Below are 121,896 nucleotides of genomic sequence, written 5' to 3' on the forward strand. Positions count from 1 at the left end.
AGTGGCAGGTGGAGGAGCAAGGCTGATTTGTTCCTGTCCGGGACAAGGAAGAAGTCATGATTTTCAAGTCTGACCATGTCAAGTGCTGACGGTTAAACGGGCAGGCCTCCTGCGACTCCCCACAAGCAGGCAGGGCAGTCCTGAGCTGAGCCTTCTTGCACACAAGCCGCTCCTCCCTGTCCCTCGGCTGCAGCCCCGCGCCCCCGCAGGCTCCAGGCACGGTGACCCCAGCAGCCCTCCAGCCAAGCACTTCTAACCCAGGTGTCCCCGGCTGGGCTTCTGACAGACCACAGGTGGCCAGAAGTGCCGTTTGGAGCAAATGGATAGAAGCATGTATTTGTGTCTACAAAGGAGGAAGAGTAGAGAGTGGACGTCTATTCACTTGTCACAAAACATTTGCGAGATTATCAGCTAGGAAAGCACTTAGCTTCAAGGAACAGAAAGCTGACTATTGCGGCTTTGAAAGAAGGCTTCAATCTTCAAACCACAAGTTTCAGCATAAACAGCCGCCAGTGTTGGTTCTGTAGCTGAGTAATGCCCTGATTCACCTCTCTGTACCTCTTTCGCCCTTTCTCTCGTGGTTGCAAAATAGTTGCTGCAGCTCCAACCATCACATTCACATTCAAGGCATAAAGAAGAAAAGACCACACCAGCCACACCTGTCCACTTTTATCAGGAAAGAAGGAGCATTCCCAGAGCCCCACACAGCTTCAGGCTTATGTCTAATTGGCTTGAAGTGGGCCTATCATGTGACAAATGCGTCTTCCTGGAAAATTAAGTACCTGGGCCAACTCCTCCCATTCCTTTTTGTGGTTCCACCAGCAAGGAAGTAGGAGGAGTGCAGCGCAGGTAACAGACTCCAGGATCCAGTCTCTGTTCAAGCCCAGGACCATCGTCGTCACTGCACGCGCCTGCTCTCAGGCTCAGCCACCAGCACCGAGGATGAAGTGAGTCTGGACGGGGTCGCCGTGAGGCTGCTGGTTTTTCCAGCGTCGACTCGTTATTCTGCAGACACCAGGATTCTCATGATTCTACCCTGGGGACCCTTCGGCCGGAGGCCCTGGAACATCAGGAAGGAATGGTGGAGAACAAAGGAAAAGGGAGCCAGCGTCTGCCCCAGGCTCTGTGCGCGGGTGGGAGATGGGAAGAAACAGTGAGGCTCATGCCCTGTCACAAATCCTCCCAGACGGCCTGCCCAGCGTCTGTGCCCATGCGTTTTTCTGAGAAGCTGGTAACGTTCAGCTGATTCTCAAAGGGGCTCACCTCCTTGGAAAGTTCAAGAAAATTCTCTTCCATCAACAGACTCCAGACCTTATTGGAGCCATTTTGCTGCCATAACTCAATAAAAAGTTCAAATGACTCTAACCTACACTGGGGTCATTTGGTAAGTCTTACAGACTTTTAAAAATCAATTCAGTTTGAAAGTTAAATAATAGGAAAGTTAAATCCTAGCTCTTTAGGAAAACGTATAAATCATATTTTTATTTTGAAAAGTAAACGGACACTTACAGGGAACATCAGGCAATTAGTTCACTTTAAAAGTTGTAAAAGCAGGGGTTCCCTTCGTGGCTCAATGGAAACGAACCCAACTAGGATCCATGAGGACACAGGTTCAATCCCTGGCCCTGCACAGTGGGTTAAGGATCCAGTGCTGCAGTGAGCTGTGGTGTAGGTCGTAGACTCGGCTCGGATCTGGCATTGCTGTGACTCTGGTGTAGGCCAGCGGCTACAGCTCTGATTTGACCCCCGCCTGGGAACCTCCATATGCCACGGGTGCAGCCCTAAAAAGCAAAAAATAGAAAATAAATTATAAAAGTTATAAAATCAAATGCTGTAACTTTCCTTAACTGATAATTTAATTACCAAATCCTCTCTTTTGCAGGTAGGTCAAGGTAGAGCCATTTAACTTCGTCCAAATCCCTGCATATACACCATCAGACCCCAGGCCACTGGTTTATTGCACAAATGCAGTCAGCTAACCGGATGGCAGGGAACAAGCCAGATAACTAATGTGGAAACCAGTTGACTCGGCATCGGATAAGCTCGTGGTCATGAAAAATGATACGGGCAGAGGCGCTTTCTGAAAACGAGAGAAGCCGCACTCTCCACGGGGGGAGCTGCCTGATTGGACAGCCAGGACAAATGGGACCGCGGGACTGACCCAGCCTCACCCTTCTGCTCCTTCCAGTCTCTGCGTGAAGCCTCCTCGTCCCCCACCGCCCCTCCTGAGGGCCCGTGTCGGGGTGTCACAGCGTCGCTTGTCATGCTGCTCTGTAATGACCACAGTTTGTTTCCGGTTCTGGCTGCAAGCGCTTCTCCAAGGACTTGTGTTTCTGAATCAAGCGCCAGAACTGGTGCCCAAGAGGGGCTGGTGGCTGAACGAACATAAACCGTGAGCAATAGAAGATGTAAGGAACCCAACGAGTCCTGCCTCATCTTCTCTTCAAAGTCCCAATTCTAGGATTTTTAGGTGCTTTCCACGAACGGAGCGAAGAGACCACGATGGAGCCAAGAGGCCAGAGCGCAGTCTCCACCCCGGCCAGCGCCCGGAGGCCCCCGCTCATCCGCACTCAGCACCGCCCTGGGGGACAGATGCACCCCGCAGGCCGCGATGCCCCAGCCCGCGGTCCCTCTGCTGTTGGTGACGGGAGCCTTGCCTGGCAAGGGATTGGTACACTGTTCAGCTTCGCGGACGACTCAGGCCTGAGTGCGGCGTGTTTGTGATTTGGGGGAGGGTTTAGACCCCAAGAACCGCTGCCCGTGTTGTGTTGCATCATCAACAGCTGATTGGCCAAGTGACGGGGTTTCCAAGAGGCCTTTGATGAGATGCTTCGAGGCAGCAGCAGCAAAGAACAAGGTCTGAGTCTTCATCATTCAGACAAAGCAAACACTGCCCGGAACAGTCGTCTCCGCAGCTGCCAGCAAAGTGGACCCCCCAGGCAGGGCCATCGCTCAGGACCACCTGCAGCCCCCCTGGAGACGGGTCCCCGCTGGAGATGGCACAAGGCCCCAAGAGCTGGTCCTGAAATTCAGGATAGTTTCCAAAGAGCCCCGAGAAGCCCCATCGTCCTGAGCAGAGGACGGGGTGGCAAGGCCAGCTCTCCAGGCATGACAGCTGGGGACTCTGAGCCACAGGGGATTGGGCCTCCTGCTCCTCGAAGCCCCTCCCCCGTCCCTGGCGCCTCCCCTGCAGCCCCAGGTACCCTCGTGGCCTCTCTTGCATCTCCATGAGATCAAAGGCTGTGCTGATGTCAGCAAATCACCTCTGATGAGAAAAGCCGGCAGTCGCACTATTGCTTTACCTGGATCACAGGGCAGGGGGTGAAGGGAGACTCTACTGGGGACAGGCTGGAATGGAGTCGCCCCCGCTCCTGCCGGGACCTGTTCTAAGGCCTCTGGGTTCAGCCCAGCCCTGACCCCCGCCCCAGCCCCCGCAGCCAGGCAGCTGAGGAAGAGGAGGGGCCTCAGGCACCTGTGCTCAGGCTGCACGTGTCCCTCAGCGGTCAAGGAAAGTAACCTCCGTCTCCCTGGCTCTCCCGGGGGAGCTTGGCTCTGGGAACCTCTGTTCCAGGCTCTGTCCACCCACCCCCAGCAGCAGCCCAGCCGCCCTACTCCCCGAGCCCCCACCCGGCCCAGCGCCCCCTGCCTCAGCCCCGCCCCCTCGGGAGTCCAGGACCTGCTTCCCAAGTTTGCTTCCAGCTCAGGCCCCCAGTCCCACCCGGTGACAACGTCTCTCTGACTCCGTCAGTTACAGGCAGTTTCCTGGTGTTGGAGAGTCTCTCGTGGCAGAGTTTCTTCTCTGATTTTGTTTCACTTTGGTCAGTAAAACAGAACAAATCTGTGGACTGTTCTCCTGAAACCACAGTGACCGGAGACCCCCAAACACTTGAGATGGCATGGTCGGGGCCTTAAATGCTGCCGCTGCCAGTTCCGCAGGCATCCACGGTTTCCTGGCAAATGCACAAGGTTTGGCTGAATGAGGTCCAGCCAATGAAAATAAATGAAGGGGGAACCGAGGGAAGGACACAGTCCCAGGAAGAGCCCCCCTTTCTCGCTCACCCACCTCAGCGCGACATAGGAACCACAGGGAGCTGAACACGGGTGGGGGCTCAGCCTTTGCGCCTGGACGGGGCGTTTGGATGGAACTTTTGTTTGCTGCTTGGTTGATGGTTCGGTACGTCTGTAGTGTATGTGCAAGAGTGAATTTGGTTAATGCGCAATTTAAAAGCACTGGATTCTTCTCATCCGCAAACTGTCCCCTCCCAGCAGATTCTCAGCTGAGAGTGACTGTGCCTCCAGGTGCCTGGGGGTCGGGGTGCTACTGCACCTGTGGGCAGAGGCTGGGTATCCCGACCACTCTGCCCCAGAGCTACCCTGGCGTCCATGTGCCACAGCCACAGCCAACTGTGCCTGTGTGCTCCTGTCACCCACATTTCTTGTGGCCTGTCCCACAGCCTCACCTCTCCCATGTCACCCAGGTGCGTCCACTGGGTCCCCTGCTCTCAACTCCTCTTCCAGGACCGAGCCTTTGCCCAGAGGTCAGGACACAGGCTCGGCCCAAGAGCCCCAGCGGCGCTCCAGCTCAGGCTCCACACAGAGGGCCCCTCAGCCAGAGCTGGACCATTTGTGAGGTTCCGAGAAGTGCATGGAGCAGGCCCATCTAGCAATACATGCTTGGCTCCACAGCTCCTGGGGCAGACTCACGGCTCTGGGCCAACACGGCCTTTCCCAGGGCTCACGCACCTGCCATGCTCAGGGCCTGGTCTCCCATCCACAGGCCACCAGCCACCGGCCACCCTAGGCATGCTGACCGGGCCAAGGGTGACCCGGAGGAAAGCCTGGGATGAGAGCTCTGCTCACGGGAGATCTCAACACGGATGGTGGACGGGCGGATGTTGGTGCGGTGTGTGCACAGCTGTCCGGACAGCTGAGAAGCCCGGGGAAGGCGAGGGCAGAGTCCTCGCTGGCAAGAGCATCAGCATGCAGAACTGTGATGCGGAAGGGGCTCCTGGCAGGTGCGAGAGGCTGGACCAGGACCGGGAGCCTCAGGGCAGGTCCCAGCTGTGGTCTGAGAGTCCTGCCCGGGGACTGGAGGCCCTGCCACGTGTGGGTGACAAGGAATGGATCCCCAGAGGCCTGCACTACATCCCTGCTTCTCTGAGGCCGAGCCGGGCCGGCAGAGGCTGCTTCCTCCCTCACCCAGACAGCTTCAAAATAAAGTGACAGGAGCCTGGGAGCTCCGAGGGGCTCTTAAAATGAAAAAGAGAGCGAGAGCGAGAGATCCACTCGAAGAGAGAAGGGCCTGGCCGTGGCCTGCAGAGATGCCCCGGAGAAAGGAGGACGCCGGGCACGTGTCCGGAACCTGCTGTCCTTCCTTCGCGCTCGTGACCTGGACTGACAATGGGACAAAACCTCCTCGTGGGACTGGAAGAGAGAAAAACTTTTTTGGGGGGGTTGGTCACACCCATGGCATGTGGAAGTTCCCTGGGGCGGAGATCGAACCCGTGCCACAGCAGTGACAACCCCGAATGCTTAACCACTAGGCCACCAGGAAACTCCAAAAAACTATATTGCAGATGTTTTTTCGGCCCTGCTCCGGCGCCAGGCGGAGTGGAGAAGCCCCAGCCCTCCTGCATGACAGCAGGACCTGGGAGCTGGCGAGCCCTGTCTCGGCTGAGACCAGGACAGACCACAGCTCGGTGCCCAGCCCGTCCCCAGTGAGTCAGCACAACCGGACCCGCCCTGTCATCAAAGTGCGGTTCACTCTGAGGCCCTGAGCCCACAGCAAAACACTGGGTGAGAACTAGCCTATTAATAAGAGAAGAGAGTGTTATTTTTAGGTCAGGTTAACCTAGAAAAGCTCGGTAGACTGGGTTTGCGCTTGCTAAGGTCACCAGGACCGTGCACCCTGCCCGCTCACCTCCCCGGGGGCCCAGCTGCGCAAACCGCCAGCACAGGCCCTGTCCCGACTCCTGCTGGCGGCAGGATGGACGCGCACGCCACTGGGTAAGAGCCGCCTCTGGGAACAAAGCGCATTTCTCGTTCCTCCTAGAAAACTCTTGAAATCCACTCCGGGCACCGTGCACACCGGGCTGAAGGGCGGGCAGCCAAGCTGGCCTGGCTGTGGCTCCGCGGGGCACTGACGTCTGCCCAGGCCTCAGTGGGTTGAAGACCCGGCGCCGCCGCGGCCGGGAGCGGTGCTGTGCCGATGCCGCGAGATTTTACTTCAGGTGCATTTCTCAGCCCCGCCTGGAACGAATGCAGAATCGGGCGGAATCAGGCGATCGCTCTCTGCGTCCTTCAAGCCTGACAGTCAGACGGGCAGTGACGGGAGCGCCTGCGTAGCAGATGCACGATCAGGACAGAAGAGCCGTCCTCTCTGTCGGTTCTGGGGAGAAACCGGTTTTTCCCATTTCGGTTTCAGTGCCATGACCCAGGTTACATGTATTTCACTATCTGAGTCGGTTAACGAAACCAAAGGAAGGAAAGAAAGCTTCTAACTCAAAAACTATTGCTCCGGGACTTTGGTTTCCTCCTCTCATGGAGAGGCTGGTGTCAACTCCACCGGCGGGCTGAGAACAAGTAGAAAATCGGGACAAAACACGAAACAAGCTGCTGAACGATGATGGGCAGCCAGGGCTTGAAGCTGAGGGCACAGATGTTGTTCCCTCCTCCCAAGTGCTGGTGTGTCCTGAAGACACCCCCGCACGCACAGAAGCAGCCTCAGGACGGCCGTCGGTGTCACACTGCAGCCCAGGGCTCCCAAAGCCGAAGGTCTGCAGAGGCTGAGAACTGGGAGAAACAGAGACTACGGCGAAGTGAGCTCGTGTCCCGCGGTGCCCTCAGCCTCGAGGTTTGCAGCCCTACAACCTGTGCCAGAGGGGGAGGTTGGCTACGGACTGAGCAGAGCTGCCTCAAACCGCGTGTACCAGAGAGAAAAGACAGCCAAGGGCCAGGCCTGTTCCCAGGGAACTGGGCTACCTCAGTCCTGATGGAACCTGACCCGCCCCCATAGGACTGTCTATTAGGAGGAAAGCAAATCCTCTGAAAGATGAAGATATTAGCATCATTCAGAGAATCAACAGTCTTTAAGCACAAGATCCAGCATCCTGTCATAAACGATCAGGCAGGCCACCAAACAGGGCGAATGACAACTAAGAGAAAAGTATAGAGACAGCCCTCAGGTGACCTAGGGGTTGTTATCATCAGATAGAATTTTCAAATAGCTTTGATGAATAGTTAAGAGAATAGACGACAAGGATAGAGAACTATTTTTTTTTTTAATCTGTAAAAAATAAAAATGTTAGAAATTGGGAGTTATTTTGCGATGCAGTGGTTAAGGATCTGGCTTTATCACCGCTGTGGCTCAGGTTCAATCCCTGGCCCAGGAACTTCTACATGCTGTGGGTGAGGCAAGGAAAAACATGCTGGAAATGACATACAAAATGAGAACTGCAGCACCACTCCACAGTGAACTCAGCAGAGCAGCAGGGACGAAGGAGGGAGAGCAGGTTTGTAGAGAGACTGACCAAAGAGAGGAAAATGGGGAGTTCCTGTCGTGGTGCAGTGGTTAATGAACCCGACTAGGAACCATGAGGTTGTAGGTTCGATCCCTGGCCTTGCTCAGTGGGTTAACGATCTGGCGTTGCCGTGAGCTGTGGTGTAGGTCGCAGACGCGGCTCGGATCCCGAGTTGCTGTGGCCCTGGCATAGGCTGGTGGTTACAGCTCCAATTGGACCCCTAGCCTGGGAACCTCCCATATGCCGCGGGAGCAGCCCAAGAAATGGCAAAAAGACAAAAAACAAACAAACAAAATAAATAAATAAATAAATAAAAAAGAGAGAGGAAAATGATGGAAAATATCAGAGAGCATAAGAAACACGATGGTGATACGGTGGAAAGGCGTGACATCCATGTAATTTGAGTTCCAGGGGAGGAGAAGGAGATAAAGGAGCAGAAGCAATATTCAAAGAGGAATTGGCCAGGAGGGTCCTCAAATGGTAAAAACATGAACCCGCAGGTTTAAGAAGCTACAGAATTGAAGCAGGATAGATGCAAAGTAGGGAGACGCCCATTAGAGGCATCAAGGTTGCCTTGTGCTGACCCCGTCAACATGCTGAAAACCAAGACCAAAAAGAACCTTAAAACAGTCGGCAAAGAGAGGGCACCTCACACGCAAGAGGCAAAACTTGTACTTTCAGCTGACTTTTCAAAAGAGAAAACAATGGAATACAGAAGACGCTGGAATGACATCTTTGCAAGAAAATCGTTGCCCAATTCCAGACATAGAAAAACATCTTTTAAATGAAGGCCAAATAAGGAATTTAGTCTATTCTACTTATCTAAAGCAGAGCGGACGAAGCTGTAAGTATGTGCTAAAAACACTCTGTGTGCAGAAGATCCTGCTGCAAACACCCATGCTCCTCCCCCAGGGTACAGACCTGCCTGGAAACGGACAACGTGGGAAACCTTTATTTCTAAGAGCCACCAACCAGCGCAGCTCCTGTTCTTCTTTGTTCCAGTTTACAACACTCAGGCAGCTTCTACTTTTATCTTCAAAGGTGTGCAGTGCTGGGGCTAAGAGACCGTGTCTCTATGTAAGTTAACTTCTGTGGCGCCTCAAAAGCAGGAGAGAATGCAAGTAAATATTTCACCCGGCACCCCCAGCCGCTGAGGGGCAGGCAGTCCTGGCCCTCCCCTGCGTCTCATTCCTGGTGCTTCTGCTCAGGACACAGAAGCCCAAGGGCGAGCATGGAGCTGGAGAAAGGCATCTTTTCCTGGAGGTGTGTTCTCCACCTGAAAGCTCAGTGGCACCTTTACTTCAAGGTCACGGGCTTTGGCAGCAAACAGGTCCTCCAGACGGCTCTCCACTCTGATGGGTTCAACGGGACCTCTCTGAGCCTCGCTTTCTCCACCCATCGTTTCCGCGGGAAGGCTGGCTCCCCGCTTAGGGAATTGTGCAGATTAAGTGAGATGAGGACTTCGAGGGTCTGACACGGCACACGGGTCCTGGCTGCCCCAAATAGGAGGCAGTGTTCCCATCACAGGCCTGCCCGCCGTGTGTCCGGTGGGAGGAGGTGCTGGGTGACCAACTCCGAGTGTGCACGGGGGTCAGGCTTCCCCACTGGCACGGGGAGGACAGGGGCTGCGAGCGGACAGCCACACGGGGGACACGCCGTTTCCCTCCTCTGCGTGCCTGGAAGTCCGGTTGCCTTGGAGACAGCACCGCCAGCCGCCGCCAGGAGAAATCAGCGCACTGCTGAGACTTTATAGGAAGATGCCTTAATTAAGTGCCATCTGAGCCGTCCACACTGTGAACGAGGATTCTGGCACCGAGGGGGTTATTGTTGCCAAGTTCTGGCCAAATGTTCTTTTCCCAAGTTGGCTGTTGGGTTTTCTCTGACCGAGGCCTGAACAAAGAGCTGCAGGTGGCCCCAGGGGAGAGGAGGCCGTCCCCTGGCAGATTCTAGAAGGTCCAGAGGTTAGAGAGGGTGTCCCCTGGGCGGGGGAGGAGTGGGCCCCACAGCAAATGGGGGGGAGCAGGGCAAGGGGTTCCTTGAGGCCACCAGCTGGGGTTTCCTCGTCTTTGAATGCGACGCCTCCCCGTGAGGCCCGTGCAAAGCACAGGTCCCAGAAAGCGCTGTGAGAACCGGGCGGGTCACCCAACGGCTCGGAGCACACAGGGCCACCAGAACCATGACTGTGAACCGAGTGCCACTGTGCCAAGCACGTCCTTGCACTGTCAACTTCAGGCCTCGTAACAACGCGCTACAGCCAGTTTCACCCTCAGGTGTTGGACGCAGAAGCCCGGTGTCAGGGACGAGAAAGGCTGTGCCTGCTGGGCTCCAGACAAAGCCTGTCTGAAGCCAAAGGTCACGCTCTACCACCACGAAGAGAAACTGGGGCCAAGTCCTCAAAAGTCCACCTTCACAGCAATAGGTAACCAAAAAATCACCGTATAGGAGTTCCCGTCGTGGTGCAGGGGAAATGAACCCAACTAGGAACCATGAGGTTGTGGGTTCAATCCCTGACCTCGCTCAGTGGGTTAAGGATCCGTGTTGCCGTGAGCTGTGGTGTAAGTCGCAGATTCTGCCTGGATCTGGCGTTGCTGTGGCTGTGGTGTAGACCGGCAGCCACAGCTCCGATTCGACCCCTAGCCTGGGAACCTCCATGTGCCACGGGTGCGCCCCCCCCAAAAAAAATCAATGTATAAATTAGGCTTGGCCAGTAGGGGAGTTCTGGCCAATACAAGAACATAGCTTAAGAAACTCAGAAAGATATCCACGGAGCTGGGAAATCACAGGACGTTCCAAGTAATAAGCAAGTTCAGTGTCGCGGAGTGAAAAGTGAAAACATTCCAAAACGCCGTCGAGGGCCCTGTGTTTGAGTCGCAGCCCCGCACACCACCAGAGGAGACGAATTTCCCTGCACTCGGGTTTAAGTCTCCCGCAGGCTCGTGCAGGGCTGACATCTGAACACCCTTCTGACTCCTTAGCTTGCAGAAAAATGTGGGTGTGTGAGTTGCAAGTGTAAATGAGAAAGTTGTTTAATCTCCTGTTAAATTTTCTGCTAGGTGTCAGGTATGACGCCAAGAGAGACAGGGACAGGGGTCTCGTTTCCTAACGCTTTAGAGGTAGACAATACTGGACTGTTGATGTGGAAAGTACTCAGAGGTCGGGCTGTCCGTGCGATGCTGTCCCACGGAGTGGCCTGCCTCCGTTCCAGGGCCCCACCATCATCTGGACTGTCAGCTGTAAACCGAAGACGCCAATTTCATCCCCAATGTCTCTACTGAGCTGCAAAGCCGTGTACCAGTTAGCCCCCAAACAACGCCAGCTCTGCGTCACAAACAGCCCAAGTTCCGTTGGTCCCAAACTGAGCTCGTCATCGTGCAGTCCAAGCGTGTCTTTCTTTGGTGTCCCCATTCCAGTCACACCCAGGTCTTTTCACAGCCGTTAGCGCCAGAGACACAGGGTCACCGCTGACACCTCTCTCCGTCTCTCTCCACACCCAATCAGCCAGCGAGTTCCGCCAGCCATCTTCGCATCTCCTGATTCTGTGTCTCTCTCCTTCTCCAGGACCACTCTCAGGCCATCATTCTTTCCCACCTGAAATAAGCCAAGCTGCCCCGCCATTCTCCCTGGGGTCATGTGCCAGCAAAAGCCACTCTCCACACTGCATCCAGAGAGGTCTTTAGGAAACTTAATCTGGTTCTAGCACTTCAAAGGCAAAAAGCTTTAACCTCTTCTCCAGACGCTTCTGCGTAAAGTCCAAAAGTCTTCACCTGCCGTGCAGACTGCCATGCGACACCCTGCACAATTTGTCCCCTTCTTATCTGTCCATTGGTGACTCTTTATCATTTCTACCTGTGCTTCTATAGGACAGTCAAAGCAAATGCCATACCTCATTTCAAACTGTCTATAGCAGACAGACAAAGATGACATACAGCTAGAGAGAGAGGGATGGATAGAGGATGGATGGATGGATAGAAATAGATGCTGGACGGATGGAGTAGAGAGTTGACAGATGACAGATGACAGATGGTGAACAGAAGAGTAAGTGATAGACAAATAGGCGAGTACACAGTTGACAGACAGCAAGTGGGGGACCACGGTCACCGCTGGTGAAGTGGAAGCACGGGGCCCACGCAACCGCAGCTGCAGGCGGATGGCGTGGACAGTGGGCAGGTGGAGCCAACCGATGGCCAGAGGAGGCGACCCATCTGTGAGAAGGAGGCAGCCCATCTGATCCCATAAATGGTAAGATCTGGGGAAGACCAGCCTCCTGGTGCAAAAGCCGCGAATAGTGAAAGGAAACCTGGGCAAGAACGAACAAGGGAAGAAAAGAACTGAGCTGGAAACACGGACCACAGAGCAGAGAGAGATCCGTTCCCACTTGGATGGCAGGGCGGGTTCCGTCTTCGGCGAGACAGGTGCATTGTGCGCGTTGCCTCCTGGAGGCACAGCCTCAGACCAGGGCCTCCCGGCTGAGGGTGGCGGGCTCTCGGGACTGCCCTCGGGGTACACGGCCTGGGTCCCCCCTTGGACCGAGTGTTGGCAGGTGCCCCGCGGTGCTCTAGATTACTAGCCAGAACCCTGACGCCACCAGAGACAGGGTGACAAGCCCTGGGGAACCCCTCAGGGTTCCATCTGCCTGCTGGGAAGAAGCCCTGGGTGTCCTGGCGACTCGGGGGTCCCCTCCGAGTCAGTGTGCCTCTGTTCCTGTGAGTAATTGGACTTCTGCAGACCCTGACTTGATGTTGTGACCTGATTGAAACCTGGACCCAAATCCTTCCCCGAGCCCTGTTGTCACCACCTCTTCAAATACAGGCATCTTAATTTAAAAATTGTAAGCTAGACGCTTTCCCGGGATTCAGACGAAACATCAAATGGGTGAGGAGGTGTGGAACGGTGTCTTTATTCGAGTTAAAGGGCAGCTTCAAGGTTGGGGGTGGGGTCGGCCAAGGCTCCCAGCCGAGATGCGGAGGGGGTGGGGGCGCCTCCCGAGGGGCGAGCTGGGGTTGTGAGCAGACACTGCACCGCGGAGGCCACGTGAGAGATGAGGTCTGCCCCCTCCGAAGCGGGCCTTGAAAACACGCCTGTCCCAGCCGGTGGGGAAGACAGAACATGCTGAGCTCAGGGGCCATCCGCGGCGTGGAGGACAGCCAAGAAAGCAGCCCAGTGGCCACCACCGAGCTCGGGCTGCCTCTGTCCCCTGCAGGTAGGCGACAGCCAGACACAGCCTGACTCCCAGCAGAAAACAACCGACCACACGCAGGACCTGCATCCGTGGGGCCCCAGTCGGGGCTGGTGAGAGACGCGGGAAGGTCAGGTTCTTTCTGACACAGTCTTGGGGCAACAAGATCCATCCGCCACTGTCCTACAGGGATGGTGGCCGGTCGGTCTACAAGCATTTGGGTGTTTAAATAAACAGGTTTTTGTAAAATGCCTAACGAACAGCCAGGGGTTGTCACTCAAGGCTGGGACCCTGGGAGGACAAATGGATGTGTCTCTTGGGTGCCCAGTTCCTCCATCCCCCGCCCTTGCCTGTAGAACGGCCTCGCCCCGGGAGTTCAGCAGACCTGAGCGCATCGGGGACCGCACCCAGGAGTCGCTGTCTCCGGAATCAGCCTCTACGGAGATTCAGATAAACAGGGGTTCCGGCACTCCCCGGCCCCCGCACCTGCCAGCCCCACTTTTCCCGTCCAGTCTGGAGCCTGGTCAGCATGGCCCAGATGGCGGCACAGCCCGAAGAGCATGTGCCCTGCTCCTGCTCTGGTCCACGGACCTCAGAGGAATCACGAGGACCAAGGGACACCGACAGTGGCCTTCTGGGGGGGAGGAGCCACCCACCTGCACCAGGTGCTCCGTTTCCCACCCCAGGTTCTCCCAGCCGCGGGCCGAGGAGGCCCCCATGGCACATTAAGGTATCAGGCAGCCGTGACTCTGGACGCCCGCAGGTCACGTGCTTGACGCCACAGCGTGAGGAACAGGGTGGCGGAGCGAGGGTCCGCCGAGGATTCTCCTCCGGTCTCCGTGGGCAGCAGGACCGGCAGGCACAGCAGAGCACCGCGGGTGAGATGGCCTCTGGGGACCGGCCCCGGGGCCACGCGAGGCCAGGCGGGCCCCAGGGACCCGCTCCACTTCCTGCGTGCGCACACGCGCCCCTGGCCGGCCCTGTCGCAGGAGCCCAGGAAGAAGGGGCCTCTTCTCCCCACCCCCACCCCTCGACCCCCACCCTTCCTGCTGCCTCCTTGCTTGGCCTCTGTCCAGAATTTGTTTGCTTGGGTACAAAGCCAGAAAGAACAAATGGTATCACGTAACGTTGAGAAATCAACATGCAAATCCTGTTTGGCTCCGAGAGGAGACTGAAGTCTCCACATACCTGCTGTAAACGTGCTTTCAGATAAAACACCGTTAACCCCTAGGTGTTATTCTTCTTCCTTTCTTTGGACAAAGGGGTGTGTGTGTGTGCGTGTGTGTGTGTGTGTGTGTGTGTGTGTGTGTGAGAGAGAGAGAGAGAGAGAGAACTCAGCAACCGCAACAGGCCTTCAAGGAGTATGGACCCCGTGTGTCAAAACATATCAAAATAATATTTATATCATTGCACTTAATGCTTCTACTTCCAGAATTTCATCTTAGGAAACAATCAGATATGTGCAAAAGAAGAAAGTATATCAATATTACTGCTCATGATAGCAAATATCAGAAACAACTTAAGGTCCAGCAAAGGGATGTTTTTCTCGCCTGCAATGGAATTTTCTACAGCCAGCAAAAATCAAATCATAGAAGAATATTTAGAAGCATGTGAAAATGTTCACAATTACTTGTTCAATGAAAACAAGTTACAACTCTTTCTATATTTTATTTCAATTTTTAAAAAGTTATATGTCAAAATTGATAGACGGACCTTTATAAATAAGTGTACATATACGTATTCATGTATATATCTGAAACAGAAATAAATTACACTTAATTTAGATCTTAATAGTAGAAATGCTAGTGATTTTTCTATTTTGTATTTCCTTTGTGCCTTTATTTTCCAAAATTTCCACTTTACTTATGTGTATCACTTTCTCTTATTAGAAAAAAATGCAACAAATATTTTAATAGCCCCCTGAGATTGTTTTCATTCTTAACCCGGATTACTTTCCAAGCCAATATCTGTATCTCAAGCTGGAAATCCAGAAGACCAGTCCCTCCCTCTCCTAAGGATCTTATTGCCGTGGGCTCTGCAGTGGGAGTGGCTGTCCCGCAAGCCTGTCCAGTGTTTTTGGATTTTAAGCGCGAGAGACAGGAAAGAAAACGATCCGGGTGCCCCTGGACCATCTCTCCCACTGCCCGTCCCCTCCCGGGAAGCGGAGACAAAGGCACAGAGCTTCTGGTTCTCTCCACATTTGGGGGCCAACTTCCTTCATCCTGCCCAAGGGCACCACTTCAGAACCGTATCTGACGGTACCTGGACCCCCTGACCTTCTCATCAGAACGACACACCTCCTAGATGCCACTTTCTTTGGGCCCAGAAATCGGCGGAAGGGAAATGAAATAGCTGGGCAATGACTCCGGGTAACATACGCAGGCGTTACCACCCCTAGGCAAGACATGCTCGCTTCAACAGGGGGCTTGTTTATTCTTCTGTTGTTGTTGTTTTGTTTTTAGAGCCATACCTGTGACACATGGAGGGTCCCAGGCTAGGGGTCAAATTGGAGCTACAGCTGCCAGCCACAGCCACAGCCACAGCCACAGCAATGCCAGATCTGAGCCACATCTGTGACCTACACCACAGCTCGCAGCAACGCCAGATCCTTAACCCAATGAGCGAGGCCAGGGATCGAACCCGCAACCTCATCGTTGCTAGTTGAATTCATTTCCTCTTTGCCACGTCGGGAACTCCATCCACAGAGGACTTGTTTAAAATGAGGGCGTGGAGTTCCCGTCGTGGCGCAGTGGTTAACGAATCCGACTAGGAACCATGAGGTTGCGGGTTCGATCCCTGGCCTTGCTCAGTGGGTTAACGATCCGGCGTTGCCATGAGCTGTGGTGTAGGTCAAAGATGCAGCTTGGATCCTGTGTTGCTGTGGCTGTGGCGCAGGCTGGCGGCTACAGCTCCGATTCGACCCCTAGCCTAAGAACTTCCATATGTCTCTTGGGAACGTGCCAAGAAATGGCAAAAAGACAAAAATACATAAATAAAAAATAAATAAATAAATAATAAAATGAGGGTGTTAAATGAGTTAGCTTGGCTTATTGGGGTCACCCCAGCTATAAGCATTTTTTTTTAAGTTCACCTGCATTAATATTTTTATGTAATAGACAAAAATCTAAGGAAAAACATAGTAGCAGGAATAGCAGTAGAGAAAAAAGCATGTCTATAATACGGACAATTTTTTAAAAAGGACTTCTAATGGTGAAAGCGTCGGGGACCCATGGGGGACATTTAGGGCCATCGGAGACGGGGTCCTTTCTTCTCCCGTCTCCGGTGCTTAAAATCCGAAAGCAAAAGCTTGGCCCCCTAACTTCCATAGTGACTCCGTTACAGGATGTCTCTGGGCTCGAAGCCCATCGCCAGTGCTGCCAGCCCCTTGCTCTGCGACGGCGGCCGCCGTGCCCCCCTCTGCCTCCGTTTCCTCATCCGTGAACCTGCTGACAAGTCTGCGTCCCTGCGGTGCTGAGACTCGGCTTCCAGGCTGTTGCGCGGTAGGTATAAGGCTGCCAGGCCATCGCCCTGAGCCTCACCGCTCACTCCACCCTCTCAGTGAGTGTCCTGGCGGCGTCATGGGCTGAGAACCGTGCCCAGAGCTGCAGGCAGGCAGGGCCCTGCGACGGGCTCCCGCAGGGAGCAGGAGTAAAGGGGGCACAACAGAGACGGAGCCCAGTGCCACGCAAGCAGCTGCGCAGACGGGCCTCGGAGCTCCCTGAACAGACCCCGGGCAGCAGTTACGACAGCGAAGCAACAATTATGGCAAATTAACCTCAGTGGGGACAATTAAGCCGACCTGGCTGAGGTGCCTGCTCACGTCTTCCGCTCAGGGTCCTCAGGACTCAGCAGAGCAGAGCAAACGTCCAGCCCAAGGCCGCCCCACCGACCGGAGGTTCGGGAAAGCCCGGCACAGCCTGCAGCCTGTGCTCAGACGGGACGGGTTAGAACTGGGCCTGGCTGGCTTCCCAGGCCCGGGGCAGTGGCCAGACGGCTCACGGGGCTTCACTGTGCTTCTGGCCTGGAGAGCGAAAGCTGAGGTCCCCGCCAGTGGCCAGGGTCACTGCCCTGAGGAGAGCCCTCGCCTGAACCCTCGTGCTTGGCGGCCGGTTCCCTCCGAGGCGCCGAATCTCCCTTCTCCCCGATTCTGTGTGAAGGAGGGCTGTGCCCACCCTTTTGCTCCCAGCCTCTGTCTGCGAGAGGGGGTTAAGTTCAGGATGGCTATGCTGTCGGGGACCTGGCAGATGTGGCACCGGTGAGGGTCACGGCAGATGCCAGCAGAGAGTTGAGTGGGTGCCCCGCCTGGCTCTGCTGGCTTGGGATCCACCTCTGCCCTCTGGGTCCAGCGGGGGACCAGCCAGGGTCTCCCCTCTGGAGCCCCTCCCCTCGGACCCCAGGCCCGTCTGCGCCCCCATCCTCCCCAGAGGCACCGACGGGCGCTGGGACCCACACGCGCAGGCCCAGCTCCTCCCCAGTTTCGGTGGTTTTAGATCCATGCTGCTCGCCTCGGGCTGCAGGGGAAAATGACAACAAACAAACCCCGGGTTTTATAAACCGCACGGCTTCCCTCCGACTTTGATCTGTTCTCTGAAGGCACAGTGACGGGCGTGGCGACGGCCAGGGCTCGGGAGGGTGCCAGGGACGGTCCCCGCCCCCTCCAGGCCTCCATCCGTGGTCGCAGCTCCACCCCACCCGGTCGGCCCCGAGCCCTCGCATCCTCTGCGCAGCCCCACTCTGTCCGGCCGTCTGTCCGGCCGGCCTGGTACAGCTTCACTTTGCTGGGTCAGCCGTGGTCGGGGAGGGTGGGTTGGGTGTCAGCAACCCCAGGCCTCAGGGGCGTTTTGTGGGTCTTCTCCATTTTAAACATGAAGTTCCGGAAAAGGAGGGGCCAACCCCCAAGAACAAAAGGCGCCGTCCAGGGGACCCATGATGCAACGCGCAACACACCGTCTCCCCTTGGGGATTGCAGGGGATTGGGTTCCAGGACCCCGGGGGCCCCAAATCCAGGGCCGCCCAGGTCCCTTCTGGAAAACGGCGTCGTGACTGCCTCCGACCCACGGAACCCTCCTGAGGGCTTCACCCCACGCCAGGTGACTCGTAACTCCTGATACGAAGTAAATGCAACGTAAACACCACGCAAATACGTGCCGGCGCGAGGAAATTCATTTTGCTTTTTGGAACTTCCTGGACATTTTTCCAAATAGTTTCCATGCAGAGTTTTACACTCTGCAGACACAGAGCCCATGCGTGTGGAGGGTTGAGCGTGTATCTGTTGCTCGGGTGACCCCCACCAAGGCAGGTGGAGGGACCGCAGTTCAGGGAAGGCATGTGACCCGCTCGGGCAGTGCTGAGGTGGACAGAGCCCTTCCAAGGCCTGGGGCCGGCGCCCGGGGCCCGGGTCGCAGGCAGGTGACCCATGCACCTGCGGGCCCTCCTGGCGTCTCCTGGCAGCGTTCCTCCTGCCCAGACCCCGACCTCCTGGTGCAGCAGACAGACCCCCCGCCCCCGCCCCGCGAGCCACATCCTGCACCCTGTGAAAACCCAACGGCCTGAGGGCCTTTCTTGCTGATCTGGACTTGGGAGCAGAATGTAAACCATGATGCTCTGTCGTCTTCGGAAAAGTGACCTTCCCCAGGGATGACTTTGGGAATAAAAGATCAAGGTGTGTGTTTAAGGGGCGGGTCCTTTCTTTATAAGCGCAGCAGTAATGGTCCCAGGAGCCACTTGCCTGAGGTCAGTGTCCCGCCCTGGGACCTTCATCCAGGCCCTTTGCCCTCACTTCTCCCCCCCGCCCCGCCGCCCCAGAGGCCAGCTGCCCAGATGTTCCCCCAGCGTCTCCCGGCCATCAGCTTGTTGGGCAGCCGCCTCAAGCTCAACGCCGTTGACACAAGCCGAGCCTCTGCATCTCTGTAGCCCTCAGCTTCCCGCTCCCGCCCCCTCAGGTGAGAGCCCCACGGCCCTCTCACCTGGCCCCAGGTGCTGCAGGCCCTGGCCATCCCCACCTCATCCTGGCTGTGGGTCACAGCCCAGGGCCAGGTCCTCCGAGTTCTGGTCCTGAGACACCAAGGGCCGGGCTCCGTCCTGACCCCTCCAGGCCCCTCGCTCAGGTCTTAGCCGAACCTGCCTACCTGCTGCCCCCCAAACCTCCCGGCCTCCCCTCATCCCCCGCTTCTGCTGGTGAGGCCTCCCCGGTCTGCCCTGCTCAGGTCCTGTGGTCCTGGGTCCTGGTCCTGGACCCCACTCAGGTCCCAGGTCACGTCCATCCTTACACCTGTTCAGCGGCAGCAACAGCCCTGGGCTGGGGGGCCAGGTGACCTTGGGCTCAGGCAGGAAACCTGCTAGAGACCCTTTGAGACCTCGAGCCAGGAGCCCCACCCCCCAACCCAGCTCCAGGCCCGCCTACACACGAGCAGCTGGGTGACGGCGTTGCCGGGGTCGGTGCCCACGGCTCTTCTGCATTTAGCCAGATTCCCTCTCGGGACTGTGACCTGCTGGGGTCAGGGCTCTGCTCTGAGCTCCCACCCCGAGAGCCCCAGCACAGGTGCGGGCCTCGGGCAGGTGAGGCCGGGAGCAGGGCACACAGGACGCTCCCGGTGCGACATGCAGGCTTGTCTCCACCTCCTATAGGTGTCACCTCAGAATATCATTTCCAAGCTTAGTTCCCAGAAGCGCGATGACGGGACTGGTTCCTCTAACCGAGAATGTTACGTAACACACAGTCCTAAAACGAGAAAACTGCCTGAGCTGCGCTCAGGGCAGGAGCTGCGTCTGACATAAACCAAGAAGGAGGTTCAGAGTAGGCGTGGGTGGAGAGGTTTGTTGGAGGCAGGAACGGCCATGGCCTTGGCTCTATCCCGAAAGCTCAGGGGCCACTGCCCGTGTGCCCCGGCGTTTCAGATGTCCTGACACAGCGACCTCCTGGCGGGAGTGTGGCGTCTCTGAGCAAGGGGTGACCTCTGCTGAGGTCAGACAGAGGCGCCCGGTGGGACGAGGCCAGCGGCCCTCAGGAGGTGCCTGACCCGGTGTGTGTGGGGGGGGTTGGGTGTTGGAAACAGCCCTTGTTCTCAGCCTGGTCCGCATCTCAGGTCCTCGGGCTGCACGTCTGGTGCAGGAGCAGCCGCGTGGCTCAGCATTCAGGCCTGCAGGACACGGGATGGGAGAGCCTGAGGCGAAGCCCACATTAGGGATTGGGGTTCAGATGTGGGCGCCATGAGCTGGTGGGGGCCCCCTGACGCACAGGAGAGGGCGGGAGTGAGAGAGAAGAATGCTGAGGAGAGGCTGGAGGACAGGGTGCCGAGAGAAGCCAGGGAAGGGCAGGGTGGCAGGGCAGAAGAATGGGTGGGAGGGCCGCCGTGCTGCGGAGACGGGGGGGGGGGGGGGGGGGCTGCGGGGGAGGGGCCAGGAGAGCGTGGGGGCCGAGCTCCATGCCCTCCACAGGGTCCTGGGGCTGTTTGACCCTGAGCTGAAGGAGCAGGGAGCACAAGGGTGGGATGTGGGCAAATGACCTCCGGGCTGCCCCTCGGGTGAGGAAACTGGAACTGAGTGTGCGTTGGCGGGGGGTCCCCTCTGCGACAGTGATGGCAGGAGGGGCCGGCAGGTGGGCACTCAGTAAGCCTGGAGCACGTCTTCAGAATAATCCCATTCAATCCTGTTTTCTTCACTGCGTAGCTCAGACTTCACCGGAGAAACTAATTTTCGAAACTCATATCTTCCTATTTGGATGTTGGCAGTTTTGCCAGCACAAAACAATAGCCTATTGGGCCTGCAGCCATGTGACTTACTCGTGCCGAAATGTGGTGAATTCAGGGAGAAAACCAGCCGGATTCAGGCAAAGCACAGGCTCCAGCCCTCGTCCAGCCCCGCACGTCACCTCCTCAGACGAACGCTAGGGCGGAGGAGGGATTAAGTTAGCTTGGATTTGTCCAGAAGAGACAGCGGCCAAAGCAGAGAACGCTCACTAGGGAGGCAGCCGACGTCGACTCCATTGTTTTTAAAAATAAAAACAAAATCCTGTAATTAGACACTTAAAGTCATGACTAAATGACTAAAAACAACCAGCAAACCACAGGAATGTGCCTGTGGAACCTGTCCGTCCAGTGGGTCATGGCATTTTCGTGCCCACGTCCAGCCGTGCCCACCGCCTGGCCAGGTCGGCAGCGGGCGTGACCAGGCCTGCGGCTTCTTCCTGAGACGCATCCCAGGGACCAATGACCCTTCGGATGCAGGGCTGGGCTCCCACGGCCGCATCAGGGTGGCCACACTGGTCACCTGAGGCCCAACAGCTCACAGTCTGGAAACCAGTGAGGGGCCCAGGACCTCGCCCGCCCGCTCCCCCCACAGCTGGCGGTTGAACATTTGCCAGGACTCCTGCTGGATGTTTACTGTGCGCCAAGGAAACCGCGGATTTCAGACCGAAAGCTGGCAACGACCCTGAGGCGGTCTCCTTCCTAATGGGATCGTCCCAGAGACAGACCCTTAAATGAGGTAGAAGTTGCTCTACTTCTATTTTTAATTGAGGTGTGTATCCACGTAGTGTGTGTGTAAGGTTGGAAGTTCATAAGCATTTTTATGGGAGAAGAGAGGCCTGGTCCGCAGAGAGAAGAGCAGGATAAATGCGTCAGCGATGCTGCCTTTAGGGAGGCTGGTTATCTTCCTCACGGCAGGCCGGGCCTGGCCTTGTGCTTACATCTCCAAATCTCTCTTTAGTATTTAGCGATTGATTCGTTGTCTTTCTCTCCTTTCTTTCTCTCCTATTCATTCCCCTCCTTGCTCTGGGAAGGGTTTAGGACATGGTCCTTGTCTGTTAAATGGACATAAATCGATGCACGAAGCTATAGCCGTGCAAGGTGGCCGAACACAAGAGCAAGGAGCCAGCGGAAGCAGACAGACTCGGCCATGGTGAGCGCGGTGACGGCAAGAGCCACAACGTCACTATAAAAAGAGGCAATTTAAAGGCATCTGAAGACTTCCCAGACCCCTGGGGTAAAAGACATAAAGTGGTCACCAGCACGCATTCGCCAAAACCAATGGCAGCAGAGTTCATTCATACACGCGTTTCAGAATCGCTCAGGTCTGACCGAAAATAAGTTAGGATGCTCTGATCACAATCCGATAAAATCTGAAAAGCATAATAAAAATAGCTGTCTTAGACACTAAAATATTTCTTTCTAAATAATCCACTTCATCATATTAAAAATCAAATTTTAAATTAAATCTATGCTGAAAGCAATCAAAAAATACTTCATACCAAAACACTTAGAGCTAAAGCAGCACTAACTGCTCTCTCCTAAGACATAGCGGGGGAGAAAAAGTGTGAGAAAAAGGAAGAAGGAAGCATCAATAAAGATATACGCCGAGGAGTTCCCGTCGTGGCGCAGTGGTTAACGAATCCGACTAGGAACCATGAGGTTGCGGGTTCGGTCCCTGCCCTTGCTCAGTGGGTTAACGATCCGGCGTTGCCGTGAGCTGTGGTGTAGGTTGCAGACGCGGCTCGGATCCCACGTTGCTGTGGCTCTGGCGCAGGCCAGTGGCTACAGCTCCGATTCGACCCCTAGCCTGGGAACCTCCATATGCCACGGGAGCAGCCCAAGAAATGGCAAAAAGACAAAAAATAAAATAAATAAATAAATAAAAAGACAAAAAATAAAAATAAAAAAATTTAAAGCTAAAAAGAAAAAGATACACGCGAAATTAATAAAAATCTACATAAATCATAAAGCTGATTACTGGGAAAGACCATGAGAATAGATCATCTCCTCATGGGCCCGATTAAGAAAAAGAAAAGTAAAAAACATACAAAATCAGGGGAGAACAGATACAGATGCAAAAGGAATTCTAAGAATAATAAGTAAATGGTATATTAACTCTGGGGCAATGGAGTTAAAACCTAGGGAAAAACTCGTGATTTTTCTAGCAAATGTAAAAAGCCAAAGTTGCCCCCATGAAGAAGAAAAACTGTGAGTGTGCTGCAGGAGAGATTTAAAGGGTGACTAAATATGTACCATCACAGACGATCCCCGAGCCTAGGGCTTCAGCGCCAAGTCCTGTCTAAGATTTCTGTAAAGAGAGTTTTGATGTTACAGACATTCCCTACGGTGTATAAAAGATGAAATCTGCCCTACTTCACCCTCTAAAGCCAGCACATCCTTAACAGCAAAACTTGATAAAATTAGCACAGTACCCCAAAAACCCTACAGACAAACGTTATTTGTGAATGAAGCATTTTAAAGTTCTGAAAAAACAAATGAAACCCAAAGTGTCTCCAAAGAATAACGAACACGATCCAATCAGGTTTAACCCACGAGGCAACGTGGAGATGCTGACAGCCGCGGAGGTCACTACACCTGCACCTGCCAGAGGGACCACACGAGCCGGAGCTGAAAAGTGTCTGTGAAGACGCCGCCGCTCTTCTACCACAAACCCCGCTCGCTGGGCATAGACGTGGAGGACACGCTATGGGGCAGAGGCCCATACACACGCGCCTCGCTGTGCACAGAGGAGCACCGGCTTTGGCGCAAAGTCGGGGAGCAGCAGGGCCCCTCTCAGCAGGACTCTGCTCAAGACGGCTGCAGCCACTGGACTGACGAAGTAAGAGAGAAGAAAAAGTCGGCGTGAACGTACTGGGGGAGGAAGGCAAGCCTGCTTTCCTCGCTGGTGGTGTGGTTCTGCACCTGGAAAACTCATGCCGCTTGGAGAAAAAAGCACCATTAGAATTAATCCAGAACTTAGTAAAGTGTATACAAGACAAACACACCCGAATCCATAACTGTTTCTCAGTGCTGGCACGAAACAGCTGAAACAGCTAAAAACGGACGCTAGGGAAGCCTTTAACTCGCAACGGGATGTCTATGAAATAGGAAAGCATCCCGCGAGATGTACTGTTCAGAGTTCCCGTGTGGCTTAGCCGAAACGAACCCAACTCGCATCCGTGAGGACGCGAGCTTGAGCCCTGGCCTCGCTCCACGAGTTAAAGAGCGTGGGCTCCCGTGAGCTGCGGTGTGGGTGGCAGAGGCAGCTCAGATCTGGTGTTGCTGTGCCTGGGGTGAAGGCCGGCAGCTGTAGCTCTGATTCAACCCCTAGCCTGGGAACCTCCATATGCTGTGCGTGCGGCCCTAAAACGCAGAAAAATAATAATAAAAATAAAAATACTTTAAAAAAGAAGGAAGGAAGGTATGTGAAGATACCATAAAATCCTTATCAAAGGACATGAAGCAGGGTCTGAACAAAGGGGGAAATCTCTCCTGTTCTTTTTTCTTTTTCAGCCACACCCAAGGCACATGGAAGTTCCCGGCCGGAGATGGAATCCAAGCCACATCTGCAGCCTTCACCGCAGCTGCAGCAACACCGGATCCGTAACCCCTTCCCCAGGCCGGGGACCAGTCTGGCAACACTCAGAGACGGACCGGACCACAGCGGGAACTCCTGTCATGTCCCTCAGTGAGAAGACACAATACGATAAACTGTCAATCATCCAAAAATTCATAGAATATAAAAACTGCAGTTTTGTCCTACTGGGTTTGGGAGAAATGTGAGCTGAATAAAGTTATTCAGTTCCTATGGACAAATAAATGACCAAAGACAGCGACATAGAAAGGTTGGTGTGAGGGCTGCGGCGGGTGGAGGGCTTGTCTTCCCAGCCACTCAGACGCACCCTGAAGCCACTGCAACAGGATAAACGGACCAAAATGACGTTGGCCAAGAGACAGACACGCAAGTTAATGAAACAAAACAGAGCTCTAGAAACAGATCTTCGTTTCGGTGGGAGTGCACCAAATGACATGGTTGGCACTGCAGTTTGGCGGGTGGAGGTGGGTTTAGTAAACGAACGAGCTCGGCCACACGGCCGTCCATCTGGAGGCCTCACACCCCGTGTAAAACCACCACTGAGTGAAGGAAAGACCTAAACGCAAAGACTCCATCAGCAATAATTTACAGAAACTTGGAGGACGATACCCACATGACCTGGAGCCTAAGAAGCCCTTTTAACAATAAGAAACAAAGGGGGAGGGGGGCCCCAGAATGTCTGTGCGCGTGCACACACACACACACACGTGCGCGTACACACACACCTGATTGACACAGGAAAAATTCAATCAGTAAAGCAAGGAGCTCCCGCTGTGGCACCACGATTTAAGAAGCCCACTCCAGCGGCTTTGTTGTCGCGGAGGTGCAGGCACAGTCCCCAGCCCAGGAACTTCCCTAGGCCGTGGGCACAGCCACAAAATAAATAAACAAGGCAAAAATATAGTATCAATAAAATCAAAAGATAAATGACACCTGGGGCGCAGATGCCCATGCAGCATTTAAAGGAAGGGATTATTTGTAGGTAAAACCAGTTTCCAGCCTTGGCGCAGAGCTTTGCTCAGGTGAGAAAAGCCCTGACACCCAAAGCACAGCGGCCCGAGGAAGCGCGGCCGTTCACGTGTACCGGTGGCAGCAGGGTGGCCAACGGGGGAGGACAGCGACACCAACCCTTCTGACAAGGTGACACCACCCCTGGGGAGAGAACCAGGGGCGCTCACGCTGGCAAACACTTCGGAAGAACCATCACGGCCACTCAGGAGCATGGGCTGCGGGCAGTTTTCCAGAGCCCAGCCTGGGGGTCGCCCGAGTCCTCCTCCAGGAGGGGGACCGACCAGCTGGCCCCCAGGCCTCCTGCGCTCCCCATGGGGCGGAGCTGCAGCCTGGCCCTTCCAGGCTGCCAGGTCAGGGGCTGCCAGGTTGGGGAGGGGACGTCGGGTTGTGCACCGCCCACCCCCCAGTCCTGGGAGCTGTGAACGCACCCACTGAGCCCCCTCTGCTCGGCTGTGACCCCTGCCTAAACCTGAGCCTTGTCCACAAAGTGGGGTGACAGGACCGAGAGGTTTAAACAGATGAGAAAGATACAGCGGCCGACAAAGGGAGCATCAGCCACGCAGAGAGCGGCGGACAAAGAGGCTCGGTCATTTATTAGGCACGCGTGTTTTATAAGACATTTTGTCATCCAGGTTTGTAACTGAAGGGACATTTTTAGGTGTGACGGGAAAAAAGTGACAAACAACATATGCTCATCCATCGACAGAAACTAGAATTTCCAACAAGAACATGGTATTTACAGCAACGTAAAAACAAAACCACACCTTTCTAGCGGAGCTGCTCCGCCTCGTCGCGAAGGAATTGTTTCCTCCCAACTTGGACCTGTCTGCCCGGCTGGCCCCGCGGCTGGGCTGAGGCCCCTTACTCCGCTCTGCTCGGTCAGGGTTCCCGGAGGCAAATGTTTGCAGATTTTAAACCAAAGTGCTGTCGCACCCTCAGGGGACTCTGGGCACCCCCCCCCCGCCCCCGCAAGCCTCCGGGGCCCCCTCCCCGAGGACCCCAGGGGCCAATTCCACTCTCCTCGACAGAGCCAGGGAGCAGAGTACCGGCCCGGACTTGTTTCTTAATGATGAGCAAATACCCTCACCACAGGCTGTGCAGCTTCAGAGCCCGCAGAGTAGGACGGGGGCCAAGCCCACCGTGGGGCGGTGGGGGGGGAGGGTGGGGGTGCTCACCTGTCCCATAGGCAGGTTACAGGCTGAGCTGCGGGCGGCTGGAGAGAGCAAGCCCCTCTCCTAAGGCGGTCTGTGTCCTTGGGGGAGTCTACGATGGAGAGAGACAGTGGCCTAGACCCTGTCCTGTCCTCAGAGCTGGGGCCCAGGGGCCGAGGAGCCAGCGGCTCATCAGCACGACCGCCACCTCAATGGCCAGGGCCGTCCCACCACTGAAGGTCCCCCCGAAAGCGAACCCTGGTCCCGGTGCCAGGCGCTGAGAGTCCAGGCTTTACGCGCCTCTCACTCGCACTTCCAGCAGTGCCACGCGACAGAGGCCATCGCTCCCGTTTGAAAAATAGAAATGTGCTTCTCAGAAGACGCAAAGTGGCGGCCCTGCGCTTTCAGCCGCAGACGGCATTCTGCATCCGGCGCAGCGTTTGGAAACAAAATGTCTTCCAACTTCTCCCGGGCAAAGCTCGGTTTCTGGTGCCTCTTAATTCCTTATCGTGCTACATCTTCTACCCAGAAGCCATAGATAAGGGCTTGTCCGATGTCTTTAACTGGTCTTTAAAAAATAAATAAATACGGGCGGACGGTCCCTGCTGATACTGTGACGTTACTTACAAAAGATGTCATCATTTGCCAAGATGCCGCCACCGCCCGTCCGCGCGAGTCAGTGTATACTCTCGGGACCCGCGGGGAACGTGGGGAAGAACGTCGGGAGGAGGATGTTTCCCGGCGCGATGCTGGCGGAGCAGCGGTTCTCGACGGGAGGCGGGGATGCTCCCCAGCCGCTGGGGACACTTGGCAAAGTTTGGAGACATTTGCTCGTCACGGCTGAGGTGGGAGGTGCTGCTGCCGTCTCGTCGGGAGGGGCCGGTGAGACTGCTAATCATCTTGCAATGAGCTACCCCCCCCCAAAGGGCCATCGGGTACAAAGTGTCGGTAGCGCTGAAGCCCTGAGAGGGACAGAGATGCAGGACGGCGAGTCGTACGTAAGTCGGGAGGCATGCAGCTGGGTGGGGGTGGGGGGGTGGGTGAGGTGTTGGGTGGATGGGTGGACCGATGGGTGGGGGGCTGGATGGATGGCTGGACCAATGGGGGGGCGGGGCCGGATGGATCCCTGGCTGGACCGATGGACAAGACTGTGCCCTAGAAGAGACTTTTGAATCAAAGGGCTGACTCAAAACATCACGAACATCCTTGCGGTATCACTATGGTCTCGTCCTGGGGCTACTGGTCAAATCACTGAAACTTAGTATGTCTTTCTAAGCACGTAACCATGTTATCAGTCACAGTGGGGGATGTGGCTTTAGTGATACTGAGGCGTAAGACGGAAACTCACAGACACGGCACGCAGCCGTCACCATCTCCAGTGCAGTTACGTGAGGGGAGTGAGAAAGGGGTTATGCAGGAGGGTTTCAAGGTTCCGAAACTACGTAGTTGGAAGAGGAATGACAGCGGTCGAGGAAATGCAGGACTTGAAAGTTGTGTTGTGGCTTCAGACCTGCCGCGTCTGCGACGACGGTGAGATGGGCAAACAAAGATGCTTAGGAGACAAAGACGTGGGGCTGGAACAGAGGCCATCGGGCTCGGCTCTGAAGTAACCGCCGAAGGCACAGGGCAAAGCGTTTACCGGGGCGAAGTGGTAACGCTGATGGGACCCAGGCCTGGAGGGCGTCCCGGGCGGAGCCAGGAGGAAAGGGAGCTGGAGAGGCGACAGAGGACCGAGCGGCTCTGAGGTCACAAGGACTCAGGGTTGGGAGAGTTTAGGCCGGGGGGGGGGGGGTCCTCGGCGCTGAGTGCTGCGAGACCTCAAGAGAAAGAAGGCGGAGGAGAGATGAGACGGTCCCCAAATGCCGCCGGTCCCTCGATGTGCCGTGGCTGCCGGGGTCCAGGGAGGGACGGTTAAAGCGGAGACCTACTGAGGTCCAGGGTGGGGGGAGCGGCCAGGGAAGGGGGGCCAGCTGGGTGACGCCTGCGCGGGGGCTGGAGGGCAGAAACGTTTTTCTCTAAAGTGAGAGCTAAGTAAGCGTGTCCTTAAAAAGGAGAGGGGGCAGTGGGTAATAAAAGGCAATCTGTGGCCCCTCTTCGGTGAATAGAATGACTTTAACTGTTGGAAATGTGAAAGCAACGGAAAATTTTTCGTTACCCATCGGTCTACATCAGTCAAGAGGGAGCAAATACATTTATATCCTAAGCTGACTGAAACGATCAGAATAGCTGGGGTCTATTTCCAACTACAATTTTAAAGCTACAAAGATAACCAGACAGCCACAAAGAAAGCGCTCTTAGTGTGGACTGTATTAACATCTGTGAAAGTTGTTCCTTCTTTGCTTTTCAGATTAGATTTTACAGCTTCCAAGAGAAACTGACGCAAGACGTTTGGCATAAACTTGCCAATCAATGCTTATGTTTCAAAAGCAAGAGTAATGAATTAGTTCAGTAAATTTGCTTTGGTGCCAAGGGGGGAAAGGGCGGCCGGGACCTGAAGTGGGTCCGGTGACTGATAATCTGTGTACAAGAAAAGTGATGCAACTCGGAGAGCAATGACTGCTGGCGACAAGGACAGCAGAGCGACTGGTTGGCTGCTCGGCAAGGCTGGGTCCTGCGTTCAGTTGCATAAACATCCTTTGTCAAACTTGCTACCGAGTCAGGGAGCCCAGGTCCAACCACGATAGCTGCAAACGTATTCTCCATGTGCTCAGCACAACCCACAGAAACTGGGTTCAGGAGAATCATGACTCAAATGTGTTCTGTCTCCTGGAAATAAAAACTCTGTACCTACCCATTTGCCTAAACCCACCTCGTTCCAGAGAGGGTTTAATGTTAACTGTGTTTTCTTTATAAACACGGAGCCTGACTTAAAGTTCATGGTGCAACACGTGACCAAAACACCAGCGCACGTGGCTCAGATGACGGCTCCCAGGCAGCGCCTGTGTGGGAAGGACGGGTGAGGAGGACGGGAGGGCGCTCAGGTCTCACCACCCCAACGCCCCCAGCAGCCCCGCAGGCGGGCAAACCCGCCAGCGTCGCCGAAGTGAGCCGCCTGAGGCCTTCCTGTAGCTCTGAAGACGGAAGGAGCGAGGACCAGAGTCTGGGTGATTTTATCTTGGATGCAACTTTCTGTCCGTGCCCGAGGTTACCTCTGCGGTTGGCGTAGACTGTGCTCAGGATAACGGAAAACAAGTAACAGCCACAGTGACCTCGCTTGTCTGCCTTCAGTCAGGTTGGGGAAAACAGGAATAATGTCCAAAGCGCGTGATTTCTCCCCAAGGTCATCGGAGTAAGGATAAGCTTGGTCCCCTTGGCCGCCCCTAAACGAGGCAGAGGGCGGAGCGAGCTGACTCCTGAGTGTGCCAGGAGGCCGGGCTGGAGGGGACAGGCCAGTACCCTCCCACCCTCCAGCCCCCGGAGCACGTGGGCCCGGAGGTGGGGACCCAGGGGTGGGCTGCGTGCGGAGTGGGATCCCAAGCTCGGCCACCCACACTCGGATCCCTGAGGAGGAAAGGGGCCAGAGCTGGAGCGCCCGCAGGGGTCAGCGTAGGCTCAGCAAGGCGACACCCAGGGATGCTCCATCTCCAGCTGAGCCTCCTACCAGGCAGCACAGGGGACACCCAGGAAAGCCTCCAGCGGAGCCCGGACTGGGGGGCCCCCCTCTCCCTCTCAAAGGCCGGTAAGTCTCCAGCCCGAGCAGATGGGGGGGCCACGAGCAGGCAGTGAGGTCCGTCAGGTAACGAAGCTGATTTGAGCCCCCGCAAGCCCTGACCTCTGGCCGTCACTGCGTCGTGACCTCGCCTTTGAAAGACAACCCCCGGAACCATGCTCTTGTTTTCACGCAAGTTTCTCCTCCTGGGGCTGGAACGCCAGATCCCAGCGACTTCCGACCCAGGACGATTCCCCTCTTTGTCAACCAAGGTGGGTGGCGTTCTCCACCAAACGCAAACAGTCCGATGCTGGGAAACCTGGAAAACAACGTGAAAGTGCCGGCCAGCAACGGCCTCGACCTGCCCTCTAGGCAGGGATGGTCGGATGCTTAGGTGTTTGGCAAGAGCCTTCCAGGTCCTTGAAGAAAAAAAAAGAAAAGAACAAAAGGAAACACAAAACATGCAAATCACGCTGGATTTAAACTTTTAGTTCTGACATTTCCGAATGCAAAAGTGAGTCACGTCTCTTCAGCCTGACGCACCTCGTCAATTCATTTGTAGTCCTTAGCACGGATCGATTCTCAATAAAGAAAGGGCCGTGATGGAGAGAAAAAGGGAGAAAGATGCTGAGAAACCAACTCGTTTGACCAGAAAACCGCTTCCTGTGTTGGAGAAAACGCACTGACCTGGACCGGGCCAGCCTGTCAGTGCCTTATTGGTGGTTGTGGCACGGACGGCATTTTAGTGGGTGGATACGTTATAACCACTCTATAAACCCCTGCGAAGCCACGCCCAAGCCGCCTTCCCAGCTGTGACCAGCGGAACCCAGGGCGGGTCACGGAGGCCGCGATGGCAGGAACCAGCGCCAGGGTCAGAGGGCGGCCAGGCCCCGCCGAGAGGCAGCGCTTCTAAGGCACGTGAATCTCCGAAGAGTCGGTGACCACAGAACCAGTTCCCCGAAGTTCCTGCGACTCCAGGGTCTTGGCTCTCTGGACACCACCCGTGAAACACTGGGCTCGAGGCTCTAGAACAGTCCATCCCCATTCGCTGTTTGAAGGGTCCACGGGGGTTTGTTTGCTCTCGAAGTTTGTGCAGCGAAGTCTCACGGAGAACCCCAAAGCCAGCCAAACCCCGGAGGGCAGCGTCACCAAGGTCGGAACCACAGGGGGCCCATGCGCCCCCGAGGAGGTGGCGAGGACCCACGCCCACCCCCAGGCGCACTTTCCCGGAGACACCCCACCCCCGCCTCCTGGAGAAACAGCGGCCCCAGCGAGCCAGGAGTTTCCCGAGCCTGCTGAGGCTCTGTCCCCGCTGCCTCGTCTCTGAGCCGGCACCGTCTCCTCTGCCTCTGGGAACTCACAGCCAGTCACACCTGCGCACTGTCCCCCGTCAAACATCTGCTTTTGAGAAGAAACGGACACAGAAATCGCCCCGTAGCTCAGCTGTCCAGTAGAAGGCGAACCCTTGCCTCTCTCGGGTACCCTGCCTCTTGACGGCAAGGACGGCGATGCCAAGTGAAGGACCTGGAAATCTAGGCTGAGACCAAGGGCCCAGGACCACACGGCAAAGCAGAGTCCGTGGCGGACGGATTCGGTCTCCAAAGCCGCAGGCCAGGGTGCCACACTCCCGGCCACCCTCCTCCTAAGAATCCCAGGAAAAGAGGAATTCCTGAGCCGTTTGCTGCACACAGTCTTAAGACGAAGCCCCCAAAGCCCCAGACAGCGCTGCTCTCAGGGCTGCAGACGTGAAGCCCGTGCTTGGCTCAGGCTCTGTCCTCGCCTGTCCGAGGGGAGAGGAGCTCACCAGCAGCCCGCCAGCACCCACTCTGGTCCTGCCACTGTTCCAGGCACCAGGATGTAGTGTGAGATGAAATCCGCGCCTGAGGGCTGGGGCCAAGCTGAGGAGCCTGGACCGGCCCCTGGGGATGATGGGAGCCCTGGGAGGGACCTGTTCTCAGGGCACATTTTAAAGGTCGATCTGTCAGTGCAGCGGTGAGACGAGATCAGACTAAGAGAGTGGGGGGGGGGCAAGGCCCTGCGGGAGGCCCCCAGGGGCCCCAGCCCACACCCACTGCAGCCGGGGCCAGAGGGGGCTCTCCAGGTAGGACTGATGGGACTAGGAGGTGGGGAAAATAAAGGGCCCAGGGATCCACCAACCACAGTGATGGGGCGAAGCCCTGAGACACGCGAGGCTGGGGGGCGGGGTTCCAGAGTCTGCGGTTTAAGACGTGAGGTGCCTCAGGCAAGACCCAAGGAGAGACGGCCCGTCCAGAGCTTGTACTTGAATCTAAAGAGGTGCCGGTGTGGAACGGCGGGGAGGAGAGCCACGTGGGCACTGCAAGGGGCCCTTCTCTTACCACTGACACCTACAGCCACAGCGAGGCTGCCGAGGGAGGGGAGGTGGGCACCCACCTGGGCAGAGAGGAGACTGGCCCAGGACACTGGCAAGAAGCTGTGTGTGAGGCAAAAAAGTCGAGGAAAACAGACAAACAAGAGCACAGGGTTGCATCTTCGAGAAGCCCGGGAGAGCAAGGGAGCAATCACGACGCATGTGCCGGCAGCTCGAGGGACAGAAGTAGGCCGGGGGGGCCTGGCCATCTAATGGGCCGCAGTGGAACGTCTGGGAGAGGATGGTAGGAACAGAGGTGGGGCCAGGCCAGGCCAGGCCACGGCGGGTCCAGAGCTCTGCCGCGGAGACAGGCCGCAGCGGCAGGGTCAGGGAAGGGCTTTCTAAGTGCACAGGGTCTGAGCATCTGGGCGCTGTGGGGGGGGGGCGACCCAGCAGAGAAGGGGAGCCAGCGGCCAGGGAGAAGGAGGGTCGCCCGAAAGAACTGGGGGCACAGAGGCCCTCACACAGCGGGGGAGCATCAGGAGGGAGGTACGGGGGTGACCTCCGCCCCGAGAAGGACCTGGCAGCACGCGGTGGGGCAGGCGGCCGGTGACTCCTGATTCTCAAGCAAGAAGCCAGACCGTCAGCCTGAGGATGGAGAGAGAGAGGGAGGCCGGGGAGCAGACAGCTCGGAAGCGCGAAGGGGACACGCGCTGCTCCGCTTGGAAGGCGCCAGCTGGTGACCCGCGTGGAGGACAGAGGAGGTGTCAGCCGCCCCCGATTCTGCAGTGACCCGAGAGCAGCCACGGTGCAGGTGACATGCGCACTAGGAAGGCAGACAAGGGCGCTGTCGGGGGCGCGATGCAAAGGAGGTGAGATGTTCAGGGCAACGGGAGGAAGGGCCGGCTGCACGTGACTCAGTCCCGGCTGGGGGAGGGCAGCCGGGGCCGGGGCATCGAAGGGCACACGCGCCTGGGGGCTGCAGGCTCCACAAACAGGGGAACCAGGCGCGGCGATAAAGCTGCCACAGAGGCGCTGACTTCCGATACGCAATTCAGCTGGTTTCCCATCGAGCAACCATCCTTCTCCACCCCTTTCTAATGAAATCTAAAATAGCTTATCATATTTGCTGTGTTCATGGAAATTATGCGATGCCTTATAAACTGTCATATCTTTATTGTTGTGCCCAAGAGCTCTCAATTAAAAAGACCCCAAACCCTCAAAAACAAAAAAAGTGAATTTACACGGGTGCCGGGGTTTTGGAGGGGAGCAGAGGGAAGCGCCTCACAGCCCGCACCTGGCACATCCAGGCAGAGCAACCCAGTGCCAAGAGTCTGCCCGCCGGGAGGGTGGTTAGCCGCAGCCCCGGGCCTCTGCCTGCTGTGCCCAGGAGCACCCACCCACCCGGTTCTGACAACCAAACGCCCACTGGGTGCCCAGTCACCCTGGTGGGGACAGCCTGAGGCTATTCCTCTTTCTCTGTGAGGCACCTGAGTGAGTCACGGGGAGCAGAGGGGCCCCCTGGGGACCGGCTTCTCCCAGAACCCACCTGGCATCCCTGCTTCAGAGACGACCTGGAAAAGCACGCTGGTCCATGTTCCCCGGCCCTCGGCCTGGGCCTGGCGCAGGCCCGCCTTTCAGGGTACTCAGCACTTAACAGCTAAAGCTTCCGGGAGGCACCACACGGATCCATGGCCCCCATGGGCCCTGTGAAATCCCGCCTTGGGGTCCCCACCGATCCCCTCTCAGCGTCTGGCCTCACTGCCACGTCCGGTGTCCAGCGGGAACAGCCAGACGCTCGAGCCGGTGTGGCCGTGAGCCCCGTGGCACCATCGCCGTGCACCAACCCTGCTGTGGGCGCGCTGGTCCAGTCCAGGCTCACTGAGTTCCAGCTAACAGAGGATTCGCGCCGCAACCTACGTGCTGCCAAGGAGAAGCCCCCCCCCCACCCACACACACACACACACGTAATCACACTGCACTGCCTTGAGGTAACCAGAAGGGCGACATCCAAAGCTAACCGTCTGGTTGGAAGCTGGTTTGGCCAAGGTTGAGCCTTGATGGGCAGCGCCAAGCTCCTCGCAGCCAAGCAGCTGCAAAGCCAAGACTGGGAAGCCCACCGCTAGCTGATCGTGCCGGACACGCTCGCTGGGACCCTTGCAGAAAGAACGGGTCCCTCAAGCACTTTGTGGGGAGACGGGGGGGGGAGGGCCACGTATGGGGGGTGGCCAGTCTCACGCCCCTCTCAGCACGCAGGGTCAACGGCCACAAGGCCATCATCTCAGACTTGGGTGAGTCCCCACTTTATCTGCCAGCCACGTGGCCGCTGCCGGCGCCCGACTCTGCAGTTGCGCCAGAGAAGCTGAGGCCCTGAACCCCGAGATTAATGATCCGCCCCCCAGAGAGGTGCGTGGGAGGCGACATCCGACTGGAGCCGCTCTGAGTGACCTGCAGCCCTCGGGGCTGCCCGGCCCGCCACCCCTCCGGCCGCCTGATGGGTTTCTGAATGTTTCCAGCCCAGAGTCGCCTAACTTTCTCAAGGGGGGCAGAGCCCCCGAGGCCACGGCTGCGGGCACAGAGCCGGATTCTTTGCATCGTCTCCCTTTCAAGACGCATACTTTCCAGCTGAGCCCGAGCCACGCTTCTCCAAACACTTCATTCCCGCGGCCGAGGGGGGGGGCTCAGCTGGTTCTCTTTACACAGCAGCCCCGCCCGGCCTCCCTCCTCTCCCCATGTGGGAACCGCGAGGTCAGAAAGAAGATGGTTTCTGGGGAAAAAAAGAAACTTTTGCATCTGAGGCTGGGGCCACCCTGAAGGAAGCTGCTGACGGGGCAGGAGGGGCAGGGCCTGGCTTCCCGAGGTGAGGGCTGAGGGCACCCCCTCCACGCACCTCGGCAGCGAAACCACTACGGTGTCGCCAGGGCTTGCTGGTACCTGCGTGAACCCAGCTCCGGCCTCCTGGGCATCAGGCCTGTGGATGAGGAACTCAGTCCAGCAGGAGAGGCCAGTGTGTGGACCAGGCTTCTGAGCCTCAGCCCTGCTGGCCTTGGGGAGGACGCTGCTGGGCTGCCCTGTGTTGCAAGATGCTTTGCAGCCCCCCTGAGCTCTACCGCCGGGCCCCGGGGCACGACAGCCGAGATCGTCTCCCGATATTGCCTAATGGTTTCTGGGGAAGAAAATCCCTGCCCCCCCGCCCCCGCCCCCCGACTGAGGATATAGACGGATGATTGCAACATGATATAAAAAGCTGGGTCATACAGCCACATAAATCCACGGCTGATGCACAGAGGAAAGGCCAGGTGTGGGAAGGGATTCTGAGCCGTGACGCTGGACCAGGGCCCTGCAAACAAAGCCGGGGTTCAACGGGCAGACGGGAAGAGTCAGGGGGATGCGCGGTCCAGGCGAGACCCTGCCCCGAAGCCGGGGCAAGAAATGGCCAGCACACGCGGGGTAGGGACGCGAGGGGCCCCCGCGAATCACGGGAGAAGCGGCTGTTGCCTGCAGGTCTGGGCAGACAAGAGCCTGGCCTGGTTTCCTCTGAGGATGGTGCGTAGCAGTGCAGCGGTGTTCACACAGCCCGTGAAGTTTTAAAAATGTGTTAACTCCCTCTAAGGAGTCTCATTACTTTCAAAGCGAACGTCTCTCGTAAAGAAAACAGCAAATGCCAAGCGCCTCGCAGGAATCTTGATGGAAAAGCTGAGTGCACATGTAAAGAAAACTCCTGCCCTAATGGGAGTGAGTCACCCACTAAGAAGCAGGAAGCTTGTTCCTACAGCACCTCTACTCATTGCCCTCTGACTTCATACAATGCACGGTGGTACTCCTTGCTGCTCTACCTTCACCTTTAGTCATCCCTCTCTTACATAAGAATCGCCTAGACTGTACATCAAACTCGGGTGTAGGTGCACAGCCTTTGATGTGGGCGCCATGCATGCTGGGCTAATGACACACGGTTGTGAAACTGTAAGAAGGGCTGAAATTCCCTGTGATGTTGGAGACAGAAAAATCATTAAGCTTTGCTGTCGTTAGTCGGAGCGGCAGGGCTTCGGTTTAATTACTGGTGGTAAATCTCTTAGCCGAGTGATTCTTTTAAGGATGACGGCTACGTTAGGACAAATGCATCTAGTCCCAGGCCTGGTGGGGCAGCACGGTACGTCAAAGGCCTGAACATTTGATGGAGTTGTACGGCTAATCCCCTAATTGCCCATCGAGAAACGGTTTCAGGAATAATTACAGAACCTGGTCCTGTTCACAGGCATGGCTAATCCTTTCTAGAATCTCGTGAAGCTCTTTGGCTCAGCGACGTCCTGAGGCTGAAGTTCCGCAGGTTTGATAGACACTTTGCTTTAAGACGCTGCCCCGGACACGCTCACAAAACAAACATATTTGCTTTCAAAGTGCCCACTGCATTTGAAGCATTGCCTCAGGAATTTTGCCGGAGCTCCTCGTATGTGCAACCGAACCCTTCCTCCTGGGGGGGGGGGGGGGGCGCGGGGAGCTCCGTGAAGATCAGGCAGACGGACTTCCATTCGCCCTGAAACTGATGGCTTGGTGGGCAGCTCCTCCCAGAAGTCGTTGCTGGAGACCTGGTTGAGGTCAGACGGCCCCCGTTCCGCTGCTCGGGGGCGCCAGGCCGCCTCCCTCCAGGCACGTCTGGGTGCTGGTGTTTCAGAGCAGAGAACGAGGCGCCAGCAGGTAAATAACTAGAAAGCGGTGAGGGCTCTGCTGATCTTGACACAATGGAGGCCAGAGAAATCTGGGAGGGCTTCATGGAAAAGGTGAGCAAAGCAGGAACAACTTAGGCCACGTCCCAAAGACCTCCCCCCGCCCAGGGGCTGCCTCCTAGAGCAGGCAAGACTCGAGCGGCCCAGCGTTACCGTATCAGATCGGGGAATCCAGCCCTGGGAGGAACGGGGCCCAGCATGAAGATCTCGGGAAATCTTTAACACAAAAGACAGACACGTCAACTCCGGCAAAAACGTGTGGCATTTTCTTTGGACCCTTGCCCACGATTTGTCCTTTTTGGTTCTTTTACCACAAGTCCCTTCTTTTCCCCACCACATGCAGTCAGACAGGTGACCACGGACTGGCTCGTCGTGAGGTGAAACTGTCCGGAAGGGGCTGAAATGCTAAGCGGGGCGGCTGGAAGCTTCTCCGAAGGGCGCCCTCGCACAAAGAGGGCAGAGGGGAGGCCCTGCAGCTTCCCAGATGGACCGTCTGCAGGTGGACCACGGGCAGCCTTAATTTTTAACACGTTCTGTTCTTCCGAAATTAGCCTTAGCTGGTTCCTGCGCAGCGGAGAGCTGCAACTGGAGGGGTGCACAGGCCTCGGAGAGTGGCCCAGAACTGTTCGTCCCAGGTGACCTCAGGGGTGGGGCCACTTCTCCCAGGTGACCTCGGGTGTGCGGTCTTCTCCCAGGTGACCTCGGGGGTGGGGTGGCTTTGGTGTTCATCCCCCCACGCCCTCCTCCACGTCCCACCAGGACGAGTCCCAGGAGGACAGAGTCCGCTGTCCCTGCCTGGCAGAAGCAGGAAAGAGATGGCTGGAGAGCAGGATTTCTGCTTGGGAGGCTGGCAGTGGGGGACGGTGCCCTCAGGGTCCCTGGGACCTCTCCTGGGAGGCGGCACCCCTGCCGCAGGTGCTCCAGCATCACGTGAGAGCAGACAGGAGCTTCTTCCTCCCCGGCCTCCCCCCGCCCCACCCCAGACACCTGCAGCCCCGTCCTCCCCAACTGGGAGGGTGAGGCAGGAGCTGAGCCTGGGACGAAAGGCAGGGCAGCCTGGGGATGGGGGTGGGGAGAGCTGGCACCCTGCTCGGGGACAGTGGGGCCCAGGGTCAGCTGTGGGCCCAGTGTCTGAGGGAGCCGGCAGGAAGTTCTTCCTCCTCCTTTGACACAGGACAACAGAGGAGGAGAGAAGCCACCACCTCGCACGTTCTGCGACGTGGGTGTGAACCACAGGCTCGGAGGACCCCTGGTCCCTTAGAGCCCCCCGCATGGCAGCCGCTGGTGGGGCCGCATGGCTGCGCCCAGTTTGAGTTTTCTCTTTGCTGTCATACTAGGCCTTGACCTTGTCTGTTCAGTCTTCTGTGGTCCTGAGAACACGCTTTTCTATTCACAGCTCTGAAAGCACAGAGTCAGTTCAGCACAGCTGGGCCATCCCACCACCTCGCAGCCATGTCTTCTTGCTCCATCGTCTCTGTCTCTCTGTCTCTCTGCTCCTCTGTCTCCCTCTGTCTCTCTCTATCTCTGTCTCTCTGCCTCTCTGTCTCCCTCTGTCTCTCTCTATCTCTGTCTCTATCTCTCTCTGTCTCTGTCTCTCTGTCTCTCTGTCTGTCTCTCTGTCTCCCTCTCTCTCTCTCTATCTCTGTCTCTGTCTCTCTCTGTCTCTATCTCTCCATCTCTGTCTCTCTATCTCTCTCTCTATCTCTGTCTCTCTCTCTACTTATCTCTGTCTCTCTGTCTATCTCTGTCTCTGTCTCTCTGTCTCTCTCTATCTCTGTCTGTCTCTCTGTCTCTCTATCTCTGTCTCTGTCTCTCTGTCTCTCTCTATCTCTGTCTCTCTGTCTGTCTCTCTGTCTCCCTCTCTCTCTCTCTATCTCTGTCTCTGTCTCTCTGTCTCTCTCTGCCTCTGTCTGTCTCATTTCCATCCCCACACAGGACTACTGTGGAGCAGACAATGCGAGCGAAGAAGGGGACATTAGAGGAGATTAGAAAGAAGACGGAGAGAAGGTAGTAACAGTGTAACCTCACACCACGGACGAGTGCAGGGAAAGCGGACCGGGAATTAAGCCGCCGGAGGTCTAATCGTAGTAAGTGACGCGTCCCCATCCCTCATGATGCCGACAAAAGCCCACGGAGTTACGGCTCCACTCGCCCCAGGAGAGTCCTGTACAGGGGGGTTCCTGATCGACCTTGACACTGACCCCGTGACGTGTCTGTGACCCATCCTGGTGTGGGAAGGCCCTCTGCCTCCTACTCCACAGCTCAAGCACCTGTTTGGGCCCAGGACGCCACGCTGGACGGGGCTGAGGGTGGGAGGAAGACGGGCTCTGGGGTCTTCGGGGCTCCTGTGACAGCTGCCTGCGCTCTGTTCTTAGCTCAAGCCACCGCTTTCCCTGCAAAACCCCAGCATCCCAAGGTCCAAGTGCCAGCCCAGCGGGGTCCCCCGTCGGGGTTCCAGCGGGGACCCTGGCTGCGGTGAGACGCAGGCGGAAGCGCTGATCTATATGCTTCTCGCCCGTGACGTCATCCCACCTGGAGCCCTGACGTCCGACGCCAGCCTGGGACCTGCAAGCAGCCGGCGGGGACAGGCCTGGGCTCTGTCTGGGGACAGCAGCGGGAGCGCTGGCGGGCCCTGGAGGCTGCAGCTCCGGCTCGTCACCTCCTCCCCCCACGGCCCAGCCTCCACCTTCCACCTGCAGGACAGGAGAAAGCCCGCGCCCTCCCCGGCGGGCTGCTTCCGCCCCAAGGGACCCCAGGGAACGCGTGTCTGCCCCCCACCCCAGGCTCCCAACCCGGGCCGGCCCCTCAGCCTTCGAAGCTTTTTCTGTTTGAAAACGAGTGTGAGAGACCCCACTGCCGTGTTCTGCCCGCAGGTGCTCTGCAGACCCGAGCGGGCCCTTTCCGCAGTGTCAGCATTTGCCTTCGCACAGTGAGCAGTTAATTAGAAGCAGATCTTTTTTCCGAACATATCATAAGGCCTTATTTTTCTACCTATAATTATTCAGTTACAGTAATGTCGCATTATTATGGCTGAGTGGCTGGATAGAAAATTGCTGTTTAAAGTAGTGAAAGAGCCGTCGTTTGGCACAATTACCAACGTGCCAGTTCCACAGTAGGACCTCACCCGTGGGGCTCGTCGCACGTCACCCCAGTTAGCCTGCGTGACCAGAGACACGGCCGTGACAGTGGAGCCCTGGGTGTTTGCTCTGTACCTCGAATCACCAGCCCTGGGGAGGCTGCTGTCATTCTGGGGACACTCAGGAGACCTCAGGAGACAGATCTCAGCCAACAGGCACCGAGAACAGAGGTCCACGTGCACAAGCATGTGAAGTGGACACAGGCTCAGCTGAGGCTTTTGATGACCACGGCACCGGGTGGTGACAGGGCCTGAGCTGGCCCTGCCTGGCCTCACGCTCCTGGATTCCTGGCCCACACAAACTGTGATATAATAACTGTTTGTGGTCTCCAGTAGCTAAGTTTGGGGTCATTTGTTACTCAGCTATAAGCAGCTGATACACTACCAAATTAATACACACAGTCACACACATTCAATAAAAGTCCTTGGCCCACGATTTCAACCCCGTAATTCTCCTGCATTCTGGAGTCCTGGCCCCAGCTGTCCAGAAAGGGACCGTCCTACCCTGACGTCCTTGAGCTCCTCAGCCAAGGCATCTTGGCCCCTGGTGCCCCAGGCGTGCCCAGCACATGTCAAATTTCATCATGTACCCAAGAGTATATTGTAGGCGGAAGGAAAGAGGCTCTCTTAGTCTCCATGTCTTTATCAAGGGAAGACAAACACCAATTCGAGCACCTGCCCTCCTAGAGAGAAAAGCCCTCAGCGAATTAAAGACCATTCCAAGTGGGACCTGGGGAGAGTCTGCTAAACAGGTGACGAGGGAGGACGCCTGGTGCATCGTCTGTTGGTTGGAGATTCTTCCGAAACATCTGTAATATGGGTTATTATCCAAAATAAATCAAGAAGCAAAACAGATGAATCACGTATGCATATATGAGTTCATATGCTTAGAAAGATATAGGAGATTTAATAAGAATCTAAAGACGTTGACTGCTTAGTATTTAAATAAAATACAGTGTATGCGTATATTCATAAAGATTTAAAAGACGAGGCCTCACATCTGTCATGACCTATTAAATTCTACATCCATCATTTAGTTAATCCCCAAATTCTCTGCCGTCATCATGAGATGAAACGCCCTTGATCAACAGAATGGTTTGTTTACTTGCATACAATGAATCATGAAATAAAACTTCATTTCTGGTTTAGACTATAGAGTCCTGTAACTGAGTACGCAGCCATGAAATTCAGTGCTCTGACTACTGAGAGTCATGGTATTTGCTACACATATTAGAGACGAGCTAAGGAAACTACGCAGGCGGAAACTAAGGCTGTGTCTGCGCCTCGCCACGGGCCTCTGGAGCAGCGGTCGGCGGTGTCAGTTCTCGGACAAGTGCGGCCAGTTCTACTCCGGACCTCGTGCTCGGACGTAATAAGGACCCTCACCCTCCTGTCTCCAGAAGCAGGAGGGCCGCCTGCGGGCCTTGAGAAGGACAAACGGACTTAGGAAGAGGGGGCCTTGTTCTTCAGACTGGAAAATGCCACCAACTCAACCAGCTGCAGGTAACTGCTCTCTGAAGAACTTTCTGCAGAGTCTCCTTCTATTTCATTCCCACTCAAAAAGTCAGAAATGGCCTGGAATGTCTGTCCTTTTGCAATTCGGACTTAAACCTTCAGAAGTAAATAAAGATAAAACATCTAAAACAAACATTCTCAAAGTCCAGAAATTCGAAGAGATGCAAACTGAAGAACTGCCTATTAGTACTCTCTTCGCGAGGGGGTAGCTGCCACGTTGACCTGCAGCTACGAGCAGGAGACACATGAAGAGCCCACGGAGTTTATAACCAAACATTCAAATAGAGTCAGAAAACCATCACGAGCCAAGTTTCGAGATAACATCAGGAATATGTGAGGCAACCAACAAAACGTTATCACAAATCTGAGTAAGTTGACAACTTTACACATTCTAAAACAGTTGTTTTTTAAAAAGACTTATAAGTGGGCTAGACAGGAAAGGAGGCAGAAGCAAAACGTCTGATCTGCTTTGCAAAGAACACACAGATTTGAAAGCAGAAATTACACAAATGCCGAGACCACGAGCAGGTCATACTGAAATGCTGACCCGTGAGACGGGAGGCCTCGTGTGAGCTGGCACGAGGGTGAGCAGGCTTTGCTCAGTAGTTTACTTATGTGACGCAGCACTTTACAGTTTTCTCAGCACCTTCAGGGGGCTCCTCTCGACAGAGAATCGCTGGGAGACGGGCCGGGCTGAACATGGTCTGGATGCTGCAGAAGAGCCCAGGATGGCACCGCTGGGGCCCAGCGCCCCCAGCCCTTGGCTTTCCAGTGGGAGGTGCGGGGCCCACAGCAGCTCTGGGAGGGGTGGGGCTGGGCCGCGTGGCTGGAGGGAGCAGAGGGTGAACGCAGACCAGGAAGCCAGGCTGGATGAGTCAGGCCGAACCTGGGGACAGCCGGCTTGGTGGCGTGGAGCCCAGAAAGGGGCACCAGGCTCGGGGGTTCGGATGCCACTGAGAGCTGGCGAGGGACCTCGTGCCGGCTGCGGCCCCTCATCCTTCCCTTAAGGAGGCCCGTGAGCTGCGTGAGCCGAGCTCCCGGAATCTGGGTCTCTCTGCTTCCCACTATCACCCCTGTAACTGCACAACACGTGTCATGGGGTCCCGTCACCCTGGACGGGGCCATGAGGGGCACAGGCTGGGAAGGAGGCTTCCTCCACACTGCCAACCCCCAACAGGGCTGGATTCAAAAGCAGGGGCCCAAGGCCTCCCCAAAGCACCTGCTCTGTCGCCTCTCCCAGCCCCAGGAGCAGCCCGGGTGACGACAGCTACAGGATCCCTGCATGGTCTGCGGGTCCCACCGGAGTCTTCAGAGCCCACCCTGGGAGCCCTCAGATGCACTTGGAGGCAGGAACACCCCGAAACTTCAGTGGCTGGATTTCCCATAAATTGAAACAACTCTGACCATGAGGCTCAGAGAGGGTGGAACCTCAATCAGGTCACATAGCCTCTGGGGGTCAGCGCTGGGAGGTGAACACCAGCACCCAGCCTGTAGCCAGCACTGCTGCTCTGCCTTCTAAGTGGTTGGCATCACAGACCTGGAGACCACAGCAGCCCCGAGGCTGAGACTTTGTAGAAAATGGAGATGGGGGGCCAGAAAGAGTCACAGGAGAAAGCAAGCCCCTCCCGCCTCTCAGACGCAAGGGTCTTGGGAATTCGTCCACCCCCTGCGCTGGCTGGGGCCGGGCACCCACCCCCAGGCCGTGGGGCGAGCATGCCCCCTGTCCCGAGCCAAGCCGAGCCCCAGAACGTCTGCCGGGCTCCTGGCGGGGAAGGGGAGCTGAGGGCTGGAGAGGGTTGTTTATGTAGATGTCGGCTTTATAACAACCACGGTCGGGCTGGCTGTCGGCTCGGGTGAGGAAGGTCAAAACAATAGCAAACGCCCTGGATGTGAGCTCCCGGCAATTGCCTAATTGCACAGCGCCCTGCGCCCGGCGGCCCGGCTCCCCGCCTCCTGCATCCCTCAGACCTCCAGCCCTGGGGCTCCCGGCGGGGCCCACAGAACCCAGCCTCCGGCTGGATGCGCTCCACGGGGACACCAGGCCTCCAGCCTGGACCACAGGTGACCTGGGAGCAGAGGCCCCAGAATTACCGTGGAATCCGGAGAAGGCTTAGCACGGGGCGCCGGCCCCCCTTGTCCATAAAGTGGCACTTTCCTTTATTTTCTTTCTCAACAAAAGACGTCTTCTTCTGTGTTGCTTGGTCGCTCAACCAGGAAAGAGGAACTGTTTCTACTCTTTATCATTCGCTGTTTGTTCAGCGCAAGAGGCAGAGACTGGCGCCCTGGAAAGTCCCCGTACAAACTGGAAATTCTGGCTCCTTAGAGAATCTGTTCACAAAATTTTATTTTCCCTGGTTGTTTAATTCTGCCTAGAGTTTGGGGATTTCAAGCTCTGTGTTTGGGGTGGCTTTTGGTCTTCAAAAGAACTGCAAAGATATGCTAGGCCAGTAAGAGTAAGGTCATTTTTTTTTCCTGTTTCCTTTTTTATTTTAGAAAACAAAACGTGCTAAGGGAAAACTGAACACAAGAATAAAAACGTCTGTGTAATAAGAATTTTTTAAATAAAGCTACACCAGGGGAGTTAGTGTCTTTGGACGTATTTGTCAGTAAAAGGAAACAGAATGAAACAGTACTTGGAAAAAAATTAAATTGCAAAGATGATCCTAGATTTTTAATTTGTTTGGTTTTTGTTCTGTTTTGTTTTTCAAGGCCACACCCTCAACATATGGAAGTTCCCACGGCTGGGATTAAATCCAAGCCATAGCTGAGACGTGAGCCACAGCTGTGGCAACACCGGATCCTTAACCCACTGGGCCGGGGGTCGAACCCACGCCTCCACAGCAACCAGAGCTGCTGCAGTCAGATTCATAACCCACCACACCACAGCAGGAACCCCCAGACCTCTTTTTTTTTTTTTTTTTTTTACAGTGGAGAACAGACAGCAGCTTGGGGTGGGATCTCGGTTCCCAGGCCTCAGCCTCGAAAGCACCAAATCCTAACCACTGGACCAACAGGGAGCTCCCGGCCCCAGACCCTTTAAGGTACTTGCCCTAGAAGGCCCACCAGCAGCACAAAGCAAAACCCTCTACATGTGTTTGTATTAGTGGATGAAGATAAAAGAAGGATTAAAAACACTGCATAGAAGAAAAGAGGAGCATGCTCGAATGACACCCCGGAGGGTCCTAGAGCTGCACGGAAAGTCAGCCTGTGGCCGAGCGAGTAACGGACGCAGAAGCCGCCTCATTTCTAAGTGAGAAGTACACAGTGGAGACCCACGGAGATTTAGAAAACCCAGCTTTGTGGAGACAGGACACAAGGAAGGGCAAAATGCCCCCGGATGAGAAAGTTCCGATCCAGGTGGTTTCAGGAAGAACGTGGGGCCTGCAGTGGAGACGCTGTTTCCACGCCCACGTCCCCCAGCAGCCCGAGGCGCTGCTTCGGGCTTCAAGTGCGGGACTCGAGTTTTCTTGCCTGTGAAGAGGGTGGCTCGCAGGGCGACGTCAAGGCCACGCGTGGAGACACGGTCCAGCGGCGCCTGGACACCTGTCAGCGCGTTGGCCCCGGGGCGGCGCTTTCGTGGCAGGTGCCAGGCTTCTTGGTCGATGGTCGCTCAGCTCTCACCGTGGGTGGCCGTTTGCTCCCGAGAGGTGGGGTGCGTGGGGCCCCCGACCGCCTTCATGGCTGCCCCCCGTGCCTTCCCCCTAAACCTTTAATGTTCCAAGGTGTGTCCGGCTGAGAGACAAAACCACACGTCCACCTGCTCCTCCAGCTACACCCACCACGGCCTGGCGCGTGCTGCAGTCCAGGCTCCCAGCCCATTTGACGCCGCCGGCTGGGAGCGTCCCCCCGGGGCCGGAGCCTGCAGCTCTTTCCCCGAGGGCCCTCCCTGCTAAGACTGTCCTGTGCGCCTGGGCACGCGACAGCCCTCCCAAGAAACGTGGAGGCCAGAAAAGATGCCCTGCGTGGAGGAGCTGACAAGGCCAAGTGGCAGGCGCCCTGCTTCAGCCAAAGCTCCTGCCTGTCTTGGGGGCCACGTCGGACTTGGGGGATTCCTGTGGCCCCCAGAATGGCTCTGCTCTCCCCCCATGGAGACCGAGGCTGGGTGACGTCCCTCCCCCACCTAGACTCTCGGGCTGGTCACCCCTGCCCAGCGCCATAACCCTGACCTGGCCCGGGTACCCGGAGGGACCAAGGCGATGGATGGGGGCCTTCAAGGGGGAGGGCCCTTTGACAGCGACACAGGGCAGATTTACAGCTGGGCCTCTCCTTACGGTGGCGGCCCCACGTCCGGCCCCAAGGCATGTGCTCAAGTCTTAAGCTCAGCACCGCAGGAGGAGCGCTCAGGACAGAGACACACATGGAGGGCCGGCCACTGAGGACACAGGGGGCAGGCGGCGTCCAGCAGCCCAGGACGAGGCCTTAGGAGGCACCAGCCTGCCCACGCCTGGACCTCGGACGTTCCGCCCCAGATCACGAGCGATGAAAGTCTGTTGTTTGAGCCTGTGGTACTTCGTCATGACGGCTGCGGGTATTCACACACTTACCAGGTAATTGTCCTCCTGGGCCTCGTCTGGCATAGGGACACCGTCCAGAGCCACTGCCGGCTGCTCTCTGCCCCACAGAGGCCACATGTCCTCATCTTGGCTCTGTCAGCCTGGCCCTGTGAACCTGGACTTGAGCAAAAACGGGCGAGTCCGCCAGGCCCTGACGGTCCGCTCTGCCCCGTCAGAGTCCGTAGAGCACCTGGCAGATTTTCAGGCGGATTCGTCCGTGAAAGCCTGGAACCCGAGAGGCCTCCGGGCCCTGACCACCCCACAGCTGGAGGGGCCTGCCCCTCCCCTGGGGGGTCCTGGGGACAGAGGGCGGGCGGGGAGGCCCGGGGCAGCTGCCCACGCCCGGTCCGGAAGGCCAGGTGACGCTGCTCCAGGGCGGGGCCCACAGGCCATCACCTCTGCCAGGCCCGGCAGAGTGGACAGAAAGGACGAGTCCATCCCTGAAGGCAGTGCCATCCAGCCCAGCTGAGCTCAGCGCTGGCCTTGGGAGGCCTTCTCACTCTGTGGGCCCCTGTGGTCACACCTGACCCACCCGACGGGCCTGGTTTCAGAAGCAGCAAGAAACTGAAGAAAAATGGGGATGAAAGTGACCAGCAGGTGTGTAGCCGCAGAAGATGAAAACAGAGCTGAGGGCTTCGCGTGCAATGGAATATTCTTCAGCCTCCCAAAGGAAGGACATTCTTCCGCGGGTCCCACATGAGCTGACCTTGAGCACATGCTGTTGGGTGGCATAAAGCGGTCGCAGAAAGAGGGATATGCCGGGTGGTTCCCCTCCCGTGAGGCGCGCGGCGGGGTCAGCACGGAGATGGGGGGCGCTGGGCAGGAGGGAGCGCGTGGCTACGGGGGCAGAGTTTCGGTTTGGGAAGACGAGAAGGTTCTGGAGAGGACGGTGCTGAGGGCACAGCCCATGGCCTCAACACGACTGCACTGCACACTGGCAAAGGGCTGAGATGACGAATTGCATGTTATGCATGTTTCTCCATAATTTCAAAACCAGCACGAGCTGTCATGAAACAGGAGAGGTCATAGGTGCCCTTCGGCGGTTCCCTGGCCGCGGACACTGCACCCGCCGGCACTGAGGAGGATCGGGGCCCAGAGGCCAGGCTGTGGCTCTGGCGCTGGGCAGCAGCAGGACGGCGGGGGGGGGGGGGCATGGTGGGGCCGTGGGGGGCCGTGGGCACCTCCCGAGCGCCCCTGGCTGCAGCGCTGTCTCCGGCTGCAGAAGCTTCGCCTCTTGGCAGAGGTTTTCACGCCTGGCATCTCTCAGGATCCTTGTTCTACAGAATGTTTTCTTAGAGTATCTCTGCCCAGAAACGCGGCACAAACAAGCTGGCGGTGAGTCACAGGCCCAGGGCGGCGCGGGCCCGTGTGGGTCTTTATGTAATTTGCTCCTTAGTCATTGTCTGGCCCGTGAGGTAAACACGCAGCACAGTATCTCTGGAAGAAAGGTCTCTGTGCAAACTGCCTCCCGAGGACACTGGCAGCAAGGGTTCCACGGCCAGTGTCACCAGATCACACCTCTGGATAAAGTGGACCTGTGCTGAAGGCATGTGGGGGAAACAGGAACAGGACCCCCGGGTCTGCGCCGGCACTGAGGCTCTGAAATGAGGGGGAAGTGGCGTCTGCGAACCTGGGGCCGGTCCCACCTGTGCCCAGGGACCAGCAGCGCCTGCGGCGGGACTGGCCTGAGCTTCCGCCTGCTGCCCAGACGCCCGGCCCTCCTGCTCCCAGGGAGGCGAGGTCCCCACTCAGCCCCGGTCAGGGTCAGGGATGCAGCCTGTCCCCACACGGCACATGGACAGATGTCCAGGCCCAGCCGGACACACTGCTGCCAAGTTCCTCTTCTCGTAAATGAGATGCAGAGTCTGGCCTCGCGAAGGGAGCGGGAGGTGGCGGGAGAGGGCCCAGGATGGCTGGGGAGGGACGGCATCACCACCAACACGAAGCACACGCAGGCACGCACACAGGCCCCTGCACACGCACACACGCACGTCACAGACACAGGCACACACGCTCGCACTCACCCACGCACTGGCATGGTCACACACTCACAGGGACACACACACACACAGAGGCACAGCCCCTCACTCTCAGCCAGGCCGGGTGGGCATTGACGGGGCCCAGGCCCCACCCCCTCTGGGGCCCGACAGACCGCGAGTGACCTGATCGTGTCGCCGCCCTGAGCCTTCAGGCCCAGACCTGCCTCCCAGCCCCGCGCAGCCCGGGCACCTCCCATCCACCCAGCTGGCACTTTGACAGGAAGCAGTGTGCCCCCCCTCCACCCTGCTAAGCTTCTTCATTCCTGAATCCAGAAACCTGAAAAGATCCAATCAAGCACCCATGGAATTCCAGAGCAGTGGAACGTAAATCATTTCTCCCGTATTTGTCTGGAGGGAAAGACACAAAATCGTATAAAGTCGTAAAGGGTATCAGGCATCTTAGACATCAACCTGCTTTGCCTGTTACCGAACCACGGCTTCACCCTGAAGAGTCCCATGAAGCGGACGTGACGGGGGGTGAGCCCAGGGCTCTGCCTTGGCCTGGGGGGTGGAGTGGGGCCTTTCCCCTTGAGGGGGGGGCACAGTCTGGGCCTGCGTGAGCAGAGGTGGCTGGGGTGACCTTGACCTGGAGAGGTCTGCCCGGCCCCCTGAAGCCCTCCTACCTCCTGGAGGAAAGGGATCCGCACTCTTTCTGTCCAGTTCCGTTCTCCAAACAGACTTGGGGTCATGCTGTTGAATTAAGCTCAGCGTCTGAGCAGCTTGCCTCCTCTTCCTGCTGAGTGTGTGCGTGTGCGTGCATGTGCGCGTGGGGCGGCCTTGACGGTCGTCGTGAAGGAAGCCCTGGGACACATGTCGAGGGGACGGGGGCAGGGGTGGGGGGTGGCGGGAAGCTACTCAGATGCAGATGGAGGGCCTGGCTGACAGGACAGGGGTAGCTGCGAGGACCTGGACATGGCTGGACAGGACACAACTCGAGTGCGTCCTGGTCAGAACCTGGTGGCCCCTCCACCAGCCCTGAGATCCTGGTGGGTCCCCTGGCTGTGTCCAGCCCCGTTTCCTCTGTAAAACGGGGAGAGGACACCACCACCTCCCGGCCGCGCGGCATGCGACGCCTCAGACTCTGCGGAAAGCAAGCCGTGCGTGTAAACGCCGGAGAGAAGGAGCCTCCCCCAGGCGGGGCCTCGGGTGTCAGGATAAACCCTGACGACGCTCGGCCTCCCTTTCCTGCACCTTCTGTTCCGCATGGGTGGAAAATCTGCACCTGGCTCAGAAGTGTTCCTGCAAACTAATTGCCCCGACAGCCAGCTAATTGGGGGCGAGGATCCAGTGCACTTGCAGTTCGGCAACTGCCGTTGTAATTCCTTTTGCCGGAGAACAGAGATTATTTTCAGACAGTACTGGGAGCTCTCCCGCCGGTCCCGGGCTTTGTTCTGCCCGGGGACCTCAAACACCACCCTCAGTTTACGACAGTGAGATGGCCAAGCAGCGGCCCTCGGCGGCGATGGGGGGAGGGCCAACCACCAAAACCACGCAGGCAGCACCACCACGCCTGCATTTAAGACCAGGGACAGCCCCCAGCATCCGCCAGACTGAGTCCAGACTCTTTAGCAAGACCCAAGTTAGCAAGGCCTCTCTCTCCTCGGGGGCCCCATCTAGCCTCGCCACCTTCCTGATGCGCCCGGCCTCAGGCCCCACACCTGCCCTGTGCCCCTGCACCTGGGCTCAGCGCCATCTCCTCACTGACCAGGCCCACCGTCAGCGCCAGAGAAGCCTCCCGTGGGGCCCAAGAGAGGGGGTCACTGCGACACGGCCCCCCACGTGATCCCGTCCCTGAGCCACCCTGCGGGGCCCCCATTACAAGGCGTGGTCCTCCCACGTCCTGGTTTCTGGCCCCGCCCCAGGCACCCAGGTGCCCATGGGGGGAACACTCAGGACTCCTCCTGAGAGGTTCCCGCGTGGTCTCAGGCCTCGTGGCAGGAAGGGCGGGGTCTGAGGAGGGTCCAGGGAAGGGACAGGAGGAGCCCCCAGGTGGGCAGAGTGCGGGCGGGCCCCACACCCCAGGAGGCTTCCTGTACCAACTGGAGAAGCTCTGCCTTGAACAGCAAAGTATCTGCCAGCAAACAATGAGGTCTCCGTCCAAGAGGCACTTCCACATTTTCCCACAAAATCTGTTTGCCGTCGTGGTTTGCTCTCCTGACTCAAAGCACCGGCCCCGGGCCCAGCTGCCCACACGTGTGAGCGCTGCCACGTCACCCCCGAGCTGCTCCCCGTCTCCTGTCCTCTGTCCCGCTGGCCCTGCCTCTGCGCAGGTGCAGCCCCTCGTCCCTCGCGGGGTCCCCCCCACCACCTCCGGCCTCCCGGCCCCTCCCAGCTCCCTGGACTTAGTCCTGAGCCTCCCCTCGCTCTCCCTCCAGGAGATGCCACTCCCGACCTTTGTCTAAATCTGCTGTCCCCTAGTGTCGGCATGGACACATGGGCAATTCAATGGACATCTGAAGGGACCTTAAGTGAAAACAGACCCTATCGGTCACACTGGCTGCATTTCAAGCACCCGGGAGCCACCTATGGCTTGTGGGTAGCATACTGGTCAGCACAATTCTAGAACGTTCCATGAGTAGACGTGCCTGCGGGAGAGACGGGGAAGCAGCTCTGGGTTGTTCCCCACGCGGAAAAGCACCTGCCTTCCTGGCATCCCAGCAGGTGTACAAACTCTCCTGAATGTCCCTTTTCTGGGACAAAGCAGACTCCGATTGAGGCAGCCCATCGTGCAGGGGCCTCAGGACTCTGGGGTCCCAGACCTTCCCTGGGATAAAGTGGGGTCCAGGCCCCTCCCAGACTTGGATCCTGGAGGGGGCGGGGGCGCGCTGACAGGCGGCAGAGCCCTGAGGCGTCCACATCCTTGGAGCTGAGACCCGCAGCTTTAGCCGGAGATGCCCCTTCCTCTGCAAAGGCCAGCACTCCCCGGGGACCTCAGCGCGCCTCCCAACAGCGACCCATCTGCAGTCAGGTTCTTGGACAGGAAACGGTGCTGCTGAGTGTGATTCAACTGCTCTCGGAAACCCTGCGCTGCTGTTTCCATGGCAACTCTCTCCCGAAAGTGGCCGGTGCTCCAGGTGAGGCAGGTGGTCCCACCCTGTCCTGACCCCGCCTCTCTCTGAGCATCCCATCCGGCTGGGTCGCCGTTGCAGCCGAGCCCATTGTGCACCCGACGTGCTGTCTGCACACGTGATTGATGCCATCACAGAAATACCTGCGAGTGTTTGTCACTCTGTACTCACGTCTGAAAAGCCAGTGAAAAACAATTTGTTTTCTCTCAGTTTATGGAAACTGTTTTAAAAATAACCGAACTGTGTAAGCATCCGAAAAACTGCCCAATGTGGCAGCGCTGGGCCGACCAGCAAAGTGTTGAGGAGTCATGGAATTTCAGAGCTTGAAGGGACCTTGACAACCACGAGCAACAGCCTCATGTCCAGACAAGGGGGACTCACGCGGGGGCTGACGCAAGCCGGTGGGTCCCAGGGCCCCTCCTTCCTGCCACCCACGGCTCAGCACGGCCCAGGCGGGCAGGGACACTGGCAGAGGCCAGGCCCTCTGAGCGCCTCCCATGTTGGCTCGTGGGAGCCTGCCCCTCCTCCAGGGTCACTGCCACCTCCACTTCCAGGTCAGCGCCCTCCGTCGCTGCAGGAGCAGGGCTGAGAGCTGACCCGCACCTGCCTCCTCTGACCTGCGTCGGAACCACATGACGGCGCCCAAGCCTCGGTCCTGCTCATGCCCCCCCACCCCCGCCTGGCCTCTTGTTGAGTAAGCACCCAAGCTAGGTACCCAGGACACACACACACACACATTCACACGTACGGACACACACGCACTCTCACACACAAGCTTCCGGGGCTCCAGCTCTCCCTGCCTGCGTTTTGGGGACATTTACAACCCTCTCCATCCCGCATTTCGCTCCCCGATGGGAAATGACCAGGACAGGAAGCAGCGCTGCCTGCAGTCCGATGTCTCCTGCTCTGACTTCTCAGCACCCGTGGGTGACTCTGTTCTGCCTCATTGGATGCGAATCAAACCCCATCCAACCTCCTGCCTGCCAGAGGTCAGGAGCCCTTTCCCAGCCATACACACGTCTCACTTCTCAGGCTGGTTTGCTTTCTCCTTCCCGCTGACGATTCTCGAAGCGCAGACCCTTTAGAGCAGAAGGGAGGCCCTGGGTGGACAGGGACCAGCGGCCCTGCAAGTCCTTGGCTTTGACTCAAGAGGGAGGAGCCCTTGGCCTCCCTGACTTTGTCTTTTTTTTTTCAGGGCCGCATCCACAGCATGTGGAGGTTCCCAAGCTAGTGGTCAAATCAGAGCTGCAGCCGCTGGCCTACACCACAGCCAACAGCAACGCAGGATCTGAGCCGCATCTGCGACCTACACCCCAGCTCATGGCAACGCCAGATCCTTAACCCACTGAGCGAGGTCAGGGATCAGACCGGCAACCTCATGGTTCCTAGTTGGATTTGTTTCCGCTGTGCCATGATGGGAGCCCCTGCTCTGTCTTTTTAATTCAGGTGCTCTTCCCTCAGCCACCACTTCGTAGGAACTGGGAGTTGGTCCTTTCGCAAGGGGCCCTTAGCATTAGCTGTCTGCTGTGTCTACACTGCCCCAGGGTCTCTGACGACACCAAAGGCACACCGTCAGTCCTGCCCCGGGGTTGCCAGAAGATAGTCTCGCACGTTTACGAAAAGCACACGATGCTAAAAGCAAAACATGGACTTCTGCCGGGCATCAAACCGGAAATCAGGAAGTGTAAATCTGCTTAAATGTAAAAGAAAATGCAACGGTAGCAACAGTCTACTAAGGACCTCCAAAGAGGATTTCACTCACTGCCAGGCCAGTCAGGCTGCGAGGAACGGACGCCTTCGTGACAAGGACGCCGTCCAGGCTTGCTGCGAGTCAGCCAGAAGGACTCACGATGAACCATCAAGTTTATTTTCTTCATTAATTAATTCACTTATTTTGGCTTTTTAGGGCCACGCCTGCGGCATATGGAAGTTCCCAGGAAAGGGGTCAAATCTGGGCTGCAGCTGCCGGCCTACACCACAGCCACAGCAACGCCCGACTCTTAACCCACTGAGCGAGGCCAGGGCTCAAACCCTCATTCTCATGGATCTAGTCGGAGTTGTAACCCACTGAGCCACAACAGGAGCTCCCTAAAACTACAAAATTTAGGTCCAACGGTACCTCTTCTGAAACCAGAACCGAAGGCAGCCCAGCCACAGCAGAGAGGGTGCAACTCGGACACGAGACGCAGCAAGACGAGAGCAGAGCTGATCTCACCTCCTGGCCCAGGCTCGGCGAGCCAGCGCCTCCCTCCCGCTGCCCTGAGAGCGAAGGGAGACAGCTCGGGCTTGAGTCCAAGTCTCATCCTGTGCTTGGAAACACAGACACAGGCTCCACGAACACGCACCCTCAGTGGTTAAGCCGCACCCGCTGGAATCCTAACCAAGGGGAAGCCCAACCCGGACCTTGGGCAAAGGACTGCATCTCAGGCTGAGTCGCAAAGGGAAGACAGTGGCCAATACTAACGACAGCCGTGAGCATTTACTGAGCACCGACTGCATGCTACGTACTGTGCTAAACACGACACGGGCGACCTCATTTCATCCTCACGACAACTTTATGGGACTGTATTTGTACCCCCTTTACAGACCCGAAGGCGGATCCAGGACCCATGGTGGCCACGTGCAGCCAAAGAAGTGGCAAAAGTCAGAGCCCTTGAGTCTAGGAGGCAGGGCGCCGGGGAGGCGCGGCCTGGGACCAAGACAGGACCAGCCGGCCCCGGAGCCTTCCCATGGCGCGGATGGGGCGGCACTCAGTCACCACCAAGCCCTTCCTTCAGACGGTCAGATGCCGCCTAAATAATAAACAGCCTCGCGCAAGAGGAAACGTGCCGGGAATTTAGGAAAGAGGATGGAAGTGCAGAGGGCTGATTGTGTGAAATCGGAGGCCACACAGATTCATCAGGTCACCGCGTGACAGTGAGCTGCCCGGAAGAGCGGCCTCGTGAAGTCCTCGCCCGGCACCAGCTTCTCTGCATTTTGGCCTTGGGGTTCTCCGGGTCCACACCCCTTTCCAGGCTTTGGACAGGAACTGACCTCTGCAGCCATGAAACCCGAGACGGTGTGCACAATTTTCTCACGCGAGTGCGTCTGTGCGTCGTCAGGGTTCAGGATGCTCGTCAGCTCCCGGAAGGAGACCCGCCCGCAGGCTGGGCTGCTGGGGGCCGCGCTCATCGGGACCCCGGCCGGAGGTCAGCGGAAGGCCCACACCGACTCCAAGTCCAGTCGCCTGGGGACACGGCCCCAGGGAGGACCCTCAGCTGCTGGCGGTGTGGACATGAGGCCCTGGCCGGCTGTGGGCTGGGGAAGACGTACTTCCCTCCCCAGAGACGCAAACTGGGAAGAGGCAGCGCAGGAGGTCCCCAGGCGAGCCGGGAAATTGAAATGCGAAGAAAGAGGCAGAAAATGCTGTTACCCTGCCCACCTCCACCTGCACCCCCTCTGCCCCAGCCCCTCCCGTTCTCCAGCCCCTCCCTCCCCTCTGGCCCCACTGGTCCCAGGCCACAGGGCCTGCCCTCCTGCGTGCACATGCGAATCCAGAATCCACTGTGCAGGCACTGGTGCCACCCACAGCCAGAGGGCCGTCCCAGGGGCCATGAAATCCAGCTCCTGAGTCAGAGGCAACCTTTCCTTTTTTTGGAAAAAGAATAGAATGGAACAGAATGAAGACCAAAAAAGAGTGAGGTCACCTGAGTGTCCGGGGGGAGGTTAAGCTTTGCTTCTGAAAAGTTCTGTTTCAGTCTCTGTGTATGCATGTGTGCATGTGCACTGTGTGTGCACGTGTGTGCGCACATGTGTGTGCTGTGCATGCGTGCATGTCCACGGGCACCATCACCATTTAAAACTGCGTGTCTCAGTCAGAAAACTGAAGTTTGCACACAATGGCAGCAGCTTTCTGAAGAGCCATGAAGTCACGGGGAAAAACCAAAAGCCGTGGGGACAGAGGCCCCCATGCCAGTCCTGGCCGAGCTGTGTGTCCCCAGCCAGGTCCCAGATCTCCCGGAGCCCCTTCCTACTCTGCCCACGCCCGGGAGCGCCCAGTTCACGGAGGGCAGTTGAGGCAGGAAGGGGAGAGATGGCAAGAGGGTGGCTGGGGGTCCCGGGCGCCTCCTCCCTGCTCCCTCTGTGTCCCGCTGGGTGAAACAGCCAGGGGACCCCTCGGGAACCCTGCTGCCGCAAGGAGGTTTCCAGTTAGTTTTGTTAAGTGTCCTTGGCCCAGGCGCCTGCACGCGAGAGCGGCTGAAGGTCTAAGGCTGAGCAGCGCCTCACCCGCCCACGGAACCACGCCACCACCGGGGCAGAGGCCACGCGACGGGCCTGCCTTTCACTGGAGCCAAGGCTGGCGTTCCCGCCGCTGCATGGAAGGGGCCCACAGAACCCTGGTTCTCAGGTCTTGCTGCATGAGTCATAGACAAAAGAACGAAGAAGCACTCCCGCATGATAAACAAAGAGAAAAGGAAAGGAAGAATGCTACGGTGACCTGTTCGTGGACCGCAGCGCCAAGCCAGTTTACACAGGCCGAATCAACATGCAGATCTCTGTTTATGGAGTAAGCTGGTGAAGGACAAAAAAACCCCAAAAAAACCATACCTTTTCTTTTTTCTGATTACAAGATAACAGACACGCCCAAATCAAATCATACAATTAGTTCCCAAGAGGAAAGGACTGCCACCATTTTCAAGTGCATCTTTCCAAACCTATTTCTTCAGCTGCACTAACAGGTGGCTAGACAGACACCGAGACACCGTACAGATGTCCCTTTGCAAAGCCCACTTTGTCCATCAGGCGTCGGAGGGCTTCACCCGTGACGGCGAACGAAGGCCCAGGACACTGCTGTAAGTGGTTGTAGGTTCCCTCATCCCGTGAAGCATAATTTATCCCTCAGTCTCACTGAGGGGCGTTTAAGCTGTTTCTGAATTTTGTGGCTGAGATATAGTTGATATATCACATTGTGTAAATCTAAGGCATAGGATACCTGCCCCCTACGTTCACAGCAGCACTGTTCACAGCAGCCAAGCCACGGAAGCAACCTACATGACCATCAGCAAAGCAGTGAATGAAGACATGGGCTGTATATACACTGGAATATTACTCAGCCACAAAAAATGATGAAGTAACGCCATGTGCAGCAACATGGATGGACCTAGAGACGATCACGCTAAGTGAAGTCAGTCAGACAGTGAAAGATAAACACCGTATGATGTCACTTATATGTGGAACCTAAAAAAAGATACAAATGAACTTATTGCAGAACAGAAACTGACTCACAGACTTTGAAACCCAAACTTACGGGAACCAAAGGGGAGAAGCAGTGGGGAGAGATGGACTGAGATTGGGATGGGCACAAGAACACTGAGGTTTGTGAAATAACTGATCAACGCGGACCTGCTCTCTGGCGCAGAGACCGCTACCCCAAGACCCTGGGACCATCTATGTGGGGCCAGAGTCTGAAAGAGAGCGGATGTGTGTGCGTGTGCAACGGAATCACTTCGTCGTGCAGCAGAGATGATCACAACCTTGTAAACCAACCAGACTTCAGCAGAACCTTAAATATAAATAAATTACCCGCAGCATAAGAACACGCAGATTCGATCCATTTCTAGCTGTTTCTCAACTGCTGCCTGTGTGAACAACGGCAGGGTAAGTATTCATACCCAGTCACCTTGCGCACCTGTCCCACGTCTCCTGGGTTAGCTTCTAGAAGAACTGAGCCAAAACCTGTCTGAGTTTCCAGCATCCATGCAAACCGCCCATCACCCCGCAGAGATGGGGCCCATCGCCCAGCAACCCGGACCCCCGGCCTCTCCCCAGCAGCGACGGCCAGCCATTCTTCCACCTCTTCCCCAGTCTGCTGCGTGGCAAGAATATTTCACTCTCATTTCATCTCACGGCTCTCAGGTCATTCATACGGCTTATCAATGCACCTGCATGGCCAGCAGTGACAACAGCTGGAGCCTTGAACGCAAACCACACACCAGGCTCTGCGAGGAGCTCCTTACAGAGTCACGAGCTCAGTCTGCACCGTCACCCTGCAGGGTGTCACCGTATTAGACTTGTGTCACCGGGAAGGACAAAGACTTCACATGGCAAACTTGCCGAAGGTCCTGGAGATAATAAGCAGCAAACCAGAACTCAGCCCGACAGAGCCGCCCCAGTAGCTGTGCCCTGGGGGCTGGTCTTCCCTTTACTTCCATGTGCGAGGGGCCTGATTCTGTGTTTCTTCTCTGGGTGTCTTGACAGGGGAGTGTTAAGTGTGCACGTCCTTCGCCAATCAGAGTGTATGCCTTTTTCTTAGTGGTCAGCAGCAACTCCTGCATATTGAGAATAACAAACACTTTGTCGTTTTTTGCCATCGCCTTTTTCTCTGTGTGAGGTTTACACCCAATTTACAACTTTCGCTCCTGCTTATACTCAGTGCAGGGACTTGAGTGAGGGCTACAGAGAGCCTGATACAGGACAAGCACAAGCACCTTGCCTGAGCTGGTGTTAGATTTTGCTGGAACCTGACCCAGGACGCCCCCGGGGGGCCCAAGAAAGGGAGCGGCTGGAAGGAAAGACGCAGACGGAGTCAGGAAGTGTCTCCCCTTTGGGGGGTCTCTTAGTTTCCCGCTTGCAGGACTTTTTCTGCCACTTCTGCACACACACACACCCCAGGAGTGGATTTCACCACTTGGCTTGGTTCCTACAAAGCTAAACCTCTTCTCATCCCCAAACTTAAATGTCCTGTATTGAAGCAGAGACGAAGCTTTGGCGATGGACCATTTTCCAGAAAGCAGGCAGGTGCCAAGGAGGGGATGTGGGGTCAGGGCCCCGACGTGGAGTCCGGCAGCAGTCCCAGCCCTTCAGCCTGTCCCTGGGGCCACTCCCACAGCTCAGGTCACCTGCGAAACTTGGTGACACAGCAGCACTCAGGGCCACATGAGAGGAGGTAAAAGCAATCACGGCTCCTAAGGAGGAAGTGCAGCCAGAACCAGCGCTGCCCAGATGAAGGGTTAGAACAAGGCCACAGGAAAGGCTGGCATGTGAACCACACACCTGCGTTCAAGGGCACAGCAGTCAGGACCACTCGCCCCCAAGAGAAGCCACCAGCATAGCCGGCTTGAGCCATTCTGCACCCCGCCCCCCCACCGAGGGCTCTGGGGCCTTCATACCGGGAATACGGACTTTTCAAGCTGGAAAGACTCAGATAATCCAGTCCAATCCCTGTTTCACAGTTGACAGAACTAACGTCCACGACAGTCAGTGGTGGCACCGTCGATGGCAGGAAGACGGCTAGACGCCAGGTAGCAGGGCGTGTGAACACGTCTGTGTGTGCATGTGCATGTGCGTGCATGTGTGTGTACGTGTCCATACACATGCCTACCCACACACAGAGACCCAGACACATGCACACGCACGCACATACACATGCATACGCACACAGAGACACACAGACACATGTGCACACACCTGCACATTCTCGTATACATATATGCTGCACACGCATGTACACACATACACACATGTACACACACACTGCACGTGTATGCACATAGACACAGAGACATGTGAGTACACATGCATATGGGCACATGGGCACTCACACACCTACATACATGGTGTGTACACACAGCTACATGCACACACATGTTCCTGCACACACATCTACACGTGCACACACAGCCACACCCTCCTTCACCCGAGGCCTGTCCGCACCAGGAGGGGCACCACTCGGGGAACACGCGGGCCCAGAAGCTTGAGGAGGGGGACCCAGTTCACTTTCAGCTTTGTGTTTGCATCTGACGATCAGCTGACATCAGGCCAACAGCAGCACTGAGCTGGGAAGTGACTGCTGTAAAAATGCTCAGAAGCGGCCCGTCCTGGTGCCCAGGGCACAGACCTAGCTGCCGCCCGGGGCACAGACTTGGCTGCCTCCCAGGGTTGCGTGGGGCAGGAGACCTTGGCGTGCAGAGCGGGGCTCAGTGGCCAGCCTGGGCCGAGACCCCGCTCCGCTCCTGAGTCCCGGCAGCTCACCGCCCTGCCCTGGACAGTCACGTGCCAGCCGGAAAGGCCCTGGGCTTGTCACTGCCCATCCTTCTCTGAAAATCCAGCTCTGCAGCTTCCTCCACAGGGGAGGGCGGTCGCCCCCGGGACCCAGCGCTGGGGACTGTCCTCTGTCCCCAAACCCCCTCGAAGTTCCCCTAACCCAGAGGCCCTTCCAGCCACCTGGTCCCCACAACGCCATCTCCACATGGTGCTGAGTTCTGTCCGAGTCCCCTCATGTCCCCTGGTCTGCTCGTCCCAAGTAGACCCCGGCACCTAGGGGCGAGGACCCCACCGCAGCTGAGACGACCGGAGCCGGGTGCCTCGGGCTGCCGTCCAGCTGGGCTAACCCGTACGGCCCTGGGGTCGCGGGGGTTCTGTGAGGACACTGTTCCCCAGAGCCTCCATTCAGCAGGTAGGGGAGCATCGGGAGCCTGGCTTCTCCCCTCTTCGTACCTGCTCAACCCCAGCCTCCTGAGGGCCCAGGGCGTGGGGCCAAACTGCACCGAAGGAGAGAAAGGCAGACAGGGCCCCGCGTGGCCCGGCCTCAGCAACACTCAGACGCAGACAGAGCAGGACGCACCGGCCCAGCGGCTGCAGCAGCTCAGGCCCCAGCCCTCGGCACCGGCACTGCAAGCAGCAGGTGCCCCTCGTCACCCAGCCCCCGCCTGGTCACGCCTGGATGACAACGGCCTGGTTTTCCCGGCAACGTTACACCATCCTTCCCTGTGACTAAGGATGCTCGCCGAGGCCAGGTTACCACGGAGCACTCGTGGCCGACCAGCTGGATGCGCTGGGATTTGTACAAGTCCCTCCACACGGTCCCGGGAGGCTTAATCGCCCTAAACTGCTGAAAGAAGGAGAACCCTGCAAAGGACGCGCCACTTGCCTGAGCCGACGTCGGGAGGGCAGGCCACGCGGCCCCTCCAGGCAGTGCTCGTTCTCACGGCGCCCTCGCCGCGAGCCCCACTGGGCAAACCGGAATACCCACTGGATATCTGGTAATACTGTGCCAACTCTGGCATCTTTGTGGTTTGATAATGATGCTGTGGTGCTCTTTTTGTTTTTTAAAATGAAGTCCGTATCTTTTAAAGATATCAGAGTAATTAGAAGGAAAATATGATGGCTTGGGTTTGCTTGATAAACATCTAGCGGCGGGTGGGAAGTGGGGGTGGGGAAACGCAGATGAAACGAGAGGGTAATAAACGGATAAATATCGACCAGGATGACGGTTACATGGGACCTCATTATAGATTCGCCTTACTTTTGAAGATGCTTGAAATTTCCTGTGATAGAAAGCCGACGGACGACAGACAGACAGGGGATGGTCTCACGGGTCAATCGCAGGTTTCATGCGTGATTTGCGAACGTGCTTTTTTACCCGCTTTGCTTGATTTTCTAGACGAAGAGCCTCTGACTTGCCGTTCTGGACGCAGGCATCAGCCACACACCAGGTCTGAGGGGCCCACAAAGCTCCGGTTCGCTCAGGCCCTTTTCGCTTCCAAGTTTTCACCTGGAAACTTCGCTTGGTGGATCAGTGCCCAGGGAGCTGCCCGTCAGGACCGGCGAAGGCAGTCTAGCCCCGCAGACCCACCTCCGCAAGAAGGCAGGGAATCAGAACAGCCAAGAGCATCTCATCAAGGCCCAAATCCAGAGCTTGGTCGTTACAATTCTGACAACGGTTCTTGTTTTAGAGTGAAAATCAAAGGCGGGGTCCCAGGATGCACCTGATGGAGCAGAGGCAGAAACCCAAGGTCATCCCTCTGCACGAGTCCAGAGGGACCATGCCTTCCCTAGGGCTGATGAGCAAGGTCACCCTGCCCCCATATAAGCCCAGCCTGTGGTCGGGGAGCTGGTGCTGCTGGCGACATGGGGATGGACAGAACCTTCCCTGTCTGGGGGCAGAGCTGAGCAGGAGCCCTTCCCAAACCCTACCTGCCACCTGCTCTGTCACCGGATCCGTATGACAGAGGAACAAAGGAGCAGTGCCAGGGGTGTGGAAGTCAGAGGCACCCCCAGTTCTCCTCCTGGAAGGACAGCCTCCTTCCCCTGACAAACATCAAGGACCATCCGACCTTGAACTTATTATAGGAAGTGACCATCTCAAAGGTTAAAAGAGAACTGGACAATTCACTGTGAGCGGAAGCTCCACAGTTCTTGCTTTCAAAACCAAGCGAAAGAACTTCGGTGAAGGAAGCTGGACTAGAATTGGACCAGGCGGGTCCATGGACGCGGTCAGCTGAGGACAGCCTCCAGGGCCCTCGCATCCCAGCTCTCATCTTACTGTGATCAAGCACGCTTTCCCTGAGAAGATTCCACGCGCGGTGCAGGGTTTTGTCTGTGGATTTCAGGTCAGGCGCTTTCTCACCAGCCTCCGGCCCTGCCCGCTGCAGGTCGCAGCCCTCCCCTCGGCCCTTCCCCACTCCAGGACCTGCCACCCAGAAGGGTGCCCCTCAGATCAGTGGAGGGGCTGGGTTTTCTGTGGTCCTGACCGGTGGATTCTCCAAGGAAACTTCAAGCACAGCGCCGGGGTTTGCAGGGCAGACCCTGCCCGGGGTCTGGGTTCCCTGATGAAACCATGTCCCCAGCTAGAGGGCCAAAAAGAACTGGGGAACAAAGGAGGCTGAGTGCAAACCAGCAAGGCCAGTTGTGTTACACAAGGAGCACAAAGGCCGGGCTGGACCTGCACCCACACCCGCCCCCATCTCTGCAGGTCCTTCACCAGGGCTCCGCGTCCTCAGGACTAGGCCAGACTGAGGAGGTGGGGCTGGAACATGGGGCAAAGTGCCCCCTTCCCTCCCATCTTTTTGCCACGACAACGGGGTGTACAGGGAGCTGGGCTTGAACTCTGAAGAGGCCCTCAGGCTCCCCTGACCTTGTTCCCGTCTGTCCCTAGTGCCTGGGGCCTCTTCCACTGTGGCAGCATCATCACGTAGCTCCCTCCAGAGGCCCAGGGCCTTCACCTGCACACCCAGCGCCAACAGTACGGCTCTTGGCAGAGGCTGCCTGACAAGAAGCTCACGGCTGACTCCAGGCTGCTGGAACGTGCAAGAAAGGCGGTTCCCTGGTTCCCTTGGTGCCAGGAGGCTGTGTGCCCTCCCAACACACCGGGCGGGCCACCCTTGTTTCCAAGGGCAGTCGGTGCCCACTCTGCCAAGTTGCCTTAGGAGTTTTAGGAATCGCAGGGCAGTGCTGGGGGCGGAGCAGCGACGCACCATGAAACCACGCACATTCTGAATCTGCAGACAGTTTTCAGTGCAGTTAGTCCTTGGTGTCTGGCCACAGATGCATTACCTTCCTTGCCTAAAACCACTTCGGGGAGCCCATGAGATCACAGACACGTGAGCTCATCCTTTGCCAGTTTATCCACTTATGTCCACAGACGTTCAACAGCGAAAGAATAAATGAACCAAGGGGTCTTTCCTACCTGCAAGCACCTGCTCAGACTCCACCTGCGGGCACTTATTACTCGCCCATCGGTGTGGATCCCAGAAGGGTGACAATCACGGTGCAGAAATCTCCAACCATTTCTGAGGAGGTAATGGACCAAGAAAACCCCGCACGGAAGGGTGTGCGGCGCCTGAGCTCTGAGCCCGCGCCCACCTTGAGGTGGACGGGGAACCAGAGAAGGTACCTCCCTCCATCCACTTCTGGTTTCTTAGCTCCGAGAAGGGGAGGACTTCCGCTGCAAAGGAACAGGTAAAGGTAATAGGCCAGCATCAGCCAGAGACGGAAACTGAAGACATAGGCAGCTGTTCCTCAGTGAGCGGGGGGCATGGCAGACCCTCTCGAGGCCAGGATTCTGACACAGGGGTGACAGAACCCCTGGCCTCAGGGGCTTTCATTCTAGTCCTGGGGGGGTCTCTTTAACCTTCCTGGTGGCCCACTGCCCACCATTCTCAGTAGTACTTTCCAAAGTCCACCATCGGCTTCTCAACGCTCTCAATCACCCTGAAAACAGAAAAGGGGTTCCTGTCGTGACTCGGTGGCAACAAACCCAACTAGTATCCATGAGGACGCCCATCGGACTAACATACGCTGCCACAAGGCAACCCTAAAAAAAAAAATAAGGTTTTCCTGGCAAGAATTTTCTCACCTCCATGCCACTCCCTTCCCCGACACCTGTGGCCAGCAGCCCACCAGCCCTGAGGCAAGGGAGGCACAGGAGGGACGGGCTGGTCCTCTCCCCACTGAGGCGGTGGGGTGGGCAAGGGAGTGTGCTGCTGGGGGGGGCACTCGGCAGGTGGGGACAACACTCCTCCTCAAGGCCAGACTCGCACATCCAGGAGCCGAGTGGGGGGCCGAGCAGGGCTGGCAGGTCACTGGGTGGGCTCCTGCAGGTCACTGGTCCACCCCAAGACCCCCCAGGTCCCCAAAGGTGGAAACACAGGTGCTGCATATTCACCCCAAGAAAAACAAGCAAAACCCTCTGCCAAACACTCTGCACTGGGGTGGGTTCCGAAGGGCATCTTTTTACAGGCGGAGGAGGCAGGAACGCAGCCCAAGGTCACATAGTCGTTGAGAATGGCAGCAGAGCCCAGGCAGCCCTGTCCTCTTCTCTTCTCTCTCAACCAAGTCCCTATCGACAAAATCCCAGCTCGCTGGCGCTTACCAGACTCACCCCGGTGGTATGGCCTGAGAGCAGGTTGGGCGGCCTGGAGGGAGAGGGGAGCAGAGACATTCGGGAGGGGGCCTTGGGACCTGGAACTAGGAACTGCCCACCAGGTGGGTGTTGCTGCAAACCCGAGGGGCAGGTGCAGGGGCTGCTTGAGGCCAGGGTGTGGTGCTAGCTGGGTGGCTGGGCCTACCGGACTGCTCACCTGGGCCGCTTCTAAGATGGACTCGCTGTGGTGACACTGTGGCCCTGGGGTGTCCCAGCAGCCAACCTTAGACTCTGCAGGCACCCTGGCCCACACCTCAACCTGCCCGCCATCTCCCGCATAAAACAGGCCTTGGTCCTCCTGTCTGGTCACGTCCAGAGTTCAGACAAGGACAGCACTCATTCTGAATGCTTTCATCCCTGGCTCTTTACCGGGCCACTCCCCTCCGTGGGTCCCCAGGGCTACAAACTCCCAGGCCCAGAACTGAGCCCTCTCCCCAGGGCAGCCGCCTCCAGGAAAAAAAAGCCACTCTCCACCAGATCCCAACTCCCAGCGGCTCGCCATAAATGTCATCTAATCTGCAAATGAAATCGTCCCCCCAAACACAAAACAGCAGAGCCCTCCATGGCGCTGTCATTTTCCGCGCCCCAAACTGGATCCTTTACAACTACCTAAATAAAGATAAGAAACGGTTGTGTACGTTTTCTGCACAAATGGGGGAGAGCAATAAAGTCAACACGGAAGACGGGCTCCCACGGACTCGCAACAAAGGCCGGAAGAGGACGAAACCCTGGCTGCTTGGAAGGGCGGCGGGTTAGAAGTGCGCCCTCGGGGCGCGGGCGCCCCTCCCTGGAGCACCCAGCCCACTGGGGGCGTCAAGCCCCCAAGTCCTGCCGTGGAGAGAGGGCCCTCTTTCCCGGCTGTCCAACGGCGGTGCCACCGAAACCACGGCAAAGGTCCTGGAGAAGAACTGGGCAGAAACTGCTCTGGGGGCGAGTTGGCTCCCGCCCTCGCGCCCCGGAACCACCCTCCGTGGGGGGGAGCCGCGCGCGCAGAGGCCCACCGCTCGAGGGCGAGGGACCCGCCGCGCTTTGCGGAGCCCTCAGTCAAGTAAGGGAAGAGGCCAGGACAAAAGAAAGTGAAAGTCCGGTGCGGGTAAGAGTCAAGGTCATCCCAGGAGGGGAGCCCCTTTCAAATTCAGTATTTTATTCATTAAAGAAGGGAAGAAGACAAAGAGACCTCAAAATGAGTTCACAAGAAGGACACACCATGTGGCTCCGGTGGGCAGTCACCCCAGGTGTGCCCTGCGAGCGTCCGCGGTTCGGCACCGCAGAGGCCTTTGCGTTCGGAAGCAGCACCATCCTCACCAGCCGACGCACCGCCTGCAGCGGAGGAAGCCGCGAGCCCCAGGCGGTCCCTGCTGGCCGCGCCCGGCCCCTCCAGGTGTCCCTGCAGGTGGCCCCCTCGCCCAAATCGCTTCCGCGAGCCCCAGGGCGCAGGGGACCCTCCTGGGAGGCCGAACGCGCCCACCCGAGCCGAAGCGCACACGCACACGCGCGCGGACTCGCGCACACGCGCGCGCCGCAGCCGCGCGCACGCTTCCTATTGGCTGGAGGCGGAGGGCGGGGCCGGGCGGACCCAAAACAAACAACCTGCGCCCGGAGACGCTCGGCCCCGCCGCCGCGGGGCCTCCGCCTGGTGCGCACCAGCTCTGGGAGTCGCGGCCACCTGGGCCACCTCGGTCCCCACCCCTCCCTGTCGGCGCCCAGGCCCCGCCCCCGCGAGGCGCTGCAGGGTTATATTGGGCCGGGCCGAAGGTGGAGGCGAGAGGGAACCGCGGCCGGCCGGCGCGGAGATGCTGCTCGGGAGGCCGGGGGCGGGAAGGCGGCTGCGGGCGCCACAGCCGCAGAGACTCGGCTCCGCGGGCGCCCAAGGCTGAAGGCCGACCCTCCCCCGGTGGTGGCACGCACAGCAGCCTGCACCGTCTCGGTCCGCGAGGACGCCCGCCCGGGACCTAGGACTTTCAGAGAAGAAACCCCCGTCTCTGGAACCGGGAGCAGATGCGCACGCTTCCTCCTCCACCGCGCGCGCTCGGGCACCGGAGGCTGGAACCGCAGCCCTGACCGCCTCCCCCGAAGTCGCTGCTCCTCAAACTGAAGGCAGCACCCACCCCACTCCTCCCTCTCCGCCCCTCTCGGTTCGCCCAATAAGCACCATCCCTGCAAAGAAAAATTCCTGCGGAAGAGGACTCCTGTCCGGAAAGCGACTGGCTCTCGCAAGAGGAGGGCCTGCTCCGGGAAAGCAGGGCGAGGACCCCGGCCTCCGATCGACACCCGGCCCCCCCGCTACCCAGGCCCGCCCGGAGCAAAAGGCATGAAGTTGGAGGTGTTCGGCCCCCGCGCGGCCCTCGGGGACAAGCCGGGGAGTGACGTGGAAGGCGCGGGCGGCAGCGACGCGCCGTCTCCGCTGTCGGCCGCCGGCGACGACTCCCTGGGCTCGGACGGGGACTGCGCAGCCAACAGCCCGGCAGCGGCGGGCGGCGGCGCCGGGACGCTGGCGGGCGGCGGCGAGCGGAGCGCGGGCGGCGGGCCGGGCGCCCAAGAGGCCGGCGCGGCGGCGGCGGCGGCGGCTGCGGCCCCGGAGGCGGGCGCGGCGGGGCCGAGCGAGGGGGGCGCGGGCGGCGGCGAGGGCGCGCGCGGCAAGCCGTACACGCGGCGGCCCAAGCCCCCGTACTCGTACATCGCGCTCATCGCCATGGCCATCCGCGACTCGGCGGGCGGCCGCCTGACGCTGGCCGAGATCAACGAGTACCTCATGGGCAAGTTCCCGTTCTTCCGCGGCAGCTACACGGGCTGGCGCAACTCGGTGCGCCACAACCTCTCGCTCAACGACTGCTTCGTCAAGGTGCTGCGCGACCCTTCGCGGCCCTGGGGCAAAGACAACTACTGGATGCTCAACCCCAACAGCGAGTACACTTTCGCCGACGGGGTCTTTCGTCGCCGCCGCAAGCGCCTCGGCCACCGGACGGCGCTCCCCGGCCCCGGGCCCCGGCCCTCGGACGCCGCCGCGCCCCCATCGCCCTCGCCCGCCGCCTCCGCCCCGGGCCCGGCCTCGCCCCGCGCGCGCTCGCCCGCCCGCCCGGAGGGGCGCGCCAGCCCCGCGGGCAGGTTCTCCGGCCCCTTCGCCATCGACAGCATCCTCAGCAAGCCCTTCCGCAGCCGCCGCACCGGGGACGCGGGCCCCGGGCCGCGCCTGCCGTGGGGCGCGGCGCCCTGCCCGCCGCTGCCCGCCTTCCCCGCGCTCCTCCCCGGCGCGCCCGGCGGGGCCCTGCTGCCGCTCTGCGCTTACGGCGCGGCGGAGCCACCCAGGCTGGGCGCGCGCGGGGCCGAGGCACCGCCCCTCCTGCTAGCGCCCCTGGCCGCTCCAGCCCCGGCCAAGCCGCTCCGAGGCCCCGCCGGCGGCGCGCACCTGTACTGCCCCGTGCGGCTGCCCGACGCCCCGCACGCGGCCTCGGCCCGCGCGCCCGGCCAGCACCTGCCCTGCGCGCTGGAGACGCTCCTGGCCTGAGCGCGCCGGAGCCGACGGGGTGGGCACCTTCGGGGAGGCAGGATCGCAGGCTGGGGCTGTGTGCTTCCCACCCCGAGGACAGAGACTGCAAAAGACACATCGCCACCAAACGTGCCTTAAAGCTAAAGCGTTTTGACAGAAGTGTTCCAAGTTCGTTCCGAAGATCTCCCGTCGTCTTAGACCGTTCCAGAGGGCCAAAGCAGTTCTTACCGACTGTTTCAGTTTCTTGACCAAGACTGTCCCTGCTCCATCACGGAGACCTTTCCTCGCGTCTTGGGGCCGAGGCTCTGCCTTATTCCTGCTGTTTCCATTGCACCTTCCAGCGATTTGCTCCTTAAAAAAAACAAAACAGAGCACGTCAGGGAACCAGTCCATGGGATCAACGATTCGACTACTGTGGGGTTACCGGGGGCCCCTGCCTTGTGCGGGTGGCATTTACAGGTGCGGCGGAGTGGGGGTGGGGGTCAGAGAACCTTCAGCCTTTTCTCTGCTATTGACCAGCTTTTCACTGTGCCAGAAGATGAAAAGTATAAATATTGCTGGCGTTTGTAATTAAATTATTTATATATTTTTGAAACGCGAATTGAAAATGTTGCAGGCAACGGCTCCGGCTTTCTTCACGGTTGGGTTATCTCTTAACTGTGGTCCCCTCGGGCCGCACAGTCTCTTCCAAGGAAAAGCTCACAGTCTGTCTGTGGGTCACCACTGCCATGTGAAAGCGAGTGTGATTTTTATTTTTAATATTATTTTATTTGTGTCTGTGTACATATCCGTGTATAAACTTGATGAAACCCAGGCATAATGCTTATTTTTTAATAAAACACAATTGACCTTAGCACTTTGTGGTGATGAGTTGGAGGAGAGTTTTACCCCCCCCAAAAAAAAAACAGTTCAGATTTGACTCTTAAACTTCCTGTGCAGTTCAGAATCTTTTCCTGAATCCTTCCCAAAAGGCAGAGGCAGTGTGCTGGTCTTCTCACCTGATGAATGTGCTGCACAATTCTCCAGGGCAGGCCGTCTGCCGGTGGGATTTCCTAAACTGCAAACCGATGACCTCTTTAAATACAAACGAAGAGTCTGTGCCCCCTCTTCCCCAAGAACCCTCTAGAAGACTAAGTTCTGCCATCAGTAGTCTTAGAGTCAAGCAGACATGTTCAAGTAAATCAGTTCTGATTGTGCTCAGAGCCGGAAACAGCCTTGGTGTAAGTCTTGCTTATTAACACGCTGGAGATTTCTTCGGGCAGTTTTAAGAGCAATTTGAACGTTGGTGTTTTCTGTCCAAACAAAACTAACCACCTCTCTGGCAGGCAAAGGTTCACCTGGCTGAGAACCCAGCAGTCCTATCTTGTCACGCTCCCCTTTTCTGCAAGGATAGCATTTGCAGAGTGGGGCTGCCAGGCCTTTTTCAGGGGTGATGAAGAGAAGCGCCCCCTCCCATGGGGCCGAGGCCACCCCCCATGTTGAAAATGGGAGGTTTCCATCTGCGGAAGCACCAAAAACGGTGTGACCATCTGTTTCTCAATGAATTCAGACAGATTCACAATTCATGAATTGCAGGACCTAAGAGGTAAAGGAAGCGGGAAGTGCAGGCCCCACGGCAGGGGTGCCTCTGCATCTTCTCTGGGACCCACCCCGGGTACCACCGTGGGGCGCGAGAGTGGAGCTGATTTCAGGGTGCTGTCGCCTGGCAGGAGTGGGGGAAAAAAGCCCATCCCTAAGTCTAGTTCACAAGAAACAAGTCTTGACGGATGTGGGTGCTATCTCCTTAGTAGTCACGAGGAAGGAGGGTAATGACAGGGTTGAATTATGACAAAAGGTGCCCATTTAAGTGGAGATTTGCACCCACGAGGCCAATAATTAGACCAGAAAATAGAACTGAAGTGGGGGTGGGGTTCCAGGTTCGTTGCGGTGAAGTGGGCCGGGCCCAGCCGCCCAGTTCTTCTCGGTCCTGGAACAAGCCGGCCTCTGACTCCAGGGCGGGGGGACCTCTCCTCTACGGGGCCGGGCGCCGCCTACCTTGGCCTGGGTTTGGTAAAGCTGCAGCTTTCATTTCTCGGATGATGCGCCAGGACAGGTCAGTGGAGCCCGCGAGGGGCCATGGTTGACTTGTTGGCGGACACAGCCGCGTGGACCCAGTGATGTTTTTAAAACCACAGCTCGTCTCCCCTCCCCTCAAAAAGTCCTTCCTTCCTAATAAACACTCCGGAGTCGGGGCGCTGGGTCCCCTTGCCGCGTCCCCAGGGACCCCCAGGTTTTCTAGAGAATGGCCAGGGTCACAGGCCCTTTGGGACCCATCCGGGGCCGTGACCGCCACCAAGCTCCCGCTCCCACAACCCAGAGAGCTCTGCTCCCGCTGCCCCCCAACCCCCAGCCCTGGGAGCTTGGGCCTCGGCAGGGCAGGTTCCCTACGTGACCGAGAGGCACGACCGGCCAAGGCCCACCCTTCCCGCGTCTGCCCAGAAAATCCGGTTCCTCTTCCTCGGCCGCCCCATCGCTCTGGGGGGCAAAGGGCAGGCCTGCCCCGCCCCCAGCCCGCCCCGCCCCTCTTCTCCAGCCAGGGCCCTTCCCCCAGCCCCGCGCCCACCCCTCCCCTAACCTGCCTCACTCCTCTCCTCCCTCTGGGCTGAGGCCCACCTGTGCAAACACCAACCCGAGGCCCAGGCGGGGCGCAGGAGCCCGCGGGCGGGGTGTCTGGTTTGGGAAACGCCCTTGGGTACCTGTGGGCCAGGGCGCCTTGGGCCACTTTGCAAAGAGCCGCCCCTCCCCCGTGGGTGCTCTGCAGTCCCCTCTCCTGACCCCACAGCAGTGGACAGACATGCAGGACCCACTCTCGTCTGCAGGGCTGGGACCAGCCCCAGTGCGCCCGCCAGACCCCCGCCAGCAAGGATGTGTCTGCTGCCTTTGGGGGCTGAAAACCTGAGCAACCCTAACCCTTCGAAGGTAGAGGAGCAGAAGAGTTCCCCCCAATTCCCCCCACCCCCGGCAGCAACCTCAGGGCCCCATGGGGCCTCGGTTCCTGGGGAAAGCTGGCCGCGCGTGGGGGCCTGATCCCACCTGAGCTCTGAGGAAGGGACACTCCCACCCACCCACCCGCAGTGGAAGATGGGCTCCTGGGGCCCCCAGCGCCCCCCCCCTTAGGAGAATCCCTGGGGCCATCGAGGTTCCACTGCGGCCACAGCAGCTCAGAGACCTGAGTTTTCTGCCCAGGGAATGTTCCTAAAACAGAGTCAAATTCACCGCCTGTCCTGGATGAACCCTAATCTCACAGATGAGAAAACGGGCGCCCACAGACGAGGTCAAACCCTCCTTCCTGACAGACCCAGGTGGAAACCAATCGTTCCAGTTCCAAATTCTTTCCATGGTAACAATTATCTGGACCGTTCAGACCAAAACATACTTTGGCCTCAAGTTCGTGGCGCTCTTCAGTTAGCTGAACTAAGCGTCTCCGTTCACTTTTATTAAACGGCAGGCAAGCTTCCCGAGCTGCAAAATGGTTTTTCATTCCTGGGAACTTGGATCCCGGCCCCATCCCCCACAGCTGTCCGCTGGACTCGCCCTAGACCAAGCCCCCCAGCATCCCTGCGGGCGGTGCCCATGGCAACCTACCCCCCTCTTTTGCAGGGGGGGGGCAGAAGGATCCCACCAGGCGGCACTCACCCCCCACACCTTGCCTGCTTCCCCAAACAACAAAAACAGCCTTCTCCCCACTGGGAAGGAAGAACAATAATTTGCCTTCCATTTTTAGCTTTGAAAAGGGCCAACAATGGAGTTCCCTTGTGGCATAGTGGGTTAAGGATCCGGTGTTGTCAAAACAGCGGCTCAGGGATGCTGCTGTGGCAGCACCAGTTCGAACCCTGGGCAGGGAACTTCCACAGGCTGTGGGCCAGAAAAGAAAAGAAAAGCAGGCCAACACAGTGCACCCACACGACTAACTTTCTTAGATACTAAGGGACTTTGGTGGCACCGAACACACAGCTATCAGTCCTCTGTTTTACTGTTTTTAATTCTTTAATTCTTTATAACGAGCTTTGCTTGGGTTCTAGAAATTAGACCCCAAAGAGCCCTTTGATAAATATTTCCTGCCTCTAAGGCACCCGATTTCTCTCTTAAGTCACAGCTTTATAGTCCTTTAATGAAACCATTAAGCTGTTGTTAGGCTTAATGACATAATTCATTAATTCTTAATGTTGTCAACAAATGACCCTAATAGGGTCTTCTAAGAAGACAGTGGTCAAAACTGTCACCCTGCACCCCCCCATTCGAGGGCCTCTTTCAAACCGGCAGAGGCTCTGCCACCTCCAAGTGCTGCTTCGCGGTCCTCCGGGCCCTGCCACTGGGCGTGAGGATGGCGGGTGCTGAGAAGCAAATGCGGCCTGTCATTGGCGGCTCACACTCACTGGCCAACTGCCCTCTCCCTCCTCCGGGGCAGAGTCCGGCCAAACCTAAACATTCACATCAAACCCCATTTCCCTCAGCACTCCTGGCGCCCCCAGCCCACCCCCGCTGCTCTTCTCCAGAGACGCTTAACTTAGAAGCTTTGCCGGAATGGAGCCTTTTGGTCACATCTCTCTGGGGTCCAAACTAACATACGTATTCAACGCCCACGGACGCCCACATCACACCCCTGTCCCGTCCTGTCCCGTCCCGTCGAGGTAGAGCTCCGAGTGGACACGCAGAGAACACGAGTCTAAATTCTCGTCTCTCGCAGCTCGGGACTTGAGGGGAAGGGCCGCCTGCTGGCCTCTGGGGGACAAGAGGGCTGGGCCGGCCCCTCCCCCAGCGCCCCTCCCGGTGCGTGGGCGTCACAGGTGTCCCGCTGACGGATGCGTGCCTTTCCTTGCCCTTGAACTCAATCCACGGGGAAGCAAAGGTATGTTTTAGGGAAAGGCTTCCTTAGAGCGTTATTCAGCATAATGAAAGTTCTCACGGACACAGCGGGACATCTGAAGACCTGGGGCACAGGGACACGGCTGCACGGCCTGTCTTCCCAGTGGATGTAACTCCGGTACCATCTCGCCAGGGCACGCTCTCAACAACTCGTGTTCGGCTCAGCATCCCAGCTTTCCAAGTTAGTGAAACACCAGCATGACTTTGCAGACAGGACGCCAAGGCTTGGAGAGGCTGGGCTGCTTTCCCGAGGACTCAGGATAAGCCCAGCCTCCAGGGCTGCCCTCCTGGCTGCAGGGATGGCTCCCAGGCCAGTGCTCAGATCCTGGGGGTGCTCAGATGCTGGGGCGAGGGGCCTGACCTGGCCTGCACGTGTTTATTTGAGAACAAACTCCAAAGATGTCGAAGGCAATTCTCGGGGTAGCAGAGTGGACGTGAGACCTGAAGACGCACTTGGCGCCAGGACTCTGCGGCCTGGACACGGCCGCGGGCACGTGTCAGCAGAGGAAACACCCAGGTGCTGACATCAGACCCTGAAATCGGGTTGCGTGGGAACGGGAAGGGGTAGGAGGGCAAATCTGGAAACTAGAGAAGAGCCCTGAAAACACCAACCCAAAGAGGAGCAGGAGTTACCTAACACAATCCACGCAGGCGGGTCTTCAGGCCCAGGACCCCGCAGAGACCCGCCCTTTCTGGGGGGAGGGAACCTTTGTCCTGCCTTGGGCTTCCTCAGGGGGGTTCCCTCCCGGGGGACAGCAGGCCGTCCCTTCTCAGGGCTCTGGCCCTGGACAGTGGGACTCAGGCCCAGACGGAGTGGGGCTGATTTGTCCCTGGGCCGGGGAGGGGGGAGGGCGAGGGGGAAGGGGGGTCCCTGGGGTTCTGCTACAGGACCCCAGTTCCCCCCTTTCAGGGAAGGACCGCCCCCCAACATTCACCTGTGTTTCTTGTCGCCAGGGGAACAAGCAGCAGCGAAGGGGGCCTCGCACAAAGGCACAGAGGACACTATGTGGTGACAAAGGCAGGGCCACCAAGCTCGGTGACTGGGGCTCCAGGACGCCGGCCGAGTGAAAGGGCCAGTCCCCAGGGATCACCTCCAGATGCCTCCACGTGTAAGACACCGACAAGGGCCGAGGGACAGAAAGCAGATCCTTGCTGAGGTTCTCGGGGCACAGGCGGCTTTGGGGGGACGGGAATAATCTTCCTCGTGATGGCGACACGGTTTCAAGACCACAGAGGTCGGTCTGGGCGCCGTGCTGTCCCCAGGCCGTGCTGCCGTGTGAGGCTCACACCTGGGTCCCCGATCTGAGTCACTCATTCTCACAGGGAGTGAGTCCGAGACGCACTGCACCGCCCAAGCCCAGATCCTTCCCAGTCGCAGCCTAAGTCAAGGGAAGGAAAGCTTTCCCTAAGGAATTCTGGCCAAACCAAAAGAGGTGGGGGGACTTTCGAAGGAGAGATGAAGGTCCCCAGGCCTCGTGATCCATACGCCGCGCTGGGCAGCCCCTCCCCAGCCTGGGGCAGGCAGCGCCCGGCCCTGGTCCCCCTGCACCAGCGCCCTCGACGGGGACACACCCAGGACACACATTCAGACACACCGTTCTCTTCACACGGCCGGTGGGCCCAGAAAGGACCAAGGGGCCAAGAGGGAGAGGAACGGCCTTTGCTGCTGCCCCGCCTGCTGCCTGGCGCTGCACTGATCCCAGAACGACTCTGGGGTGTGACCAGTGTAAGGCCTGGCTCAGTGCCCCACACCCCTGCAAGGACAGGTCACCCAAGAGGGGCCCTGATGGAACCCCAGGATGCCGGGACGCAGGCCCAGCCTGTCCAACACGCCGGGCACCAGCACCCACTCCAGAAGGCGGCCGCAGCGGAAAGACACCCCTGCTCCCTGACCCCGGCCTGCACCCCACGACCGTCATCACGAGGGTCAGGATGCTGGGGAGGTTGAGCAAACGAGCCACCTTTGACCCCTGATGGCAGTTACACAAGTCAGCAATCCGAAACGAGATAATTATTAGTTCTCACATTTATTAGCTGAACCCTTTTTGAGTAATAGCCTCTGGGGACATTTATAAACGCAATAAAAGCCCTCGTCATTGTAGAGGCAAGGTGACCTGGCTCTTTCTGGCGTTTGGCTGAAGCAAGCCCTCAGGCCTCGGCCCAGATTCGGGGAGGTGAGGGCCGCGCCCCAACCCTCTCCCTCCCTGCCCCTCAGGCCCGCCCGCCCGCCCAGCTCCCCACACGTCAGCAGGCGCCCCTGCCAACCTGGATGCGGCAGAGGTCAACCCCGGGCCCAAACGCCAGCCACAAGTCCAGCAGGACTTGGCGACCAAAGAGGGAGGTCTGGGGGCCCCGGCGCCCTCCGAGTCACGCCCCTCGGAGCCAGAGGGCCGTGCTCGCAGACGGGGCCTTGGGAACGGCCTGCCCGCGGAGCTCTCTTGATCGTCACAGGAAATTGAAACCAGCCCATCTTTTAGTCACAGTTGGTGCAACAGCTTCAGGGCCCGGCCCACATCGGCGGCAGCTGGCTGCCTGCAGAGTGACTCACGGAGGGACCCCAGGCTCTGCTGGACGGGGCCTCCCGCCCCTCTCCTCCGGGGCCCCCCGGCCACTGCTGCCTCAAATATCACCGCTTGAGTCATTCTGTTCACTCGTTCAGTAAACATGGGGCACAGACTGTCCAAGAGGCACAAAGAGAAAACAGGCACAAGGACACGCAGGCGGTCACGTCGCATCACAAACCCCACGCCCCCACCCCACGGGGCAGCAGCGCCGAGGGCCGGCCCGCGGGCCTCAGAGGCCCCGCCGCCCACAGACAAAGGCAGTGTCCACAGACAACACGAGCGGCAGAGTCTTCAGAAAAGTTCCTGGGGCCAGGCTTAAGCTTCCCCGCGGAGGTGTGAGGCGTGAAGGAGACGCTCCGGTTAGCGGCAGCGAGTTCAGCCCCGACGGTGATGTGGGCACGTCTGCTGCCCACAGGCCACGGTCAGCTTCCCCCAGGTCGCCACTGCCCCTTTGTCCCAGGATGTGAAACAGACACGTGGCACTAGAATAAATTTGCTTTGGAATTCCTTCCGCTATCGCGTTAGAAAGCAAACGCAGCACTTAACAAAACACACAGTCCACACGGGGCAGCAGGGCTCCGGGGAGGTGGGAGGACAGAGCACCGTGACAGGGACCCCGGGGGGCCGCGGCCCTGCTCGCCCCGCCAGCCTGGCTCTGGAGCCAGCCCTGCTCCGAGGCCCTGGCTGCCCTTTCGAAGAAAGAAGACGTGGTGGCCTTAGCTCGGAGCGCTCTGGGGGGGGCAGGCGCTGGTCCTGAGCCGGAGGGACACGGGACAGCACCTTGGCCACCAGCATCGGCTCAGGATCCCTGCAGCTCGCAGACCCTATAGGAACAGAGCGGTCCAGACAGACTGCGTCCCCCAGTGCCACTTGTGGTGTCTGTCCCTGTCACCCCCGAGCGCTGGTGAATCGCTGGGTTCCTCCAGCACAGCTCATGTTATCCTCTGCACGGGGACCCAGGGAACACCTACCCTGGGCTTAGCGGGAGCACCTCTCGGCTGGCGCCAGAAGGAGGACAACAGCCTCAGGGGACTCCTTTCACTGAGAGAAACTCACATAGACTCTGCAGCTTGTCCCTGGAGAGACGGATGCTCCCCGGGCGGCGGGCAGGTGGTCAGCGATGTTCCATCGCCCCGGGGGCCGGGGCGGCAGGGCCACAGCTGGAACTGAAAGCCAGCCCAGCAGAGTCTCTGAAACACGGGACAAGAGGCCAGGGTGCGTGTGGCGCTGCTCAGGCCTCACTGCGGCACAGGCGAGCCCTGCCACCACGGTCATGACTCACGTGCCACGGGCAGCACCTCCTGCCCAGGGGAAGGAGCGTTTTGAGGAAAGGGCCCTTTCCTCACGTCCGAGCCCTGGGGTTCATGCCCTGGAGTTAGACTCGCGCTGACGTGGTGCCTGGGGGACGTCGGGTGCCTGAAGGTCGGAACAGACGCAGAAGGGAACCGCCTGGAGGCACACACAGCACAGGGGCCGCGCTGGAAGCAGGCGGTGGTGGACCCGGCAGACCTGGGTGTAAAGGGCTTTCTTCTGCAGAAATCAGGCGAAGGAGACACCCAAAAACACTGAGTTCAGGAATTCCCGTCGTGGCGCAGTGGTTAACGAATCCGACTAGGAACCATGAGATTGTGGGTTCGATCCCTGGCCTTGCTCAGGGGGTTAACGATCCGGCGTTGCCGTGAGCTGTGGTGTAGGTTGCAGACGCGGCTCGGGTCCCGAGTTGCTGTGGCTGTGGTGTAGGCCGGCGGCTACAGCTCCAATTCAACTCCTAGCCTGGGAACCTCCATATGCAGCGGGAGCGGCCCAAGAAATGGCAAAAAGACAAATAAATAAAAACACTGAGTTCAGCTTGTGTCAAAGTGGGTGTGTGGGGAGGACGGGGGGACAGTGCGGTCCCAGGGCCGAGCGTCCTGAGCAGCGAGGAAGAGATGTGAGACTCACACGGGGGACGGGGGTGAAGGGGCCTAAACGGGGGAACAGAACGGGGGGCCAACCACGGCCGGGCAACAAGGATGACCGACCAGCGGCTGCCGTGGGGACGTCACTGCAGAGCTGGGGGCGGTGGGGGGGGCGTCACACACGCCTGGCCCGCAGGGGTAGGCCTGTCCCTGCTCACTGTCCAGCCTTCGGCCTGAAGCTGCAGGTGGCCACATGGGTGGGACCCCTGCTGGGGCCCATGGGTGAGGCTCTGTGGCAGAACCAGTGCAGGGGAGACACTGAGAGGGACCCGGGTTCCTCTGGCTGACATGGGGCTCGCCCGCCTGAGAAAGCGCCTGCCTCTCACCACCTCCGCGCCTGTCGTCGGGAGGAGCAGAGCTGGGGCCCTTTGGTCCTGCAGGTCACTCGGGGCTGTGTGGCCCCAGGCCAGGCCCTCAGCTCAGCCCAGCCCCTGCCTCTGCCTCTGCAGGGCCGGCCCAATGGGGCAGGTCTCAGGGGCTCATGGGGGCGCCGGGAGGGGGCAGAGCTCACACCGACATCCACCTGCAGGGCACAGGGCACGCGTGGCGATCAGTACTAATGGTAAGTAGCTTAGCCTTAGTGATGAAATCAAATCCTCATCAATCAGCTTGTAATTATTGTACAAATTACACACTTCGCCATGAGGGAGACATGGGGCCGGGGCGGGGGCGGGGGCGTCCTTCAGTACCTTCTAACTAAATTACCTGGAATTTGATCTGCAGGATTATACTATTTATGTTGCAAATCAAAGTCTGTGGGTCTTTGCCAACACGCATATCACATCACTCACGCCGAGAAACAGGAACCTCTGCTGCTACTGATTGTGCAATTAGCGTCCTGGCCTTTAAGCACAAAGACCTGGGTTTTTAGGAACCACGGGACGGATACTGGAAACCGGGCTAGAACGTGAGCTCTTGAACTTCCCACAAGAATGTTCATCTGTTCAAACAAGAGTATGCACGGCAGAAACACGGCTGAAACGAGAGTAGCCACTAAGTCGTGTTGCCCTTCCCGCTTTCTGAGCAGAAGTGGGCAAACAAAAGATAAACAGAATTCGTCTGCTGAGTTGTTTCTTCAGCCCAGAGAGTCTGTCTTTGCTGCTGACACAGTTTAAGGAGAAACGGGCCGCTTAGCTCTGTGGCTTCAGTGATTCTGCCATTTGAAACGGGTGCCTTTCCCTTCCCGCCAGCAGCCTCCGTTCTGCCTTCTCCCTCAGTCTTCTTCCTGCCCTTACTCCCTGAGGCCCCCCGGACCACACAGGCCAGGGCTCCCCGCAACGAGAAAGGGGCTGAGTGTTGAATCCCAGAAGAGAATGAGGCCGCTTCCTGCCTGGATCCCACAGAAGCCTGTCTGAACCCAAGTGTGTCCAGAGGAGCAGAGAGCAAGAGGCCCAGGTGCAAAGGCCTAAGGGTCAGCAGAGGCCCCCCTGGGCTGAAGCCCCAGCTCACCCCACCCCCAGAGCAGGTCTGAGATGGCAGAGGCGCGCACATGGAAAAGCAGCCCGGAGCCGCGCGGGAAAGAAGCAAGGAGAAGCAGGGCTCCCGGAGCCCGGCGGAAACCCCACGAGCTACCCAGGAAAAGCAGGTACATTCGACTCCACAAACATTGTAAGCTTCTATGTGCTTAAAAAATAAGCAGGTATGGAATGTGTCCGTGACCTAGCTGACAAATAAACACTAGCTGATAAATAAAAGCTTTGATAAATCAATTTACCAAACTACTAAAAACCTAATAGAAATGGACGGGGATCAGGACCCATCGTAAAGAAGGCACATCCTTCGTAACACAGATGCAGAGGAAAAATAATGACTTGCCTTTTTTTTTTTCGTCTGTTGACACAGATTTAAGAGTTTGACAGAAGGTGGATTTGGTTTTGGACATTGACTGTTCATACAATGCTAATGGGGCTGTAACTTGGTGCGATCTTTTGCAAGGCAACTGGGCAGTGCCTATTAAATGCACAGAAACTTTGATCCAGCAATTCCACTGCCAGGCATTTATGCCAAGGGTGCCCTCTCTCACCTGGGCACAAGTGCACGTGTGCAGGGGGCGGTGCTGCGTCCTCACCCCCGCACTGCAGACAACTTGTCTATACGGACCTATGGATCCGGTTTAGACCAGCTGGCATATACCACCTCGCTGTGGCCGCTCAGCAGCAGGAAGCGCTTGTTAAAGGAGACGGGTGTGGCAGACACGGCAGGGGCCCCATCCTCGGCACAGACCCCCCGCGTGTCTCACACGCCAAAGCACTCGTAGACAAAATGCTCAGAATGATTTCAACGAATGCTTGCATTGCGGCCTCACCTCTGGGTAGTGGCTGGGGCTGCAGAGTCGGGGTGTGGCGGAAAGTATTTCGTCTTTCATCTTGCGTGTTTTCTTCTGGTCGTGAGGACTATTTTTTACCATTATTGTTCACTGCGTCACAATTTAAATAAGCACAGTTTACCTAAAGGGAAAGAAAACAAAGGAAATGGGGGGAGAGTGGGGGGGGGCAGAAACTCTCTCATTCTTTTGGGTAGTCGGGCCCTTTGCCTGTTTCCATGGAGACAGACACCAGCACATTTTATTTATTTATTTATTGTCTTTTTAGAGCCGCACCCACGGCATATGGAGGTTCCCAGGCTAGGGGTCCAATCGGAGCTGTAGCCGCCGGCCTACGCCACAGCCACGCCAGATCCGAGCCACGTCTTCGACCTACACCACAGCTCATGGCAATGCTGGATCCTTAACCCAGTGGGTGAGGCCAGGGATCGAACCCACGTCCTCATGGACGCTAGTCAGGTTCCTTTCCGCTGTGCCACCAAGAGAACTCCAACGCCAGCACATTTTAAACTCGAGCGATTTTACCAGACTTCCCAAAGACGACACCCTGTCACGTCGTCTACGCGCCCCTGTCCACGCGCCCCTGCTCCCTGCGGATCCCCTGGGGTAACGTCCTCACGGGAAGGCGGCCAAGAGAGACCCCAGGAGGCCATTCGGCAGGTCCTCCCAAGAAACACACGTTTCTGTCGTGCCCGACGCTCTGGCCCCTCGGAGCCAGGCCACGGAGCACAGACACAGGGAGCTCGCTGGTTCTGCAGAGAGGGGCCCCGGGGGCAGGAGACTGGCGGGCCTTCTGAGGCCCCGGCCCACCGGGAGGCAGGTGGAGAGCTTCCCATCGGCAGCGGCGGCGTCTGGGCAGATCAGGCAGCGGCCTCTGCCGCAGGCGCCCGAGAGGTCTGACCTGACAGCACCGCTGTCCTGCCTCCCCTGCGGATCCTGGGAGCTGCCCGGAAGCGGGATGAATTCTTCCCACTTAGTTCTCACGGTTAAAACCACGTCTGAGATGTGCTTTAGAAAATAATGGATTGGTGCAGAGAATTACTTTCAAAGAACTGGAATTTTAAAAATCCATTTGTACAGGGCTTTAAAAACAACTTTTCCTCTGAAAAGAGGGCGGCGTAGGCCGGCCACGGGGCCAGCATTTGCAGGACAAAAACCCAGGAGGAACAGCAGTGGGCCTGCGCCTGCCCGGGTCCCAGCCCCGCACTCCGCAGACTGACGGGCTGGCAGAGAACTGCCTGCCACGGGGTTCAAGCACTGCTGAGCCGACGAAGGGGCTGGGCCTGGAGGCCAGCAAGCCTCGGCTGGGTCCCTAATTGCTTCTTGCGCAACGGCAGGCCGGGCCGGCTTTCCGAGGATCGCACGCTGCTCCCGGGCTCTGCCGCCCCAGGTTGCATAAGCCTCCTCATGGCAGAGTCATGAGTCACGAAGCAGCAGAACAAAGGGCCATTCTGACCAGGGCGGCACGAAGGTGGCACGGCTCTGCCCTCTGGAAAGGAGACAGCACCTGCATCTCCTCCCGCACGGTGCCAATGGGTCTGGGAGCAGCGCTGGAGACCCCCCCCGGGGGGGGGGTCGGGGTCCGGCTGCCCAGCAGGCTCGGAGGCCACCCCATCCCGCTGCGGCCGCCGTGGAGCTTTCCCGCCAAATCCAGCGGTCCCGTCCCGACCCCTTGGCCTTGCTCACCAACTGGGACCGCGCCTCCTGTTGGGCCTCTGAGCTCCCGGCGTCCTGTCCTGCCCCAGCCCCTCCTCACGTCACGTGCTCCTCCTCCGTCGTGACAAGTTTCTTCGAAACGGGGTCTAAGGTGTTGCTGCCCCGGTTGCCGCTAATAAAACCAATGCACAGCACCGGAATTTCAGGGGCGGAGAAGCAGCTCTGGAGAGAACCTGGCCCGGTCCACGGACTTTACAGATGAAGCAACTGGGCCAGAGAAGCCAAGAGGCGCTTTGCTTACTCGGGGCCTGACGCGGGCCCTGTGTGACCTTTATGCTCCGTGCGCACGGTCACCTCACACGCTCTGCCTCCCGTGTGAATTCGGCATCAGCCTGAAGCCTCTGCCAAGCCTGGGCTCGGAGAGCTCAGCCCCATGTGTGGATGAGAAGAGAGTCGTGGCAACACTGCAGCCTGCAGGTGAGTCTGAAGATAACAGCTGCTCACCTGGGCAGGGCCACCCTGCAGCCCCAACAGGCCTTGCACAGGCTCCGTCCTCCAGGAACCAAGCCCTGCAGAGAGGGGCGGATTTGGGTTTGGACTGAGACGGTGACCCCAGGGGAGGGTTTGTGCAGAGGGACCTCTGCCAAGCCTTCCCCAGGGAAATCCTGACTCTCCCGGAGTTTTGGTCTTTTCACCTGCAGTTTATAGCTGCAGCCCACGAGTCCTGTCCCCGACCCCCGCCACAGCAGCCGTCCCGGCTCAGCCGTGGCCACAAGGGGAAAACTGCCTTTCACGCTGGCCTCATCTCCCTAAGGTCTGACCGGCCGGCACCAGAACGCCCTGGACGCCTAGCATCCAGGTTCCCATGTTCCTCAAACGTCTTTAAGAAGCAGAGGAGTTCCCGCTGTGGCTCAGCCGTAACGAACCCAACTGGCAACGATGGGGACGCGGGATCGAGCCCTGGCCTCGCTCAGTGGGTGAAGAATCCAGTGTTGCCGTGAGCTGTGGTGTAGGTCACAAATGCGGCTTGGATCTGGTGTTGCTGTGGCTGTGGTGCCGGCAGCTGAAGCTCTGATTCGGCCCCTACCCTGGGAACTTCCATATGCCGCACACGCAGCCCTAAAAAGTAAAAAAAAAAAAAAAAAAAAACAGAAGAGTGTGGAGAAATGCAGGTTAGACACTGAAGGTATAGAGTTTCAGTGGAAAGTCAGGTGAACCCCAAAGGTGCCAGTTACTGCATCAACGTCAACCTACAGAGAGGCTGAGTTCCTCTTCACCGTGTTTTCCAAAGAACTGGATAGAAACACCCTCCAGTCTCCGCGCGGACACCACCCTTCCGCACGGTTTCCTCTGGCTGCCCCCACCCCATCCGTCGTCCCCGCTTCCCTTTTCTCTGTGGCACCTGTCAGTACCATGCCGTCCCCGTAACCCGTGCGTCTTGGTTTAGTGTCTGTCTTCTCTACCCCAGTGAAAGCTCCAGGAGAACCCAGATTCCTTTCTGTTCTGCTCACCCCTGTACCCAGAGCTTAGCACAGAGGCTGCACACAGTAGGGTACACTATAGAAAGTCGCTGGACAGACAGAGGGACGGATGGACGGACGGACAGATGGACGGATGGGTGGACAGACGGATGGATGGACGGAGGGACAGAGATATCAAATATGAAGAGGACATAAACCCAGGAGAGCAGGGCAGAAGGGCAGATGACAGAGTCAACAACCACAATGACCTCGGCAGGTGAGAATGACAGTCTGAAGCTAGCAGATGGGATTTACCAGGCTCAGTAAATCAATCCCACCCTGAGGCCTCAGGAAAACAACTGCACTCGAACAAGACGGGAAGATAATGGGGCTGAAGGACAGCACGTGCAAAGCTGACAGCACCTCGGAAGGCGGCCGCTCAGCCTGAGTCAGAAGGACGGCAGCCGTGGGGCCGCATCCTCGGGACGCTCGTTAGCATAATCACCGCTCTCGGCGCACGAGTGTGCCCACGCACATTCCTTCACTTGAACTCACATCTCTTCCCACAGACGTGCAATAGTCCCGTGAGCAAGCCTGGCCTGTAACAAAAACGAGAAACCTCTGAAACGACTGCCAGTAGGAAGCGAGGCGGCCTGGATACAGAACAGTGTTTAAAGAAGAATGAAGACGCCAGGGCACGCGTGTGGAGCCGCGTCTCGGACACCCAGATGGGGGGTCCTGAGAAAAAGGATAAATGCCAGTGTTGGCTTAGGTTTCGGGAGAGCCTTGCCGTGAGGCTGGTCTCTGCCGTCAGCTCGCGTGAGCAGCATCCGAACTGTTAGAGAAGCAGAACGAAACAGCGTCTACCTGCTGATAAGATTCCCAAATGATTTCCGCACACCTTAACTTTTGAGAAGTGCTGTTGAGAGAAGGAAGGTCACCCGGCCTGTCCTGCCCCATCCACACCCAAGGAGGGCCTGGCCACCCTCTCCTGGGCCTCCCTTCTGCAGCCCTCGTTCCCCGAGGTAAATGGTAAACCATGGACTTTGTCATGATAATGTGCCAATAACTGTTTCATCAGTTGTAGCAAAGGTACCTTCCACACTAATGCACAATGTCACTATTAGGAGAAACTGGGAGGGAGTTGGGGTCAATCGGGAACTCTCCATACTTTTCTGTGAACCCGAAACTGTTTGAGAATAAAGCCTATTAAAGAATAATGAGTCCGGAGCTCCCGCTGTGGTGCAACAGGATCAGCAGCATCCTGGGAGCCACTGGGACATGGGTTCGGTTCCTGGCCCAGCACAGTGGGTTAAGGATCTGGCCTTGTCACACCTCCGGCTCAGGTCGAGACTGTGGCTCAGATCTGATCCCTGGCCCAGGAGTTCCGTATGCCACAGGGCAGCCAAAAATGACACACATGCACAGAAAATAAAAACAAAAAACAATCATTAAAAAACATGAGTCCTTAAAAACTAAACATAGAATTAACATATGACCTCACAATTCTACCTCCAGGAAAAACATACCACAAAGAACTAGAAGCAAGGGTGCAAGGAGATACCTGCCAGCCCGCTTCACCCCGGGGACGATGGTAAACACGGCGTGGTCCACGCACACAGCGGAGCCCGGCCCCGCCTCGAAGAGGAAGGGCCTCTCGCACAGGCTGCAGCGGGGCTGGGCCTCGGAGGCAGGATGCGCAGAGAGATAAGCCAGTGATGCAGAGACAACGCTGTCTGACTCCGCTCGCCTGAGTCTCTCTCGGGTCGTCAGCTTCACGGAGACAGAGAGCAGCGCGGAGGCGGGGACGAGGCCCTGTCTGTTGTTGATCGGGGACAGGAGTCCGATTTTGCAAGACGGAACATGCCGTTGTTCGGGGCACACCTTTCGGATACACTTAGGACTACGCGTCAATGTGGTCGTGCGGGTGTCTCGCCACACATGAAAACTGACAGCAACGAAAGACCAAGTAACCGCGTGGTGTGACTTTGCGCGGGCACAGGTTACTCCCGGAAGAAGGCGCCCCCGACTGTGCAGTCTCTGCAGGGGCAGGACCAGGGACTTTGCACACACTGTCAACTTCCAGCACGTTCTTAGCATCTGCCTTTCGCAGGTTTTCCGTTTAAGGGGCAAGGCTGGCCAACAAGCCCGCAGCCCTCTCAAACAGCAGCAGGCCGTTCAGAGCTAGCGGGTCGGGCTGGGGGCTCTCCCCACACGCACGCGTCGGGTTTTCGGCAGAGACCCTCCACGTGCGGCCTCAGAGGCTTCGCACTTGCATCTCTAGAAGAGACACCGTCTCAAGCATCTGGGCAGCTGTTTGTTCACGGGCGCCCAAAAGTGCAGCCTGGGGGGCATAAAAGGACAACGCGTGTCAGTCGATGGCATTGCTCCTGTCGCCCTTTATAACAGCAGCGGCGGGTTTCTGCAGGGCCATCCCTTCCCCAGCGTCCAGGAACAAGCTGGCCCGCGTACCCGATACCCCGAGGGTTAGTGCAGGCCTGGCTCCTCCTATGTGCTCCCTGCTCACCAGCCTCCTGGTCGGCCTCAGCACCGCTCTGCTCCCGGGGGACCCTACACAGGGCGGCTGGACATCTTCCCCAGGCCTCGCGGCGTTAGGACCGACTCTGCGCCAACTCTGCCCGATGACTCCAGAGCCAGTGTGTTGACCACGACGCCACATTGCCCGAGCCGGGAGCGCAGGCCGGTGCTGTGCACCCGCCACAGGGCAGGAGGCTGCAGGCCAGCTTCCAGCCCCAGCACCGTGCACTGCCCTGGGCAGGAGACACTGGAAGGATTCCGGGCCCGAGCGCTCGCTACCCGAAGGGCAAGGAAGGGGAAAGCTCCCAGGGACCTGAGTCCATAAACCTCAGGCGTCGGATTACCAGACGGGACCCGGGAAAGCACACGGCCTGGGGAGGGCATCCCACGTCCCACCCCAGCTCCTCGTCCTGAACAGCAGCATGTTCCGACGCCGGGGACCCTTGCATAATCCAACTGTCATCTGTACCAGGGACACCGTCAAGTAATTACTCCTCGCCAGCCCTCTCCTGACGCCAAGATGCTTCTTAAAGGAGACGCTAAAGATTCCAGCAAGTACAGTCGCTTGTACAGGCAACTGGCTGTAAGCAAAAGAAAGGGGACCTGTGACCGGGGAGGAAAGAGAGATGCAGGGAAGTGGCAAGAGACGCAGCATCAAAGTGACGGCAAGGGTGGTGCCACGGAGGCTGCGGTGGCACCTGAGAGACGAATGCCACATGCGTGCCACGGGCCCACACACCTGCTAAGTAATGAATCCGAGGAGGTGCTGCTGACCTGGGGGAGGCGCTGCGCCGATATCCTGGGGACTTGGGAAGCCAGGGGAGGCCCCAGCCCGCCGGCTCTCCCCCGCCTCACATGGCTCCTTGGGCCTGTGTTGCCAGGAGGACAGGGTCCCCCTGGCGGAGGGGGCCGGGAGCGGGGGCTTGGGGCGTGTCCCGCAACCTCCTCTCCAGGGAAGCGGGACACTCAAAGGTCTTCACCGAGCACACGGGGCAGAGGACGTCCTGTGCGAGTCAACAGCCGCTCCCCGGAGCAGGCCCAGGCTGCGGAAGGAGCCCCAGCCTCTCAGCCCGTCCACGAGATTTCAGGTGGCTGGCCAGAAGTACCAGCCGCAGGGGGCCCGCCAGGGGTCTGGGTGGTTCGGCTTGACTGGCAGCATAGCTGGGAGTCTGGCATCAACTGAAAGGCTCATCGCTCGAGTCTACAGCACAAACGTGGGAGTTCCCTTTGTAGCTCAGAGAGTTAAGGACCCAACACAGCATCCACGAGAATGCAGGTTCGATCCCTGGCCTCGCTCAGTGGGTTAAGGATCCAGCGTTGCCATGAGCTGTGGGGTAGGTTGCAGGTGCGGCTCGGGTCCTGCATTACTGTGGCTGTGGTGTAGGCTGGCAGCTGCAGCTCTGATTTGACCCCAAGCCTGGGAACCTCCATATGCCGCAGGTGTGCCCCCCCAAAAAAAACCCCACAAACATGGAGAACCAGTGCAATATTTACTTTTTTAAGTATGCAGTCTTTTGGTGAACGTGTGAAAGAACAATACAAGTTTATCCAGGCTATGACTGTGCAAATGTATCGATACGGATAAAGAAATCAGAGAAAAAAGAGAAAAGTTCACGTAAAATCCTTGGGATGGTGGTTTTATTCTCATAGAATTTCCTAAGATAATATGACTTTCACTAAATGACAAATGCTACTCATGCTCACCCCAATCTCTAAAAGAAGGTGAAATTTATAAAAAGCTGATGAGCTGTCCCCCACGTCCCTCCACCTGCTGCTCCAAATCCCGCTGCAATCCATCTCGACATCTCAGCATCACCCTTGCACACCTGCCCCCCACTTGAAGGAAAGCACAGCCACACACAGGGACTTGGAGTTGCCACCCTTTTAGAAAAATGGGAGACAAATATCAATAAAAATAAATTATTTTTAAAAAGACCAAATGGCAAATCTGGGGAAAAAAATGACAAAAACTGAAATGAAAGTTCACCAGAGGACTCAAGAGAGGATTTGAGGAGGTAGAAGAAAAAGTCTGAGCTTTGGAAGACAGGTTAACAGATGTTACCCTGTATGGGGAACAGAAGGAAAAAAGAATGAAGAAAAACAAACAGGGCCTCAGAAGCCCTTGGGACCCCATTAAGCAAGTGAGCACCCACGTTGGAGATTCCAGAGGCAAAGGCGATAAAGGGACAAAAAGAACATTTGAAAAAATAACGGCCCAAGTCCTCCCAAATTTGACGGAAAACATTATTCTACACATGCAAGAAGATCAATGAGCTCCAAGGAGGATGAACTCCAAGAAATCACAACTTGGACACATCCCACTCGCGCTTTCAAAAGACAGATCATCCTGAAGGCAGCAGCTCCCTGTGTACCTGGGCTCCTCAATACAGCTGATTTCTTTTTCTCCTTTTTCTGTTTGTTTTCTGTTTTTTTGTTTTTTGGCTTTTTAGGGCCCCGCCTGAGGCACATGGTAAGTTCAGGTCAAACTAGGGGTCAAATCGGAGTTGCAGCTGCCGGCCCACGCCACGGCTACAGCAACGCCAGATCCAAGCTGCATCTGTGACCAACAGCACAGCTCACAGCAATGCCGGATCCTTAACCCACTGAGCAAGGCCGGGGATCGAACCCTCGCCCTCCTGGATACTAGTTACGTCCGAGCCGCAATGGGACGTCCCAGCTCGTTTCTCATCAAAACCCTAAGCGTCACAAGGCAATGAGAGGACATGTTTGTAGTGCTGAATGAAAGACTGTCAGCCATGAATTCTACATTCAGCAAAACTGGCCTTCAAACACAAAGGAGAAATCAAGCATTTTCAGATGGGCAAAAACTGAGAGAATCCACTGCTAGCAGACCTGCCCTGCAACAAATCACTGTGGAGACACCTCCGGGCTGAAATAAAAAGACACTAAACAGTAACTCGAATCCACAGGAAAAACTAAAGACCCCCAGTAAAGGTCACTACACAGGCAAATACAAAAGGCAGCATGAGTATTTTTATCATAACTCTTTCTGTGCCTACGAAATTGAAAAGACACTCCGTGTATCAACAGTTACAAGTCTGTGTTGAAAAGGCATACAACGTGCAAAGACGTCATCAGAAGGAGAACAGCAGGACAAAGGGGGCAGGGGACGGACTACAAAGCTGCACAGGTTCTGACAACATGCGACGGAGTCCGTATCAACCTGAACTAGAGCGTTAGTGCCTAAGCCGTGGAGCATAACCCCTGGAGCATCCTCTTAGAAGACAACTTTTAAAAACACAATTGAAGAAATGACAGGAGATATTTCAATGGTACAGTAAATATCTATGTAACATAGAGAAAATAACTCTATAGAATAAAGGAACAAAAAAGACAGGCTATAGAGAAAACAGTAAAATGACAGATATAGATCCTGCATTATCATTAATCAAAATTGTAACTGAGTTTTAAAGTATCTGTTTATTATTATTATTATTATTATTTTTTGTCTTTTTGCCTTTTCTAGGGCCGCTCCCACAGCGTATTGAGGTTCCCAGGCTAGGGGTCGAATGGGAGCTGTAGCCGCCGGCCTACGCCAGAGCCACAGTGATGCAGGATCCGAGCCGCGTCTGCGACCTACACCACAGCTCATGGCAACGCCAAATCCTTAACCCACTGAGCAAGGCCAGGGATCGAACCCACAACCTCATGGTTCCTATTTGGATTTGTTAACCACTGAGCCACAACGGGAACTCCCCTGTTCATCAATTTTTAAAAATAACAACAATAAACCCATTACGTGTTAGCCTAAATAAAGCATTTTATGAAAAATAACCACTTTGTCCACAGCAAATAAGTGAGAAGGCTGGCATTATTTTTTCTTTTTCTTTTTTTTCTTTTTTTTTGTCTTTTGTTTTTTGTCATTTTTAGGGCTGCACCCCAGTATATGGAGGTTCACAGGCTAGGGGTCGAATCGAAGATGTAGCTGCCAGCCTACACCACAGCCACAGCCACATGGGATCCAAGCCGTGTCTGCGACCCACACCAGAGCTCATGGCAACACCGGATCCCCAACCCACCAAGTGAGGCCAGGAATCAAACCCTCGTCCTCATGGATACTAGTCGGGTTCATTAACCACCGAGCCACAGTGGGAACTGCATGGCCTTATTTTCTATTTCTGCAAATTTTTTTTTTTAAGTCTTTTTGCCTTTTCTAGGGCTGCTCCCGAGGCATATGGAGGTTCCCAGGCTAGGGGTCTAATCGGAGCTGTAGCCGCCAGCCTACACCAGAGCCACAGCAACGTGGGATCTTGAGCCACATCTGTGAACCTACACCACAGCTCACGGCAACACCGGATCTTTAAACCACTGATCGAGGCCACGGATTGAACTTGCGTCCTCATGGATGCTAGTTGGGTTTGTAACCTGCTGAGCCACAAAAGGAACTCCCCTTTTGCTTCTTTTTTTTTTTTTTTTGGTCTAGTTCTAACTTGACACATTTCATTATACAAATTATTTTTAATATTTGTTAATACTGCCACTGGTTTTAGCTGAAAATGCTCTAAGTTTTAGGAACCTTAAGCTCACAGTGGTGGAAACAAGTTTCCAAAACTCTAATTTTCACTAGAGAGCTCAAATTCTATTATTGATAACGAAAACTGTTGGCTATTTCCCTTGATGGGACAGGCTCTTTTCATTCCTTTTTAAGGAAAGCTCTACCAAACACGTAAGTCAAGATAAGCACAATTTGTCAGTTATTTATGTTCTGCGAAAAACAAAAACAAAAACAAAAAACAAAAACACAACAAAAAAGCCCAGCTACTTGAGAGTTTTATCCACGCCTTTGTTGAAGACGACCGACCGACCGACCGACCACTGCTGCAGCTCAGTCCGCCCTGGGAGGCAGCCCCCTTGTCACAAAGCGTGTAAACAAGGTGTCCCCCAGCGTTGAGATTTACAAAATCCATGTCTTGCTTCTTCCCTTCTCGAGGAAGAGTTGTGGGCCGTGTTGGCCGCCCCAGGGCAGCCCCGCTCCCCGTGCCCGTCGATTGCGCTTAGACGCCGTCAGGGCACGTGGCAGCTCGGCTGTTCCAGAACACAGCCCCAGTTTCACAAAAGGCACCCGGGGCTTAGAGCGCGTGCCGGCCCGCCCTCGCTGAGGGAGGCCTCGTCTGTGCTCCCCGTGGACCCCGATGGAACAGCCGACCCGCAGCTCCCGCCTCAGGGAGAAAAGCACTCACTGCAGACGAGCCCCGCCTGCAGCTGCGGCTCCAACACGACCGGCGACAGTGGAGCGGGTAGGCGGTTGGGCCAGGACCCCGGAGAGGACCGGTCGGCCGAGGACGAGGACATCCGCAGGGCCACCTGCCTGAGCTTCCCTGCAGGCCCCTGTCCAGCAACGCCAGCACTCACCCTGTAAGAGGCTCGGTGGCTTTTTCATTGCTCGTGTGACAAGCGCTGAGGAGCGATTTTTGGTTTTTAAAAGAACTCATCACACCTACATTGAAAATATGCTATTCCTTCGTCTTTAAACTCTGAATGACAGGTCCAAATGCAACGTCGCAAATTAACTGGCCCCTTGCTAGAACCTGAGTTTTTTCTGCAGCATTAAACACAGGAAGGTGAATTCTTAATCCACGGAGCTGAGAGGGAAGAGCTTTCATCACATTTTCGCTTCTTACCTGCAGTTCCGACCAGGTTCTCCCCCATCAGACGTCTCCCTTTGTGAGTGAGCGACGCCGCGCTACAGCCGCTCACGTTTCGCGGCTCTTTGTTCGAAATCGGTGCAGCTGTGGCTCGAGAAAGCGGACCCTCCAAATCTCCCATCGTTAAGCCAATGAGTCAACCTTAAAGACAACAAAAGGCATGATAAATAAATGTCATTTCATTTTAGAGTAAGACGAATTCTAAAATAGTATCGGTTTTAGATAGAACTATAATATTTAGAAATGTCTTCCCCAAAAGTTGTTGAAACAAGACAAAAAAGTCTACATACGTTTTGTTGTATTTCTGCATAAGAATCTTGACTTTTTTTTTTTGCCAAAGGTTATGTTATTGTTCTCTATTAGTGACTTTGAACATCTTTTTTGTACATAGTTTTTCATATTTTCTCTTCAGTGAATTGTTTATTCATATAATTTGTTCACTGAAAAACAGGTTGCCTTTTTTTTTTTTGTCTTTTAAAAGCTTTTATTGATTTTTTTTTCTTATTCAAGGAATTTATCACACTTGTAGCTGTACAATGATCATCACAATCCAATTTCACAGGATTTCCATCCCACAACCCAAGCACATCCCCCACCCCCCAAAGTGTCTCCTCTGGAGACCAAATGTTTTTCAAAGTCTGTGAGTCAGCATCTGTTCTGCAAAGAAGTTCAGTCTGTCCTTTTTTCAGATTCCACATGTCAGGGAAAGCACTGGATGTTGGTGTCTCATGGTATGGCTGACTTCACTTAGCGTGATAATTTCTAGGTCCATCCATGTTGCTAAAAATGCCGGTATTTCGTTCCTTTTAATGGCTGAGTAATATTCCATTGTGTATCTGTACCACGTCTTCTTGGTGCACTCCTCTGTCGATTATTTATTCATATAATTTGTTCACTGAAAAACAGGTTGCCTTTTCTTAATAACATACAGAATTTTACCCCATTGTAATTAATATTTTATCTTTCAACTTTGCTCAGGTCTCTTCCCTTCAAAAATGAAGCTTCTTAATACTTACATAATCAAATCTGTCAATTTTATCCTTTAGAGGTTTGCATTTCCTACACAGTTTGGACAGTCGTCTTTATCACAACATTACAGAACTACTCTCTAATATTTTCTCCTAGGATTTAAAAATATGTCATTGAAGTACAGTTAATTTACAATGTTGTGTGGATTTCAGGTGTACAGCGAAGTGATTCAGTTACACATAAACGTCTACTTCTTTTCAGATTCTTTTCCATCACCGAGTAGAGGTCCCTGGGCTCTACAGAAGGTTCTGGCTGTTTATCTCGTTTCTATAGTGCGTATGTGTTAATCCCAAACCCCCGGTTCGCCCCCCCTTCCCCTGCTCGAAGTTCGTTTTCTATGTCTGTGAGTCTGTTTCTGCTTTGTCAATGAGTTCAGCTGTGTATTTGCGTAAGATTTCACACACAAGCAATGTCACACATTTGTCTTTCTGTCTGACTTCATTTGCTCATCTCTAGGTCCAGCCACGCTGCTGTACAGAAAATCCTCAGGTCACTCCAGGGACTACACAGCATCATGTCATCTGCAGGGACAGTTTCACTTCTTTTCCAGAGTGGATTCCTTTCATTTCTTGTTCTTCTCTGGTTGCCACGGCTAGGATTTCCAGATGGAGGCCGGATAAACGCGGTGAAAGTGGGCATCCCTGTCTTGTTGCTGTTCTTAGGGGAAATGCCGTCAGCTTTTCACTGCCAAGTACGATGCTAACTGGCTGTTGGTCTGTCCTGTGCGGCCCTCATAACATTGAAGGTACCCTCTGTGCCCACTTTCTGAAGAGGTTCTTTTTTTAATCATAAATGGATGGTAAATCTTCTAGCATTTTATTTTACTTTTGTACATTTAAACTGCCTGAAGCTCTTGATTATTTATGGTGTTATGTATGATGTTTTTCTTACACAGGGGCGGCCAATCTGTCTAGCACTATTTATCGATAATGTTTTCGCCCCGGATGAAATGACATGGCATCTTCAGCATAAATGAAGCGTCTCCATGTTTCAATTTGTTCCACAAAAGCATCTGTCCATCCTATGCTCCCTCCGCGCCGTAGCTTCAAAGGCAGTCCTAAAACTATGTAAATGCAAACCCCTGGCCACTCATCTGCATTATCACAAATACCTTGTCAGACGTCATGCCTTTACTTCTCCACACAAATGTTAGGCAAATTTGTCCAGTCAAAAAAAAAAAAAAAAAAGCTAATGGGATTTTTGCTTTGAATTGCATTAAAACTATACATTAATTTGAGAGGAATTACTGTTTTATTTATTCATTCATCCATGTATTTATTATTGCCTTACTAATCAGGCTCTACTTTTTGTTCGGTAAAAATACTCTGATTTTGAGAAGAGAGGTCATTGTGAGTGTGCTCGTGCTTGGATGTCTTACAACGCCTGTCGCCGTGAGTACAAGTCCCTGCTTTTTATACCAAATGCCCTCTTCAGGGCCAGCTGGTTTGCTATCTGAGTCTCTCGGAGTTTCTGTGCACACAAGCACATTCCATTTGTGAAAAAAAATTCTACTTTCTTTGGGAGTTCCCGTTGTGGTGCAGTGGTTAACGAATCCGACTAGGAACCATGAGGTTGCGGGGTCGATCCCTGGCCTCGCTCAATGGGTTGAGGATCCGGCGTTGCCGTGAGCTGTGGTGTAGGTCGCAGATGCAGCTCAGATCCCACGTTGCTGTGGCTCTGGCGCAGGCTGGTGGCTACAGCTCCGATTCGACCCCTAGGCTGGGAACCTCCATATGCCGCGGGAGCCACCCTAGAAGAGACAAAAAGAAAAAAAGAAGAAAAAAATTCTGCTTTCTTTTTTCATTATTATTCTTTTAAAATGCTAAATACTAGAAATTACAAAAGATCTATCTAATTTCTGATTCTAGGGAGAGAGTCTTCATACTTCACAACATAACGTTAATGACAGCAAAGGGAATTTGAGATTTTGGAAAAAAACAGTTTAGGGAGACTATAGCAGGTGTAACAGAAGATAACCAGTCGGAAGACAGAAGTACTGAAAGCTGAGTTAACTTCTGAAAATGCACATGCGTGCCCCTTAACCCTATTCACCTAGAACGTTCTGCAGAACATAAGAACAGCGAGCTGCATTCCACCGCATCTGAGCAAAGAGCTCGTCACGCGTCACGTGGCTTCTGGAAAATCCACTGTGGGAGAGTGAGAAGGAGAAAAGCATCAGCACTTGGTACGACAGGAAAGTAGTTTTGAACTTGCAGGCCCGTGAAAGGGTCCTAGAGACCCTAGGGGTCCTCAGACTGTGTTTCAAGAACCCGTTTTATAGCTGACTCCCCTCAACAGCCTCAGGGACGCTGGATTAAACCGGTCTTGAAAGTGGAGTCCTGGTCAAAGAAGAAAGAAGATCACAGCAAGGCTTAGGAGGCGCAATCCTTCCAGGAGGAAAGGCCTCATAAACACGCACAGCCACCTCCCGTGGCTGCAGGCTCCCCAAACAGAAAACACACCCGAAGGCAGGCACACCAGTCTCGTCTCTCTGAAGCCTTCCCTCGGTTCCCAGGCACGCGGTGAACTGCAGCGTCCGCTCCACGCCCGTGCACAGCACTCTGGACGTGGCCATGAACCCGAGGATGCTACGGCCTCGGTAATGGGGACATTTTGGCTCCAGATGGTGCTGAACTTTGCCCATTCCAAAAATATCCCAGAAGACATTCCCAAGGCTCTGAGTGATGCAAACCACATTTACCCACTTACCAGAGACAAACAGGAGACGGAAGGCAGGACCTCAGCTCTTCCCAACAGGAGCCCTGCCTCCTCCCTGCACCCCGGACAGACCCCTCGGTCCTGAGAGCCCGTCTGCTCAGAGCGGACCCAAGCACTGCCTGTGCGCCCGGAGATGAGGGGACAAGGCTGGGCCCCCCTCCCGTGCATCAGGGAGGACGCTGAGAGCAGGATTGCGTGGCCCCCGTCGGGGCAGGAGGGAGCATTCCCGCAGCTCCCGCCCGCAGCGCTCGTTGGACGAGCTGACCCGTGGCCCTTTACCCTTCAGCCCCACAGCCTCCCCTCCCTGTCGAGAGGGAGCTTTCGACTGCATTGCTCTGCTCCGGCTGCCACCACAAAGGGCCCCAGACGGGGCGGCTGAAACCACACGCGTTTATTCCCCTCACAGCCTGGAGGCTGGACGCCCAGGTCAAGGTGTCGGCAGCGCGGGTCTCCCGAGAGCCTCCCTCCCGGGCTGGCACGTGCACCTGCTGCTGGTGGCCTCCGGTGGCCACCCCTGTGTGTGTGTCCTGATCACCTCATCTCACGAGGACACAGTCCTTTGGATTAGGGCCCATCCTCGGGACCTCAGTGCACTTTAATCACCTCTGTGAAGCCCCCCCCCCCCCGCAAACTCAGCCCCATAGTCCTGGGGGGCGGGACTCAAATATAGGACCTGGGTGGGGGGTGGGGGTCAGGCCGGAACAGCCCCCTGCGCTCCCCTCGTGCGCCCTTCCGCGTTGTCACTGCACCTGGTTCACCTCTGAATCTACCGTCCCCACAAAGCTCCTGGCGCGTGGCCGCCGTTCCGTGTGTATTTGCCAAATGTGCGGAAGTTTCACAAGGATTCACTTGTAAATCCACCAGCCTCGCAAATAAGAAAAATTAGGAAAAACAAAAACAAAAACCCTATTTTGAAGAGGCTCCCCTCTAGCCTCATAATCACAAGTAATCATGTATTCGCACACAAAGCATTAGACCAAAGCATTAAACCTAAAAGGTTATGACGTGCTGGACTATGCCTCCAATTATTTTCTTGGTGGTAACAAAATAATTCTATGGGTTTACTGAGCGGCTTCACCGGAGCTCAAAGACAAGACAGCTAAATCAACTTTTAAACGTTTCATTTTCAGAACGAGGTTTACAACCGATTCATGAAGCCACTGGCGAGCAGGTGCATTTTAAGCTGATCTTCCCACAGGGGAACCTCCCGCACAGCTAAGTCACTGCACTGTCACAAACCATAGCACCTGCACATTAAAGGCACATGGGTTTTGGTCAAAACTTCCCCACGTGTGCTGTCACAGGACTCAATTTCACATGTAAATGAACTTTCAAGCCTAGGGTTTAAAGCAGGAAATTAAGCAAATCTGGTGGAATTTTTTCCTCTCTCCCTCTCCGTGCTTTGTTTCTCAAAGCACGAGGCAGGGCCAGGCCATTACGTGTCCCCAGAATCCCATCTGCATCCGCATCTGGGCCACAAGGCGGGGGCTCACGGAGGCCGTCCGCACGCTGCGTCTGGAAACCGGTTCGGCGGGAGGAAAAGTGCGGCCAGCTTCTTGAAGCGCATGGACGAAAGATCTTTAGAAACAAAGTTGCCTGAACGCCACCAAACTGGCCGGAAGCTTCAGAAGTCTGGGGTTTTTCTCCCCTGGTTTTCAGCAGCTCAAGGACCAGGCCGCCTAAAATGCCCACGTGGGGAGCAGCAGAGAGACACAGAGACAGCAGCACTGTGCGGGCCTCGGCGGGCTGTCCTATTTCACAGAGCTGCCTGCAAACAATCCTTGTGGCGCATTGGGGGAAAAGCACAATTTTAGGAAATGCAAACACCCTGAAGTCACCCTGGCCTGCAGATAACCTAGCCCATAACAATGCAACCTGAAAAAAGATGCTGCAAGAAGCGTGTGAGAATAAAATGCTTCCCCGTTTCAGGAACTAGGTCAGCGCATCTCCGACGTGACTTCCCGGCTCTGGTTTTGAGGCCGGGCGAGGTGGTTTTCCCGCAGGAAACGAGTGGCTCCGGGGCTCAGGCCCCCCAGCACCACCCCAGCACCCGGGGAGCAGGCCTCGAACCCCACCTCCGAGGCCCACGGAGGGACCTGAGACGTGCTCTTAGAGGAAGAGAGCAGCGACACCCCAAACACGGGCGAGCGGGGAAGGGGATTCCAGCGCCACGGGTCGCCCCTCGCCCCACGCCCGTCCGCTGCAGGGACAGGCCCACGGCAAGGCGACCATGTATCTGAGTTTCGTTCAAACAAAAAGCATTTGAAAATCTTTTTTTCACGTTCAGACGGTGATAGCCTAGAAAAGCAGGAAAGCTTTGAATGTTGTGTTTGTTTGGATTTGTTTTTCTTTTCTCTTTGTCCCGGGACAAAGGAAATGCTTTTAAAAATAAGGAATTTAGCAAACTTTCATCACGGTATTAAAAACCACATGAGGAGGGCGGCCCTGGGCCTTGGGATAGCAGCCTTGAAAAGCCACTGTCCTCTCAACATCACAATGTGGAAACCACAGGAGTCTTTAAGTGAGAGGAATGCGGAGTGAAAAGGCTGGGACAGGAGTTTCTGCTATGGCACAGAGGGTTGAGGACCTGACTGCAACAGCTCGGGTGGTTGTGGAGGCGCAGATTCAATCTCTGGCCCTGAGCACAGATTAAAGGATCTGGTGTCGCCACAGCCGTGGCGTGGAATCACCCCTGGCCTGTGACTTCAATATACCGTGGGTGCAGCCCTAAAAAGGAAAATGGAAAGAGAAAAAGAAAGAAAATGGGGGACAGAGAAGGGGCTGCTGTGTCACCAGGAGCCGAGCACAGGGGGACGAGGCTGGAGAAGGCCAGCCGGCGGTGCTGTCCCCCGTGTGTGACCCTCACCCCTGCCAGGAGCTTCCTCTGCAGGAACGACAAGGGGGCAGCCGCGGGCTCACCCGGCAGCGAGTGCTCAGGGGCCCCATCGCCCGCTGCCCCGTCGCCTCCGGGAGGGTCTGGAACCCGCCTCCCCACCCCCACCCCATAAAGGCACGGCCTGGCGATTCTGCCACAAATCAACAAACCTGTTGCACTTCTAGTCTAAGAGGCTGACTGGTACTTGCTGGGCATCAGTAAGACTCAGGTTTCTAAACTCCAGCCCCCCATCCCAACCCTCCCCTGTGCGCCAGAGGGTCCTGGGGACAGGAGAGCCAGGCTGGCAGCAGGAAACCCGTCACCTGAACCCCCTCTTCTCTTCGGAGATGGAGGTCCCCCCTCCGCCACGGGAAGAAGATCTGTTTTCAGTTCTGGTCTCTTAGAAAACTTTCTGACCTCACCTAAAAAAGCCCGGAGAAGGAGTTCCTGCTGTGGTGTAGTGGGTTAAGAATCCGACTCCAGCGGCTCTGGTTGCTGGAGAGGTGCAGGTTCAATCCCCGGGCCGGGGCAGCGGGTTAAAGGATCCGCCGTTGTCGCGGCTCCGGAGTAGCTCACAGCTGTGGCTGGGATTCAGTCCCCGGCCTGGGAACTTCCATGGGCTGCAGGTGCTGCCGTTAACAGCAAAAAAGACCCACAAAGACAAAGAATGAAAACGTCACCCTAACTCCCAGCCCTTCCTCCATCACGGGTCTTCAAATCACGCTCTCTTCACCCACTCAAATGCAAGTTCCACAGCTTCACAGGCCCAGGCTGGGGACAAGGCAGGAAGAGAGACGTCGCCAGAGTCCGCCACATGCCTGAGGGGCTGTCACCCTCTTGGCTTAGGGTCAGGTGGCCAGGAAGGCAGCCGTGCGTCTGTGTGTCCGCATCAAGCACTGGGATCAGGGCTGCAGTCATTCCCACAGTCCCGGGGCCGCGGCGTGTGGAGGAAAAGACTTGCACCTCGAGTGAAAAGCGCGGCCTCCCAGGGGCAGGCCACAGCAGGACGGGGTGGCGGGCTGGCTGAGCAGCTCAGGGCGGGCTGCCAGTGAAACCGCTGGCTTTCAGCACCCAGACCTGCCCCTGGCTGTCCCCCAAGCTTGGAGACGGGAGATTATGCGGACAAATGGTCCCTGAGGCTGAGAGGCAGGTGCCCTGAGGCTCATCTCAAGTCGCCTCCAGCCAAAAGCCATGTCCCGTGGCCTACGTGGTCCAAGCCTTCCCGCCCTGGTGCCACCTCAACGTGATGCCACATCTGAGCCACGACGGGGTCAGCCTGTGCGTTTCTAGGGAACAGATGCTCCCTGAGTCCCGGAGCCTGCAGCCAAGGTGGGGGAGGGGGGAGCAGAGATGGGGGTCTGAGAGGAAAGGCCCCCGGCTGAGGTCCTCTGGGCGTGGAGGGGCCAGCAGGGGGTCCACTCTTCCCTCCAAGCTTAGAAGGACCGTATTTATCTGGCCGGCCACGTGCTAAACGCTGCGCCTCTGGAGATGCGGGGCCAAGCCATGCCCGACCCACGGGAGGCCCTCCGACAACACTTGCCAAGGAGCGAGGTCACTGCCCTTCTCCAGCCTAGGGCGAAGGTGACAATCCCAAATGCTGCCTCCGGGAGAAAAGGCCCATGCTCTCCCCAGCCCAGGGCAGGACTGCGCTACGCCAGGAACGCTGGGACGCGGCCCCCGTCCAGCAAACTGCATTTCCCCCCTTTGTTTGGGAAACTGATTCCTTCACATTCAACATCCGTTTCTGGTTCTTGAAGTCAGAAAATAGGGTAACGAAGACTCTATCGAGCTTAAACTCATGGCCAACGTCATACATAGCGATGGAATTCTACCAGCAATCTCATTACCTCGAGGGCAGGGTGGCGGGGATAAAACACCCCCACCAAGGTCATGGTCAGATGTCCCAGCCAGGGCGATAAAACAGGACACAGAAGCAAGAGGGACAAGGCCTGGCAGCATTTCCCAAAACATGTTCCCGGGAACACGACTGGCTGAACTGTTAAACAGCGCTCCAGTTTCTCTGATGAAAGGCTTCCCGAAGCCTTAGCTACCCGGACATTTGCGATGAGTTTCCACGAGAGGACACGGCATCCGGCGCTTCCCTAAGTTTTCAATTTGAATTGGTCTCCCCCGAGCGTGGGAGAGGCCTGCCTTCCTTGGAACACTCTTTGGGAAACGCTGACTACATTTCTGTCTAATCCGCAGATGTTTTCATTTACGTATTGAGTCAACATGCGTATCTTCCATGAACTGAAGCAGCAGTGGAGAGTAAAGGCTTTGGAGGGAAATAATCTCGGGTTTGACTCCTACATCCCGGACGGACTGAGGGTGTAGGGTTTGCTCTTGCATCTCTCAAGCTTCTGTTTCCTCGTCTATAAAAGAGAGATCACGGTGTTTCCCTTGCGAAATACTGCATGTACCAGCTTAGATAATACATGTGAAGTTGCTTTTACCTGTTGGGATGATCGAACCAGGAAACACACAATTACTTGGGTCCTGTTCTGGCACAGCTGATGAGCAAGGCTCAGAAGAAGTAAGAGCACAGTTTAATTGAAAGCCTTAAAGCTACTCAGACCTTCAGATCTAGTCGTTTCACTTCTGGGATAAAAAGAATGACAGCGATGTTTGCTGAAGCTTGTGTATAGTAATGAAGTTTTGTAAAGAAAATCAAGGCCGTCAGTGGGGCACCTCACATGACAGGAGCTAGATTTCTGCCACACGCCCGCGGCCCCTCTGAGGTACCTTCACTGGGCACAGTCTTCCTGGGAGAAGAACCTGCCAGCCTGGAAATCAGGGGCCAGAGCCTCTCTTTGCTCCACACGCCCAGGCAGACAGCGGGGTCACACCTGTCCAGGGAGCAGCTCTCTCAGGACCTGGAAGCTGGAGCTGATGAAGCGTTACTTGCTTATCAGTTACAAACCCTCGACCTCAGCTGCTTCCTGATGTGCGTGTGTGCCTGTGTGTGTGCAAAACCGTGTTTTTCTAAGTCACGTCAGAGCTGTGTCCACCTCCTTATCCACTTCAGAGAAACACCTATTGGTCTGTAAGTTGTCCGTATGCAGAGACAGGTGTTAAATGCTGTGTCCTTACGACTCCCTTCCTTCTTGAACACAGAAGATCTGCCACCCAGCCCCGCCTCCGCGACTCTGGAATTTCTGTCTCCCGAGGTGCAGCCAGAGGCGTGCAGTCTGTACCAAGGTGTGGACTCTGCCCATCAGACCCTTCCGTGGGAGACATGGGTCTGAGACCCTCTCTGTGCCCAGGGGACTTCAGGGACACAAGTTCTGCAGGAGCCGAGGTCCAGTGGTCACGTTAGTGGTGCCCAGGGGTGTAGCAACTGCAGAGGGTCCATCGGCCACTGGTCTGGGGTGGGGGGTTCAACGTTGCTCTGGCAACGCAGTCTCCAAAAATGACCGCCACCAGCCCTCCCAAACCAGAGAGCCTTTGTTTGTCGGTTTTGGTTTTTCGGCTGCACCTGTGGCATAGCAAAGTTTCCAAGCCAGGGATCAAACCCACACCACAGACAGCAGCTACCTGAGACACTGCAGTGACAATGCCGGATCCTTAACCACTGCAGCACCAGGGAAATCCCAGAGGGCCTTTGAATATCCTTTAATGCATGCATTTTTGCCTAACCCCAGCCCCATGGGCTCAGTGGTTTCTCAGAAAGAAGTCACACGAAGGCATTGATCCTTTGGACTGGCTCTGCCACTTTATTCCAGCTTCTCAGGTTCAACTATGAGCTTCTTCACTCTTGACCTTTCTTAATTTCTGAGGATTGGTTTCAAAGCTATAAATTTCCCTTAAGGTAATGCTTAAGCTGCTCTCTGTCACGGAGCACCTTCTCCGTCATCAGCTCCCAGCATTTCATAATATCCTCTACAATGAGCTTTGTCACTCAATCATCACTCTGCACTGGGGAGGGGGGTGCCCCCAAAGACGTTCTAGAGCTATCCTTTGTATGTCCTTGCTAGAAACGTCTAAATTTATTGCATTGTGGTAAGTGAATGTGGTTCATGTGATGTTAATTATTTGGAATTTATTGAGACTTCCTTTGTGGTCTAGGATGTGGTCATTTTTGTAAATGTTTCTTATGTGCTCAAAAAAAAAAAAAAAAAAAGTCTATTCCGCATCCATTACCAGTAGTTTCCAAACAGAGTTCAGCTGACAGGCTACCTCAGAATCATAGGAACCACTACTTAAAAACAGAGCACCCACGCCCCCGCCTTCAAGTCTCTATCAAAATCTCTCCAGTCTGAGTTAATCGACACCTCGGGCAATGCTAATGGTCCCTGGAGGAAGCCCCCTGCCCTCCCCGAGCCCGCGGGCCCCAAGTGCACACGGGAACAGAGATTCAATTCCAGACCAAGAGACTCTTAGGGTTTTGAAGAAACAGACCCCCATCTCCTTCCACACAACACTGGTGACCTTCAGGTCACCTGTCAGGCTCTTCTCCCTTAAATCTGCCCGAATGCCTCCTAGAGGCTCCGCCTCCTGCACGCACTTCCCCGACCTCCTACAGAACCCAGACTTCATGTCTCAATCCTGAGAGCTGTGAGGCCACGAGATCTGGGGGAGATGGACCCCATCCCAGCTCCAGGGAGCGGGGCTTGGTGGAGCAACCCCTGCACGTGCCCATGACCGGCTGGCTCACCCGGGAAAGACATGCCCTGGAGACGGCTGCTGACCCTGAAGAGGCCCCAAATGAGGAGGTGAACTTTCCCTCCAGCACTGGGGCCTCCCCATACACCCTTCCGAATGCAAGCAGCAAGACGCAGCCGCGGATGATGCTGCATTAGCGCCAGACACCCGCAAGGTGCAGGACAAAGTGGACTGTTGCCAGGGGAGTAGAAAAACAGAATTCGAGGTCTTGCTGACATCACTGAGCCACTAACACAGCAGTTCCAGAACTCGTCCTGCACAAACTTCTGGTTCACGCGAGAAAACACTTACTGTATAAAGGAGGACGCCTACCGCAGCCCGGGTCAGCCTCTCCGGCTCTTGGTTCCCTTTCACTGGAGGTTAAAACCTCAACAGACCACTCTGGACTCCAAAGCACGGATCTTTCACCTACTTAACGATCACAGGAAGACCCCCCTTCACTGCCTTGAAGCCCCTGCTCTGCGACACTCATCTTCCATGCGACTGTCATCCTTCACCCCTTTAATCAGAGGGACGCCCCAGCGTCCGCTTCACCCCCACACGCGCTCCTACCACAGCGGGAGGTCGCTGGACTTAGAAGGGTCCCCTACAGTCGGTCACCTACGCACAGCAGCCCACGAGCACCGGAGAGTTTAGGGGTCATGTGTCTCTGTGACCAAAACGTCTGCAAAATGCCATCCAAACGTGGGAAAGGGCAGAAAGACGCCAAAGCTGTGGGGGCCACTGGGCTGGTAATGGCAGGGGACCCCGGCGGGACAGTGGGTATGTGTGGGGGTGAGGGCCTGCAGAAAGGACGGGAAGGCAGACCCGCCCACCGTCTGTCAGCGCGGTCTCTCTCTGCCGCCTGGCACCCCAGGCCTCTCGGCCCCGAACCTCCAGAGGCCACTCCTCGGGGCCTTTGTCCTGTGCTCCATCCGCCCCATCTTCCCACAGCCCCTGCCTCTGAACCATCAAGCCCCTGGTGAAGGACGCCCCCAGGGCCCCGCGACCGACACCCACCCCGTGTCCAGGGCCGAGCTACACCTGCACCAAGGGGGCCGGACACGCCGCCCCAACCTGCCTCAGCAGCACGGGGGTGATTTTTCAGCTGATTATCTTTCAGGAGAGGCAGACACAGGAGACGCTCCACAACTGAGCAGAAGCCCCGCAGACAGGGCCTTCACCCGAGAAGCTCAGCCCAGAACCGAGAGGCGGGCCTTCAAGCTGGGGGCAGCCCGTCCCCGCTTCGTGCCCTTCCTGATACCCACCACGGGCCTCCCTCCCCAGCATCTTCTTTGGGTTTCAGCTGAAGATGGTATTGAAGGTGATGGCTGGGCCACCCCAGGGAGTGGCCCAGTTACCCAGGTCTCTCCCGTGCATGCGGGACGTATGCACCTTATTAAAAGTCCGTAGGTTCTCGCCGTGTTAATCCCTCCTTCACCGCAAGGGGAGGGTCTCACCACAGAACCAAGAGAGATAGCGGGACCCTCATTCTTCCTCTCCTGCGTCATCGTCTCACGTTTTCCTGCTCATCAGTTTGCTTGCGATCTCTCTACAGATGCTTTTCTCTGTCTGGAAGCTCCTTCTGAATCAGTCCGTCTCTTCTGATTTAAGCTTTGGACACAGGGGCCTTGACTGTCCTCCGGAATGGTTCTCCAGCACCTGGCCTGGTGGCCGGCACAGCAGGGTCCCAGAGCTGCCCCACAGGTCCAGTGACCTGTGGAACAAAAGAACAGAATAAGAGCCCGGAGCTGGCCGGCCCGCCTCCCACCGCGAGGTCAGCGTGGCTCTGTCGCCTCTGCCTCCTTCCGTTCAGGGTGGGGCCGTCCTGTCTATTGTACGTGGCTTCTGCCAAAGAGCTGGGGGAATGCAGAGACGGTCGCAAGTTCCAAGGGTGTCCCTGGGCTCCGGCTCCAGGAGGGAAGGCAGCCGGCCTCTCCCCGTTATCACCTTTCTTGACGAGCCCAGGGAGGACTTCCGGGGACAGGCTGACCCCACGCCAGCACTTGGCCAACCAGACAGGTCCAGCCGGTGGGACACAGAGAGGCTGTCATCAGCAGGTAGGAGGAGGGACCAGACGCCAGGCAAACTGAGAAACAGACCCACGAAAGCCCCAGACAGCGAGCAAGCGCATATGGTTCAAAGTACATTTGCATCTCACTGGCCAAAGTACTGCTCTCTCTTCTGAAAGTCCCCGTTACTACTGAAAGTGGTAAAGTGCTTGAGCTCAGGGTGTACTTTGAGTCTTCCGACCCCTCCATTTTCCCAGTTTCCAAGAGTGAAGATGTGTTTACCTTCCCTTTAAACGATCAACAGGAGGTTGACAGGCGCGTGGCAAAGGGTTCAGCTTCTCTCGAAAAGACAATGAGTCGCAAATAAATACAATGCACGTTATCACACAAAGGGGATGTTTAAAATCTTTTCAGATCATTTAAACTTTCAACATTTAATCCTTTTCTTAAGGGAACATCTAAAGCTTTAAGAAGCAGTTTCCCGGAAGCAGAGGTCGATGCTGCGAGTCTCCAAATCAGGAGGAAAGCAACTGACTCCAGCACCCGAGATGCTCCTCTGAAGGCGACCTTTGAAAGTAAAGAGCACTCTGTCCTTCTGTCAGAAAGGGGGATGAAAAATAGAAAAGCGCAAAAAACACAGGCCCGGAGGCAAGTCTCAGGGGGGTTACCTGCATTGCTCAACCCTGACCCTCCCCTGCGATGCCCTCCAGAGCCCAGACGGCAATCAAATCTTGGCCTCGAAACAATCTCCAGCCAGAAAGGGATCAATCAGGAAGCCAGCTGAAGGCCATCAAGTCAAGAGAGCCACCATAACCTACCATCTTCACATGGCTACGGACTCACGCTCGCTGATGGTAGAAAATGAAAACCCCAAAAACCCCAAAACCCTCTTTCTGGTCCTACTCACCTGCTATCCACATCTACATTTTTTTCTTTTCCTGTTTGTTAAATCCCCGTGTGATAAAATGCACCCGGAAGCTTTCTCTGTGGCTGACTGACAGAGGCAAGATCTTCGCTCAGGCCTTTCCTGAGAGCCTCCACCTGCAGACACTCTCCCCAGGTAGAAACGCGAAAGGACACGGCCTTTATTACAGCCCCTCTTCGGGCTCAGCAGGGCCCACTCCCTCGGCCAGAGGCCAAATGACCAGGGACATCAGTGCTTGACTGTGCAGCCCCTGGCAAGTGCTCCCTAAAGGGATCCACCCTGCTGTGCCCGACCCGAGGGCATGCTGTCCCCTCACCCAGAGGAGCTCCTGTCCACAAGGCCGGCAGAGGCCCGGCCTCCCAGCCTCCTCCCCAAATCCTTCTGCCCAGAGTCTATTTAACCCCTCACCCACTGCGTCCCAAGACCAGGGTTCTGGAGGTTTGGCTTATATTTTCACTTCCCAAAAGCATTTCCTTTCAACAGGGGTGGGGGGGCAGTAAGAGCCCCTTTTGCGGAATGAAAACAAGCACAGTTTTTCAGATTCTTAGCATATTTTAACTCCAGCGACTTGGAGATGGGTAGGTGGTCAAATGGGTCAGAGCCTTTCCAGGCCAGAACTGCTCTCAGCAGGGTCTCTCCTTGGGCTCGCTGCCCCCCCCCATCCTCATTCACCAGCTGGTAGCCCAACAAAGGGTCATTTGCTTTTTCCAAAAATATGCTCTCCCTCTAAGCCGGGAAGTAAAATTCTGACTTTATCCCCGCCAAGTTGGTGAGGGGAGTCACGTGAGCCTTACAAGAGAACAGACTGCAAAGTTTCATATGAAAACACTTTGCAAAGCCACTAACCTGGAGATGAAATTTTAGCACCAAATGCCAGTAATGAAAAGAAAGAAAAAGATGGGGGGGGGTTAAAGAAACGCTATTTTGCGTCAGATCGTTTTTTAAGAATCAGAGTTTATGTGAATTATTTATTTAAAGGGCTATTAAGCTGCGAAGGTGGTTAAATATGTAAAATACCCGTATAGGAGGAAGTCGGCAGGTAGATTCACTCTCCAGAGGGGAAACTCCGAAGTTCACTCCCAGCCCTCGGGCTACCGCAGAGGGGGCTACCCTCCCGGGCCAGGGATGCTCAAAAGGCCATTCAAGCCTCAGGAGGCCCCTGCCTTTCTCCATTTCCCTGTCCTTCGGCTCTTCCTTCTTTAAAACGCGCCGCCTCACCGGCCCGGCGCCTCCCTAAGTCGCCCAGAGACTACGCAGGTCCCAGGCAAAGGCCAGCAGCCAAAAAACGGCCCTTCACTGCCGCGCGGCATGCGGAGCAGGACCTAGACCGAGACAAGCGCGGCCGAGGATCCCACAGGACACGAAAACGAAAACGCTGCCTCCGCTCCGCACCCGCAGTTTCCCGAGCCGTCGCCCTCGGCGCGGGCCATGCTGCTCCGCTCCCAGCCGTGGAGGCAGCCTCCAGCTCTGGGGACGCCGGGGCGCATCGCCGCTCCCAGCTCCCGGCACCGCAAGCGGTCGAGCATTGGAGGGGTGACAGGGCAGCGGTGGGGACAGGCGACGCTCCTCCAGCAACCCGGGCCGCGGGCCCCGATGGATCGCAGAGCTGGGCCCGCCGCTCGCCCGTGCGCACCTGCTTCGCGCGCCCTGCCCCGGCTCCAGCGGCTCCCGCGCGCGGCCCTTTCCGTCCTTTCCCCCAGCTCGGTTCCTAAATCGTTCTTCCTACCCGAATTCTAAAACTAAAGCAAAGTACAGGGGTTGCGGTGGGGCTGGGACGCAGCAGCCCAAGTTTCCGAAGGCCTTCGGGCTGCAACCCGAGGTCACCCCAGCGAAGCGGCGGGGCCCGCGTCCACACGGGTCCAAGGTCGGCGGGTCTGCGCCGCCAGTCCCAGGCCGGATGCTTGCGGCGCACTCCGCGTGGGGCGCGCTGTTCTCCTAGGCGCTTGCCTGGATTAATTCGTTTTATCTTCCCAACAACCCTCTGGGGAGGCTATTATTGTGATCCCAGTTATAGAACTGACATAACTCAAAGCCATACAAATAAATAACTTCCTCAAGGTAACGCGTAAGTGCAAGGGGCGGGGCGGGGTTCGCCGAAAAATTAAAAGAGCAAAATAGAACTTGCCATCTCCGTACGCATTTAATACTCGTTTTTCAGTTTGCAGGTTACAATTTTCAGCCAGAGCTGCGAGAGCCTCGTGGAGCGGCGGGGCGTGACCCGGGCCACAGACCCACCCCAGGGGGCTCGGTCAGGGTGCACCGACCAGGAGGGTCTCCGCCTGCCTCCCACGCGACCAGAGCCCGCGCCTCTTGCCATCGGAGAACAGGGCGGAATGGAGATTTCCGTCCAAACAACAAAGGCAAAGGCGGGCGGCTGCTTTGCAGGAGACCCGGGTCCGCGAGGAACCCTTGCTGCCGCCCACGCCGCGGCCCGCGGTTCGTTTTCTTTCGGCGGGGCTTCCGCGATCCCCACGGGCTCTCGAACCCGAGGGTGTGCAGATCGGCCGACCTCCTGTGAGGGCGCAGGGAGCCTACTCGAGGGAGCTTTGACAGAGCGCGCACACACCCCCGCACCCTGGTCTCAGCGCCCTGCGGGACCCCCGCCACCCACCCACCGAGCGCGGGCCGGCCCGGATTCTGCGACAGAGTCAGACCCTTCCAGGAGCCGCTGATCTGGTCCAAAGGAATCATGCCCCTCCCCGGGGAGCTTTCGCCCTCGGCGGTGAAGGGACGCCGCGCAGCCCCACACACAGCCCGCCACACCCGGAGCTGACCCCCGGCCTGCGGAGACCTGCTTCACCTTGTAGACAAAGGACCCATCTTTTCCTTATTAAGGACCCAACCAGCCGTGCACGTAAGAAATTGCTCCGGAAGGAAGATCCCAAGCGCGCCTGCAACGTAGGCAGCCCCTTGAAACTAAACAGACCTTTTGTTGGATTGGGCCAAAGATAACTGTATAAATGCGTATATTTCAAAATGTTAATAATTCTTACAACTTGTATTTCATCTTTACAGTCGCTGTGGGAGGAGGCGCTTGTAAAATTGTTTATGTTATTTTCATTTGACCAAAACAAAACAAATTGAAGCTCAGAGACTTACCTAAGGTTACTGGGAGCAGGTGCAATTGTCAAACGAAATCCAGGGCTAGGGACACCATCCCTTTTCGTCTGTTCCAATTGCACCGAGGGGGAGGGCATGCTAAGGGTCGAAGTAACAGGTATTGTTTGGGGAAGCAGGAAAACAAATCGGACGAATCAACGCCAAATTAGTTGTGAAATGTGTGTAGGGTCCTGGTATTGACTGGCCCTTAGGGATATGGGCCAACCAGCACCTCCTGGGGTCCCCCCACCCCCTGCCCCCATCCCTTCACCCCAAAAGCCGAGTCCAAAAATTCTCCACAGGCACTTCCAAACAACACAAAAAATTCTTTGCCGGCCAGCCACCGTCTGGGTAAGCGATTCAGAAGTACTGTAAGGTCCGCTGGGATAAACATACATGCATCACGTGCAGACGAAGAGACAGAGTCAAAGGACACTGTGATCTCGCAGCAGATAAATTCCGGGTGTGTGGTCTGGTGCCCCAGAAAGGAGGCAGCATGGGGGTAGCTCTGGTTATGGCACAGAGCTCACCACTAGAGCATGCTGGCTGGCGGGGTTGGGGCTGGAAGTCAGGGGGGGGGGGGGGGGCAGGATAGTTCTGTTTGTAAAACACACACCCAACCCAATCTCAGCCTTCCCTAAGGAAGTGTGCTTGTCTGCACCAAAATACAGTTTTAGGTCTGAGAGAGCTAGAGCCAGCCAGAGGGCGTGGGAGGCGTAATAGGTACCCTTTTAAAACATGACGTCTGTATGTGCCCTGAAATACTTTGGCGAGAAATGAAAATAGACAGAGAAGAGGTAAAGAAAAGTCGCCAGAATCTTGCTAAGTGGGGAGTCGAGGCGATGGGTATGCCCCTCCACGTATGGGGACTAAGAAACTTTTAGTAATAAGAAATATAAAAAAAGAGAAAATGCAGCTTTTTCATTTAAATAGGTGTGTTTTATTGTGTGTGAGTTACACCTCAATAAAGCTAATTTTAGGAGTTTTGAAAAGCAGGAGAGGATGCCTTGGCTCTGGAAAGATAAAGTGCGGCTCCCCTTGACGTGGTGGCAGAGGAAGATCAGGGGGACATCTGGGTCTTGGCTTCCAAATCCAGCACCCCTGGCCGTTCCAGTCCCAAGCCACCACTCACCTGTCACCCAGCCCGGTACACAGCTTGTCTCCAAAGGACCCACAAAGTTGCCCTCTACCGTACAGGCTTTCACGGGGACCAGTATAGGGCGCTTCCCTTAGTTAAAAGGAATGAGAACCGGCAAAGCGAAAAGGTGTCTTCCTGTCCCTGTAGACTCAGAAGACAAGAGATGGTCTTGCAGCCTGACCATCCGCACGTCCAGAGCAGAAAACGCTGCCTGTGGGCTTCTCCAGGTGCTCGGCGCCCGTCCGTCCGTTTTCTGCTAGACCTCGGCTCCTAGAATTCCAGGAGGAACTGCAACCTGCAGACACCACCCCTGCTCCTCGCTGGGTAGGACGCCGGAACGGCGGGGCTGAATCCTGAGTTTCCTTGCAAGACCCAAGCATGTCTGCAACAGACCCGCAGAGGCGGCCCACGCCTGTGACTGGCAATCTTCTTTCTATGTTAACGACTAGACGGGTAGGCAAAGCAAAGCGTATCTTCGGGCTGCCGACCACCGAGCCCGTGATGAGCGAGAATATACGCAGAACTCGGTCTGCAGGGCCAGGCAGCGGGGCCGGCAGGTCGGGGGCTGCGGGAACCCGCGCTCAGGGCGGGTTAGGGACCCGCGGGGACTGCGATTCCCGAGGGCCTGTCGCCACCCAGCGGAAACGAGAGGAACTCCCGCTCCTTCCGCGCCGGCGCCCCGGAGGGGAGGCCCGGCGACCCTGCGAAGCCCCGGGGCTTTCGGAGAGCAGGAGCGTGACCCTCACCGACGGCTCGAGAAAACCGCGCCTGGCCTTCCCCGCTCACCCCTCTCGCCAACAAGGACACCGTGACCGGCCAGGCCGAGGCTCTCCCTTCACCCCAACCTCAAGACGAAAAGCGCTTCCCCTTAAAAGGCGACCCACCCCACCCCACGCAGCCGCGCGCGGGTGGACGCGCAGCGTGGAGCCGGCTTGCGCCGGCCTCTCGCCCCGGGCACAGGGAAGAGCCAGCGTGGAGGGGAGGACGACCAGGGCCACGTAAATCATCTGGAGGGATTTTTGGCCAGAGGCCCTGTTTCCGAAAGGTTGCGGGATGACTGGGACGTTGATTACATAGCTGTTCCCTTTTCAAGTGCGCGCCCCTCCCCACCGAGGCCGTCTGGTGTGCGAGGATTGTTTGAAAGGGAGGAAGCATTCTTGAAGTGGCGGGTGATGGATCGTCTAAACCCTTATGGGGCGTTTTGAGCGAGAATTTTGAGGCAGCTCATCAATAAAGACCCCCCTGGAGAGAGGGTGGGACTGGAGAACAGCCCCCACCACACAGCCCGTCGGCCGCAGGACCGGGTGGGAACCTCGTGGATGAGTGAAGACACATTGCCTGGACCCGCCTAGCCGCAGCCCTTCAGGTGGCACCTCATGGGGTGGGGGTGACAGCCGAAAGGCTGGTGGGCTCCCATCAGCAGGGTGTCGGGGGCAGGAAGAAAAGCAGAGGTGCCCAGGGAGGGGGGGGCCTGGCTGCGCCAGGATGTACTTTCACTCCTTGCAGCTCTTCCTCCAGCTCCTCAGCTGCCCTACCGCACGCGGCTTCCCTTAAAGTAGACTTCTTTTCAAAGCCCCAGCCAAAAATCTGTCACCTTTCCAGAAATGGAGGAGGGAGATGGGGAGGTGATGGCATAGGTGCCATAAAGATGACCTGCTCGCTCAAGCCATCCCGAGGTTTGATGGCGGGAAACCCTGAGGGCCAAAGCAGACAGCCCCCCCCCGCCCCCGCAAAGGCCTCTTCCCCTCCCTGGAGCCAAAGCTCAGAGACGTGCCTTGGGGTCCTCCGCGCAGCCTGGAAGAGGAGGCTGCCCTGGGATGAGGAACCGGGAGGCCCCCCCTTCCTTGGGAAGACAAAAACCTGCAAGGCAAGGGTTAGGGTTAGGGTTAGAGTTAGACAAGCCCAGAGTGGCGAGTGGCGGGCTTGTCTAGGAGGCGCGGCCACAGGGCCTCCCTGACTTTTGCCGCCGGGCCGCGAACACTCCCTCCCCCTGCTGCGGCTTTCGCCAGCACCCAGGAGCCGGGTCAGGCTGCCCCCGCCTCCAGAATCGACAGGCCACCAGACTGGAGGGAGGGGGGTAAAGAGGATGGGCCGGCTGGAGGGCTCCCCAAAGGCAGCGCCTCCCAGGCCAAGGCGGCGCCTGGGCGCCCCAAAGTCCTGAGCCGGGCTCTGGGCGCCGAGCACTTTTATTTATCCCCGCAGAGGATGCTGGAGGACAAAAGAAATATTTGGACGTCAGAGCTGATTTATATTTTTGGAAGAGCTACATTTCCTTTTCTGAAGAGAAGCAAGCGCGCCCCATATCCTGAGCGCAGCGGGGAGACAGGAGTGGCGTTTTGATGCTTCAGGAAGTTCATCCATCTCGGCCGCAAGCGCAGCCCGGCGCCCCGCGGGGTCCGCTGCCCGGGGAGATATTTATTTATTGGGGGGAGGGGAGGAGGCGAGCCGGACGTCTGAAGAAAGCCCGACTCCAGGGCTGGGACCTCCAGGGCGCCTCCGGGCCTGCAGACCACAGCGGGCCTGCCTGCCTCTCCGCTGGCCTTGCGACCTCGGAGCCAGTCTGGGTGATGATGCAGCCCTGGGCACGCACCCTCCTTCCTCCTGGGCCTGCAGCCCGTCCTGCCACGACGCGGGGCCCAGCCACCTTCCGCCCGAGCCTGGGGTGGTGGAAGCAGAAGCCGGGTGCCTGCCCTCCCAAGGCTGCAGAGCAGGGGCCGGCAGGGTGGGCGCAGGGGAGGGAAGCCCGGAGCTCAGGCGCACTAGGGCCCGCTTCCAAGACACAGCCTGGCTCCCTTGGCTCCTGTTTTGTCTCACCAGCGGGGACTCCCTCCCAGCAAAGCCAAGCAGACGTGCCAGGGGCGCCAGCACCCGCACTCGCTTTTGCTTTTTTGCTCTCAAGCCTGGGGGGTGGGACGGGCTCCCCCAGTTTTCCACTGGAAGCCCACTGTTCCTGCTTCCTTGGGAGACACACCGGCAGTCCCAGCGGTGCACTTTCTCTCCTCCCTGAGGCATCAGAGCTGCCTTTGGGGAGGAAAGGCTGCCCCTGCCTCCGAAGAAACCCTCCTCTCAAGTTCAGGCCTCCCACCCCGGCTGTGGGCGAGGCCTAAGGGCGTCCCCCCTCGGGGCTGCAGGTCGGGGCCTGGGGCCTGGGGGCGGATGGGCTGGCTCCCGGACTGTCCCAGGAGTGGGCCGCCCCGGGTCAGGGCGCTGGGCCTGGGAGCCGGGCAGGGCAGCGGGAAGGGGCGTGCTGTGGCCGGCGCTCAGGCGGCCTGGACCCCCACCCACCCCAAGCACCGCAGATCTGGCCAAGAGGGCGAGCGCGAGCGCGCCGCCCCACCGCCGGCCCGGGGGAAGTGGGGCCCGTCCGCGGATGGCTCAGGAAGGTGGCTGTAAAAAGAGCCCTGCCTGGGGCGCAGGCCGTTGGAGAGCAGCGGAAGAACCTATCTAAATAAACGTTTGCCGTTGGGTGGCTGGCTTTCCAGCCCGGAGGTCGGGGGCGCTGCACGAGGAAGGCGCGGACGCCACGCCGCCGCCGCCGCCGCCGCTGCTGCCTCCGCCGGGTGTAAGGTTCCCTCTGTGGCCGCTCCGCTCCTGGACAAGGTGGCCTCCCCGACCCCAGCCTCGGCGCCATCTCCTGGCCTCCTGGCCGGACTGTCTACTGTAAATTCAAGTTTCCAGCAGCCGCCAAGTCTCACGGGCTCCTAGTCCTCCAGTCCTCGCGCCTGGCGTCAGCACCGCGCCCACCCGCCCCCCTGGAAAGGCCGCTGGGCACACCTAACTGGGTACCAGCACACAGGGTGACAGGGTGGTGGATTCCCGACTGAACTGAGAGGAGGCTTTGCTCCCACTGCAGGGGAGAGGCCTAGGGTGGCCGCAAACGGTGGGTGAGGTGCGTCCCTGGGGTGGGTGACTGGTTTAGTCTAAGCCACTTCATGTAAAACCCACGAAGCAGAGGAAGCGCGCTGAGAGCATAAAATGCAAACCGCAATAACGAAGAGATTTCCTAGAATAAAACACCGATTACAGAACCGAATCAGAGAAGCCCAGGCTCCCCGAAGTTTACATTCCCTTTGTGCTGGAGCAGGGGCGGGACCCCAGGGCTTGGAGCCAGAAAGGAACCCGCAGCCCAGACGGAGTCGGGCAACCCCAGGGGTCAGAGCAGGGGATGAGGGACCGGGCTGGCCTGCGCTCATTTTAAGGAACCCTACCTTGCCTTCTCCTAAGAACAACGTCAGGGCTTCTGTCATTTACAGGACAGTGAAGGTCCATCAGGAAGAGCTCGGAAACAGGCAGCTTCTGAGCAAGACTGGTTCAGAGACAAACACGACTGCTTTTCACCGTGTGTGACACGGAGACGCAGGTGTGGCTGCCAGGACAGAGTTTGACATAACCTGTCATCATGTGCCTTCTTTCCCAGGAGACTTGTATTAATCAGTAATTCAAACAAAGTTCCAAGGAGTTTTGCTGCCATGGAGCGGCAGCAGCCCTACAGAGACGCCAGGCCTGAGCCGCAGGCCCAGGTGCCGTTTCCCCTGCATCCTCTGACCTCGCTGAGCCTCGGCTTCCTGCCCCCTAACAGGGGACATACTGAGCCCACGTGGCAGGGCCATGGTACAAGTGGAAAGGCTTATCTCCGTGAAACCTGGGCTCTGGATTTCTAAACCTGGGCAGGGGGGGGGGGGTCCTCCCAGAAAGAGTTCTGAAGAAGAGCCCGTTCCTGCTCAGATAACACAGGTCACCAGCCTCTGGATCTTCCTGGGAGGAGAGAGGCTCTCAGCCGGCAGACCTGCTCTCCAAAGCCCACCACCTTCCAGGACCCGCCCGGCCTCCTGGAACAGTCACCCACCCAGAAAGAGGCCTTGCTTGCAAGTTTAGAGCGTTTAGGAAAATAGACACCACGGTCACTGACTGGGGGACAAGGGAGGTTTTCAATATCCTTGAACATTTAAGCAGATACATTGGTAGAGACGAAAAATGCACAGAGTAGGCTTGTTTGTTCTTTTAAATGAGCATCTATGGTCCCCCCCAAATTCCAGGCAGAATGAGAGCATTTTGGGGGGGGTAGGCTCTAGAGCTTCCATCATTCTCAGAAAAGACCCATGACCCCCAAACTGGTAACTACATCCTGGTGCCTGGTACACATGCCATCACCAGCCCAACTGGATTTTAGGGGTGGTGCTTTGTATCCTTCGTTCTCTGGGTCCTAAACCTTTGAGGGCCTGAGATCCAATGGACCTGAAATCCCCAGTGCAGAAAAGCAGAGAGGGTCCGGGGACAGGGGTCTCTCTGTCCCCTCCCTGAATTTCCCGCAAATCCCCCCCCCCGCACCCCATCCACAAATGAGGTGACTGCCCTTTTGGTCCCTGAGCGTCTCCGCTGGGCCAGTTCTCTTGCCCTTGCCTGCCCAGCCACGCGGGCGGGTGCGGGCGCGGGCGCCCACGCGGGGAGCACCTGCACTGGAGGGTGCTTGCTCCCTTCACACACCCTGTTCTCCTCTCTCCGGGTTCTCTCGCATTTCATTATTTTTCAGACACTTAAAGCATTGGTTTCGTGAACACACTCTATCCATTTCCATTTTTAATTATAGTTATTGCATATAAAAGGACAAAAAGGGTAAGCGAAAAATACCATGAAATTAACAGGGACCTACCCAAAGGGAAATAACAACAACAGCAGCTCCCCAGTCACTCAGACAGGAATTCTCAGAAGTGGAAACAACTGCAAACCCCCTTCCCCAACCCAACCAAAACATCCCAGCCGGAAAAGAGCGGCTTGTTTCTTTTTTCTATTGGAAACGAGCGGTAAACTGAGTTCATTTTGGCCGTGTTTTCTTAGCTGACTCTCGGCTACAATCAAGCCATTTTCGGACACATTCCCATGTAGGTGCCAGGGGTGCTCTGGAGGAAGCTGTCGACGCCTGTTCAGCTAATTTAGGTTTTCTTTGTCTAATTACAGTGGAGCTTAGGGAAAAGGAGCCCGGCTCAGGGCAGTAAACTGACACTCGCTCTCCGTGTGTGGCATCCAGGCAGGGTTTGATGGAAAAAGCCTGCTTCCACTCAACTTCAGGTCACTGTCTGGGGCCAGCCCAGCCCCCAGCCTCCCCTCCCTCCCCTCCCTCCCCCTCGGCTCTATAGCCCCAGGCCCGTTCCGCCTGGGAGCAAAACGCCAGGCGCTCAAGGGCACAGGGAGCCAGGGCAGCTCCGCGAGCCGCCTGGGTGCGCGTCCACCCGGGCTCTGGCAGCCACCTTCTCTGCACCTACACAGCCTCCCCTCTCTCGGCCCCCACCGCACCCCAACTCCCAGGTCGTCCCCCCCGCCCCTGCACAGGCACCTGGGTCCTTGGTGAGCAGAGGCAGAGCTGTGCCCCTGTGGGCCTGCTCCGCAGCACCCCGCTCTGGGCCGCCATCTGTGCAGCCAGGTCAGCTCCCAGACCCCCCCCCCCCCGCTCTCCCCCACCTCCAGCCGGTCCAGTCCTCGCACGTGTAATCCAGTAACTAACGGTCCGCCTCGCGGGAAGTGGTTCTCCGGAGGGTGCACCCTCGCCCGGGGCTTGGCTCTGACCGCTGGGGAGGGATGAGCCACGCTGGGGTGCAGGGCTCCCCACGCAGGGCACCTCCTGGGCAGCACACACGGAGACTGAGGATGCGAGTCTAAAGAGTCTAAATCTGGTGACAGTGGCACGCACGCCTTCCGGCTGAGGGTAAATACACTGTCTCACTCTGGTCGCTCAGCCGGGCCTACTCTGGGCATTGCTTACAAAACATCAAGTGGAAAACAGAAAGGAAGTGGAAACTAGTGAAAACAGCAGTCCTGCTCGACCACGTTTCCAAAACTCTAAAATGACTCCTTAAGGAGCATGGCCTCTGCCCTCCGCGAAGAGCGGGCAGCGCCCGCAGGCCCTGTCCCAGGAGAGAGGACTGGCACGTTACCTTTGGGCGTCGGGCTCCCGGGCTCGTGGCAGAGGCCGCAGTGTCCCCTGAGGCTGACAGCAGGGTCATCGCGGGCGTGGGCTGCAGCGGCTAAGGAGGTCCGGCGGCGGCACCAGCGGCAGCACCACTCGGCCAAGGACGGCCTGGTGGGGGGGAGGGAGGAGGGGAGGGGGAGGGGAGGAGGATGAGCGGGAGGCGAGGAGGAGGAGGGCGAAGGGGGGGAGGAGAAGGGGTGGGTCCTGCCGCCAGGGGCGGCTGGCTCTGGGATGGGGGCAGGGGTGCCCTAAGCGCCAAAGAGAAAGAAGATTTCCCCCGATTCTAGGTGGTCGAGTTCTGCGGGGCGGGGCGGGCGGTGGGAGGGGGGGGATCGTCCCGGCCCAACGTGAGTCCGGCTCCCGATCCTCGGTTCGAAAGAGGGTGGGAGGGAGGAGAGCGTCAGAGTCCCAGAGAGGAGTTAAAGGGCCGAGGGGGACCCCGGCGAGCGCCGAGCGAGATAAGGGAGGGAGCGCCGGCTCGGGGGAGGAGTGAGCGCCGGCCGAGCGCGCCTCCCCGGGCGGCGGCGGCGGGGAGGGGGCAGGGCGGGGTGGGGGAGGGCGGCGGGGGAGGGGGCAGGGCGGGGTGGGGGAGGGCGCGGGCGGGAGGAAGTCCGAGAGACAGAGCGAGGAGCGCTCCTGAGCGGAGACGTCGGGCTCGTCCCCGGGGTCCCGGCCGCGGTCCCCGCTCGCGCGCGCAGCCTCCCGGCGCCCGGCCGCTCCGGCTCCGCGGCCCGGAGGCCGCCGCGCAGGCCGGGCCCGAGGCCCGGGGAGGGATGCGCTGGGCGTCGCCTCCGGCCCGCGGCCGCCGCCAGGAGCCCGGGCGGAGCTGAGCGAGGCGACGCCGAAGCGCTGGCTCGGAGCGGCCGCGGCTGCAGCCCGGGCGGCGGGCTAGGGCGCCCGCCCGGCCTCTGGGCCGACCGCGCTCCGGCACCCCCGCGCCCGGGCCCGCCCCCGCCGCCCGGCCCTGCTCCCGGGCCCCCGATGACCTCCGAGGGCGGGCCGCCGCCGCCCCCGCCGCGCCCGCCGCCGGCCCCGCTCCGCCGCGCGTGCAGCCCGGCCCCCGGCGCGCTGCAGGCCGCCCTGATGAGCCCGCCGCCCGCCGCCGCCGCCGCGCTGGAGGCCGCCTCGTCCTCGGCGTCCGCGTCGGCATCCGCCTCCTGCGCCTCGGCCGGCGCGCCCCCGGCCGCCTGCAAGAGCGCGGGCGGCGGCGGCGGCGGCGCGGGCGCGGGCGGCGGGGGCGCCAAGAAGGCGAGCTCGGGGCTGCGGCGGCCCGAGAAGCCGCCCTACTCGTACATCGCGCTCATCGTCATGGCCATCCAGAGCTCGCCCGCCAAGCGCCTGACGCTCAGCGAGATCTACCAGTTCCTGCAGGCGCGCTTCCCCTTCTTCCGCGGCGCCTACCAGGGCTGGAAGAACTCCGTGCGCCACAACCTCTCGCTCAACGAGTGCTTCATCAAGCTGCCCAAGGGCCTGGGGCGGCCGGGCAAGGGCCACTACTGGACCATCGACCCGGCCAGCGAGTTCATGTTCGAGGAGGGCTCGTTCCGCCGCCGGCCGCGCGGCTTCAGGCGGAAGTGCCAGGCGCTCAAGCCCATGTACCACCGCGTGGTGAGCGGCCTGGGCTTCGGGGCCTCGCTGCTGCCGCAGGGCTTCGACTTCCAGGCGCCCCCGTCGGCGCCGCTCGGCTGCCACGCGCAGGGCGGCTACGGCGGCCTCGACATGATGCCCGCGGGCTACGACGCGGGCGCCGGCGCCCCGGGCCACGCGCACCCGCACCACCACCACCACCACGTCCCGCACATGTCGCCCAACCCGGGCTCCACCTACATGGCCAGCTGCCCTGTGCCCGCCGGGCCCGGGGGCGTGGGCGCGGCGGGCGGCGGCGGCGGCGGGGACTACGGCCCGGACAGCAGCAGCAGCCCCGTGCCCTCGTCGCCGGCCATGGCGAGCGCCATCGAGTGCCACTCGCCCTACACGAGCCCCGCGGCGCACTGGAGCTCGCCCGGCGCCTCGCCTTACCTCAAGCAGCCGCCCGCCCTGACGCCGGGCAGCAACCCCGCGGCCTCGGCGGGCCTGCACACCAGCATGTCCTCGTACTCGCTGGAGCAGAGCTACTTGCACCAGAACGCCCGCGAGGATCTCCCAGGTACCCGGCCCGGCCCGCGCGGGCGTCCCCTCAGGCCTCCCGCTCCGATGGGCGCCGCGGCCCCGGAGGAGCTGACGCCCTGTTCACAGGGGGAGCCGGCTGGGGCCGCGCCGCCCCACACCTCGGCCCCAGCTGGGCCTCCGGAATTTGCCTCCCTGGGAGGATGGCGCCAAGCCGCCAGCCTTTGTGGCATCTCTGGGTGTCCCCATGGACGCACGGAGGAGCACCCAGCTCAGGCCTGACTTAGCTTAGAGAGAGAGCTTGTGGGCTTAGGGGACCTTGGCCGAGGCGCCGTGACTGGTTTCTTCTGTCTTTGTTTTAAAGTTGGTTTTGCAGTGCTTTTGCTCCAAGGTAGATGTCAGAAGGGGGGCTGCTCTGTACCTGAGAGGTGCCTAGGGAGGGGCCCACGGGGCACGTGCCCAGAGGAGAGGAAAGGGAGGGGCCCCTTCCTGGGATCCTGCAAGGGAGGGACTGGATGCCAGGCTGCTGGGGAGTCCGTCCCCTACTGCCTCTCAGCGTGCCCAGGTTGCCCACGGCGAGGCTCCCCAGAGAAACCCTGCCCCTTGGGCGCCACTTGGAGTGCTGCCGGCGTAAATTGTGTTGGTTGCAGATCATGAAAATTTATTGACTTGCCAAAGGCGGTGAAAGGTGGGAGGGACGGATGGGGGTGGAGGAGGGAATTGGAGTCTTTGGCCAGGTTTATGGGGACAGTGGAGATAAACCGTTACATTAACCCCTCTAGGGCCAGCTCGTCTGGCCCCAAGTGGTGCTCTGGCTGCCACTCACCTTCCGCCCCAAGGAGAGCAGGGTTCACAGGAGGATGCATACATTGCAGGCTCCTCGGCCGTTGTGGGGCGAGAGCAGAGGGAGAGAGGAAGCCCAGAAATGGGCAAAAGATGTCTGTTCCCTGGACGGTGAAATTTCCCAAATAGGCCTTTAAATGCGGGTCTCAGAGGTTAACTAAACAAAGACAGTCTGTGCAGGACCACACCGGAGAGGGTTTTAGCTTGACTTAACCCACTGAGAGCAGAGTCTTGTTCCATTTTATGGGAATTTCAACAAGTAACCAACACAGACGACCCTCCCCTCCGATTTTTTTTATCCCCCTGGGACTGGCTGTCAATCACGGCCTGGAGGGGCGCAGGCTCTGCACTCGCCCGCTCAGCTCCGCTCCGCTCCCCTCCAGGCCCTCAGGCCTTCGGCGGGTCCTCGGCTGCCTTCGGCCCTCTCTGCTCCCGGCTTCCCGCTCCCGCTGCAACCCGGACTCCCAGGCTGCCCTGAAACGCTGCCCTAAACGTTAAAAAACACGCAAAAGAGGCTTCTGATTCCTCCGTGAAGCCGCCTTGCCCCACCCTGCACACCGGGCACAGGCGCTGGTTCCAGAAACAGGGAGGCCTAGAGCACGACTCGGTCTGGGAGGGAAGGGCCCTGCCTCGCCACCGCCCTCAGAGCCGTGTCTCTGAGGTGGCCAGCCAGGCGCTTGGCCTCTTCCTCCCCCTGCCCTGGCTCCCGCTCCCGCTCCCCTCGTTGTCGACTCCCAGGGGGACCCCGTTGTGACTCCCAGGCCGAGGCCCGGCAGACTGAGAGCGGAGGGCCCCGTGAGGCCGGCCGGGAGGTACCCCTCTCCAGACCGTGCACTAGGGCTGGGGAGGAAAGGGGCTCCCTCTCTGCATCCTAAGAGCCTTTTGAGAAGGAGCCAGGGCTTTAGATCCCTCGGTGGGCACATCAAAGCGCTGTGTGAGCGCCAGCTCAGGGTCTGGTGGGCCCGTGGGTTAGAGAGGTGGGAACCGGCACCACGAGGGGCTTTAACCCACGCTAAAGGCACCTGCACGCAGCGACCGCACTCGTGGGGTGGCTCACGAGTGTGGCCTCTGGCCACAGGAGGTGCCTCGGGGCACTGAACGGGGCCGAGGCGCTGCGGGCTGCCGGGTGGGGTCTGGTGCGGGGAAGGCTGAATCTGGCTGCCGCCAGCATGGGCTGGCCAGCCCCTCGGCCCACGGGGACCGGAAGACTTGGGCCGCGGGCCTGGCACAGCCGGAGGTGCTGAGAAAGCAAAAGCAAAAGTCCGAGGCAGTCGGCGCTCAGCAGCCAGGCCCAGGCCCGGGCCTTGCGCATCCTAGGCCAGCCCGGCTGGGGGTGGCCCCGCAGCGGAGGGGCTGCAGCGGCATGCCTTCCGAGAGGCAGTTCCAGCCCCCTGGGTCCTGCTTCTCCAGAGGGGCCCAGGAACATGCGAGTCCTCTCCCTCCCGGCCCTTCTCTGGCTTTAGGGTGTTTTTTGTCCCCCCCCCCTTTGCGCAGGGCCTGTTTCCCACCCCCCCCCCCGCCGTGGCCTGCCCCTCGGCCCCTCAGGCAGATGGGAAGCACGGCCAGAGGCTGGAGACCAGAGACGCGTCTGTGGGGCAGGGGCTTGGCGGCGGTCGCACCGCCCGGAGCCCTGGGCCTGGGTCTAGTCGCTGTCCCAGTCCAGCCGGGCCTCCAGGAGTCACAGCAACTCAGGCCCAGAGAAGCCGGCCCACAGGGGACGGTGCTTGTGCCTGGGCCCGCCGTGGCCCAAGGGAACCAAGCCGCGGTCCAGAGCCGTCCTCTGGCGCACCGTTGGAAACAGAACCTTCTAAGGCTGCGTTTCCTCTACCAGTTTTATAGCAAAAGACAAAGACAGGCCACCTCCTTTGGCGTCCAAAGAAGACACGAGTTAAATGAAAGTTTGAACACGCAGGGGCGCGGGTTGCAGCGGAACACGCGTTTCTGAAGCTCTCCCCTCTCTCCTTGCAGTGGGCCTGCCGCGGTACCAGCACCACCCGGCGCCGGTGTGCGACAGAAAAGACTTCGTCCTCAACTTCAACGGCATTTCTTCCTTCCACCCCTCCGCCAGCGGGGCCTACTACCACCACCACCACCACCAGAGCGTCTGCCAGGACATCAAGCCCTGTGTCATGTGAACGGAGCGAGGGGGCCGCGCCGGGCCCGCCGTCCCCCGGGGGCGCTGACTGAGGTGGGCTCCCTGGGCAGGCGGGCGGCAGCAGCAGTAAGTAGCACACCAGTCACCAGGCCGAGTCCCCGGGCCAGCCTTGTGCACTGATCTTTGTCTGCTGGTGGCAGAAGGACGGCCCCCCGCCCCCATACGCGCAGGCTCCCTGCCCCGGGAGAGGAGACAGGAGAGGAGAACTCAGAAACAGGCGTGAAACCCTGAGCTCTTCTCGGCCTTCGGGAACCAGGGTCTGCCGCCCGCAGGGGAGCTGAGTGCGTTTCTTTGTGGAGAATGCGAGTGCTTTTCTAAGTGGCCGTGCTCAGAACGCCATCGACGGTGTGGCCTGGTTCTGCGGGAGCGTGGTCTTTTGCCAAACACTGCCTTGGGATACAGGTGCCAAAGAACACTGTCCAGAAAGTATTTAGCAACAGCGCGTCTCGTTGGAGAGCGTGGTCCTCAGTATGGTGACAACACAACGTCTTTGCACGGCCGTCCCCCGCCACCGTATTTTAAAGATAGTTTTATGACCTTCGTGTATACCCACACTTTGCTTGTATTTTCAAAGGAGGATGTGTTTGCACGCACGTATACTTTTACAGTTTGCCAAACTATTTTGATGTAAAATTTTTTCAATAAAATGTACATAACCGAGCGTGGTGGGGAGCTTTCCTCCGAGGCACCGCCGCGCGGCTGGCTCTGCACTGGGCGCTTTCTCCTTCTTCCAAGCTGTATAATTGACGTGCTGTGGGGCCTCTGCCTTGCGTAGCACAGGCCGGGTTCTGATGGTGGGTCTTCTCGGGAGAGGAAGAGAAGCAGCAGCAAGCGTTTCTGTGACTTCTTTCCTTCAGCCTAGCCCTTCCTGGCAAACAGAAACCAGAAGGTGAGAGGCACTGAAAGGAAAACCAGGCAAGATCACGGCCCGAGGAAAC

At 57.4% G+C, this 121,896-nt stretch overlaps 2 protein-coding genes and 1 long non-coding RNA gene across 6 annotated transcripts; 2 read left to right on the forward strand and 1 right to left on the reverse strand.

Annotated features, from left to right (window-relative positions):
- On the forward strand, positions 66,195 to 68,236 carry FOXQ1 (forkhead box Q1). Its single transcript, XM_021100106.1, has one exon. The coding sequence runs from the start codon at positions 66,208 to 66,210 to the stop codon at positions 67,399 to 67,401; it is 1,194 nt and encodes a 397-aa protein (XP_020955765.1). The 5' UTR covers positions 66,195 to 66,207; the 3' UTR covers positions 67,402 to 68,236.
- On the reverse strand, positions 81,927 to 115,985 carry LOC102158724. Of its 4 annotated transcripts, XR_001297652.2 has the most exons (6): positions 115,820 to 115,985; positions 103,112 to 103,433; positions 93,535 to 93,629; positions 90,430 to 90,594; positions 83,814 to 84,593; positions 81,927 to 82,848 (listed from the first exon to the last, which is right to left on the reverse strand). It is a non-coding gene; the product is annotated as an uncharacterized LOC102158724 (long non-coding RNA). The 4 variants fall into 4 exon arrangements; XR_002346223.1 differs by lacking the exon at positions 83,814 to 84,593 and having other exon boundaries at positions 115,820 to 115,981; XR_002346222.1 differs by lacking the exon at positions 81,927 to 82,848 and having other exon boundaries at positions 83,682 to 84,593; positions 115,820 to 115,981.
- FOXF2 (forkhead box F2) lies at positions 116,836 to 121,616 on the forward strand. Its single transcript, XM_021100107.1, has 2 exons — positions 116,836 to 118,000; positions 120,772 to 121,616. The coding sequence occupies exons 1-2, from the start codon at positions 116,836 to 116,838 to the stop codon at positions 120,936 to 120,938; spliced, it is 1,332 nt and encodes a 443-aa protein (XP_020955766.1). The 3' UTR covers positions 120,939 to 121,616.

This window comes from Sus scrofa, chromosome 7 (assembly GCF_000003025.6).
Source record: "Sus scrofa isolate TJ Tabasco breed Duroc chromosome 7, Sscrofa11.1, whole genome shotgun sequence".
In the NCBI taxonomy this organism is placed as follows: domain Eukaryota; kingdom Metazoa; phylum Chordata; class Mammalia; order Artiodactyla; family Suidae; genus Sus; species Sus scrofa.

Excerpts from the sequence above, each read along its gene's own strand:
- FOXQ1 (XM_021100106.1), top strand. The coding sequence starts at position 66,208 with ATGAAGTTGGAGGTGTTCGGCCCCCGCGCGGCCCTCGGGGACAAGCCG.
- FOXF2 (XM_021100107.1), top strand. The coding sequence starts at position 116,836 with ATGACCTCCGAGGGCGGGCCGCCGCCGCCCCCGCCGCGCCCGCCGCCG. Across the intron at positions 118,001-120,771 it reads CGCCCGCGAGGATCTCCCAG|TGGGCCTGCCGCGGTACCAG; the intron begins GTACCCGGCCCG and ends CTCTCCTTGCAG.